At 40.0% G+C, this 124,624-nt stretch overlaps 2 protein-coding genes across 5 annotated transcripts; one reads left to right on the top strand and one right to left on the bottom strand.

Annotated features, from left to right (window-relative positions):
- Positions 1–2,978: 2,978 nt before the first annotated feature.
- On the top strand, positions 2,979–23,151 carry gldn (gliomedin). The gene is made up of 10 exons (XM_033050390.1): positions 2,979–3,412; positions 14,749–14,800; positions 17,064–17,090; positions 17,189–17,287; positions 18,312–18,467; positions 19,110–19,226; positions 19,581–19,667; positions 19,754–19,879; positions 21,244–21,397; positions 22,412–23,151. Exons 1-10 carry the CDS (start codon positions 3,092–3,094, stop codon positions 22,881–22,883), a joined length of 1,611 nt encoding a protein of 536 aa, XP_032906281.1. The 5' UTR covers positions 2,979–3,091; the 3' UTR covers positions 22,884–23,151.
- A 778-nt stretch (positions 23,152–23,929) lies between these two features.
- Positions 23,930–119,306, bottom strand: dmxl2 (Dmx like 2). Of its 4 annotated transcripts, none has more exons than XM_033050386.1 (45): positions 118,996–119,306; positions 99,673–99,798; positions 97,443–97,514; positions 93,449–93,527; positions 90,593–90,731; positions 88,617–88,683; positions 88,256–88,434; positions 84,571–84,754; positions 83,002–83,173; positions 81,026–81,232; positions 78,147–78,409; positions 76,440–77,094; positions 74,644–74,765; positions 73,689–73,778; positions 71,791–71,908; positions 71,151–71,267; positions 69,604–69,801; positions 67,115–68,800; positions 65,401–65,508; positions 62,289–62,458; positions 60,505–60,602; positions 58,345–58,510; positions 56,912–57,176; positions 55,054–56,114; positions 53,189–53,380; positions 52,286–52,362; positions 51,911–52,038; positions 51,506–51,754; positions 49,706–49,828; positions 48,569–48,741; positions 46,924–47,051; positions 44,841–44,926; positions 42,453–42,654; positions 41,484–41,601; positions 39,606–39,671; positions 39,146–39,232; positions 38,369–38,490; positions 36,659–36,794; positions 34,903–34,963; positions 32,723–32,850; positions 31,916–31,993; positions 31,333–31,424; positions 30,521–30,573; positions 29,415–29,632; positions 23,930–25,471 (listed from the first exon to the last, which is right to left on the bottom strand). In XM_033050386.1, the coding sequence occupies exons 1-45, from the start codon at positions 119,080–119,082 to the stop codon at positions 25,262–25,264; spliced, it is 9,156 nt and encodes a 3,051-aa protein (XP_032906277.1). In that variant the 5' UTR covers positions 119,083–119,306; the 3' UTR covers positions 23,930–25,261. The 4 variants fall into 4 exon arrangements, with proteins under 4 accessions (XP_032906277.1, XP_032906278.1, XP_032906279.1 ...); XM_033050387.1 differs by having other exon boundaries at positions 42,453–42,658; positions 44,842–44,926; positions 69,604–69,798; XM_033050388.1 differs by lacking the exon at positions 49,706–49,828 and having other exon boundaries at positions 118,996–119,305.
- Between the last annotated feature and the right edge of the window lie 5,318 nt (positions 119,307–124,624).

The following is a 124,624-nucleotide window of genomic DNA, read 5'->3' as shown; positions in this document are numbered from 1 at the left end:
TTAGCTTGAGGAAGGACCGTTCAATGGTCTGATGACAGAAGAAGCTGTTCCTATGTCTGGTAGTACATGCTTTCATGCTTTGGTACCTTCTTCTTGGCGGGAGAGGGGAGAAGAGGGAATGATGGGAGTGCAAAAGATGCTGTATTTTGGCCAGCATGGACATGTTGGGCTGAAGGGCCAGTTTCCGTGCTGTATGGCTCTTAATACTCCAGGGTTCTCCTCAACACTACTTCAGGATTTCAGTTCATTTTCTTTTCAAGAGATGTTTTCATTTCAGCATTGCCTTTACATGCCTTGTTGAATGGAACAATATCTGAGTGACCCTCAGACACACACCAAATGTTTCCTCCTTGGTTTAGGACAGACTGTTGCTTTACCTTGGACTGCCAACCTTCTCCGTCATCAAACGCTTTGATTTTTTTTTAGCGTGTTCCTTTATCTTTATGAACAAAGTTCAGGATAGATCCATTAACATCTCTACGCAATTATATTTCTGCTTCTTGTACAGTTTAGTCTGGTGAATTTTTCACCAAGAAATCTCTGTCTGCACATAATATTGTGTCTACTTACGACAAGTACCAACTAACCTTTAGCCTGCTCAGTATAGATTCACACCGCCACATTCAAATAGGGTTTAAGCAACTAAGGGAGCCTCCTTTCATGTGGTTTCACGAGAAATACCTTTCAAAAATGAACTGAATATACAACCTTTATCGGTGTATCATTACACCTACTGACGACTCAAGGTTCATATTTGAGTAAAATGAATGTTTAGGCTTTAGATTTTAGAGATATAACGCGGAAACAGACCCTTCGCTGCACCGAGTCCGCATCGGCCAGGATTACCCTGGACACTAACCTACAGACTCTAGGGACAATTTTCCAACTTACCGAAGCCATGTGTGGGAGGAAAGTGGAGCACCCGGAGAAAATGATTCTCGGTCACTGAGAGAACAAAATGCATACAGACAGCACCCGGTGATCAGGATCGAACCCGGGTCTCTGGCACTGTAGATAGATAGATATAATTTATTGCCACACAACCAGGGTTTTTGTAAGGCAGCAACTCTACCGCTGCACCACCGTGCCGCTCTAAAATAGATATATTATTACTTTATTTTAATTATTTTAATAAATTATTTAAAGAATTGAAAGGCGCTGGTCCATAGCAACGCTTCTTTAAGTAACAAGCAATTCTTTGAGCTAGTGGCAGCATAGGTGGATAGGCTGGTGGCCAAAGGCTTTTCGCACGTTGGCCTTTATCAGTCATGGAATCGGGTATAGAGGTTAGCATGTTATGTTACAGTTGTTTATGTTACAGTTGTTACAAGATATTGGTGAGGCCACACTTGGAGCACCATGTTCCGTTTTGGTCACCATGCCGAGTGCAGAGAAGGTTTATGAGGATATTGCCAGAACTCGAGGTGGTGGTCTCTAGGGAGAGGTTGGGCAGGCTAGGACTATTCCTTGGTGTGCAGAAGGCTGAGGGGTGATCTTATATATGTGCTTAAGATCATGGGAGGAATTGAGAGGATGAATACACAGTCTGGGTATGGGGTATCAAGAACTCGAGGACATAGGTTTAAGGTGAGAGGGGAAAGATTTAATAGGAATCTGAGAAGCACCTTTTTCCGGTGGTGGGTATATGGAACGAGCTGCCAAAGGAAGTAATTGAGGCAGGTACTATAACAACATGGTGGCACGGTGGCGCAGCGGTAGAGTTGCTGCATTACAGCGCTTGCAGCGTCGGAGACCCGGGTTCGATCCCGACTATAGGTGCTGCTGCCTGTACGGAGTTTGTACGTTCTCCCCGTGACCTGCGTGGGTTTTCTCCGAGATCTGCGGTTTCCTTTCAAACTCCAAAGACGTGCAGGTTTGTAAGTTAATTGGCTTGGTGTAAATGTAAATTGTCCCGAGTGTGTGTAGGATGGTGTCACTGTGCGGGGATCGCTGGTCGGCGCGGACCCGGTGGGCCGAAGGGCCTGTTTCCGCGCTGTATCTCTCAACTAAACTAATGTAAAATACATTTGAATGGATAGAAAAGGTTTAGAGGGATGTGGGTCAAACATGGGCAAATGGGGCTATCGTAAATCGGACATCTTGTTGGGGCCTGCTTCCATGCTGTACGAGTATGACGATGAGATGAAAGTTATTAATGATTTCCAATATCTGCTGTATGTTGTGTAGAAGGGAACAGTAGATGCTCATCATCATCATCATCATCACCATCATCATCATCATCATCACCATCATCATCATCACCATCGTTGAAAACATCAATACTATGCAACTTACAATACTATGCAACTTCTACTGCAGCATGGATGGCCATTGGCTCGCTAGGAGCTCATCCACACTTTGACAGGCCTTGTTTTTGGCCCAGGTGGGGGAGACGGTTTAGTCGCCGACTGTCCAACCATGGAGCAGGTAGCACGGGATTACATGGTACAGATGGCGGGGAGGAGGGGGGGAGGGGGGGTACTCCCCCTGACCTGACCTGACCTGCAGATGCCGGTACATACCAAAGATTGACACAAAGTGCTGGGGTAACTCAAGCATCTCTATCTACAGTATCTGCTGTATTTTGATTTACTTGAAATGATCTCAACAGGGGAATAAATGCCTGTGGTCAGTTTCACAGAACATCGAGGGGATTATTGTAGTATCTTCTCAAGAGTACAATATGAGGGACGCAGGCAGGCAGGCAGTGCAAGGCACTTGGGAATATTATGCTTGGAGGAGCTGTTTACTGCAAGCAGAATCTTTAACGCTCCCAGTTGTGAAGCAGAGTACATCAGTGGCAAGAGAGGGCGGGTTGCCTGCCCTGCAGACTATGGGGAGTGGGCCAGGGACTGGGCACTGAATGGCATGCCTGTGACTCAGGGATGAATGAAGTGCTTGCAACTCAGCTCAGACACAGCCTCCACCCGCACGACACTGGCCAGAAAGCGCGCAGCTGCATATAAAGTAGGTGCCAGTCTAACGTGGTCCGAAGCACTGGTTGAGCTCATCAGCTCTCGGCTCAGAGGGTTTCAGCAGCCTGGGGTTCAGGTCACCCTCTCCCTCTCCTTGCCCAGAGGCTGCAGGAGGGATGACTCTGCAGGGCGACAGGGGCGGTTCAGTAGGTGGCAAGGTGCTGGTCTCGGGCACACTCTTGGTCACCCTGTTGAACTGTGGCGGACTGGTCTACCTCTTCCTACAGTCCGGCAACCTCAGGTCGCAGATGGACGCGTTGGAGAATCGCTTGGAGGAACTGTCCGGGACCTGGTCCCTGGAGCTTATCTCGAGTCTAACCCAGGACGCCCGTGAACTGGCTGAGCAGAAGAACCGGAATAGGCGAAGCCAACACAACTCTGGGACCCAGGGAGCAGCCGAGGACAGCATCATGATGATGACTTATTCAATGATCCCAGTAAGTACAGCAAGTTGCAGCACCCTTTCAAACAAAGGAATTAATGAATGCCTCCTTGTCACCTTCCCCTCGGCTAACAATGTACCGTTCTACATTTCTTTGATCATAGAAACATAGAAACCTAGAAAATAGGTGCAGGAGGAGGCCATTTGGCCCTTCGAGCCTGCACCGCCATTCGATATGATCATGGCTGATAATCCAACTCAGTATCCCATACCTGCCTTCTCTCCATACCCCCTGATCCCTTTAGCCACAAGGGCCACATCTAACTCCCTCTTAAATATAGCCAATGAACTGGCCTCAACTACCTTCTGTGGCAGAGAATTCCACAGATTCACCACTCTCTGTGTAAAAAATGATTTTCTCATCTCGGTCCTAAAATACTTCCCCCTTATCCTTAAACTGTGACCCCCTAGTTCTGGATCACCGTCCCCTTTGATCTGTGTTTTCACACCTTACCCTTCCATACCTCTCCCCTGACTCTCAGCCTGAAGAAGGGTCTGGACCCGAAACGCCATCCATCCCTTCCTTCTCTCCAGAGTTGCTGCCTGCCCTGCTGAGTTACTGCGCTAATTTGTGTCTATCTTCAGTGTAAACCAGCATCTGCAGTTCCTTCATACACTTTAAAGCAAAAGTCTCCTGGTTTCAAACACACAGTGAAATTATTTTCTTGCATAGAGTCCAGTAGAGTATTACCACACGCAAGCACAATCCCCGATTAGCAAAGTGTACAGAAATAGTCCACTGAGCCCGAATGCAAGAGGCGCCAGGTAGTGGTGCCATTTTCAGAGCTAGTGGGCTTGGCCTTACGAGCGAACGCTGCCCGATCCAGGCGATCCCCCAGGCTGTTGCAGGGCCTCCAGCCATCGCCTTGCTTGGTCGACCAGTGAGCCGAAGTCCCACTCCTCGCCCCTCCACCTTTGTGCCCCTGGGGCACCTCCACCATTTTAACTGAGGGATTGGAGTTTAAATTCTGACTCCCAGTTCGAATTAGATTGAAGAGAACAGGGTATAAAATACTTTAAGAAAATTTCCGACTGGAATCCTAGTCACATCCTAGGATATGAAGAATAAAGGTTGGATGGTCAAGTTAGTAAATATTATCGTAGAGTCATACAGCACAAAAACAGGCCCTTCGGCCCAACTGGTCCATGCCATGCGAAGTGCCTCATCTATACTAGTCCCAATTGCCTGCATATGGCCCATATCCCTCTAAACCTTTCCTATCCATGTACCTGTCCAAATGTCTTTTAACTGTGGTTGTTGTACCTGCCTCAATTACCTCCTCTGGCAGTTCGTTCAACACATGTAAAAAAGTTTCCCCTCTCACCTTAAACAAATGGCCTCTCATTCTTGATTCCCAAACCCTGGGGAAAATAGACACTGCATTCACCCTATCTATTGGCCTCATTATTTTATACATCTCTCAGCCTTCTGCACTCCAAGGAATAAAGTCTTAGCCTGCCCAACCTCTCCCTATAGCTCAGGGCTGAGAGACCTGGCAACATCCTCGCAAATCGCTCAGCTTAAATGGCATCTATAGCATGGACCAAAACTAACACAGTAACCCGAGTGCGGCCTCACCAAGATAAGAATGTTTCACTCTGTTCATGAAATGTGGGCGTTTACTGGCCACCCCAGCATTTGATGTCCATCCCTATTCGCCCTTGAACGGAATGGTATGTGTGGTCATCTCAGAGGGCAACTGGTGTGGGATTGAAGTCACATATTAGGTGGTCAGAGCCAGGAATGACAGATGCTTCCTTCTGTAAGGTTCATCGGTGAAATGAACAGAGTTTACAAGAGTCTGGGGGCTTCTTGGCAACCAGGCTCAGACTTTATTCTAGAATGTGGTTAATTCATTGAACTCAATAATTGACTATTGATGAAGAAGTTGGGATGAAAGCCTCTGCGCTGTTTAAATACCAATTGAATGCAGTGACGGAGAGCACAATGAACTCTCTGCGATAAAGTAATCACAAGAAATTGCAGATGCTGGGTTAATTGGTTTTTCTACATAGAGTGTAGTATAAATCTAATGTACGGGTAATTGTTGGTCGGCATGGACACGATGGGCTGAAGGGCCTGCTTCAGCCTATCTCAACTACACTAATTGCTCAGTGAGGAAAGAATAGGGAATGGCGGGTGAATGAACTGATGGGAATGCTCTGTAATTTGGCACGGACTTGTGGAGTGAAAGATCTCCGTCTAGTTGATGATGAAAATCTAAAGATTATGAACTGTTCTTGTCATCTGCTGATCCAGTTTGCTTTCTGGTCAACAATGAATCCCTTGAGCATATTATTCATCCTAAGGGTTAGTGTTAGTGTTGCATGTCAAAGGTTATAAAGGTGATGGGGTGAAGGCAGGACGGGGTGGAAGATTGCAACCTTCACGTGGTCCGTCCTGTTTCGACTAATGCAATCAACTTGACGTGCACAAACGGAAGATCAAATAGCACAAGTTGTCCAACAACTTTAGGCTGTGCACGCCACACGAAAGAAGAAGAAGGCAGGAGAATGGGGTTGAGAGGGAAAAATAGATCAGCCACGATAGAATGACAGAGCAAACTCGATGGGCCGAGTGGCCTTGCTCGGCTCCTATAGCTAATGGTCAAGGGGAGGGAGCAAGCTCACTCTATTGGATGTGTTCTTTGCTTGTGTTACTTGTGTGAAGCAAATATCACTTCCTCTTACCTGAATGTTGACCAGGTATTGATGCACAGAGGTGGAATGATTCATTTTCTGAGGCACTGTGAATAGAAGAATAGTCCCAAACCAAAATGGGATCCTCCACAGATGCTGCCTGACCCCCTGAGCCCCTCCAGTACTTTGTGTCTTGTTCACATTTCCAGCATCTGCAGTTTGTTTTTTGTTGCATCTCCACTGTGTGAAACAATTCATGGACATGCCCGCTCCTAACTTTATTGTAGAAGGAATGTAATGGATAAAGCAGGTGAATATCATTGGCTTAATCGATGTTAACTAATTCATTAATATGGGTGATTTAGTGACCCAAGATTGTATTGGTTCCACACCCCCGTGTGCCAACATTGGTGGGAGCCACACTATCCAAGACAATGGTTCAACTCCATTAGACCCAGGAGCAGAATTAGGCCATTCGGCCCATCAAGTCCCCCCCCCCCCATTCAAACATGGCTCATCTATCTTTCCTTCTCAACCCCATTCTCCTGCCTTCTCCCCGTAACCTTTGGCCCCCTTACTAATCAGCACTAATTATTCATCGTGTTATTGCTCATCAGTGTGTAAACAAAGTTATAAGTTGACATTGAGCGGGTGCAGCAGCATCTATGGAGCGAAGGAAATAGGCAACGTTTCGGGCCGAAACGTTGCCTATTTCCTTCGCTCCATAGATGCTGCTGCACCCGCTGAGTTTCTCCAGCTTTTTTGTGTACCTTCGATTTTCCAGCATCTGCAGTTCCTTCTTAAAAACATTATAAGTTGACATAGTTGTTTGGCTGTACACCCGATCTCTGATATTCCCCTGAGAATTCTTGGTGACTTTCCGGAATATTGCGGCAACAACTGACTGGATAATTTAGTTTAGTTTAGTTTATTCAATTCAATTCAACTTTAATGCACAAATACTAAGTATGGGTACAACAAAATGCAGTTTTGTGTCAGTCCGTAGTAGTGGTGCATATAGAAATTTAAAAAAAAGAAGATACAGAATAATCAAAAATACAGAATAATTAAACAATGGGGACGGAGGGACCGAAGAAATCTATCGGCGGGACTCCGAGTTCAGCAATGTGATGGTATAATTGTAGAAGCTGTTCCTCATCCTACTGGTACGAGACCTGAGGCTCCTGTACCGCCTCCCTGATGGGAGGAGGGCAAACAGTCCATGGTTGGGGTGGGAGGGGTCTTTAATGATCTTCCCAGCCCGTCTCAGACACCGTTTTCGGTGGAGGGCATCCATGGCAGGGAGCGGGGCACCGATGATGTGCTGCGCGGTTTTCACCACCCGTTGTAGTGCCTTCCTGTCCGCAACAGTGCAGCTGCTGTACCATACCGTGAAGCAGGTGGTCAGGATGCTCTCGATGGTACAGCGGTAGAAGTTGGTCAGGATCTGGGGGGACAGGTGGGCTTTCTTGAGCCTCCTCAGGAAGTAAAGGCGCTGCTGTGCCTTTTTGATCAGCTTGGAGGTGTTGAGGGACCAAGACAAATCCTCCGAGATATGTACCCCGAGGAATTTGTAGCTGGAGACGCGCTCCACCTCAGTCCCGTTTATATGGATGGGGGTATGACTGCCTCCTCTGACCTTCCTGAAGTCGACAATAATTTCCTTCGTCTTCTTGGAGTTGAGGACGAGGTTATTGTTGGCACACCAGGTTGTCAGGTGCTGGACCTCCTCTCTGTAGGCTGACTCATCTTTGTCACTGATCAGTCCTACCACCGTGGTGTCGTCAGCAAACTTAATGATGGCGTTGGATCCGTACTTAGGGATGCAGTCGTGGTGAAGAGGGAGTAGAGGAGAGGGCTGAGCACACAGCCCTGTGGCACGCCGGTGTTCCGTGTTATAGTGGAGGAGGTGAGGTTGTTGACCCTAACAGACTGTGGTCTGTTGGCGAGGAAATCCAGTGTCCAGTTGCAGAGGGAAGTGGAGATGCCAAGTCCGCTGAGTTTGGTGATCAAGCTGGCGGGGATGACAGTGTTAAAGGCAGAGCTGAAATCAATGAACAGCAACCTGATGTAGGAGTTGTTGTTGTCCAGGTGGGTCAGGGCAGAGTGTAGAGCCGCCGATATGGCGTCCTCTGTAGACCTGTTGGCCCGGTAGGCAAACTGATGGGGGTCCAGTGTGGGGGGAGGCTGGCTTTGAGGTGAGCCAAGATCAGCCGCTCAAAGCGCTTAGCAATGACAGGGGTGAGTGCCACTGGGCGGAAATCGTTGAGACTCCCTGTGGCTGACTGTTTGGGCACTGGCACGATGGTTGATGTCTTGAGGCAAGTGGGGACAACACCCTGGGCCAGTGAGAGATTGAAAATGTCGGTGAAGACTGGGGATAGTTGTCCAGCACATGCCCTAAGCACCCGGCCAGGGATGCCATTGGGGCCGGCAGCTTTGTGCTCATTCACCTTTCTCAGTGCATCTTGTACAGCAGAGGTGGAGAGAATGAGGGGTTGTTCATTCGGGTACAACATGGCAGCAGGCCCTTCGGCCCATCGACTCCACACTGACCATCGATCACCCATTCACACTAGCTCTATGTTGTATGATTTTCTCACTCCCTACTACACGCTAGGGGGCTATTTACAGAGGTCATTTAACCTACAAATCACACTGCTTTGGGATGTGGGAGGAAATCGGAGGACCCGAAGGAAATCCACAGGGATAACCCGAGGTCAGGATCGAACCTGGGTCTCTGGCGTTGTGAAGCAGCAACTCTACAACGGCGCCACTAGTCCTGTTTCCGCCCATATCCCAAAGACGTGCGGATTTGTAGGTTCATTAACCTGTGTATAGAAACATAGAAAATAGGTGCAGGAGTAGGCCATTCGGCCCTTCGAGCCTGCACCGCCATTCGATATGATCATGGCTGATCATCCAACTAAGTATCCTGTACCTGCCTTCTCTCCATACCCCCTTATCCCTTTAGCCACAAGGGCCACATCTAACTCCCTCTTAAATATAGCCAATGAACTGGCCTCAACTACCTTCTGTGGCAGAGAATTCCAGAGATTCACCACTCTCTGTGTAAAAAATGATTTTCTCATCTCAGTCCTAAAAGACTTCCCTCTTATCCTTAAACTATGACCCCTAGTTCTGGACTTCCCCAACATCGGGAATAATCTTCCTGCATCTAGCCTGTCCAACCCCTTAAGAATTTTATAAGTTTCTATAAGATCCCCCCTCAATCTTCTGAATTCTAGCGAGTACAAGCCGAGTATATTGCCCCTAGTGTGCAGGGAGTGGATGTGAAAGTAGGATCATATAGAACTACTGCGAACTGGTGATCAATGGTCAGCATGGACTTGGTTCGCCGAAGAGCCTGTTTCCAAGTACCTCTAACCTAGACTCAACTTAGGAAGTTAGATTCCAACTGAGAATACTTTGAAGTGCAGTATGGTTTACAACAAATAAATTATTCTCAAAAGTTCCTCAAGTGCACGTAAATCACTATAAAGGGAATGGAAAAGATTGTTCCCTGTCAAGGCAATTCATCAGGTTTTAGTTCAATATATACTCTCAATGTACCTAGTGAAGACTATGCCCACTTAAACTGTTCAAACCATTGCAACTGGCAAGTATTAAATCTTGCATTTCTAAACAAAGAACAAGTCAAAATAATACATCAAATAGTTGGCAGGAAAACTGCATGAGCAAAACAAAAGGTTTATTGAAGAACAAGTATGATAGTTCACATGAATAATACAACTTGGGTTGGAGAAGGAATTTAACTAGATAATTCACGAGAGTCATCGAGTGCTACAGCACAGAAACATGTCCTTTGGCCCAGTGGTGCAGTGATAGAGTTGCTGCCTCACAGCACCAGACACCTGGTTTCAATCCTGACTTCAGGTGCTGCCTGTGTGGAGTTTGCACATTCTCCCTGTGACCGTGTGGGTTTTCTCCGGGTGCTCCGGTTTTCTTCCACATTCCAAAGACGGGCAGGTTTGTAGATTAATTGGCTTCTGTTACGTCCTAGTGTGTAGGATGCAAAATGTTGATAACTTGTGTACAGGTGATCGATGGTCCACGGCTTGTTTCCACGCTGTACCGCTAAACTAAACTAAACTCTTCCATGCCGACCTACCTGCCCCTTCTATGCTGGACCCCTTTGAGTTGTGAAGTGTGGTACCTTCAGCTTTATTCAAGGATGTATTATCGTCTAAGGCAAAGCATGACAATGTAGGAAGGAGGTCAAGACCTTGAAGATCAGAGTTAGCTTCATCTGTCGGAGGCCAATGGTGTTCATCATTGAACAGGGAGAGGAAGGAGATTGAGGAACTCCTACAGAGTTTGTGTAGGAAAGAACTACAGATGGTGGTTTACATCGAAGATAGGCACAAAATGCTGGAGTGACTCGGCGGGACAGGCAGCATCTCTGGAGAGAAGGAATGGGTGACGTTTGGGGTCGAGACCCTTCTTCAGACAGATATCAGGGGAGAGGGCGGTACAGAGATAAAATGTCACAAAGGGGGAGCGATGAGAGAAGATGCTGCTGAACTCTCGTCCTGGAGAGGAGGAGAACTTTTTCAAAGTAGACATATCTTGAGGAGAATTCGCAGTGGAGCGGACAAAATGTGTAGGAAGGAACTGCAGATGCTGGTTTAAATCGAAGCTAGACACAAAATGCTGGAGTAACTCAGCGGGACAGAAGTTTCCCAGATTGGAAGAGGAGCATCTATCTACAGGGGGAGATGATTCGGATTGGCAGAATATGCACAGTTTCTGCGACTGCCAAAGGAACCACATGAAGAAGCAAGGTACTGTGATTAGGAACATATTACATGAACGTTTGGTGGGAACTAATTCAATGATAATGTTCAAACAGGATTGGACACAATACTGGATCTGTATCATGAACATTAAATAATTGACTGAAAGATTCAGATTCTTTGACAAAAGATGAGAGGCGAAGAGAACATAACCCCAACAAATTAGTTGGGGAATTCAAATTAATTAATTCAATTGATAAATCTGGAATTAGAAACAGCTATTTGGAGCAACAGTGACCCTGAATCAATTAAAGAGTCTTTAGACATCAGAGATACAGTGCGGAAACAGGCCTAGAGTTATTTCGGAAGATTTACGTCAAAACTGAAACATGGCTTAACATATCCCCTGTTTAGCTGGCTCAACAAAACTGACAAAAGACTGAATGCTTCTGACATTCAGAAACACTCCAAATCTTTTAAAAAGCTTACGAAAATAATATAAGTAAACTGAAAGTATAAAATCTCACAATTGTTAAGTTTATTTAAAGAATGTACAAGAGAGGTGGGCGGGGTGGGGGGTGGGAGGGGGGGGGGACAGAATGGGACAAAGTCAGACAAGTGATAGGTGGATACAGATGAGGGGGCTAATCCTCAGATCAACCTCAGACTTAGGGACCATAGTTTTTTCCCGGGAGCTTCTTCAGGAGGTGGGTCACGAATGGTCCTACAAGTGCACTCTTCTCCCCTTCAGATCGGGGTCAACTTCACCCTCTTACTCAGTCACCTGTTGCTGGTCCTAGCGTGATCCCTGCCGACTAACGCATTGCTGGACAGTCAGAGGCCAGAGATGAAAAGACAAGAAGTGTGAGATAAGGAGGAGTGATTGTGAAGCTGGATGAAGAGATGTCGGTAGAAGAAAATGGGGGTAGGGAGGGGAAGGGAAAGGGTGGGTGGGATTGGACAAAAAATGGGTGCACATCAGGTGGAGCAGAGGGAAGAGAGGGATTTTTAAAAAAGTTTTTTTTTTTTTAGTTAGTTACCAAAAATTGAAACTTTGTTCCACTTCCATAAATGTGAGGTTATCCATTTTGGTGGCAAAAACAGGAAAGCAGACTATTATCTAAATGGTGGCCGACTAGGAAAAGGGGAGATGCAGCGAGACCTGGGTGTCATGGTACACCAGTCATTGAAAGTAGGCATGCAGTAAGTAAGTAAGTAAGTAAACTTTATTTATATAGCGCATTTTAAGTCAATTTGCATTGACCCCAAAGCGCTTCACATAATTTAAATAATAATAAGTTCCATTGCAAACCATAGAAAAAGGTTTATAAAAAAAATGAATAAAAATGGACACAACATATTACAGAGTTCAACACAAACATCCCCCCACAGCAGAATCAAAACATTTCCACTGCGGGGGAAAGGCACCAGAAAGTTAAGTCCTCTTCCTCTGTGAAACATCCCGAGGTCAGGGCCCATCTGTGGCCGTGCAGCCAGTCCGATGATTTTCAGGGCCCTCTTGCCGTAAAGATGAAACATCGGCGTCGGGTGAAACATTCCTCAGCGGCTTGGAAAAGTCTGGAGCGGCTGTCCCCTCCCCGGAGACCGGAGACCGCGGCACTCGTAGTCCTCTGGCCGCGCCGGCTGGAGCTCCGACCCCGGCGAACTCGATCTCTGGCTCTGCGGCGCTCCAAATCCAAATCCAGCGCCGCCCGCGGCCGGACGCCCGCAGCCACAGCTCCGTGATGTTGGAAGTCGGCGACCAAAGCGCTCCGGAGCTTACCGAGCATGCAGGTGCAGCAGGCAGTGAAGAAAGCGAATGGTATGTTAGCTTTCATAGCAAATGGATTTGAGTATAGGAGCAGGGAGGTTCTACTGCAGTTGTACAGGGTCTTGGTGAGACCACACCTGGAATATTGCGTACAGTTTTGGTCTCCAAATCTGAGGAAGGACATTATTGCCATAGAGGGTGTGCAGAGAAGGTTCACCAGACTGATTCCTGGGATGTCAGGACTGTCTTATGAAGAAAGACTGGATAGACTTGGTTTATACTTTCTAGAATTTAGGAGATTGAGAGGGGATCTTATAGAAACTTATAAAATTCTTAAGGGGTTGGACAGGCTAGATGCAGGAAGATTGCTCCCGATGTTGGGGAAGTCCAGGACAAGGGGTCACAGCTTAAGGATAAGGGGGAAATCCTTTAAAACCGAGATGAGAAGAACTTTTTTCACACAGAGAGTGGTGAATCTCTGGAACTCTCTGCCACAGAGGGTAGTCGAGGCCAGTTCATTGGCTATATTTAAGAGGGAGTTAGATGTGGCCCTTGTGGCTAAGGGGATCAGATGGTATGGAGAGAAGGCAGGTACGGGATACTGAGTTGGATGATCAGCCATGATCATATTGAATGGCGGTGCAGGCTCGAAGGGCCGAATGGCCTACTCCTGCACCTAATTTCTATGTTTCTATGTTTCCATTAAAAATTAGACAGATCTTACTGCACAAAGATCTCCTGGCAGGTACGGGCTATCGCAGAGTATTGGTGGTCACTGAACTAAAGGAAGTGATGCACATTGCATCCAGGAGACATCACCTACAAGACCTAACTCCATGAGTTACTAGCTGTGACTCCAGCACCCACGACACACCAACAACTGGAAAATGGAGAATATAATCGCAATGCAGATGTCAGGGTAATCATGCCGAGAAAACTGGAGAGGTTGCAAGGAAACTCTTGTCCTGTTTGCCTTTGATATATTCAAAAGCAGAATGATAAAATGAAATGCCTTTCGGAACCTTAGAATGTGGCTAATAGCTTCAAAGCCAAATACATTTACATCTGCACAAAGATCCCTTAAATATTCAGGAGCTAAAAAGACCACAGAATAAAAGGACTTACCTTTACAATGGAAATTAGGAGGAATATCTTTAGTCAGAGGGTGGTGAATCTGTGGAATTCATTGCGACAGACAGCTGTGGAGGCCAAGTCGTTGGGTACTTTTTAAGTGGAGATTGACAGGTTTTTGATTAGCGAGGGTGCCGAAAAGTATGGGAGAAAGCACGTGAATGGTAGAGTAGACTTGATGGACCGAATGGCCTAATTCTGCTTCTATGACATGAGCTTCAGATAATCTACTCAAGAGTGTTTAATTGTCATATGTTCCGGCAATGGAGCAAAGAAACTCTTACAGGCCCATTAACTCAAGAACACACAGATAAATGTTTAATAATCAATAATATGTTAAATTAATTGTCACTCACCATAATAGCACAAATCCAAACTCCATTGTAAAACCAGACCAAAGTCCATGGTAGATCACAGTTGTTGAGGTTAGTGTTGTGTGCAGTGTTCAAGAACCTGATGGTTGCTGAGAAGAAACTACTCTTGAACCTGGAGGTCTTGGTTGTCCGGCTCCTGTATCGTCCTTCTTATGGTAATGGCGAGATGAGAGCGTGGCCAGGGCGATGTGGGTTTGTGGTGATATCGGCTGCCTTTATTTGAGGCAGCGCCTACCGTAGATCCCTCAATGGTGGGTAGATCCTGTAGATCCCCCAATGGTGGGTAGATCCTGTAGATCCCCTCAATGGTGGGTAGATCCTGTAGATCCCTTCAATGGTGGGTAGATCCTGTAGATCCCTTCAATGGTGGATAGATCCTGTACATCCCTTCAATGGTGGGTAGATCCTGTAGATCCCTTCAATGGTGGGTAGATCCTGTAGATCCCCTCAATGGTGGGTAGATCCTGTAGATCCATTCAATGGTGGGTAGATCCTGTAGGTCCCTTCAATGGTGGGTAGATCCTGTAGATCCCTTCAATGGTCAGTGCCATTGAACGAGATGGACCGGGCAGTGTCTGCCACCCTCATGCCATGACAAATAAATAATGTACATTTTTTGGGACATTTTTAATATAACCATGGTTACATTTTTCCACAGGTTCGAATCTTAGTGGACTTGTGCAACAGCACAAAGGGGATATGCTTGACAGGTATGTTTCTGAAACGTTCCCCACTTTGCATGAGATATCAGACTGAAAAATTGAATATTAAACGTTTCTTATCTGTAAGCAGCTCCTCATGGCTACGAACGTGATGTGTCGTTCCCAGGATTTGTGACGTAATCGATTTAATTTTAGAATGTGTTAATACTAATTAAGTTTAGCGTGTTGTTTCCGAGGCTGCTTGTGGACTACACATAAATTGGCCGGGTAGTGTGTGAGCATGAATGGGACTGTGTGAGGGTTACCGTAGCAACCTGCAAGATTGCAAGTCAATGTTATTGAGACTTGGCTGATGTGCTATTCCATAGCTTGCTGTAAACAGCACTGATGCACGGAAGCTCTGATAAACTGTACGGCTAGCAATGGCTATTCCAATCATATATTTTTTAATATAGTATTCATCATGGAAATGCATAGGAAAGAACTGCAGATGCTGGTTTAAATCGAAGGTAGACACAAAATGCTGGAGTAACTCAGTGGGACAGGCAGTATGGAAATGCTTCTGGGGAAATGGAGATGTTTGGAGATAATTGATCGATTGATGAAAGATGCAGCAGGGAAACAGGTCCTTCGGCCCACTGAGTCCATGCTGCCCATCCATCATTTGTTCACACTAGTTTTCTGTTATCCCATATTCACAGTCACTCCCTCCACACTAGGGGCAATTTACAGAGACCCTATAATTTAATATGTTTCATTTATTCTGCTTGTGAAAAAGGATTGGATATTTGTGCAGTGTGATTTAGTGGCAGCATTGGGAATTGGGGCAGCAATCTGGGGGGAAAAAAATGTGCGCAAAGGATATTTCGAAAGGTTGTTGCCCGGATGGGAAAGTGGATGCGTGAGGATGAACTGAAGTTGCAACAATACTGTATCAATGTTCTATTTGTTATTTGACATTCTGCTGAATTTGGGAGGTCAAATATCAGTGACCTAGAATCTATATTTGAATGTTGTTCTCTTAAATCGTGAGGGGTCATGTTAAGAGTCATGCAGCACGGAAACAGGCCCTTCAACCCAAGTGATTCATGCCGATCAAAATGCCACACCCAAGCTAGTTCCACTTCACTGGGTTTGGCCCATACCCCTCTATACCTTTCCTGTCCATGTACCTGTCCAAGTTGTTATTGTACCTGCCTTATCTACCTCCTCTGGCAGTTCATTCCATATACCCACCTACTTCTGAGTGAAAAAGTTGTCACTTAGGCTCCTTTTTCCCTTTCTCACCTTAAACTTATGCCCTTTGGTTCTTGATGCCTGTACGCTAAATTACTCCAGTGCTGTGCACTTTTGTTTTGTAAACTGCCACCTGCAGTTTCTCGTGTCTCCAGAGTTTCCTGAGTCTTGCCGCTTTAATTCCCCATCCCACTTCTCCTCGCACCTCCATGCAGACTCCCGTGCCGTTATAACGAGAGCTGTCATAAAGCATGAGAAACAATGCCTGGGCATGTTGCAGCTTGAGGGATCATTGTTGAATTCTGCAGCGTTTTCCATTCGCATTAGAATGAGGCAAAACACTCCCTGCGATAAAGTCTCGGTTTCTATCCTTTCCTATCAGCGCTGCCTGACCTGCTGGGCAAGTTCAAGGTCCACCCCCCACCCCGCCACTCTTGCATTCTCTCATCTGTTCTCAGCCTCCAAGTGCCTCTATTTCAAAGCTTTTGTGCAGAAACCAACCATTTTCATCTCCATGGCTGCACCTCCCTCATTGATCAGATGAGTTTATAAAGTCATTAGGCCAAACAGGGCCCTTCAGCTCACCTTGCCCATGCCAAGCAAGTTGGCATATATGTTGTCATTTGGCCCATATCCCTCCAAGCCTGTCCATTTGTGTGTCCAAAGGCTTTTAAAAAAGCTGCAATTGTATCTGTTTTGCCCCAGGACAATCCTGTTCTCACCCCACCAGAGATAATCCCCAGAGATAAACATAAAATGCTGGAGTAACTCAGCGGGTCAGGCAGCAGCTCTGGGGAAGAGGAATAGGTGACGTTTCGGGTCGGCACTCATCTTCATTATGAAGAAGGGTCTTGACCCAAATCGTCAGCTAGTCCTTTTCTCCAGAGATGCTGCCTGAGCCAAGTTACTCCAGTATTTTGTGTCCATCTTCAGTGTAAACCAGCATCTATAGTTCCTTCCTAAACAGAGATATACCCCATCCTTCTCCACCTTCCCTACAATTAAACGGTAACCATGATATTCTCACATTTTAACACACGCTGTAATCTCTTTCTTTCCCCCCCAAATTATACAGGGCCACCGGGACCAGTTGGATCTCCAGGTAAGTTCATCAATACTCTCCTTTCAAACCTCAAAGAATTCTGACAAGTATTTGCCCCTCCATTGATTTTGGACTGATGCATTGATCTGTGTCTGTAGGTCCCCCTGGTTTGGATGGTCCACCTGGATTGAATGGTTCAGATGGACTCATTGGACTTCCTGGACCACCTGGGAAGGAAGGCAAGCGAGCTCGGAAAGGTAGACGGTGTTTTACGTTTCGGAATTCCTCCACAGAATCATCACCCTCTTCAGTTGTAATGAACATGGAACATAGAACAGTGCAGGAGCAGGCCCTTCGGCCCACAATGTCTGTGCTGAACATAATGCCAAGTTGAATTAATCTCCTCTGCCTACACATGATCCATATCCCCCATAACTTACATATCCATCTGCCTATCTATGTCTCTTAAACATTACTGTTGTATCTGCCGCCACCACCAACCCTGGCAGCATGTTCCAGACACTCACCACCCTTGGCATGGAAAAATAAACTTGCCTTTAAAATCTAAAAAAAAAAAAAAAAAAAATCACCTTTATATTTGGCCTTAATGCCAATCCTTCTGGCTTTGACATTTCCACAACTGTTTACTCCATCTATACCCCTCACAATTTTATGGATTGCATTTCATTGCAATGTTTTGGGACATATTACAATAAAATGCTCTTGACTCTTGAAATTGATTATTACTGACGATAAAAATGAGACCAAGGAATAAGGTGGCACATTTTCTCCAGCCGGTGCCAACCTATAGTACGAAAAGTTATCTCCAGGTGGCAAGTATGGATTCTGCAGGCAGATGGTCTTATTTTATGTAAACGTAAGGAAATGCAGATGCTGAAATCTTGAGCAAAAGCAGGAGTAACTCAAGTAGGGTAGCTCTTTCTTCCCAAAAACCCTTTCTGGCTTAAGTCCTCCCTCCACCACCTCCAGTTTAAATTCCATATGGAATATTTTGGAGGACCACGAAACCAAGAAACCAAGCAGTCCAGGCAGCATCTCTGGAGGACATGGATAGACAACATTAAAGAATGAAGGATCCCGACCCGAATCTTCACCTATCCATTATCTCCAGAGGTACTGCCTGGCCCGTTGAATTACTCCAGCACTTTCTGCTCTTAGTCGTATTTTATATTTTATATATCCATAACTGCTTGTTTCTATTATGAAGTAATCAACTGATTAGAATTCACATTAAAGCAAGATCTCTTCTTCAATTCGCAGCCTCCCCTGGACCGAGAGGGGAGCAGGGAGAGGCAGGACCCAAGGGTGACACAGGAGAGCCCGGCCCACCTGGGTCAGATGGGTTACCCGGTCCTATGGGTGTTCCTGGACCAAAAGGCGAGAAAGGAGAACCTCATAATGAGATCATCTTAGAAGGTAACCATGATGTTTCTATACGGTCCTATAGCACAGAAACAGGCCCTTCGGCCCAGCTCGTCCATACTGACCAAGATGCCACACAGGGCATACACTTAAGATGAGGGGTGAGAGATTTAAGAGGGATCTCAGGCAACCAGAGGGTAGTCTGCATCTGGAACGAGCTACCAGAGGATGCTCTAGAAGCTTTACCAATTCAGATTCAGATTCAGAAAACTTTATTGTCTGTCGTAACAGAAAATCTTCTTTGACGTGGCTCAACATACAACCAGGACAATGTACTGATAAGCAGTCATACAACAGATTTCTGCGAGCACACACAGTGTGTATAGATCTTAAAAGCAAGTATAAAGATTAGAAACTATAAAAATAGACAAGATAAACGACTTTTAAAAGGCATTTGTACAGATACAATGTTGAGCAATTCTTAGGTTTGTTATATATTTGCTTTTCACTGTGGATAGGAAGGGTTTAGAGAGATTTGGGCCAAATGCACACTAATGGGACCAGCCTAGTACGCCAACATGGTCGGCATGGACAAGGTGGGCTGAAGGGCCACTTTCTGTGCTGTACAGCACCATGACTGTCAGTGAACTGTTTCTGATAGATTTACATTTCTCTGTGTGTCTCTTTCTCCGTCAGGTCAGAGAGGTCCCACCGGCCCGCCTGGACAACCAGGGTCTCCGGGCCCAGCTGGACCCCCTGGTCCTCCAGGTTCCAGAGGGAAGTCCCGAAAACAGCAGAACCTGGTCAGCCACGGTAATGGACCTTTGAATTTGGACCTCCCATGGGAATGTGGCGCCCTGTGGCGTCAGCTGATACACAGACCACTTATGGTCGAACCCTCGTCAGTAGTTACGAAGGCTGTCACGTCACGTCAGGGGCTAAGGGGAGTGGCCTGCTACATTAGCATATCTCACCTTGAGATCACCCAGTCAACAGGTAGCTGAGCTCGAGACAACACCCTCGCTCAGCTACAGCAGCAATGACAATAACGTTAGTGGACCAAACTTACATGTAACACCTGAATAAACCAACTGTTTATTCACCATGTTTGGTGCCGCTACAACGCAATGTTTGATACGACCTTGACACGATTGTGTTCAAATTTAGGTAAAGCCCATGCTGAACCGAACGATGATACTTTAATCAGAAGAACATCTGCGCAGAAAATACAGAGCTCGTTTACAAAGAAAGCTGGTACGAGTTCCCCTCCATTTTGGCCTTATTTATGGTATTGGATTGTGATACTTTTGCATTAACATTTGGGCAACATCTCTTAATAGGACGTGTCATCAAATCAGTGGATGACCCTAACAATGTGACAAAGATAGAAAACACATTTGGAGCATGGATGAAAGACCACGCGATGAAACACAGTGAACAGATTTGGATTGTTGAGCACTTCTCAGGTTGGTTTTGCTTTTCACTGTGCTCGGTTGCATTCAGAAGGAGTAGGCCATTCGCCCCACTGAGCCTGCACTGCCATTCAATATAATCATGGTTGATCATCCAAAATCAGGCATTCGGAGGACAACTTTCAGTTAAGAATAAAGTTAATTTATAGTTCTCAATACTTTGCTGAATAAACACTTCCCCAGTCAGCAACCGACAGTTCATAGGTACCAAGGATGTCCCAAGCACTAATTACGGGCCTCTGTTGACCAAAGGCCTTCGGCTTGTACCAATCCTCTCTATACAGTCACACGAGCCCTCAACTCAACCCCTCTCCAAGAATGAACCTATTTTTCTTTGTAAAGTTGGAATGGATAACATTCCTTTGGTGAGGTGCAACTGATTCAGTGATTGGCTTCAGTCTGACATTGTCCTGTTAGTAGGCACAACATACTGGAGTGGTGCAGCAGGACAGGTGGCATCTCTGGAGAAGGAATGGGTGATGTTTCGGGTCACGACCCTGCTTCAGACACATTCTTGACCCGAAATGTCTCGACTCAACACCAACTGGCTCTCCCTTATCGATTCTACTTGTTACATCCTCAAAAAATTCCAGATTAGTCAAGCATGATTTCCCCTTCATAAATCCATGCTGACTTTGATTGATCCTGTCACTGCTTTCCAAATGCGCTGTTATTACATTTTTAATAATCGACTCAAGCATTTTCCCCACTACCAATGTCAGGCCAATTGGCCTATAATTCTCCCTCCTTTTTAAAAAGTGGGGTTACATTAGCTACCTTCCAGTCCACAGGAACTGATCCAGAGTCTATAGAACATTGGAAAAAGATCACCAATGCATGCACAGTTTCTAGGGCCACCTCCTTGACTACTCTGGGATGCAGACTAACATGCCCTGGGGATTTATCTGCCTTCAGTCCAAACAGTTTACCTAACACCATTTCCTGACTAATGTGGATTTCCTTCGGTTCCTCCCTCCTCTTCCTTAGTGAAGACAGAACCAGTTACCTTATTTTTTGTCTCCACAACTTTGGAACTCTTCTCCATCCTGCCTGTACACCTTGGTTTTTGTAAGATAGAGGACGCAAAAGAAACTGCAGATGCTGGAATTTTGAGCAAAATATAAACTACTGCAGGAAGTTATTCTGAAGAAGGGTCCCAACCCAAAATGTTGTCTGACCGTTCTCTCCACAGATTCTGCCAGACCGCTGAGTTCCTCCAGCACTTTGTATTTTGGTTTATAAGTTGTACACAGTAGATATCTTAGTCTTTGATGCTCTTGCTTCTTGCAGATATTTTGGTTTTACATGCACTTTACTTTGAACACCATCATCAAGGCATTTTGACATTTTATTTCTAGGACTGACAATAAAGGAGTATGAAAATTTAGAAGCACTCAAGAATGGAAGTAACTTCAAAACAATAACATTGCCATACTTCTTCCATGGCTGTGGACATGCGGTGTACAACGGCTCCATTTATTATCACAAAGGAGGATCAGATAATATTATAAAGTGAGTGCACTTCATTGTAATTTTCTAAAACAGAGCACAAAATGAGCAGTAAAAAGACAAAATGCTGGAATAACAGTGATTAGCAGCATCTTCAGAGAACATGAATAGGTGACATTTCAAGTTAAGATCCTTCTTCAGACTGAACTAAGCTTCTACATTGAGGGTCCTGATCCAAAAAGCCACCTCAGTCTGAAGGGCCCCAATCCGAAATGTCACATATCCATGCTCTCCAGAGATGCTGCCTGACCAGTTGAGTTACTCCAGCACTTTTGTCTTTTTTTTTGTAAACCATCATCTGCCATTCCTTGTTTCTAAATGATCAGTAAATGTGTTCATTGGTGTCTGGATCCCTACGGCCTGCTGCCTTTAAAGAGATGCATTATTGTGGTTAATAATTTATGGAATTATTGATTATTATATTTATCTGTTATTCGATTAAGGAGCCAGTTAAGCAGCAAGTAAGAACTTCATTGTTCTATTGTCGGTACAAATTACAGTTTAGAGAAACAGTCTGGAAACGGGCCCTTCATCCCATCGGATCCACTGATCACCCATACACTATTTCTGTTATATCGCTGTTGCATATTACACACTAAGGGCAAGTGTTACAGAAGCCAATTAATCTACAAACCTGCACGTGATTGAAATGTGGGTGGAAACTTGAGCACCTGGAGAAAACCCACATGTCACAGAGAGAACATACAAACTCCACAGAGAGCATGGTTGGTCAGGAATGAACTCGGGTCTCTGGCACCGTATGATTCTTTAATACATGTGGTTAGTCTTTATTCACCAGAAGAGCTGATGGAAGTTTGGGGGAAAGAAAGAAAAAAAACCCCAACATTTAAAAGACATTTGGACAGGTAGTTGGATAGGAAAGCTTTAGAGGGATAAGGGCCAAGTGCGGGCAGGTGGGGCCTGTTTCCGTGCTGTATGACTCCAACTTGCACAAAGATTTCAGAAAATAATGGTGAAGCATGCAATTGTACTTACGTTTCCTGATGTTTGGTTTAGATTTCCTCTGGATGGGAAACAGGTCCAGCGTATGAAAATGGACAATGCTTTGCACAACAATCGCAACTATCTCTTTCAAAACGCAAAGACTTATTTTGATTTATCTGCAGACAAAAGTGGGCTTTGGATAATCTATGCTTCTAGTCACGACGAAAACATTGTGGTTGGCCAGATTGAGAGCGATGAAAAATCATTTGCCATAATTCAGAATATTAACACCACTTACCCCAAATCAAAGGCAGGAAATGCATTCATTGCACGTAGCATTCTCTACCTCACAGACACCACCGACTCCAAAGTAGTTTTTGCATTTGATTTGTTGAAAGAAAAGCAACTTGATGTAAATTTTGATTTAAGATCATCAAATGATATGCTTACAATGATATCATACAATCCACATGATCATCAAGTGCATACATGGGAAAATGGCTACTTAAGAACGTATGGTCTACAGTTTTTACCAGCTGAATAAATGCAGGTGATTGCAATAATTTGTGCACGTGTTAACTGGCGTAGCTACTAAGGAGATTTTCACAAGGTAAATAATTTCCCCTAATGCCATAATAATACAATGTTTAAATATTTTTGACATTTGCACAAAATATCTAACATTTTTAATATTTCAGCACCATGTACAAATTGTTAATTGTCACTTTTACACCTTTTAATGTTCTATAATTCAACATTATGTGATTAATGCTGTTTATATCAGTGGTTAATAAAATGTTCAATGGATCAACTATCGGTTAGTGTAACAGCTGTATGATGCTGCTTGATAAGGGATTAGTAAAGTATTTTTCTTAACTACCATTTCAAACATGGTTCCTGGATGTATATGTTGATATCAGATAATTTATGATCATGGTATTTATTTGGAATAGGTTAGAATAGTGGCGATATGCTTTTTTTTTTTAAACATGGGACATTGCACAACTAGAATTATACACAGTAGATATGCAGGATTAGACTTGATGGGCCGATTGGCCTAATTCTGCTCCTATGTTTTATGGTCTTGTAGGATTACCATCTCACATGACCTCCACTGCACACAATGTTGTTGGGTCCTCTGCATGGAGAGTATCTCTCTCCACCACTTCCCAAATCCAAGACAGATCTCTGGACTGAGTTTTTAGTTTTAATGAGTCATAACAACTCCTACTGCAAGTGTTATTACGACAGATTGCTCATGAAATTGATCTTAGATTTGGTGAGAAGGCCCAGGGAAGCCCCGCTGTGTCACACCACGTGGTCTTGCTGTTATGTGGTGGCTCTTGCTAATTGTGATGAAACTGAAGAGTCACTCATGACAAATTGCTCTTCAACTTCACATCATTAAGCTGTGAACAAGGAGATTATCCTCGCGATTTAACAGCTTTGGAGACTCGGTGCTTCCAGTCCGAATGAACAAAGGGGCAACTGTCACAAAACCTAAGCTTCCATTCTAGTGCCAGGTTCTGGAGGTCATATATAGCTATAGACTCAGATTTTCCAATAATGAAAAGATGATATACCAGACAGTTAGCTACACACATTAAAAATTTATTTGACTTACAAAGACTGGGACGCACAACTATTTTGGGTATAGTTTCAAGCGGGAGATGTAAAGTCCATACTTTGCTCAGTCCACACAGAAATGCAATGAATTTGGTACAGAACACAGACACAAAATATGAGAAGACAACTTCACAGACAATGTGCCAAATACTGTCTTATGGTCCTCAGGATTTACTTACCATGTTTAGCAGGATGTACATACAGAAAACAAGTACAATAAATTAAAAGGTATATTACAGGCAAAATAGAAGACCATACAGAGCTGTTGGTCGCATGTTATCTTAATTCACAGAATAAAATAACTTAAATATCAGAATGTTACATAAAGTGTTGGGCCAGTTAGCCAGACATTCATCCAAGGAAATCCAATCTTTTACACATAATAGGACTTCCAATTTTAATTTAATTTTAAATACAAATATTGTCATATCATACTTTATATTATAGTGCAATGTTCAGATTCAACGGATATACTAACAATAATGCTAATTCAAAATGAACAAAAATACCATCTAATTTCCTTGCTTTTCAAGTATAGATATACAATGCTATAATTAGACTGTACTACACAATATCATGATGAATAGTTTGCAATAAGGACAACAGTCTCAAAAAGGTTTAAGAAGTGTGCAATAAAGGCATTAATGTTTCATTCAATAGATTTAACTTGAGTGATTAAATTAAAAAATATCTATAAACTGACAAATTAAACTATACATCTGAATGATATTGGATACCATTTTTGCATTGCAACCTTCAGTTAAGATTATTTATCTGCCTCAGTGTTAATGTTGAAAATTCTTTCAAAGATGACAAAATAATGAATTTAAATTCTAGAAATCAATTCACGCCATCATTACACATGGGATTTTACAATAAATTATGACATAGTTTTCCTCAGTGCAGATGGATTTTAGCTATGGGCACATAGTTTTAATGTCCATCACTTAGAGTACACTAAAAATTCTGCATTGTGTTCACAGTGCACAACCAACAACCTGCAACTGCATTGCTTTTAAGTGATAATACAGTTCATGCATGTCTGTCCTATGGGTTTTTATATGGATTCTTAAGCCTTTATACCACAAAGCCACACTATATTTCTTTAAATGACTCTCTTCACATGTATTTCAAGCCTTCCAAGATCCGATGCTAATAGAAGAGTTCTGCAAAATGCCGAACCGGGGATCTCATTCCCAAACATCAAGCAGTCTAAATGACAGCTTACGCATTCCCACACTATATGCGAGTTGCCCATGTTTTAGAATAACCAGAAACCAGAATAAGCCCAGTAAACTACAAGATGTCAAATACTCCAGTCGGAATATTAAAATTATCCGGCAAAACTCTCGTCTTCAAAGTTCCATCGGCTCCACAGGAAAAGATGCGATTAGTTGGCCGGATTTCCAGCTGCACAATCCCTGCGCCAATGTTACGAAAGATCGACTGCTTGGCATGTTCATTAGTGAATGAGTGGATTAAGCCATGACTTGTCAACCTCCACACCTGCAAAACAAACACTTTCATAATTCTCCCAAATTCATGTCAACTTTAGATTTTTTTTATTTTAATATATTTTTTTATTAAAGGTAATCAATTACAATGCTTCAAACAACTTTATATCAAATTAATTCAATTTGCATTAAGTAAAACACTAGTAATACTTATCTACTGTTTTTTTAGAAATAATGATAGAGAAAGAATAGAGAAAGAATAAATCATTAAGAGAGTGATTAAATAATAATTTGATTATATATAAGAAAGAAAAGAGAAACGAAAAAAAAACAAAAAAAAAAAACAAACATTTTTAGTAACCACAATATGTATTATTAATAACACTACTACAAGTGATAGTATCAATAAAGACATATATGTAATTCCAATATAAAAATGAATTATTCTCACCAAATCCCGCAGGGTGCACGTCGAGCTGTGTTGCCAAGAACAGCTACTTCTCTAAATACTGTATATATGGAGACCATATCTGTTCAAAAGAATTATACTTGTCCAATAGGACAAATCTAATTCTTTCCAGATGTAACGTCTCCATCATCTCTGTTGCCCACATTTTGGTTGTGGGGGATAATGTTCCCTTCCAAAATTTCAATATGATTTTTTTTCCAATTATTAAACAGTAATCAAAGAAATTTCTTTGATTTACTGTAAGTGATAGATGTAAATCCGGAATTCCAAATATTATTAGCTTTGGGTTAGGGTCCAATTTAACTTTGATGACTTCAGAAATAACTTTAAAGATTTCTGTCCAGTAATAATTCAATTTAGGACATGTAACGAAACTATGTATTAAATTTGCCTCTGCTTTCTTGCACTTATCACAAATAGCGCAGAGATTCGGAAAAATACTATTTAATTTAGTTTTCGAATAATGTAACCTATATAATACTTTAAATTGTATCAGTATATGTCTGGCGTTTAATGAACACCGGTGTATTCGTTGTAGACTTTCTTCCCAGTTTTCTTTTGTTATAGCCAATCCCATTTCATTTTCCCATGCTTGACGATATACTTCCGTTATTGGATTCTCCTTATCCAAAATGATGTTATATATATAGGCTATTAATTTTTCTGTATTTGGATATAAATTAAACAGTTCATCTAACAATCCTGCTTCTTTATTTTTATAATCTTGTGTATTGGATTTAATATAATCTCTAATTTGTAAATACCTAAACAAATGTTGTGGAGACAATCCATAAATATCTTGTAACTCCTGGAATAAAAGAAATTTTCCTTTTCTATACAGATGTTCTATCCTTGTAATTCCTAAATCATCCCATTGTTTAAACCCCCCATCTAATATAGCAGGTTTAAACGATGGATTATTCATAATTGGTAATCTAAATGAGAGATTATCCAAGTGTAGAGTCTTAACTATTTGTTTCCAAATACGTCTATTATTATATATTATTAGGTTGTCTTTATAATATTTTTTTTGTACTTCCGTTGGTGCAAAAATTATCGAACCTACATTGAAAGGTAGACAGTCCTCCTTTTCTATATTTAACCATGTCGGTTCATGATCCATATTTACCCACCAGAAATTCATATTCTTAATCTGAACAGCCCAAAAATAATATAAAAAGTTTGGAAGTGCTAATCCTCCATTTATCTTAGCTTTGCATAGATGTTTTTTATTTATTCTGTGATTTTTATAATCCCAAATAAAGCTATTGACAATATTATCAATTTTTTTAAAAAAAGTTTTCGGAAGAAAAAAAGGAATAGCCTGAAACAAATATAACAACTGCGGTAGAAATACCATCTTTATGGCACTTATTCTACCAATCATGGATATAGGCAGTGTTTTCCAATATAAAATATTTTTTCTAAGTTTATCTAATAGTTGAGGATAGTTGGATTTTATTAATGAGTTATGAGTTTTAGTTACGTTAATCCCTAAATATTTAAGTTTGTCTGTAACTACTTTTAATGGGTATTGTTGTAATGTATTAAGATTTATTCCTGTTATTGGCATAATCTCGCTTTTATCCCAATTAATCCTATACCCAGAAAATGCACCAAACTTAGTTATAATGTTTAGCAGGTTGGGAATACTAATTTCCGGTTTTGTAATATAAATCAAAACATCATCTGCATATAAAGAAATTTTATTAATTGTTGTATCAGTATTATAGCCATATATTTCAGGTTCAGATCTAATTTTTTCCGCCAATGGTTCTATCACCAATGCGAACAATAAGGGTGATAACGGACATCCCTGTCTGCATCCCCTAGAGAGTTTGAATTTGGCTGATAAAATTTGGTTAGTCAAAATTCTTGCCATAGGATTCGACTTTAGATTTTACTTCATTTACTTTCTCTTCTATTTAGACTTCAGAGATAGTGCCGAAACAGACCTTTCGGCCCACCAAGTCCATGCCGACCAGTGATCACCCTGTACACTAGCACTATACTCAACACTAGGGACAACTTTTACCAAAGCCAATTAACCTACATGTCTCTGGAATGTGGAAGAAAACCCACGTGGTCACAGGCAGAAAGTGCAATCTCCGTACAGACGGTACCCATAGTCAGGATCGAACCCGGGTCTCTGGCTCTGTAAGGCAGCAAATCTATCACTGCGCCATTGTGCAAATAACGTGTTACTTCATAATCAAATATGTCCATTTAGTCAGTTCCGCAATTAAATTTTAGCAAAAAATGACTAAATAATTTTTTTGTACCGTACAAGCCACACAGGATTTACTTACCATGTTTAGCAGGATGTACATACAGAAAACAAGTACAATAAATTAAAAGGTATATTACAGGCAAAATAGAAGACCATACAGAGCTCTTCTTGGGCGCATGTTATCTTAATTCATAGAAAGATTGCTGCCTACAATTAAAATCTTCAGGTTAGTAAAATTGCATTAGAAAACTGTAGTATTAATTGCATGTTTACAGAAAATGCCCTACACCGATAGAAATGACCATTCCTGGTTGTGAAGTATCAGGTGTGTCAACTGATGTACCACAGGTGGTAGATAGAGACTGAAGCAAAACAAACACATTGATGATGTGGAGTGTTAATTGGAGGTCCAGGCCAGTGCCCGCTATCAACTTCACAGCTGTGATAAAAGATAATTGAGAACATGTAGAACCGAGGCAAAGAAATGGAGGGGAGGCATCAGTGCGGAAGAACAAGTTTGACTATTGGGGCTGAGTGTGTTATTAATAGCAGACTCCATGATGTCGGCATTTTTCGTCATAATCATTCTGTGGCTACTCCCTTCGATATCAAGCTTTAAATGCCTGGTCCTACAACTGAACAGAGTGCCCAATTCAACATGCAACAGTCTTGCACCTTTGCAATTATACTATTAACTTTGTCCAAAAAATCCTAACCGTTAAAGCAGAACAGATCTACATCACTTTGCACAGCCAATGTTCTGTTTTGTAAAAAGGAAATTGGCAATATATGAAAAAAAATCAATAAGTTGAGGGTGGAAATCCAGAGTACAAGCAGGTTGTGCTAGTTTACAAACGTAGATTGTTAAAACATCAGATTAATTGGCACCGTACGAGCATAATTGGTGAGAGTATTAGTATATGAACACACCAAAAAATGACCAAGTATAAAATGCTTAATAATTAAGACACAATGGGACAATGTATGACTGATGCAGACTCCAATGTTGTTGCACTTCAAATGCAAAAGACAATGGCTGCAGAGGAAAAGCCAGAGGTTGCTATTCTAGCAGGAACATTCAAAACACATACCCTCCCTTGCTGATCCCATCCCTGTCATCTGAATAAGACGTATCAATGGTATCCAGTGGCCATATTCAGCTGATTGCTTTTCCATATTAGTTAGAAATCCACATCAGAATGTTGGAAACTTGTGGCAGCAGGTTTCAGTGGGTAAAACATATAGCCTATGGACTTTGAGACAAGTCTAATGGAGGTTTTTGCGCAGAAGCCTTACCTTCATATTCCCTTCTGCTGAGCCTGTAATGAAATAATCCTCAGTGGCGTCCAGAGCAAGAGCTTTAATAGCTGAATCATGTGCCTGAAATGTGTGTAGCAATTGTCTCTGCCTTATGTCAAAAATGCAGACAAAGCCCTTCCTGCCCCCAGAGATGAGAAGTTGCTGTTTTGGTGCATATTGCAGCACTGTGGCACCATTTTCATGGCAGGCAAAGCCTAGGGATTAAAGAAAAAGCATTAAAGCACATTAGTCTTAAAAATTATGGTTAGCATAACAAATGAATCATGCACAAATGTCATTACAGTACCCAAATGACAATTCTAATAATTTCAATGTTGATAATATTGTGTTGCCTTGATGCCTATACACATTATATAGTTTCAAACAAATTCATCATGCAGCAAGAGAAAAATCAGGACACTCCAATCTTCCAGCACCTCATCCGTGTATAATGGTAATTCAAACTGCGCCTGCAATTTCTCCTCTAGCTTCCCACAGAGTCCTCCGATATATCTGATCAGGCCCGGGATCAATGCTTTAGTCGTTGCACCACTGAATTCTTTAATTTTCTTTTAAGTGGGAACACACGAAAAGAACCATGCTATCTGGTTGTAGGTCACTGATTGTATAGCAGAAAGAATATTTCCAGTGAGATGCCAACTTAAAAGTAGCCTAGAACCATTAAGACTATTTTTCATGTGCATCTTACACATAATCTAAACTTTGCTGGAATAGATTGTGCTAGTATTTGGTACAATCTAAACCTCAGGGAAAACCTAGAAGTACATTGTGTTGCGATTGCCAATGTCCAACATGTGGTCTCTACACTTGTATTGATATGTTGCACCACTTTGCCTCCGGTTCCTAGCGTTTGAACATTATTACAGCTGGTTCCATTACCACAACCCTTTATATCATATACATCAGAACTACATGATGTGAGCACACTTAAAACAAAGAGTAAAACACAATTTCTAACAAAGACATAAAATAATTCCTCAGAGTGGTTGATTCGTAGAATTCCACTAAAATGTAAAAATGGAAAATAGTACAATATTTCTATCACTAACAGGTATTATAAAGGTTAGAAACAATGGTCGTACCATGCACAAGACTGTTATGTGGTGAAATTAGTGTATCCCAAAGGCAAACATTTCTGGAAAGAGAAGTAGAATTGTCAGTTAAAATCCAATCACACCTTTTCAACATTTAATATTCAGCAGTCCTACCATTGTAGAAAAACAAACAAACAGATCAATTTCCTGGTTCCTCTCCCACGACCCTTACCAAGCTGTAGAATTTGTTTGCGAAATCTGTTCTGGATTCACTCGAGTCTGGTTGCTGATGATCTCTTATTGCACAGACACGTTGTGTCCTGTTTTAGAGAATACGAGACTTCTCTGCTGTTATCAGGCTACTGAACGGTCCTCCATAAGTGAGGGTGTAGTTCCGATCTTCCAATCTACCTTATTATAGACAGGACCTTTTTCTCTGTTACTGAAACTGGCATTTTTCACTTTGCATTACCTATTGCCCTAGTGTATGGTTTGATTGAACTCACGTATACTATGATCTGCTTTAACTGGATAGCACACTAACGAAAGCTTTTCACTGTACCTCAGTTCACATAATAGTAATAAACCAATACCAAGAGAGGGCAGAACAACACTCTTCTTATAAACTACAGAGAAAGATCTTTCTTCACATGGGACCACAGAAAATTCAATAAAGAGTAAAAGATTTGCTCTTTAGGATTAATGTTACAATTAACAGAAGTAATTAGTTATGATATCAGTAAATAATGTTGAATCGATAAAGAAAATACACCAACACAAATTGAGAAAAAAGCATTTTAGAAAATGCTTCCTAGATATGGAAGCAAATCTTCTTTGATTATTACAGGAGTTTGTTGTACCTGCCGTCATTGGATTGCCCTGCTGTGGTTATGAGGCTTGAGGAGGTAACGAATGCGAAGTCACCAGCAGCTTTACTGTGGCACTGCCAACTCTGCAATTAATCAGACAATGCACTGTAACTGCACAGTATCCCAAACAATGCACTGCAATAGCACAGTATCCCAAACACACTGTAACAGACAGCATCTCAAACACAGTTATAGCACAGTATCTCAAACACACTGTAACAGACAGTAACTCAAACACATTGTAACAGACAGCATCTCAAACACACTGTAATAGCACATCAAAAAGCTGTAACAGCACAGCATTGCAAACAGAATCATTTGCTTTGTTTTTTGAAGTAATGGTTCATTGTGTTACAATTACTGCAAGAACTGAAATACTACATTTGAAGTATTCAATATTTAGAAGAAAGACAACTCTTTCTCTAAACTAAGCAAATCTACAACTTTACAAGGGATAAAGAAATACTGAACTAATTTTTAGTATTGTTATAAAGTCCAAGAGAAAATTATTTATTTGGCAAACCTAAAATATCAGTAGACGTTAACAAGTTACAAGATGATTTCTATAACTTACAAGATAAGGTTTGGGGTTAGATCCAGTCTGGTTGACTTGCCAAAGGCTGAGATAACCTTCTCCGTCTGCTACTCCCAACTACAAAATAAAAAAAAAGACATCTGTAAAGGTTATATTTTAGCCAAACCTTTCCGGAACTATTGTTAAAGAGTGATGAATACTGGGGGAGGTGTTCCTTTGTCCCAGCAATGCTTGCCCTTGAACCACGCTGTCTGGTCTTCTACTGGGAGCTGGCTTTCAGTGCAATGTGTAGGAAGGAACCACACCTGGAGTATTGTGTATGTAATTTGAGGAAGGACATCCTTGCTATTGAGGGAGTACAGCCTAGGTTCACCAGATTAATTTCCGGGATGGCGGGGTTGACATATGACGAAAGAATGGATCACCTGGGGTTGTATTCACTGGAATTTAGAAGGATGAGAGGAGATCTTATAGAAACATATAACATTTTTAAGGGAGTCACCTATAAATACATTTAAATGTGCTATCTGTTTCTTTGAACAGATGCATTCCTTCTGAAACAGTCATACACTTTTCACTGGGGGAGAAATTGAACTGTAGTCATCAATACTAAACGTTTGAGTGTCAGTTGCTTCTAATGTTCATTTTTATTTGGTTCTTTCATCACAATAACAATGGAACATACATTTTGTAATAAAACGGGTCACGCTTGGATAAATATTTTGCATTTTCATTCCAATAATTTTCAAAACTTTTCTCAAAAATTTAATGGGTGAGAAAATTCTATCATTTCCGGAAGACGACACCTGAGCGTGCAACAATAATAAACGTACAGTAAATACTAACCTTATTGCCTTGGGTATTAAAATAAAGTCGGGTAACCCTGGCATTTCCAGCTTGCCGGAAACATATAACCTGCTGTGGCCGATTCCATTCAAACATTCGGACACTTCCATCTTGTGCGCCTGTGAGATCTGATTGGTACGAAATGGAGGAAGTTGTCAGTTCAGAGGCCAAGTACAAACATATATGAATACATTATTTTTGCTTACAATAAATTAGTGAGCAACTAGTTTTTCTTTTCATTCATAATAAAAAATTGCATTCTTTAAGTTCAAAATAAATGACTGGCTCAACCTCTTGTTTCAAAGGATTTGATACTCATCAATAATTAATTGGATTAGTATGGAGTACAAATGTCATGCCCTGCCTTTTGTCGGCTTGAATGCAAAGGGATTCTGAAACTAGGATTCAGAATTAGAAATACATCAGGTAAATGTCATCAGTGTGTAATCTCATATCAGTTGCCTTTGATTCTGCATTTACAGAAGTAAGCAGATGAAGCAACTAATTCACAAAGATATTAGAAAGCAGTTGTTTAATGCTCAATCGAATACAAAAAATAGGGAGGGATGCTTCAATTAGACAGAGCCTTGGTAAGACTTCATTTGGAATACTATGTACTTCATTAGTTTCTTTAATAAAATAAAGATGTTAGTGTGTTGGTTGCAGTTCAGAGGTTTAACAACTTGAGACCTGGAATACGCAGGTTGACATACAAGGAAAGGCTATATATTTTTGTTTAGTTTAGTTTAGGAAAGTGAGAGCGGACTTGATTGAAACACGAGATCCCAAAGAGACTTGACAAGGTAGATGTGGAGAGGATGATGTTTAATTAGCTTGCAGAAAGTCACCAAGATACTTGAAACTTGCTCTACAGAACAATACACAGTTCCTCCAAGGCCTATGTGGGTATTGTTTCAGCATGTTAGCATTTTGTACAGCATGGTCTTCATTGTATAGTGTTGTATGCCTGACCATACTGTCAATGGATAGTCTTTGTTGGCCAATAATCAACTTTAGGTGTGTGTGATTGTCAATGTTGCTGTTACAGCATACTAATGCCAAAGGTGGACATTATCACTCAGGTTCTAGGTGCATAAAAGCTTGCCTTTTGTTAGATACCAGTTAAGCAAAGGAGGACAATAAGTCTATTTAGTTCCTTTATGGAATTGAGGTGCAGTGCATGTATGTACAGACAATGTACAGACACCAAGAGGTAGCCTGCAATTCTTGTACAGTTTTGTGCTCTTGGTGCCTGCTGGTTTTTGGCAAGAATAAAACACAGTTTCGGTCCCTTTGAATAAACAAAATGATAGCATATCTTAATCTGATGAAATATTGTAAAACATCTCCAGCTGCACACTGGAAGAAGCCAGACACAAATTTTCATTGCCAATGACGATGTGTGGAATTTGGCAGGGAGTGGGTTTAATTTGGATTTATTCTAATAAACAACCTGGAATTAAAATATACCATCACCAACGGCAACAAGGAACTACCTAATTATCACTAGGGGAGGAAATGAACTGCCCTTACCTAGTGTGGCTTATGAATAACTTCAGACCCATAGCCCCCCCCCCTCACCTCACCTGTATCCACCTATTATTTGCTTTGACCTGCCCTTCCTCGCCTCCAGCTTTCACTGCTCCCCATCCCTCCTGGCCCCAGACCACAATCAGTCTGACGAAGGATACAAGAGTACATACAGGCCCAGTGAAAATGATGAAAGGAACACATCACCACTCTCCATCATGCATGCTTTGCATTGTTGGACAGTTCTCACATAGGCTCAGAACTGGACTGGAAACAAATCATCCTTAATCTCAAGGGAGTTCCCAAGGCAGAGGAGGCAACAACTAAATGAACCACCAATATTGCTTCTGGAGCAGTTTGATTCATCAAAATGCACAGTGGATTCTGATGCTAGTTTCAAGGATCTAGGATCATAAACAGGGCCTAATGATCTCAATTTTATGCCAATATTGCCTTCTGGTTTCCGGGGCTGCAGATTACAAAGCTTTGCATGAAGGTACATATGCATTGTTAACTTGTGATAAAGAACAAATGACTGCTTTAAACATATTGTCATTTATTTTTAATTCTATTTGGTCTTTGAGCAGAAGGTATGCAAGGTCTGTTAGGTCCGAGAAACAGAATTAGCTTCATCTCATTTAAGCACTCACAGTATCGGTGAGCTGGATGGGAGGTCATTCTCTTCACATTATTCAAGTTTCTCTTTATGATCTGAAATGAGGAAAATATATAAATCAACAAATGTACTGGAAAAATTATGTTTTCATTTTGAGTAAATGGTGGTTCATTATAACTATTATTTGTATAAGCTATAAGCCATAGGAGCAGAATTAGACCATCCAGGCCATCGAGTCGGCTGTGTCATTTGATCATGGGTGATCTATTTTTCCCCTCTCAACCCCATTTTCCTGCCTTCTCCCGTAACCTTACTAATCAAGAACCTATCAATCTCTGCTTTAAAAATACTCAATGACGGTATCCACAGCCGTCTGTGGCAATGTATTCCACAGATTCATCACTTTCTGGCTAAAGATATTCCTCCTCAACTTCATTCTAAAATGTGCCACCTTTTATTCTCATGACGTGCCCTCTGGTCCAAGATTCTTCCATTATTAGAACGATTCTCTACATATTCACTCTATCCAGGGCCTTCATTTTTCGGTAGGTTTCAACGAGATCACTCCTCATCCTTCTAAACTCCAGCAAGTTCAGGCCCAAAGCCATCAAACGCTCCTCTTACATTAACCTCATTACCTCAAGGGCCATTCTCGTTTGATTAACACGTAGAAATTGTTTTGAAGTATCATCAAACAAAATATTCTTTAAAAACCTACAACTACTGTAATAACTTGCAAATCTTTACAATTACATTCACTTGCACTTCATTGAAAAAAAATGCTGGTTTTCTCTTTCACTTTTATCTCTATTTACTTTCCTGAAGATATAAACAATGAAAAAGCTTTGTAAGTTTAGTCTACTCTTCTACAGTGCTCTCCATAATGGCCTTTAATAAAATCTGACAATGTGCACTTTAACCACATGTGATTCTTTCTATTACAAATCTCAAATTGTGAAGTACAGAGGCAAATAAATAAATAATGGGTCTTTGTCTCAAACATTATGGAGGGCACTGTATAGTTAAGCTTGGCTTTCAGGCCAAGTTTAAGATCTTCTTTGTTTACCTGGCTGAAATCAATGACTTAACCTGTAAAATCTGGCCCAAATTCCATCCTGAGACTTTTGTTGCATGTACAACTGAGCTGTATATTTTCTATTTTGTCCTATATGACTATATCTTGTGCCATATTTAAACTCCCTGGAAATCCATGTTCCATGCAATTAAGAGTTTATGGAAATAAAAACAGGTTATGAGTAAATTAAAGTCTTCATTATAAGTAAAGTTTACAAATGAAAACTCAATAAACTAAGTCCTAGTTTTTGTGAGGTTTTAAAAAGATTGGAATTCACTTAAAATAACTATATAAATAAACACTATAAACATTGGGATGGTGCAGATAAATAAAAAGGGTCGATGGTTGAAGAGGAAAAGCCAACATACAAGATGAAATTACAAATACAAGGGAGACTAAAAGATGTTAAAGGAAGGAAACCAATGGTGGTATGCAGGGAAAATATTTTATAAAGCAATATTTTAGAAATATATTAGGCATAAAGAGCATAGTTAAGTACGTGGGTCACAAGAGGAGAGGTCAATGAGTAGGTGAGAGATAAATGAAAAATATTTAGCAATTCTTAGCATTTTGTTTTCAAGGTTTACCTCCTCAAATAACCTTTATGTTCGCAAATAATAAGGAAGAGGCAAGTCCTAAACTGATTAAATTCAAAAGGAGTTACCTTATAAACAAAAATAACAGTATTGTAGGAGTTAGGTAACTCCAGACTTACCACAGTGGCTCCTGTGTTGGTCTGCCCACTTCCTAGCCAAGGCATTGAAGAAGAATTAGAAAGCTGGCTGGATGAAAAATGAGTTGTACTTGTTTGGGTGGTGCTCCCCCCTGAGCGATGCTCAAGATCGTCAGAACTGTAAGATATATCAATAATTAGACACTAATAAATTAATTTCCAAATTCAAGGGCGATGCAAAATTTAGAGGGGAGAGCAGGTTGGACAGTCTATAAACGTTTACAATGACAGGAGTTGACCAAGGAAAGACACAAAGCGTATCAGGTCGGCCATAAATGAATTGGAAGGAACAGCAGATGCTGGTTTAAACCGAAGATAGACACAAAAAGCTGGAGTAACTCAGCGGGCCAGACAGCATCTCTGAAGAAAAGGAATAGGTGACGTTTCGGGACGAGAGGGTGACGGAATAGGTGACATTTCAGATCAGGCTAAAGAAGTGTCTTGACCCAAAACGTTATCTATTCCTTTTCTCCAGAGTGCTATCCGACCCGCTGAGTTACTTCAGCTTTTTGTGTCTATCTTAGGCCATAAATAACAGCTATTTGGGCCAAATAGCCCATTTCTGTAGAAACAAAGAACTGCAGATACTGTTTTATATCAAACTTGGACACAAAGCACTGGAGTAACTCAGTGGGTCAGACAGCATTTCTGGAGAAACACTTCCACGCTCCCATTTCTGTGCCGCATATTCTAAATTATTATAACTTCAGATGATGCGAGCATTTTAGTTAAAGTCCAAATAGGGATACATTATACAGTGAATGACAGGGCCCAGAAGAGTGTTGTAGAACAGAGATCAAAGGGTACAAGTGCATTGTTCTTTGAAAGTGACGCCACAGGTAGATAGGATGGTTAAAGTGGCATCTGGTATGCTTGCCTTGATCAGTCGGAGCACTTTGTGGAAAGATAATGAGACTATTGGTGAGTATTTTTAGAGTATTGCAGGAGGTTCTGATCATCATATTATTGGAAAGATGTGATTAATATTTAGATAATGCAAAAAAGATTCACAAGGATGTTACAGGGACTCGACTCGGCGAGTTACAAGGAGAGTTTGGATAGACTAGGACTGGTTTCCCCGGAGCAAACAAAGCTGAGGGGTGACCTTAAAGAGGTTTACAACATCATGAGGGGTGTAGATAACTTCATTATTATTTTACCCAGGGTAGGGAAGTCTAAAACTAGAGGGCACAGGTTTAAGAGGTAAAAGATTTAAAGTTGCTCTGACGGAGACATTTTTCACACAGATTTTGATGGATATATGGAATGAGCTGCCAAAAGAAGTGCTAGAGGCAGGAATAATCACAACATTAAAAAAATCATGACACAAAGCGCTAGAGTAACTCAGCTGGTCAGGCAGCATTGCTGGAAAACATTGATAGGTGACTCTGGTCTGAAGAACGGTCCAGATCCAAAACATCACCTATCCATGTTCTCCAACGATGCTGCCTCATCCGCCGAGTTACTCCAGTACTGTAAACAAGCATCAGCAGTTTTGTGTATCCACATTTAAAATATGTGGACAGGTACAGGGATAGGAAAGGTTTTGAGGGATATGGGCCAAATGCAAGTAAATGAGACAAGCTCAGGTGGACATCTCTGTTGGCACGGACAAATTGTGCGGAAGGGCTTGCTTCCTTGTTGTTTACAACTCTATAAAAGCATTCTAAAAGATTAAGTAAAGTTAATAACCTTCTGGAATCTCTGTCTGAATCTTCGCCAATCCAGGTAAAAGGCTGAGCAGCTAGAATTGCAGATACATCAAGTTCTTGTACATCATGCGTGGAAGCCAGAGCTATCTCATTGGAGTTTGCCTTTTATGAGGGGAGAAAAACATAAAACTAAATTCAAACCAAAGTGAGAGTAAAGAAAGTCTTCTCAATAAACTGGAAGGTGCAGTGATATTTACCTTGATAGGCACATCAATCGAAATAATTAAAGAACAAAAATTGCAAAACACTAGCAATCTGGAGGAGAAGTTGTTGAATATACAGCCATATTAATATGAAAGTGGAAGTACTGAGGAGCAGTTACTTTGGGAGGACCGTCTTTCCCAAACAACCTGCAATTATTTTTCTTTTGCAAAAGAAAATGCTGGAGGAACTCAGCGTGTCAGGCAGCATCTGTAGAAGGAATAGACAGGCGACAGACATTTCGGGATGGGACCCTTCAGACTGACGTTTTCTTCTGCAAGTAGCCCTCTAAAGCAGCACAGTAGACAGGCTGATAGTTGGTCCAGTAGAAGCTCCTGAAGCCAGCAGCATGAGGTCACTGCTAAGCCAAGCTCCGAGTAGGTAGGTTTACTGGCAAGAAGAGTGCACAGGGAGTGCTTTAGAGTGAATTACGAATCTTGCCCTTCCTGTCTCCTTCCATCTTGCTGGGTCTTGGAAGTTCTGGGAAGCCTGGTTAACTAGTGATGATACCATTTGTAAATTTTGTTTTTGGATTAAAAGGCACTTGATTTCTTACCTTATTAATTGCAAATGCCATGATGGCATCAGAATCTTTATGAATAATCTTTGATTTTCCACCTGGATAGCCCATATCTGCTTCAACCTAAAATACAATACTACATATAATAGTGTACGGATCAAGATTTCAATAGTTTTAATGCATTTAAGTTCTGTACCAATTATGTTGTTTGCCTTTTTATTTGGAAATAAAATATTCAGCAACATTTTAAAAGAATGACCAGCCTTATCAACTGTTTAATGGTTTTTTGCAATGCAGCAAAAAGCTGTGCATAATAATAATCCATGTAACCCTTTTGAATTCATACAGAATGAATTGGAATTACATTCTCCACAATCACAATGACAGAGCTTTGCATGTGCACGATTATTTACTTTCACACACCATTAAACAAGATGTTGAAGCGAGTGCAATTAGAACAGCTGATAAAGACAAGGGGGTGGGAAAGGGATACTACCTTGTTGCTGCCACGATGGTCCCTGCTGTAGTTTTGTTTGACGCGGTCCACATGGTCTTCTACCGACTACACAACACAGCACACAGTCACAGCACATTACACATGCACAGAAAAAAAATGAATGAAAATGAATAAAATGTTTTTACTGAATTAAAAAATGAAAATCTGGCAGTATTGCATTGGCAAAAGCAGCAATTTTATTATATAGACATTACTGATGGATATTTTCACATTTCACAAAAATGACTAATCAATCCTGTTAATTTGCCATTAGATGAAATGTGCAAAACTTGAAAAGAATAAAAATTACATTAAAATAAAAGGTCACAAACATTATACTGAAGGCACAGAAAGAAATTTCATGACAAACTTAATGACCAAAAAGTACTTTGGTTTGTAAATCTTTTTTATAACAAATTGTGTTGTTTGCAAAGAAAGGTAGAGTGATTTATCTTTGTAGATTGAGAATTATTCATGCTCTGTTACAAATTTTCCAATCGTAACAAGATTTGGGTACAATAGGATTTAAAAAAAAATTCTGAAGAGACTTCTTACGGTCAGACATATTTTTGAAATAATCACATTAAAAAAGATAATGGCCTAAATGAGCAATACTGCCAGGATTATAAAACAAGGTGGCAAGCAATATACTGATGATGTGCCTAACTTATATAAGGGTTAGAAAATCATTCCAATTTAGTGTGTATTTCCTTTTGCTAATGTTAACCAAATAGAAAATTAACTTCTAAGAACTGATGTAATTGATTTGTTTTCTTGCCAACACTTTTTTAATAAAAATGGAAATTATAATTGTAAATAATGGTGCTCCAAGGTTTTAAGACTGCACGTGATGTAACAAAGTTATCCGATAATAATTGTAATTAGATGCACTCAACTCTTTCTCCATTTTGCTATTTTTCTTTTCTAAGCAAGATTCTGCTAATACTAGCATATTCATCATTTTTCCTGGGAATTCTTAATACACAATTCTCCACAGTTTATGATATTGCCAGACTTGTGGCCATGGAGAGGCTGGTGAATCTAATAACAGACATGCACAGTTGCAATCCCACCAAGAGGCAACAGGCATATTCACCATTTCAGCTGTTCGACGGTATATTCATTATCAGGAGAAATCAAAACCCAATTTTCCTTTTCCTTCGTTAAAGGGATTCCTTCGTTTAAGTCCATTTCAAATGCCTCCAATTCAGAAATGAGCAAACAATGCAGATCGAGAATAACACCTGTATTTTGGCAAAATTCTATGATGAATCTCCATGCGGTTTATTTGTGATTGGTGTAAATTGCCCATGAACCATCAGGATTACACGAGGAAGAACGGCAAGCAATGTTATCCCTGGGAAAAGATGTGACAAGTAGGAGGGTTCCACAGTGGAACAGTCAGGAGGCCCATGATTTTGTTGTGAAGTTCAAGCTGCAATCCTGATTTTTATGGTTCACAAAGAAAGCACATTAGAAACACCAATTTTCTAGATTTCTCATGGACTGCTCGACTTGCATGGTGCCGAATAAAAACTATTTGTACCACAGGGATCGAACATTCATAGGAAATTAGATTTTGCCTGCCTGCAAGACAACCATTGCCCAAAACCCAGTAGTTACTATGGTAGGAAGAGAAATGCCTGACCATCATTTGAACTAACCATCCTGTTTATTCCCAAAGGGAAGATGTACCAGTACAGTAGAGCTATACCAAGTTGATTTTTTACAACTTAATTATTATAAGCTGACACATCATCATTAGCACCCTTTATATTATGTTGTGCCAAATATGTGGCTGATCTTTAAATCTAGAATAATAATTCAAACTACAAAATATTAAAAAAGGCAACAACTTATACTTTCACGCCCATTTACCTCACTTTGCCTTCTTTTCTTCGTGAATATAAATCGTATAAATGTGTCTTGTAGAATTTCTTGCTTGACTAAGTACCACCACAGCCTTTTAACAGGGAAAGTGGTATAATGCCTTGACCTGAAGTAAAGTAAATAGCAGATTTTGTCCACATAAGCATAATGATAAATTTATGGGTCCTAATTTTTTTTAACCTGCAACAATAATTATAAGCTTAACTGGAACTTCATATTAACAGATGAAATGCAAGCTTCTTGATTAAACAAATCATGTTAACAGATCACCTTTAGCATTAAAGCTTAAACAACAAAGGCCATGATCCCTGTAGATTCAAGCTTGCAAATAAATTGTGTTGTGCAGACCACCAGTTGGCAATGATTGTGCCATTTATACAAAAGGTAATCATTTTAAAATCAATACTGCACATCTTAAGAGTCATGCAGTTTGGAAACAGGCACTTCAGCCCAACTTGCCCACAGTGACCAACATGCCCCATCTACACTCGTCCCATCTACCTGTGTTAGGCCCATATCCTTTAAGCCCAACCTATCCATGTACCTGTCCAAATGCTTTTTCTTAAGCTATGATAGTACCTGCCTTAACTACCTCCTCTGGCAGCTTTTTCCAAATAACTTTTGTGTAAAAAAGGTTGCCCCTCAGGTTCCTATTAAATCTTTCCCTCCCTCACCTTATACCTATGTCCTCTGGTTCATGATTCTTATGTTTTATATAACTGGTATTCTTGAACTCACTTAGCAGTTATGTTATTTAATAAGAAAAATAATGGAAATATCAAACATGACCTTTTTGGCTGCCTACTCCATTTTCAAAGGTTTTCTGCTATTTATTTTTAGCGACGATTTCTGACTAGTAACCTTGAAAATATTTTTTCATCCGTCACTATTACCACTATTGATGTCTACTGATGAAAATTATTCCCCACAAAGTCTACTTTGCAGTAGTTCTCTTACTTGAATGGAGTGTTCTCTGGTTCAAGCATTGCTTTGTGTCGCAGAATAGCTGGTCCAACAACATTAGAGAAATCATTGGGATATGTGTTAATGAAGTTTGGAGGTGGCCCTTCAAACTGTTCCATTTTTGCATGAAGTATTTGCTGCCAGTTTTCCAAGGTTTTCATAACAGCATTACCCAAAGGTGAAGTTACTGGAAGATCTACGGGAAATATACATTTGATGAAAACAAAATGGATAATATTATTGCTGCCAGTTAATTCTTAAACTCATTTAGGATTCTATAAACAGAATAATGCTTGGTTTTCAAAACCAAAGTGAATAATGTTAGAATGGAACAAATGTTAATCCTAATGTTTGTAAGCGATTTAACTGAATGTGATGCATACACTCTAAAATTAAATGTTTATTATTAAATATATTAATAATGCACTTCCCAGGAATTTCAGATTTCCCAATTTTCATGGCCAACTGCTTAAAACTTTCAACATTGACATTTTTGTTAAATAAACTATTTCGATCCAATTCAACTCATGTGATCATTTATAACTATTGTTTATTTCAAAAACATGCGTACACGCCAATAAGCTGGAAGATCAAAACAGACCAGAAGGTTGACAGTTGCAAGATTTGAACTAGGAATATAATGCTTGATAGGATAGCAGCTACTGATTCAACATGCAATTTGAAAAATATTTACACAAATGGATATATATGTTGTGATAGTACCGAAGTGGGTGTCAGGGCATTGCTCTTTGGTAGGATGGGATGAAACAATGGATCTCACCCCAAATGAAGACAGGAGATTAAAATAATTGAAAGTCAGCTAGGTCACATTTTAGCTAGAACCAAAGACTAAATATTTCTGAATGTTTCAGAGACAAAAAGAAATACAAGTGATTCAAATATTAGATCGAATAAACCCCCGCTTCATATCGTATAAACTTCATAGTGCAGTGTAGGCAGCAGAAGTGTTTCAGTGAAGCTTACCACCTCTGCATGGGTATACACCATAATCGTCAGGCATGCTGTCGGTGAATAGAACAGGCTTGTTGTCGAGTGCTACTTTTTAACTTGAACCTCAGAATGAAGGCATCATGACCATGGCCAGAATACTGAGCAGTGATATGCATGATTCACTGCCTATCTTCACGCATGATCTGCTCTTTAAGAGAGCATAAAACCATTCTGGATCCAGTTCAGGACAGAGTTGATACTTAGTTTCCATAAATTAGTGTGCATTTAGACAGTAACATCCTGCACCATGTATACATTGTAATCCTATCAAAACCATATGTTCACTTTAGTCTGTTGATCTCCAGAATGAGACATGAAATGTACCAGGCTCTTTGAATAGGCATGAATGACATTTTTTTAAAATAGTACTCGTCAATTGAAAGTAAACGACCAATCTATCGAGCTCCATTCTGAAAGGTGAAGATATCTAAAGATCACTTTCACAGTCTTAAACTATAATCCTTAATCTGCTCTAAAGGTGCAGTTGGTTGGATGCAGCAAGCGGTAGAATTCAGTGAAGATTCTTTCACAAGCATAAATTGTCAGACGTATGGGAGAGTAACTGCTTAAACATGGCGGCTGATTACTGCTTCCTTCCAAAAGCTCCTTTCCTTTCTCACTTCAGCAGCTTACTCTCATTCCTGCACTCCCTAGATTCAACTCAGTCATAGAAACTTGCAAAGAGAGTTGCAAACGCCTACCATTTCACTCAATGCTAGGAACAACTGGCTTAGCCATTAGGTAGAAGTCAGCAGAATGCCTTCAGCATTAGGCCTATTTTTCCTTATGAACTGCAATTTGGACCAACTCTAGACAGTACTAGGCATTTGGGAAACAAACCAACAGCAAGAATAAATCAACCAGCAACTAACCAGTATGCAGCTGATGGATCATTCAAATAGCGCTCATGGGTATCCATCCTATTACCAAACAAGGCTTTAACTGGTGTGATGAACTCCAAAATGCCAGTGCTAGTATAAAATCATAATTGTTCATTGACTGACATGATTATGCCTCAGTTGCTTGCATCTAGCAGACAGTTTGTGTCTGTGCCAACGTTCCCATAAAAACAATGTTTGAATACTCGTGCCAGAAACAAAAAGGTGCTTATTAGGACATGTTGCCTATGAAAAAAGGCCTCTCCTAAACCAAAATATTTTAAATCTTTGACAGTTCAGTGATAATGGGTGTCAAGAAAAGCAATTTATTTTTGAAGGGAAGCGAGTAAAATAGTTAAATATTAGTCACTCAGCAATTGCAAAGAATAAACTATGAAAAGCTTTTTAAATTCCAGATGATTTCATTTCAAGTGTGTTATTTTTCTAATTGTGGCACAATTTAAATAGCAACTTCAACAGAAAAAAACCATACCTGTGGAATCCAATCCTACAACAGGAAAGAAGTTTTTTATATTGTGCAATGCAAGCTTAACCATCCCAAAACGGATCAGAGCCCAGCTGAAAAATAAATACACATGGAATTACCTGACACATCAAAATATTTTTTAAACACAAGGAACTGTGGATGCTGGTTTATTAAAAAACATCACAAAGTACTGGAGTAACTAGGCAGGTTAGGCTCTCCATGTACTCCTGAAATGGTGCCCGATCTGCCGAGTTACTCAAGCACTTTTTCTTTCAAATATTCTTTAAGCACCAACAAGAAACCAAATCGCTGATTCTTGAGCCGCCCTCTCCGTCAAATAATGCAAATGAAATACAGAACAGATAACAACAGGAGGAAAACACAAAGTGCTGGAGCAGGGGTGGGGAACCTTTTCATGTTGGAATGCCGCTTTAAGTTAGCTGTACTATTAAGGCCGCATCCAAGAAACTTCAATTAGATATACTTCAAAATGTACATTATTTTGTTAAAATAGCCTTCATGACTTACTAATGTTTTAATTGTGGCCGTCAGTCGGGGAGGATTATTTTGTTGAATCTTCTTTTACTCTTTGGTATTTTAAATACGTTAATTTTAAGATTAAAATAACACATTAATAAAAATAAAAGGATTTGTTCTACAAAATTTGGATTAATTCAAAAGGCCGTACTTAATGGCCTAGAAGGCCACAGGCTCCCCACCCCTGTGCTGGAGGAATTCAGCGAATCAGGCAGCATCTGTGGAAGGAATGGACAGGCGATATTTCGGGCTGCGACCCTTCTTCAGACTGATTGGAGTTAGGGGGAGAAAGCAGGAATAGTGAGGCGGGGATGGGACAAAGCCTGGCAAGTGATAGGTGGATACTGGAGAGGGCGGTAGGGGCGTGATTGGCAGATTGGTGGAGTAAGTGACAAGGCTAGAGGTGTGCCTGACCTGCTGAGTTCTTCCAGCACCATGTTTTGCTCAAAATGTCACCATCTGCAATGCCTTGTGTTTCTTTTTAACACTAAGCGATACACCTGTCTTTAAACTAGTCGAAGAGTTTAACTACAGGATCAGGACGTCAGACTAAAGTAGCTAAGTGTTTCGTTTATTGGACTTGTATCCAAGGGGTTCATCTAATGGTTCGGAGACAAAATATTGAATTCCAGTCTGGTAGCTGGAGAATTTAAATTGTTAAATAAACTTGGAATTAAAAACCTAGCATTTCGAGCTTGTACAAACACAGAGTTGGACATTGGAACTTTGCTTTTGTTCTCATTGCTTTGTAAATATTGATTGTAATGTCCAATTGTTTGATAATTTCGATTTTGTTACTATTAATGTCTTTAATGTCTTTACTTGTTCGGAATAAATAAATAAAAATAAAAACAGTGATACCAGAAAGTACTATTTGCCAGAAAATTCATCTGGTTCACTGAAAAGTGCTTTAAAAGGAAATAAATTTGCCATCCTTGTCTGGTTGATTCAAATTTGCTCTCTTAATGACTTTGCATGAACACTTGGTTCAGGCATAATTTGGGATGGGAAATAAATGTGACATCAATACCCCAGAACAAAAATATTTAAAAAAAATCAGATGAAGCCATCAGACTTTGAGTCTCTTTTGTAGCTTCTCACATTCTTCTTTGTCAATGGTCAGTTTACAACTTATTTGCTGCAGGTTTGTCCATCCTTCTGTCTGCCCGGTGAAGTGATGGTCACTTTACTCACACACTGCAGGACCGTCTACCCCAAACCCTACTTTGCTATCTCTGTGCCACCAAACCCTATTTGCCATCTGCAAAATAATGTGACTGCCAAGAATGGCCAGATTAATAAATAGCCTTGTACAAAAAGTAGAACTTTAGTTTTAATAGAAAACAAAGTCCCCACATATGCCCTTCAAACCAATTCATATGATGCCAATTTTATGAAATATAATCTTTTAAAGCAATGTATAAACAAGTGGCAATTTGTAAATAAGCATCTGAGCTTTCTTGTTTCTGCAAGTGTATTTTTTGGCTTTTGCATTTACATTTAAAAATACATGAAACAATTTTCTTGGCAACAAAGCTCCTTTGTAACTAACCTGTACGAGTTAGGATCAGAATGTTCTTGGAGCTGAACGTCAGAAACAAAAGCATCATCGTCATCATCACTAGGGATACTTTCATCTGAGTCGTACATAAATCCACTCTCAGACGGTGGCAGGAATGGCTTTAAAACACAAATACTTCAATTAAAATAAGATTAGGCAAAGAATTTTGAAAATAAATCTTTCCATAATAATACAATGGTCTGGAAGTTCTGAAAAACCCTTATGAGTAAATAGAACATTGCAGTGATGGAGCATGTGCTAGCTAGGGAAGTTAAAATCTGTTGTGCATTTGGGTAATAGTAGAACAAGCAGACAAAATCGGACAGCCTAGAGAGGGATGGGGGAGCAGGTTGGAGGCTTGAGAGAGAACTGGCATGGGAGGAGGAGCAGGCCTGGAGAGGTACTGTAGATTAGGTAAAGGCACACTTCAATAAATGGGCTCACATCAGGAGATTGGAATGTCGAGAGGGTTGCTTTGGTAACAAGATCAATTGGAAATGCAACTAGCGGCCTGAAAAATAATGGCAGCACTTCATACAATTGTACAGCACAGAAAGAGGTCCTTTCAACCTACCTCATCCATGGCAACCATGATACATATTCAGAATTCAGAATTAAAGGAAGGCTCAACATTCTAGTTGATCCATGGCCTGCTGTGTTCTGTGGCAACCTTCTTTGTTATCTATAACTTCACCATTTTTGTGTTGTCTGCAAAGTTGCTAGTCAAACTACCTACATTCTGAAGAAGGGTTTCGGCCTGAAACATTGCCTATTTCCTTCGCTCGCACCCGCTGAGTTTCTCCAGCACTTTTGTCTACCTTCGATTTTCCAGCATCTGCAGTTCCTTCTTGAACATACATTCTCATCCAAGTAATTTATATATACATTTGAAACAAAGGTCTCAGCACTGATCCCTGCAGTCCGATGCTTCTTATAGACTTCCGGTCAGTAAAACACTGATCCACCACTTCCCTCTGCTTCCTAGCACCAAGCTAATTTCACATCTAATTTGCCAATATGCCTTGCATAGCTCATGCCTTGACGTTCTGGACTAGACTACCATGCAGGACTTTGTCAAAATAGGGCCTTAGAGTGAGAAATAATAAGATATTTCCATCTGCAGTAATCTAGTATGGATCATATTATTACTATTATCTAATTCCAAAGCAGGCCTCATTCACCACTTGCTTCAATATGAGTGATGCATCCTTTGCATGAGCCTCAAATGGAATGTGGCCCCAAGATCTGTTTGACATCACTGTACCCTCTGTGCCAAGATGTTGCATATGCAATGTGAGAACCCTAGTGGAATTTCCAGGTGCATCTGACTACACAATGACAATCGCGTTTTAGATTAAATGCATAAGCAAAGATAATGTGCTACACAAAAAGAATACTTGCTCTAGGTATTCAATGAGCACTTTGCTCCACATTATGACAAACATGGGCATAATATCCACCATTTTACAGCAAATTGAATGCAAATGCTTATTGTCCACAATGTACCTAATATACATAAAGTCCAAGAGAAATTTAAAGCTTTCAATGTTGTCATACAAGCCACTACAAGGAGACTATTCCATTCGACTAAAGTAATTATTAAAGTAATTGCGCAATATTTAATTACTGTCCTCACCTTGGCTACAAAATAATCCCACATACTGAGCTCAGGGGGAATAAATGTTTCCTTGTATGAAGGTCTCTCTGCAGGTACAGGTGGTGGTGTTGAAGCCTCTTTTACTGGTCTACCGGGAACCAACATCTTCATGTTAAATCTTCGGCGATATCGGTCAATGTCTTCTGGAGGAACTGTCCAAAGTGAAATGATAAACATGTTGTGAGTCATCTTTCGTGGGGCAGGTCGTCATGTAGTTCATATGGTTGATCTGAAGCTAAATAGTTAATTGTAGCTTCATTTCCCATGATCTCTGGATTAACAATCTAAAGAGAGTGGCTCAGTGCCAGACATTCAAAAGGTATTGGCTAAACATGACTAGCAACATCTCAAGCATAACACAAATGTCATGTAGCCCTAATATCATCAGTACTTTTTGTATCGGTCACAGGAAACACGGAATATATGTTCAAAATGAATACAATGCTTTAAACATGCATAGAAATCAAAAACTTGAAAGTTAACAAAGGAAATGTTATCAACCGATGCAAAAGTTGATCTTTCTAATTGAACTCCAATGGATTATTATTTGTATATTTTAATTTTATACAAATGCATGTAGTTGCTCAGGACCGAGTACATACTTCACATTTATTTCAGTTTCATGAACAAATGTTGCAAAAGTGTTATCACTGCTCCATCATTTTTAAATCATAAGTAATAATTAATGCAATTTAAATTCAGATGGGTTCAAAAACTCAAACCAAAAACGACACCTACCATCTTCTCCAGAGATGCTGCCTGACCATCTGAATTACTCTAGAACTAATGTTTTTTTACAGTTACATTAGACTCAGAAACCATTACATCTGCCTTACACTATATTTTAGTTTGCTGTTCTTAACCTCAGTTTTAATTAAACAAACTTATGCAATCTTTCAAATTTTATAAGTATTAAGAGGCAAACAATAACAGGTATCCTTAATAATAAAATGAACCTTAAGATTGGACATCAACTTTAGGGAAGATTAAATATATACTTAAAGATAGTTTTATTACTGACAGAAATTTCGGGAAGTGGAAAGTTTCATGCAGTAGAAAAAGAACAAAACTGAGCAAAGCACCCCAAACTCCACTGCAACCATAGCTGTCACTCACCATCCAGTCCTGGTGTGTGTTGTGCTCCAGTCTCACAGCTAGGAGACACACACACATCTACAGTTTGTGTCTTCAAGGCAGTATTTTGCTCCAAATTCAATGCAGCTGAAACAATTGGCATACCTGCACCATAAATTAGTGTTTTTGTTTGTTTAAAAATAGCCTTCTGTTCAAATTTAAATGGCAGCTAAATCTATAATGGCCAATGCTAAAAAAAGTATTTGGGTAAGGATGTTTCGAAATGACAATTATAAATAATATTATCGCACTGAATTAAAGCTACAGGGCTGAGAACTATAGTCTGCATTTGGTATCCTTCCCTTTGTTCCATCTATTGTATTTGAGTTGAACGGATTGTATCTGGGTATCTTCTTCTTCTTCTTCTTCTTGCGTTTGAGGCACCAGAAGTTTGCAGTAATGCTTTTCACTGTACCTTGGTACATGTGGTAATAATAAACCTAAACCTACAGTGCTCTTTTAAAAATGAATTCAAATTCTATCAATGGGGATAAATTAGTTCCTAAATTTGATCATGAAAGATACAAAATATAAAACATGCAGCATTATCAATAGAAATGCAATAAATAAAACGTTTAAAGTCATTATATAGCACAAAATAAGTAATATTCATTAACCTATATTGAGATTACCAGATGGGCAGATGTAAATGGACAGGAACGGGCCGATCTTGCAGTGATGCCTACCAAATTAGCTCAGAAAACCAACACACCCGCCCCTTTCAATTATCGTTCAACTTTCTTTTCTGAATGAGGACGATTAGCAACTTAATTCCAATTCTCAAGGCAGGGCAATTGGACAATGGTGTCCAAGATCTGGTTCAGATCAGTCTAGGTAAAAGCTCACCAAACCCACTGTTGCATTGCACTAAAATTATGCAAAATACAAGTAGTCTTGGCCTAAATACTGTTACAAATACGAAATCACCAAATTTGCAAAATATCCTACGAAAATATGTGAAATGTGATGACATCATTTATTTTGATTGACCCCATCACAGGTAATGTGCCATGTGCAAATATTGCAGTTATATAAAAAAATCCTTTAAAACTTTCAAAATCATCACAATTCACGCTGTCCGTCTACAATTCACGCTGCCTCGGCACGGCCACCAAGATAATAAAGGACGAGTATCATCCTGGCCCCTCTTCTCCCCTCACCCATTAGGCAAGAGGTACAAGAGTGTAAAAATGCACACCTCCAGATTCATGGACTATTTCTTCCCAGATGTTCCCAGACAACTGAACCATCCTATCACCAACTAGAGAACAGTCCTGACTTACCATCTACCTAATTTAAGACCCTCGGACTATGTTTAAATCGGAGTTTACTGGACATTATCTTGCACTAAACATTATTCCCATCATCCTGTATCTGTACACTGTGGACAGCTTGATTGCAATCATGTATAGTTTTTCCACTGATTGGATAGCACGCAACAAAAAAAGCTTTTCAATGTACCTCTATACACCTGAATAACTTAACTAAACAACAGTCAAAGATGACCATTGTAAAGCAGCTGAGGTAAGCAAAGGTTTGATAAATTGTCGAGCAGTTTTTTGAAGATCATGCCTTCAACTCTCTAGATTCCCAATTTTCTCCATAAACCTCTCACTTCTATTAAGACCTACTTCGTCCATTAAGCTTTTGATAACCTGTTTTAACGGTTTCTTCAAGTTTTGAACTGATTGCCATTTTATGAAACTTCTTGGGATGCTTTTAATGTTAAACATTTTATTCAGATGCAAATTCTGTCTGCTATTTTGAAGGAAATTGGCTTACCTGGTGTAAGTTCTGGCCTCCTTTTAGGTTTTATTATAGTTTTTGCACCTCCTCCAAACACTGCAGCCCAGGTTTGATTATTTAGAGGATGAGCAACTAAACGAAAGAGCTCATTACTATCCTGTGTAGCCAGACCATGAATCAAAAGACTTAGATAAACACCAACCACTGCCTCACAAAGCAACACATTCAGTTTGGGTTGATCATCTTCCTGAATAGATCCAAGAAGATTAATCAGTGATGAAACACCTGCAACAAACAAATATGATAACTTATTAACTAGTCAAGCAGAAAGCAAACATTCTTGGTTAATTGAAATCTTATCCATAACTAACTAATTTCTAAGAAAACATATTCAAAGTTTCTATTAGTTTTTATGAAATCTCACAAGTTTTTCCATCTTACCGGGCCAATGTGAAGGTGAAGAGTTGGGAGTTAAATGCTCTTCAATGCTTTCAGTCCGCAATCTTTTTCTTTCACCCAATAAAAGCCCCTGATAAACCATTCCCGTAAACAGGTTTGTAGCTGTTTGACTGTTGAGAGATTATGACATTAAGGTATTAACTGTCTTAACAGGGACATGCTAGATCTGTTATTGGCACGACAGCTTAAATCCAAATCATGCTAGAACTAATGCATTTAACGTCAGATCACATTTTTATAGTTATTAAAGAACAGTCTTCATCAATTGTATTTTGATTCATGATATCTTACAGAAAGATGCATCTAATTAACTTCACTACATAATACGAAGAAAGTTACCACGATAAATACACTTACCTGTAGCTGTGGCTGTCACATAGAGACTGGTAAATGCAGGCTGAGAGTGATGCTGCTGAAGTGTGCAGAATGAAAATCTAGTAAGAGATGCACCACAGTCCAAATTACAAATCGGGAAATTTTTCATGTTGGTACAAATATATTTTGTATGACAATCTTCTCTTCAACATATAGTGCTTTAATTAGCAATACTTAAAACAAAGCTTTCTATGTTCAGAATATTTAAGAATGAATGACTCGGACGTACACACAGGTCAGATGTTACTGCAGAAATGTAACTAGCTAAAATTATGGAGTCTACCTGCCTAGAGCTTGTTTGGTCAGAATAAACGGCAACCAAGTAACTAATGACCATTTAATTTGGAGGAGTCCAGAACCAGGGGCCACAGTTTAAGAATAAGGGGTAAGCCATTTAAAACGGAGATGAGGAAACACTTTTTCACAGAGACAGTTGTGAGTCTGTGAAATTCTCTGCCCCAGGTGGAGGCTGGTTCCCTGGATGCTTTCAAGAGAGAGTTAGATAGAGCTCTTAAAGATAGCGGAGTCAAGGGAAATGGGGAGAAGGCAGGAACGGGGTACTGATTGTGGATGAGCAGCCATGATCACTGGCGGGCGCTGGCTTGAAGGGCCAAATGGCCTACTCCTGCACCTATTGTCTAATGACCAATTCCATTAATAAGCCAAATTGGGTCTTCAACTGTACCCTGAAGTGTGGCAGATTTCCACTGGCCTGGGATGACCAATCTTTTATTGGCATGGCAGCTTGAACCCAAATAAAACTATTCTCCTTCAATCAAAGGAAATCTCACTGGCATATGGCTTTCATTTCTAAAAACAGAAGTAATGACAGCATCCAATAATGTTAGCATTATAAAAGATTATAAAGTGTAATAAAACTGCTACCTTCTCATCCTTAAGACCAGGAAGAGGTGGACAATTCATCTGCACCACAGTGTACAATATATCATGGATGTGATTACTCAAATGCATGATGGGGTTGGCTATCACAGTTTTTGTTGAAGCAATGGTTGCAGAAAGGAGCGGTAAAGTTGTAGGCAAAGGAAGAGGGGATTGAAGTTGTTTCACAGTGGTTTCCTGTCATCGAATAAAATCCGTATTAGGCTTTATAACAGATCAACATTGCACAGAATAATATCACATTGCTAGATCAGCCAATCCATTCACAGTGAAGTAAAACACTGGTGAAATAGTGATTCCTTATAAATAAGTACATTGGTCAAAAGGCCCACTGTCTCACATTCTCTTTAGGTTGGTCACCTTCCTGAACTGCCTCAAGATTAATGAACGATGAAACACCTGGAATAAACCATTGGGGTAATTTATTGAATAATTAAGTGGGTAAACTAAGAATGCAACAATTATTTTATCCACACCTCTTTAATCACTAAGAATATAAAATCAAGGTTTTTGTTTGATTAACATTTTTGATCTTACAAATATTTCCCATCCTACCAGTCCAATGAAAGATGAGGTGTGTAAGAAGGAACTGCACGAGTGTTGGGAGTTCTTTGTTATACAAATGTGCTAAAATTTAGTTTGATATAATAAACATGCAAAAGGAACCTAACAGCTTCAAAAATGTACAATTTATAAACAGCCTGGATTAAAGCCCAAATAAACTGAATGTGATTTATTACCAAGTGTTTCATGATTTTTAATTAGTCATCATTCTTATCACTGTAAAATTTGTTTTTTATGTTAAAGCTATTTATTATTGTTATGTTTGTATTCCTTTTTTAATGTGCTGCATTGGCAAAAAGAATTTCACTACATCTAGGTGTATGTGACAATAAATCAACCTTTGAACCTTTGATATTAACCACAGTAAACCTGATAACCAGATATGCTCATGGCTTGAATACTACTGGACGGGTAGATTTTTGTGATATTGAATGTTACTGTAATTAATACTCCAACACAAGTTAAAATTATTTGTAGTTGTTATACAATACGAATGGCATCACACGTTTCCCAGCAGACCTGCTAAGTTTCATGAGACATGGGTATCAGGACCCTGTTGTACCCAAAGGGACCACGATGCCCAACTATTGGAGGTTCTGAATTATCTGAACTATGAACTAGTGGTGGCACGGTGGCGCAGCGGTAGAGTTGCTGCCTTACAGCACCAGAGACCTGGGTTCGATCCCGACTAGGGGTGTTGTCTGTATGGAGTTTGTACATTCTTCGTGACTGCGTGGGTTTTCTCAGGGTGCTCCGGTTTCTACCTACACTCCAAAGACGTACAGGTTTGTAGGTTAATTGACTTAGGTAAAATTGTAAATTGTCCCTAGTGGGGGGTGATCATTGGTTGATGCGGACTCTCTGGGCCAAAGGACCCGTTTCAGCGCTGTATCTCTCAAGTTTAAAGTGAGGTCTTAACTTGTCAGAACCTAAATAGCAGTCAATATCCATCATTACTTCAACTGATATGACCTATGTAGGAAGAGAAAGGAAGTGGGTAGCAAAGATGTACAGTACTATACTACTCCTGCTCATCATGATTCTAGGGTATTCTGAAAGATGCACTTTTAAAGCATGGCCAGTGTTGCATCATCAGAAGCATGGCAAATATTTCAACTCCACTTGGGTATTGTGCATATGCATTTCTCAGCCATTTGGCTTCACCTACTAATTAGATAAGTTGCAACTGGCAAAAATGTCCCTCATCACATACATTTTAAACACATCTTCTAGATCCTATGTTTCAGTGGCGTGTTTTTCACTCTATTATTCGCAGAGTACTTTACCTGCTGTGATTCCTGCAATAGGAAGATAAGTTCCATTCTGACGGATGCCAAGCCACCACCCTGCGCACCATGCAAACTGCAGTAGCTTAGAAACACTCTAAGCAGAGCTTGATTTCTCCGCAGCCACCATTTCCTTCTTTCTGCATGCTCTTGCTTTGCTTGGAGCCTTCTCCGATCAATCTGATGCCTCTCATATGAAGCTCCTTCTGTACTCTCTTTTAATTCTTCTTCGTCAAATGAACCTCGGATCTTTTTATCGATTTCAACAATCAAATCTTTCACTTCGGTTTTATAATTGCAGATCTGATGCATTGCATGGATTTCTTTCTCCAGCCAGTTGTACAGTTGAAATCGGAGCTTTCCGCCATCCACTTCATATCCGGTAGCTAATGTCCTAAGTTCAGTCATTAGAATTTTCAAACAGGCTCTGAATTTCAACTGTTCTGCTATTACATCAACTTGAGAAATGGAATCCTCCCTTTGAACAGCTGGAGATTCTCCAGGAACTCCTTTCTCATTCTCAGCCACATTCACCTTTTCTGCATCTTTCATAACCAACCCACCTTCCTCTTCATTTTCATCTTCTAAATCATTATCCCAATCAAGTTTTAGTGCATCGTCAGAAATAGCCACTACTGGTGCTCCCCAATCAAAGCCAGCAGAATTACTTGATTCCCAGCCCTGGTTTGATGTACCTGTTGCAGTCTGTGGCCGGTTTGCATCATTAGTGCGGTCCCCATTTTCTGCTACACCATTTTGGCCTTGGACAATTATCCTGGACTTTTCCGTTGTTATGGATGGCTTTGATTTTTTCATGACTTTTGGGATTTTGGACAGTACCTCAAGAGCCAAGACTGGGCAACCAACTTTAAAATGAGCATTTGCTGTGGTGAAAAATAATTTTCTCTCAATGAGGTTAATTTCATCTTCGTTGATTTTCTCTGCGGCAATTCCTAATGAGCCTTCGGGAGGAGCAAAATGTCTTCTCATCAGCAGTGGATGAGCACGAAGATAATTGTAGAAACTGAAGACTATTGGGTTGCAAGACTTTATAAGAATTCCTGGAAGATAATAGAAACCAAACACAAACTTCAGAAGTAATACCTATGCTTGGCAATTACACTGCACACGAACAGTGAAGACTACTGAGCCCTGATGTTGAGACTCAAGACCTTACTTCGCTTTGGATAATTTTATAGGAACTGCAAAAAGCAGAAATAAACATTTGCAACCTAATTGTAAATGATAGCATCTATGTTAGGATGCAAGCTCCAGTGGTGGTGGGGTGGGGGGAGAAAACAGGAAAAATGCAAGTTTTAGTGGGGATGGGTTTATTGCCACAGGTTTTGGTGGACAATCAAAATTAAATTGGGGGTGGGGAGTGTGGGAAGAGCTGAATGTGCGAAAATAAGTGGCAGCACACAGGTGCAATAGCTGCCAGTACCCGAGGTCAGGGTTCATTTGGCTGGGGAAGCAGGAGTGTCATTAAGTGAGATGATGCTTATATATGTTTGTAATGTTAATGTTGATTTCTCTGACTGTATTCAATGATGACACAAAGAACTGAGCAATGCAGTGTAGTATCCAGATCCCAATCAACTATTATCTGTAGATGACTATTGTTTAAGGATTCCACGTTATCTTTTCTAAATAAGATTGATTTTCTTTATTTCAATCAAAATGATCATTTTGGGGGACACAAAAGATTGCTAAACTAAAACAAATGGGTGCCACTGGTGGCATAATACTTAGGCCAGTCTGGTTAAAAAGAAAATACTCTATGCATGCATTTATTATTCTTATGAATTTAATTGTATGTTTGTTTACAACAAAAAAATGTAAAGTTGGACATTCATACCTGGATGTTCTTCAGTGCTTTTTGTTGGTTGTTCTAGCAGAGTATCTAATGCAATGGAATAATCCTTCAGAGTCCAATATGCAATACTCCGCAGAAATGGATCTGGATGCAGTTTGCTTGGTGCAAACTCAGACCCATCTGACTTACAGCCAAGAACCTTCTCATAAAGGATAGATTTACATGTGGAGGATGTTTCATGATCAGATTCATACAGTCGAGCAATAATCATGGCCAACTGGATATCATCCATCTTTTCCAGGATCACCTGTCGGGTCATCAAACCAAACATTGCATTTGAATTTGGTCAATAAAAGTAAAAAGATGTGTAAGTCTGATTGCACAATTGTGAATTACTGTTAAAAATTATAACTCTACACTGGAATATATGTTTTTTTGTTTGTTAAAAATCCCCCCAAAACACTTAAACATTTCTGGACAGATATTTTTGAAATAACTTCAAAAGTTATTAATACAAAACTGGACCCAGACACAAAATTAATAATACTTGGAATATCAGAACAAAGCTTAACACTCACAACAAACCAAAGAAACTTCCTCAATTACAGTATAATAACCGGAAAAAAATTAATATTAAAATTTTGGAAAGGCCCTACAACCCCCACAATCAAAATGTGGATTACGGAAATGTCGGAGACCCTATACTTAGAAAGAATTAGACTTGTCTTAATGGACAAACAAGATCTTTTCCATAAAATTTGGGCTCCATTCATTAACTATGAAGGGATAGACTGGCACAGCACGAGCACCCAGCTGAAACTTGAACTCAGGAACAGATGAAAAACTATACTCTATACTTTATAACCTACGAACCTATCTCCATTGATGTATCACAGGTAACCCATTCCACCTCCCTTGTTTTTCTGTTGTGTTTTTTTTTTGCTTTCTTTTTTATTTGTAACTTTCTACCCTCTCTTTTTCTCGCTTTCTATAAAAAATAAAAATACTAGAAGCAGAAGTAATTGATAATGGAACATTTTAATAATGTATGACTGATGTATATGAAAAAAAAAAATTTCTACTATAATATGTAATTACATTGTATAATATGTCTACTTCTAATAAATAAATTAAAAAAAAAAAAAAAAAAAAAAATCCCCCCAAAACTTGCTTTCCCCCAAGTCTGTTAAGGAGTACATAGAATATAGTTTCCTTTACTTTTAAAGTCATAGGATTCATTTGAAATTCTCTGGATTTCTGGATAGCTAACCCTGAAATATAATTTCAACACTAAATGGTACTAAAACTTAAATGAATTGATAAAGACGTTACTTTTAAATAAACTAAGTGCAATAAAGATAAAATGTTGTAATGATATCAGCTACAGCAGTACCAGATAAATAATAAAACACTGTTTTGACTAGGTTGTTTTGAAAAAAAAAAATTACGCTTTGAACTAGGAAAACCAACATTACCTCAATAGCATCTTTTAAAGAACCAGCCAAAAGGAAAAATGCTGCAGCCTGCTCAAAGCGCTGTTTACCGAGCAAAGAAAATGCATTTTTTAAAGCTGCTTTACGCCATCTATCTTCAATGAAATTGTGTTTGAAAAACTCAGTCATCTTTTTATCCAGCTGGGATCTGAGGAAAAGAAATACGACTAAAATTATATTCCTGCTGCAAGTGTCACATTTGTAATTTTGCTGTTGCATCAATTCCAACAATCAGGTACCAGGTTAAGTGCAAAGGTAGAATCAACAATGAGATAGAATTTCAGAGGAAACAAAATTCATGTAATGTAGACACAAGAAAACGCAGTGGCTGGAAACTCGAGCAAAAAATAAAATGCTGGTGGAATTCAGCAGGTCAGGCTACATCTGTGGAGGGAATGGACAGACCACGTTTTCAGGTTGGGACGTTTAGTCAGAATGATTGGAGCAGGGGGACGAAATGCAGTTGGGCACTTTGTACACACAACGTGTGCCTTGTGACAGGCCTGGCTTGGGCAGTGCCATCGATTGACATACATAACACAATTAATGTCACTGAAATTATTTTCTGTTATATTTGGTTCTTAAATAATTATAATATGTGCTCAAGGTTTTTTTAATTATAAGTTCCTAAGTTCTAGGAGCAGAATTAGGCCATTTGGCCCATCAAGTCTACTCAGCTATTTAATCATGGCTGATCTATCTTTCCATCTCAACCCCATTCTCCTGCCTTCACCCCATAACCCTCGACACCCTTACTAATCAAGAATCTGCCAATCTCCGCCTTAAAAATGTCCATAGACGCCCTCTACAGTCGTTTGTGGCAATGAATTCCTTAAACATCCTCTCCACATTCACTCTATCCAGGCCTTTCACTTTCGGTAAGTTCCAATGAGGACCTAGGCAGCTGCCAGTCAGTCAAGGAGTGAAGATTCTTCTTGAATGGGTCTTTCTGATTCAGTTCCTTTGTGTTTGCTGACATCTTCAGAAAGTTTTCCTTCTTCCTACTCTTGTACAGCATCCTCTCCCCCTTTTCAATCTTCTTCTATCCCACCTCCAATTGATCACAAACCTTCCCCCCCCCAATTATTTCCTTCATTGTACTATCTCACTCCTCTGCTAATCCCCATCCACATCAGCTGATCATCCTCTTCTCCTCAATCATCTTTCTTTGTAATTTTCTCCTCACCACTCCTGCTACCTTTCACCAGTGGGAAAATTACAGAGACAAAATTTATTGTACGGTTTGTACAACTTCAAAATTTCAAGCCAAAGTTACTAGCCGTTTTTAGTAACCAAAAGTTTCGGCCCGAAACGTCGCCTATTTCCTTCGCTCCATAGATGCTGCTGCACCCGCTGAGTTTCTCCAGCATTTTTGTGTACCTTTAAAAATACATAATTTGACGAATAAAAAGAACCGTTTATGCCTCTTTTTATTCATCAAATTATGCATTTTTAAAGATGTTTTGTGTAAATTGATACAATTTATCACAAAACTACATTTGAAATATTTTTGTATTTTGTATGCAAGTGATATATCATGGGATCTTCTGCATCATATACCATGCATCATTCTACCAATTTATTTTTGGTCACTAACACCACATAGCTAATTAGATATTTTAACAAGGCCTCTACTTTTGAACTTGTTATCAACTATGACCAACAAGAAACTATTTTTGTCACAGTATCACAGCAGATTTAGCTTTGCCTGTGTCAAAGCCATGCTGATGACAACAAAATTCATCACATGTTCACAATGAAAGACTTGTCAACATCATCAATATAAAGATCCGTTCCGTTTCAAAGAAGTTTAAAAGGACAGGATACTAATAGTTGATCAGAGGTCAGAAAACTAAAATACTCTGTGTAAAAGACAATTGCATTGAGACCTCATGATGTCATTAAACATCAACGTAGCCAAATCAATGTGAGAAGAAATACAGATAAAGTCCTTATCACTGGGGTTTACACAAGGAACAGTTTTATTTCACAAGAGGTATCTTGATTCAGAGTCTCGATCTTCAGGGTTAGTAGTGATCATTTGTGTGAAAGACACAACTCGGAAGAACAGATATCAAATGCAAGAGTTTCATCGTGTTCCCTTTGCAATAACTGACCTTAGCACTTTTCTACTGAACATACCTGAATAGACCCCAGAGTACAGCCTTTTTCTTTATAGCAAGATAAAATAATGCAGCATCCAATGCTTCGTTGTTCCTTTGAAAAGCAGCTTTTGCAACCTGTGAAAAAGAGGAAAGCGGTATTCCCATTTCTGTACCAGTAGCACTGAAGGGACTGATTGAAGTAGAAGACTGTTTGCTCTGGAATTTTGCAGGTAGGAATATAGTGACAGTGCTCATGACAAGCATCGGTGAATCCTGACCACAATAATCCAACCACTTCTGCAGTGCAGACTTCTCTTACACAAACATAAGTTGTTGTTTGACATCAGCTCTAGGGCAATACCAGCTTTCACTGAAACACAGGCTGGGTTGTCGGTTATATTCATGAACTCTCACCCACCAAACAAGGAATTGAATATACTTAAAAAGCTTGTGTAAAATTAAGATCATAACATTTGCATAAGATCAATGTAAAAGCAAAACTCAACAATAAAATAAAACCTGAAGGAGGAAACTGCAGATGCTGGTTTACACTGAAGATAGACACAAAATGTTGGAGCAACACAGGCAGCATCTCAGGGTATAAGGAATGGGTGACCTGTCGGGTCGAGACCCTTCTTCAGACTTTTTCATAATTTTTAAATTGATATGGAAATGTGAAATATTTATCCAAGTAATTCATAATTCACATTTTAAATGACTTTTATAGGTTAAGGGATATAAGTATGGTTTAATATGCCATTAAAACTAATTTAACACACAAAAGGACACAAAGTGCTCTAGTGAACATGAATATGAGACGTTCTTCAGAATGAAAGTTGCTATCAAGATCCTTACCCACAAGCATTTAACTGGGTTGTGTAGATCTCTTTGAGTGTCTTGATCTGGGAGTGGTGCATAGGTCACAGACAGCAAGACATTAAAACTATGTCCTCGGCTGGTTTGGACAAAAATGCTTAAGCGTGTTTAGCCTCAGATAGGAAAATGGACGTATAATTCCGGTGCAGACTTCCCTCAGAAATAATATTATTTTTCAATATTCTCTTCATAAAACAGCAAATCAGATTGGGCTATCATCAGCAAAGTGATCATTTTGGTCTAGAAGTCTAGACAGCAGGGTTCCAGAAGATTTTTCCCACGCAATCAAACTCAGCTTAGTCTTTACGTAAAAGATAATACATTCTGAATGTTTGCCCACCTACATTTATTGTGTTTCTACTGACACCAACCAAAGTCAAGCAAATGAATATTCAGACTATATTAAATATGGTGTCATTCTTGTCTGTGCGATTCTATACTTGATTCTGCTGCATACACAATTAGGATTTGAGGACTATCACACCAGTTATCTTAAATTGCTGTTAGTTAATAACACAATGCAACTTTTTGTTTTTGTTTAATTGCCATTTGATACCTGACATTTTCCAAGGAAAAATGAATGTAGCTTAGCAATAATTCAATTAAAACAAAGATGTTGGCTAGTTATTAACTTCAAAAGAACCAGACTGAGCAATAATGGAAAGCGTTATAGCTCATGTTGTGAAGAGATAATATTCACGTAATATTTAACTTTAAACTGAGAAATACCAGCTTGCATTGCGAATGCATAAAGCACTTCTTAACTAAGCAAAACATTTGAGGCAGGTTAAGAACAAAATCTGATGTGTGATTTTACATGGTTTCCCTCCAAAACATCACCCTCTCCACCCACGATTTATGGAAGCTCCATTTTACCCATGTGCTTTTATCTACTACTTTCATTATACTTGCTTGTGAATTCTTAAAACGTTTGGACTACCGTACCTTCTCAATGCACTTGCGGAGCGTATTAATATTTCGAATCCACCAGCCGACTCCCATGGCTTTCAGATCAGACCATTGAGGATCCCCTTTCTGCATGGCAGGAATCATACTGAGCAACTCTTCCTCAGCTTCAGAATGAAAGGCCCAGGCAAAGTGACATGTAGACAAGCCTACAAAATGCAGTAACAATTTTATGTATATAAGAGTTAGTGATCCAAGTTGCTGTGTTAAATATATGCAAAAATATCAGTCCAGATGCACTGTGTAAAGTGAGCTGTTAAAAAACTATTAGATAACATGTCTAATGATGCAGGAAGAAAAATCGTGACATAACATGAACACTAATTACACTTTCAACAGATAGTAAAGCTATCGATGAATATTCATAGTTATAATCAAAGTCGATACTCTGCTCAATTACTTATTACAATTCAAATAAGGCCTTAGTCTTTGCACAATGTTTTATCCACATCATATCAATTTGCTTTTAGTCCTACCTACGGGATCAAGATACAGGATTACGCTAATCAATACTGCAGTTTTGGTGCAGGGCACCACTCGAGCTCTAGGTTTGCCTATGTTGCTCAGCATGGTCAACCATTCCATTCACCCATATTGCCCACTCCATGCCACCTTACTCCACATTAGTTTCCATGTTTCCAAAGAGGGCTTCTCCTCCAGCCCGCACCAGCTCCATTATCCCAGGTGTGCCCCCAAATTTTATCGTCAGCTTTTCCCTTCACCATTTATACACTAACATCTATGTTATCCAGATACAGTGACAGTTTCTACATTTTACACATTCTACAATTCAACTCTGCAACTATTATCATCTAGCTTATCTTGGTTTGATCAGAACCTCCTCAAACACACAATTAAGAGCAAGTTTATTCTCCTTTTGCCCCAACTGTTCCTGCCCATCGTTAATTATTCTTCAATCATTATTTTGTGGTTGTTGAAGCACCCATGAACACATTGAATTCGAACTACTGTCATTTAGAATTAAGATTCCACTTACTAATTGCTCAAATAGCTTTTGGAGAAGAAATGTTAAAGCTGTTAATTCTTTTGTTGTGAATGGCATATTATAAAGTCACAATACTTCATTTGGGATATATGATGCTCAGCATACAGATATTAAAAAAAAGAGCATTGAATAGAGGTTAATAGATTAATTCTAAACTGAATTCTGCTAACTCAAAATAAACGATGGAACAAGCCTCTAGGCAAGGAAAGTGAACGAACCTGATTGCAGTGCACATTTGGACAGAGGACAAGAATACATTTAACCTTTGCCAATGATGTCCTTGTTCTTTTGTAACACAAATAATGGATTTTTATTTTTGCATGGTAACAAAGCAATCAGCAACATTTAACCTTCAGGAAATGAAGAAGGTTGTACAAATGAATACGAATATACCTTTGTTATTAACAGGCACGGAAATCGCTATCAAAACATGGGAGGGGGGGACCGGGTGGACACAATTTCTTGGCGCGCACATGTGCGCACTCACACACACGCGCGCGCGAGGCTTCGGGGGCTTCAGCCGTGGGCCCTGTGGACGGTAATTACAGGAACGACGGCCCAGGCTTACGGCCAGCGCAGAGAAGCAGCGCTAAATTCAGCTCAACTCTGCCTGTCCCACCAGGTTAACCTACAGCCCTGCCTGGACTTCCGGGAACGACGGCCTAGGTTTACAGCCAGCGCGGAGAAGCAACGCTAGCTCCACGGCTCCGGACTGGTGTCCCGTCAGTCCAGGCAGGGCTGTAGGGGATTTCCGCCCCTGGTTATTAAACTAGTGATGATGTTCTCCATTATTACCATTTTAGAACAAATTAATGGTTTATAGTTTAAACATAACACAAGCCTAAACAGATTTACCAAAACATTTTTCACCGCAGATTGGGCATACAATAGTTAATTTAAAAAAACAGGTCTTGCTGCTATCAATTGTTTTTCTAAGTTAATTGTATTCCAAAGAACAGCCAGAACCTAAAAGTATTTTATTTCAGACAAAACACTTTCCAGCATTATCATTATTTTTCATATTGTAGCTCCCAAATTATAGCAGCAATTTCTACCCAGGACTAGAGGCACAAGTATCAGGAATGGCATAACATCCCACAAAAGTAGAGGTTCACTGTTTTAGTCCTCTTCTTTGTTTGGCCAGCTTCAGAACATGCTGAAGTGTTTGTTGTGTTTAGGATATGGATGGTAAACAAGATGAGGGAATACAAGGGCGAGGGCAACAGATGAAGGCCAGTTTTAGGGGGTTTAAGGCTAGGAGAAGGATGCAGGTAGAGTAAGTATGGGATCTCAGGAATATGGAGTAAGATAACAGAAGGAATAGATATTCATGTGGAAGCACATACAAGTATCAAGTTGGTTGGGGAGACCGGAAAGACAGCGGACACAGATGACAAAGAAAATCTTGCAGTGTGGCATGGGTAGTAATGACCTCAGTGACAATGGAGGCAATGGGAACATCAGCACACAGACAATCAGTTGCCTCAGTGAAATTGAAACTTCACTTTCATGTGCTCCAGGTTAGAATGTATTGGTTTATGGTTGCCTCCACCCGCCCTCTCATCACTAGAGGAAATTAAAAAAATATATATGCATTTAAATATGTAGGAAAGAACTGCAGATGCTGGTTTAAATCGAAGGTACACACAGAATGCTGGAGTAACTCAGCGGGACAGGCAGCGTCTCTGGAGAGAAGGAATGGGTGCCGTTTCGGGTCTAGACCCTTCTTCAGAGGTTTACTGGCCTCTGGAAATTGCCCTTAGTGTGTCAGGAGCAGATGTGAAAATGGGATAACACAGAACTAGCGTGAACGAGTTGTGTGAATGGTCGTTGTGGCCCATTTCCATGCTGTATCTCTAAACTAATCAAATTGTTCTCGGTCCCCTTACGTGCCCCATGGAGTGTCTATACCTGGAATGAATGGGACCTGCTCAAAGGAAGATAAAGACGATTTCCGTGGTCTGGATGCCAGAGAAGGGAGTTTCAAATCGTAGCTAATTCCGAGATGTACAAATAAAAGCAACAAAAAAACTATTATCCTCTGAGCATTAAATGCAACCCAGATGCTTTACTCAAATCTCCTACCTTGATGTAAAAGCTGGAGTCTGTAGACTGGAGGCAGCGATGTCAGCAGGCAAATATGCAAACGCATGGCAAGCAAATAACGTAAACCACATTCATCCAAAGTTTCACCTCCAATAAGAACAGACAGATTAACTCAGCTGGCGATAACCAGGGATACTAATGGAAATGCTCACATATACTGTATGCATTGCTTATTACAACGTTAGCTTTCCCAAATGAATTGCATCAGAAAATTAATGGATTTTAAAATCGTACTATATTGCCTTAAGTGTTTTATTACAGATTACATACTGATTTTTTGAGACAAGAAGGGTCACTAAATTCCATTCACTTTAAGATTTGTACTGTTTAGAAACAACTGCATTACTTGCATGCAGTTACAATAATGAAAAACACTGTAGTCAATGTTGACGAATAAAACAATTTACGTCATCATTTGGAAGAGCATGAAGATGGAGAGAAAAATAATTCAAATATTGAGAATTTACACCAGTGGTTTCTTTCTGACAGCACGGCATACTGCGCACTGGCACCTCTTACAAGTTGAAAACTAGATTTTCACATTTTTAGAATTTTTAATAATTACTGGTTTAACAAATAAGATCAATAAAATTAGGTGGTCACGGCAGTAAAAAGCAGGCAGCTTATAGGACGACGATCTGCGCTAGACAACAACAGCACTGAACGATATGAGTTTCGGCAACTTTCTATCTACAAAAAAGTACTAGACACTGCACAATTACAAATTAAAACAAGGCTTATTAACATCCTTGAGGTTCATATAAATGTGGTTTAGTTTATATAAAGAATTGCAGAAAAGCAATTAGATGGACGAATCATATGAAATATACTAAAAAATATTAGCTTCTCGGCCCATCAGGGTTTCTCATTTAAAATATATATTTTCTCCCCGACATGGCTATTTTCAATCATTCAATGAAGTTCACAGACAATGATCAATTAATTTTAGGAGGGGATTCTTACATTGAAAAACTTATCCAGATATCAATGAGCTGAGCAATAAAGCCGAGATCCAGAGTCAAAACTCCCTGCTATTTATATACTCCCAGGAATAACTCCCCACTCTAAATACTCCCAACATCAATTCTATTTCTCAGCGCATAGATGTTGTCCAACCTGCTTGTGTTTTAGACTTTTAACATCTCCAGTTTTATCTTTAAATGTTCAGAAGGGGCGAGTCTAATGTCTCATCCAAAAGATGGCCTCTCCAATATTGGAACACTCACGACACCAGAGTGTTAAGCCTAGAATTCAGCTGTTAGCTCTGGCTGGGATTTGAACCCAGAATCTTCTGCTGTAGTTGATAACCAGATGGTTATCAATCTGACCATTTGGCTCAATATTAAGTTTGTAGAATTTCTATAGAAAATATAATCAGCTGGGGTACAAAACAGGCAACAAACCTGATCCAATTAGCTCAACAGTGAATAAAGTAGGTAAAATATATCCTTGCTTTATTTCTAAATCAAAAATAGTAATATTAATTGCAATGTTTGACTGGAAATATTTTGTGAACTAATTATCTGACACTGCCACAGTTTTTGCATGATGCGCTGTTTCAGCAAATAAGTATGCCGTTTACAAATTCTTATTGGTAAAACCCACTACTATTGTACAAATATATAAGATTAAGCTATCATTACAATAGAATTGATATAGACTTAGAAAATAACCCAAAAGGTTATATACGTACCAGAATAATTCTTGTCCCTATTTTCATTGACTTCTGTGCTTGTAGTCGCCACCGTGTCAGCTAAAGCTACAAGGAACATTTGTTCTAATCGTGTAAGTCCTGGCAAACTCGAGTGCATCAAATGACTGGAAAGGACACGAGCGTGTTCAGGCCCAAAGTATGTTGGTCCATACTGGGATAAATTAATGACTTTGGATTTAGATTCCTTCTTTTCAATTACAAAGTCAACAAAGTCATCCGTGGTTAAACTCGGAGACTGAAACAAATCAGCATACTGATCCTCCATTTTTTTACCCTGCGGCTGTGAACGTTTGCCTACTTTAGCAGTTTCTTCTGCAGTTTTATAAGAGGTGTCCTGATCAGCTGACAGCAATGCATACAGAGGTAGTGGTGGAATTGAATCTATTTCAGTATAATCACGAGTACCTTCTCTTCCCGCTATAATTGTATCCTTGCCCGTACTTCCACTGACGCTGATGGTTCGAGAAAGGTGGCGTCGTGGTCCTCCTCCTTCTCCTGGGTCTTTGTCCCTGAAGATGGCAACTTCTCCAGCAATACATTTAACTAAATGTGAAAGGATTGCCTTAGCTCTGCGCACTTTGCCCAAATCCATAAGTTCGAGTAGCTGAGTGGGATGATATTGAGGGAGAGTGGGGGAAAGAATATGAGCAGCTTCAAACAAACCACCATCTTGAAGCATTCCTGGGACCCCAAACACATCATCTACAATAGTTGTTCCATCAACAACACTGTGCCGTTTTGGAAACATTTTCGTTTCAAATGTGTCACCATCAGTTAACTCATCATAAGATGAGAAACTTCCATTTTCGGTATGATTTAGTGGTTTTGTAGAGTGCTTCCATTGTGCATATACATGCATCTCACAGTCCATCCCGATAACTAGAATGCCATCTCTCACCCACGATAAAGAAACTGGAAGTGAAGGAGTTCCATCTACAGAAGATATCAAATCCACACATCTCAGCAATACCCATTTTGACTTGGTGCCTTGTTTAATACTTCCCCCTAGTGGCAAAGTAATTACAGCCAACCCATCCTTACTCGTGGCTTGCTCTGTTAGAATCCCTGACAATCTTCCGTACATTAGAATCTTGGAACCCACTCCTACGGTAAGTATATGAGAACCATCTTCTTTCGACACCCAGTCCAAATGCACTAAATGTTTTATGTTCGACATCATGTTTTTGCCTCGAAGATAAAGCTCTGATTTATTATACACAAATAAATTGCTGTCTACGCTGACCCTCGAATCCAGGACACTGCCAACTTCTCCCAAATCATCCAAATGAATTGTTTGTTCCAACACCCACTCGGATCCTCCAGTAGATTCACACTCAAAAATGGAGAGGTGCATTGAAAACTCTTTTGATGTAATGCCATTAGGCTGCAAAGACTCTTTGTAAGCTACAGCTAAACGGCCCGTGTATGAACAGCTCACAGCCACTGGACGCCCAGTGACACTCACTGCACTGTCATTGTGTTCTCCTTCTTCATTCATCAGCGGCCAAGTTTCCCACCAATAGGCACGTATGTCTTCAGAATTTTCAGAGTTTGCGTTTTTATCCACAGTACATCGCCAGAATCTCACATTACTGTCAGAGCATGACGTCACTATTAGATAAGGTGCAAGGCAGACTGGATAAATTGAGGAGGAACTCAAGTGACCTAAAAGAAGGAAAAACTATTATAACAGTGAGACATTCTCAGTCAAAGCTGTAGCACAGAACACATGAAAATGGCACTGGGAAATTGGCGATAATCTGCAACAATGGAACGTTAAAGGTGGCACCCGCTTGGGGGAAGATGGACAAGTCAGTCCTCTCAAGCACTTTAATCACCAAAGCAGGTTTTAGCAATGAAGATTTATTAAGTGTTCTCGTCATATTATGCGTACAACAAATATTTGTATGGCAACATCAGTATGTGGGGCTGATTATTCAAACAGTATACTAATTATTTTGATTTCCCCATCATTCTTCACTTTCATCACCACCCCTATCACCCTCTAGTCCTGCCCTGCAATGGTATACCTTACAAAAATGCTCTAGTGCATTTGTGCGTAATGCCTTGTGACTCGTGTACGATTGAATTATACAATGGCACGTCGTCAAACCATGTGTATGTGCCCTACCATGCACCACCCTATTAATATTACCAAACAAGCACTATTTGTCATGTTCATTGCTTACATCTACAACACTGCTAATGTCAACCTTTCACTGTAGCCCACAAACAAAAGCTTGGTACACGTGACGATAATAAACCAATACCGATGCCAGTAACTCAGACCATTCCCAAAACACATCAATTTACCCAAACCAGCAACAAGCTTCAAAGCTGCCTCTGCAGGTTGCTAATGGTTGTTACAAGGATTGTAGCCTGTGCACCATTTTACCATCAGAACATGTAGATGTGCGCAAAGTTAAATAGAGGGAAAAAAGACTACATTAAATAGAGGAAAAAGTTACCTGCAGAAGGCGTTGCTCGGATTACTTCCACTCCATCAGGCAGATTTAACTGTTGACTATAAACTAATTTGGAGTTAAGTATCAGTTTGCTAGCGGTCTGAAGATTTGCGACTGATGCAGAGCGTGGTAGCGAATTTGGAGATAAGCCAAAACTCTTGTCTTCTGATAAAGTCAGCAGTTTATCTGATGTGCTCACTTCAGTCATCAGTATTATGGAGAGGGAAAGAGAAATGCAAGAATTAATAAATACAACTTCTGAAATATTTTTACTAATCATCAGATATGCTTCCTCAACCATCTAGCATCACTTTTGTAAACTGCCCCTGCTCCTGGTGCCGACACAAACAATTTGCCAATGCCAGTGTACCTATCCAAATGCTACTCCAGAGAACTCCCCTCAAGTCAAAGAGATTCGCCACTGACTAGACTCCTTGCTGCTCAGCTGAGTTTGATTAAACAACACCCCCATCCCAATGAATGGGCAAAATCGGTTTCTGGGGAAAATCCACCCCAGGGAATGGGGGGAAAAAGCAGTTTGAACTAAACAAGTAATGTTTTTCATTGATTTTTAGTGTATGAATGTGTTCTCAGAATTCTTTAACTGTATCTTTGTATTTTTTATTAAGTTCTGGAACAAACTGCATGGTTCACTGTTGCAATGTAGTCTTATATTGTTAAATCTCTAATTTCAGCAAATTACTGCACTGCAGTGGCATTCCAAGGTTACTGGGGACATGCTTTCTGTCAACCGATTACTTGTTTATGCAGCAAACCCGATGAACTGAACCAACCAAATCCCATCCCTGGGACTGCACCCACGAACACCAGTGCAACAAGGTGCTTGCATTGGAAACAGAAGTGAGCTAGATTAAAAAAAATAATAATAATGGATGCTAGAAACTAGGATCCACTGATGCTGGTTTACAAATAAAAAACTGATCAGTCTGAAGAAAGATCCTAACCAGAAATCGAAATGTCACCTATCCGTGCTCTCCAGTGATACTGTCTGCCCAACTGAGTTACGCTAGTACTTTGTGTTTTTATTTGTGGATGTGATTTAGCTGAGTGAGACAAGGCATTTAAAGTATAAAATAATTGCCTATCTAGTTTAACTATTTCACCCAGCGCACAGAAGTTAGTAAAGCCATTGACCTGCAAACAATCACAATTAATAAAAGCAAATATTACTTTTCCACAGATATACACAAAATGCTCAATTGTGGAAAAGTAATCTCTGGAGAGAAGGAATGGGTGACGTTTCGGGTCGAGACTTTTCTTCAGACGTCTCGACCTGAAACATCACCCATTCCTTCTCACCAGAGATGCTGAGTTACTCCAGCATTTTGTGTCTATCTTCGATTTAAACAAGCATCTGCAGTTCTGTCCTGCACATTACTTTTCCACAATTCTTTGCCCAAGTTGGTTGCTATGTTCTGAAGTTCATGAAGTTAGTTTGGTAGGTTCTTACTTATGCAACTTCAATGAGACAGTGCTAATTTCATATAGAATTTTAAATCAACCCATGTGCGATACTTTCATACACCTACCCATACGAGGCTGTTCAGACTTCAAATGAAGGTGCCACATGTGAAGAACAGATTGACTCTTGTCTCGTTCTATTACCACAAGGTAGAACTTTTCAGAGAATGATGGTGCATGGTATCCTTTAATGACAGAAATACAAACAATTCAAAAAGCAACCAATCTTCCCATTGAAATAAGAGAAAGCATGATAAAACTTTGTGCCTATGTATTATATATGAAAATTCAGCATAAGAAGACGGAGAACAAAATAATATTTATATCGAATTACATCACTAGAAATGATCTCCAAGTGTTAGGAAGTGTTTTATCCAAATAAAGGAAAAAATATAGGAGATGAAACAGCAAATAAGACAAATGACAAGTTAACGAAACACTTCTAGGAACTCTGACATTTCGAGAAACACGACAAGATACTTTTTGTCCAGTTAACAGGAGTGCTTTTCACTCAAATATCAGCACAACAGTACAAAGTTCCTTGGGACTGCACCGTTGTGTCAGTTTACTTTTTCTAATTAAATACTGGACAGTGATCAGAGGCAAAAGAACTCCCAAATGAAATAACAAATAGATTGGAGTAGATTTAAGCGAAGTACTTCGTCAAAACATACCAAGTTAAAATACCTTACAATTGACCCAGCATACCTTGTGCAGTTTGAGTAGAGAAAAATTCCTGCTCCTTATTAATTTTTTCTTCTAGTGGCTTATATCCCAGAATAAAATCTTCTTGGAATACATGAAGTAGTTGTGTGTTTGAGCCACACTGAAACAGTAATATTACAGGGGTTTAGTCAAACACATCACATTAAATATCTGCAGTTGATTTGTAAATTGGAGATTTCACATTAGGATAGTTATTCTCCATCCACTGTGAAGCCCAAGTGATGAGACCTTTGGATGGAAGTGGTCTCAGAGCTTCAGTAGGTTCCATACATGACTAGAAACCTCAAACTAGAGCTTTAATTGACATTAACTCATTTATTACAGGTTATTTTAGTGAAAGGAGGAAATGGGAGGGGGGGGGGGGGGGGGAGAAAGAGGGTAAAGGAGAGAGGTCACTTGTCAGTTTTGTACAATATTGTGAAGCCCCAGCAGCGAAATAATAAATAGAATGATCTGTATGATGAAAACAGACTTTGCACAATTTTTGAACACAAAGTGAGCCAAAATGTACGGCGAACTCTATATCCTACAATTTCACCGTTGCCAATTAACTCAAGAATAAATAACTAATCCTCCTTCAACTTGTATTTCATGTTCAATTATGGGGAGAGCTTCTAATGTGTATATTAGCACTAATGACGTAAGTAGGAAAAGGGATGAGATCCTGCAAAGTGAATATAGGATGTTAGGCGGAAGATTAAAAAGCAGGACACTGAGTGTAGTAATGGGATTACACCCAATGTCAAGTGCTAGTGAGGGTAGGGATAAGAAGATAGGGCAGAAGTATTATGAAGATAGGGCAGAAGAACTTGTAGCCTGGATTGGTGCTTGGGACTAGGATGTTGCGTCCATTGTTGAAACGTGGTTGCGAGTGGGACACAACTAGCAGCTCGGGGTTTTGATGTTTCAGATGTGATCCAGAGGGAGGCAAAAGAGGTGGAGGAGTTGCACTGCTAATCAGGGAGACTGCCAAGGCAGCACTCAAAGAGGACCTATTGCAGGGTTTGTCCATTGAGGCGATAAAGAAAGGTGCAAGGACTCTAATGGGATTGTACTATATGCCCTCTAATAGCAAATGATAGAGGAACAGATATGTACACAGATTGCCAAAATATGCCAAAGCAACAGGATTGGCTTAGTGGGCGACTTTAACTTCCCCAATATTGACTGGGACTTGCTCATTGCCAAAGGCTTAGATGGGGCAGAACTTATGAGGTGTATTTAAGAGGATCTCTTGAAATAAAATATGGATAGTCCAACCCTAGAAGGGAACATACTGGACTTTGTGTCGGGAAATGAGCCTGATCAGGTGACTGGTGTTACAGTGGAAGAGCATTTTAGGGATAGTGTTCACAACTCCATAAGCTTTAAGATTTTGTGAATGGAGAAAAGGCTGGAACTTGCAGGAAGATGCTACATTGGAATAAGGTAAATGACAAAGTTATTAGGCAGGAGCTCGGAAGGGAGCTGTTTGGGCAAGTCTACATCTGACCTGTGGGAGTCATTCAAAGGGCATTTGTGCGAAGTTCGGAATCTGCATGTTCCAATAGAGAGGAGGGATAAGGATGCCAAAGTAAGGGAACATTGGTTGACCAAAGAGATTGTAAATTTGGTCAAAAAGGAAAAAAGTAAGTACATGCAAAGTATAAGTGGACAATTCTTTTCCACACAGAGCATTGTTTGAATTTGGAATACACTGAAGAATGATACTGAAGTCAGAGACTCTCATAGCTTTTAAGTATTTAGATGAGCTATTACATTATATTTACAATTAGATTATTTCTCTAGCATTGATGCCAAAGAGGGTAAATTTGAAGTTCTAACACAAACAAAAAAAGGTAAAAAACACATCATATTTCACACCAGTCCAAATTTCTAACCTGAGCAGTTATTACATCCAGTTCAATAATGCAACCGGGACGAGCTGTTGATTGCTGGCTTACTATGTTGAACACTTCTCCAACAAGTTTCTGCAAAAATGATGTAATAAAATATCAAATGCAGCAGTTACAAACACAACGTATGCAATGCAAAAATAATGACAAGGGCTTCGTTAAAAAAAAAATATATATATTGCTGAATTTTATAGAATTCATATTCTCAGACCCAATTCTGTGAATAAACTACCGAGATCCTTATCCATGGTTTAGTCACATTTCTACTTTATAATGTCAGGGTTCTCCTTCCTGGCGTACAAAAACTATCTGTGTACTTTAACGTTCAGTAAGTCCCATTTACCTGTAACTATTGGCCTTGGACCTTCATGGATATCAAAGCCAACAATATCATCTAAAATACGTTATGAATGTTTACATTTCTACATTAACACCGCTATTCTCGCCTGCCCAGTCCAGCACTTTATTGCTGTAACCCTAGTTTACCTCAACCTTGCCAAACCATTAGTAACCACGACTTCAGCATCTGTACACTCCACTCTGCAATCATGTCTTTCAAAAGACTTTTGGACAGAAATTTGGATAGGAAGGTTTTAGAGGGCTATGAGCTCAATGCAGGGAAATGGAACTAGCCCAGAATGCCCATATGGTCAACAGGGACAAAGTGGGCCTAAGGGCCTATTTCCATGCCATACAGCTCTAGGTCTCCATGATACCGCATTTCCCCTCGTAAATAATTGTCATCCCAGTTCCTCACCTTATTTGTCTTAAAATCCACATCTTCCAAAATTTCTCAGTCCTCCCAATACCCATTTCTTTTACATTTTAACAAAAAATCACAAAACTAGTCATATTATTAAAATTATTTAAGAAACATCTTATAATGTCGGTTATGATGACATTAATTCAACTTCTTTCAATTTCACGGTCATTAACTCACCGATATTTCTGGATCAGACAGTTCATCCAGAAGTTTCCTAGCATCAACAACAGCCTGGTAGAGTCTGAGATTCTGACCATCAGAAGCAACAAAGCAAGCACTGGCAGAGTTGCAGTATGTGCCTAAAGGTTAAAATGGAATAATAACAATAATTTCATTATTATTTATGCTATTGATTGTTAAAGATTTCACAGCTAATAACGCAACGTAATATTTAGCCTGGCACTAATGGTGCCTTTTACATTAAGAGGGTGAAACAATGGGTGTTGTTAGCCAACATTGAGTAAATGTTTGCTTGAACATTTGAATAAGGTGTTCCGAATAACTAGGGAAAGATGGAAAGTAATTCACAATTGTCTTCACATAGAACCTATTTGCAAAGATGTTGAACCATTTAATAATGGTTCATAAGTTATAATAATAACAATAATAAATTTTATTTATGGGCGCCTTTCAAGAGTTTCAAGGACACCTAGTTATGAAAAGGACATAACTTGTACGTTCTCCCCGTGACCGCGTGGGTTTTCTCCGAGATCTTTGGTTCTCTCCCACACTCCAAAGACGTGCTGGTATGTAGGCTAATTTGCTTGGTGTATGTGTAAATTGTTCCTAGTGTGTGTAGAATAGTGTTAATGTGCGGGGATTGCTGGTTTGGAATGGACCCGGCGGGCCGAAGGGTCAGTTTCCCCGCTGTATCCCTAAACTAAACAATACTTTCTTGACCACAATTACTTTTTAATTCCCATAAAATGTAACTCCCCAGCTGATGGGATGGGATTTCAATTGATGCTCACATCAGGTTTCTGCATTACCAGTTCAGTAACATAACAAATGCTGTTCCATCCTTATTTATTAGACAGAAACAACATTCCTGGTTGTACAGTCAATGAACAAGCAACATCAGTTATGGCATAACATCAACGGGTTTGCTACAAATGCACAATTTCAATAATATTAATGACAACTGTTATATTTACAAGATAAGAAAACGGTCAACAGCCAAGAAAAGTTCCTGAAACATAATCCCTTGGACCATGTTTTTGAGACATTGCTTTAACAAATGAAATTAATATTAATAATTCTTGCTTGCACCAATCTTTGTTTATACTGTTTGTCCATTTATACTACATGGACACATTGGGACTAGATGACACCATGGAGATGCCTTCGCTATCTTTTAGTCTTTAGGATCCAGAATAGAATCCAGTCTCAAGTCACGGAACCTAGCTTTACACAAAATATTCTTGGATATCACGACCCAATTTCCTATGGATACAAGTCCACAACATAACACCTGTCACATGAATCTTACAAGCATACCTGGCGTGGAAATGTTTATAGTGTGGGAACCTTCTGTACATTATGTTGCTTTGATTTTGGCGGCTACAACCTTTGTTTGTGTTTTCTCGAAAAGATAGAGGTCTCTCGAGGTCTATTGGATCTTGATGAAAGATATTCTCATAATATCCAGATGTTTATTAACTAAAAAGTGTAGACATACCCAACTTCAAGAAAATGCAAAGTTACATACGGATATTATCCTGATGCATACAGTCAGTGAGGGAAAGTAATGCCCAAAGGGTCAACAAGTAAAACGTTCTCAAAGGGCTTTGGGATCTAATTTTACAACAGATTTTCTGTTTTACCAAGAATTAAATAACTTATTACAAGATTCAATTAGTTTTTGACTAATGTGGCACAAACAACCACTGATTATAAAGACACAATGAACTACTGGTGCTGGTTTACAAATGATATGCTTGACCTACATCAAAACTAGCGTAAATCAAACTCACCAAGGCAGTAGCTCGGGATCAATGTTGGAAGCCAGGCCACATTTGAAAAGGCTGAAGTGTGCAGGGAATTGATACGTGCCAACTCTGAAACACCCCCAGAATACGATAATGGTCCTATTGGGTCCATACGCCATAGAATCAGTTCGCTGTAGATGGCATTAGGATCGTGAAATGTCCGTGTGGCAGCATTTTTAACCTGTTGCGCTCTTGGGCCTTTTAAGGATTTCACAGGTTCTACCTTAATCTTTTCTTTAACAACGTCAATTTCGGGAGTCATGAGAGCATTGTGATGTGAAGAAGTCAACAGCAAGGGCAGCACTGAATGGCATGCCAAATCATTTAGGTGAAAACGATGGCCACAATATCTGAACTTGTGAGACACAATCAGAACAGTGCTAAAGGCGGATTCTTCAGCAAAAGTTACTGCCCATTGATTCAGCGATCCGTCAATGTGTTTTGAAATCATCATAACTGATGGAATGGCAATATTTAATTTTGAACTATTCAAACAATGGGTCAATCCATTAATTTTTGAATCATTATCAGGTTGGTGTTTAGCATTTGTGGCAGTGCATGCATACATCATTATATTTCTGCTGAGCGAGTTGGCATCACCAGTAGGAAAAGCAACAGGAATCCGTGATGAAAATGCAACCTAAAATACAAAAAGAATTAGATATTTTTTCTACTTCAACAGAATTTGAAAATGTTCCTGCCTAGAAAAAAACCAATGATTTACAATAAACCTCCTGACATAATAAAAGCATTAAGAGGTGACCAAAGACCCCACAAGGGAACCAAACTGACCAGAAGAGTTAGTGGCTCTGAGCAAAACATACGTAAAATGGTCAGAAGATGATTTCTAAAGCAGCAAATTTTATTTGTTGTTTTGACATCCAAATGAGCAAATTACTTTGCTCAACAGACATTTATATCTGCAGCTTACATTATCTCAGTTGGGAAAACGTTATGAATGACTACGCAGAAATAGGTGTTCATTGTTCACAAGATTGCTAAAGTAAGATTTATATGATTCAATTTATATAAGAATTAAATACATTCTCACACCATGAAAAAAAAATAAGAAATGATAACTTCTCCTGGCCAAAGGATTCAACTTTTATAAGGATTCAACTTTTGAAAGCTGCAACTGAAAGTCGTAAGATTATTAGTCGAACTCTGCCAGAGGACAAAATAAAGAAAGCAATGACTTGGCACCCAATACTATCATATCATCATTATGCACAACAAATCTACGCTTTATGGGCATGTAGAGTTATAGTCAGAGTCAAACAGCATGGAAATAGGCCATTCGGCCCAACTCATCCATGCCGACCAAGGTGCCTCGTCTTAGTTCGTCCCATTTGCCCGTGATTGTCCCATATCCCTCTAAAAACTTTCCTATCCATGTATATATCCAAATGCCTTTCAAATGTTATTGTACCTTCAACTACTTCCTCTGGCAGCTCATTCCATATATGCAGCACCCTCTGCATGAATACGTTGCCCCTCAGGTTCCTATTAAACCTATCCCATCTCGTGTTAAACTTATGCTCTCTAGTTTTAGATTCCCCTACGTTGGGGAAAATATTATGTGCATTTACCCCATCTATTCCTTTCATGATTTTATATACCTCTAACATTGGATAAAACTTCACACATGCAAGCACAATATATAAAATATAATTTAAGGTATTTTGTCTATACCTGGACTTGTCTAAATATTCCAGGATGGTATTCATCCAAATACTTCACATGCCACACCAAAAATGAACCATCTATAGGATGGATTGTAAACAGCATATCAGCATTCTTGTTCCACTCGGTTTGCAGCGTTTCAATATTTCGATCGAGCAAAATGGTGGGCAGTGGAACTCCAGCATAGGACAGTGAAGATACTTTGGTTCTCCCATCTTGTTCAGCCTCTTCAGATTCATACTCTGATCCCTTCTCTGAAGTCTCTTCTGGTTCTGTGACAAAATTGAGATAAACCAGTTTTACTCAACCCAGGATTTCAGCCAAGCTCGGTGCACTTTCCACTAAACAATTATTTGCTGTTTTGATCTTTAATGCGTTCCACAATCTGAGACATTGTACCTTTTGAAAGGAGATGAGGAGAAATGTCTTTAGTCTGAGGGAGGTGAATCTGTGGAATTCATTGCCACAGACAACTGTGGAGGCCAATTCATTTGGTACTTTTGAATTTAATTTGAATTTCTTTATTTTTTTTGTATTTTTGAATGTCATTGTCATTCAAAAACAAGTTTGAACGAAATTTCGTCACCATGCAGTCATAACAGTAAAAAAGCAACACAAAACACAATTAACACAATCATCCATCATAGTGACTCTCCTCCAGGCACCTCCTCACTGTGATGGACAGCAAAAAAGTATTTTAAGGCAGAGATTGACAGATTCTTGATTAGCAAGGCCATCAAGGTTATGGGGAGAAGACAGGTGAATGATGCTGTGAGAGAAAGATAGGTCAACCACGATTGAATGGCAGTGTAGACTCAATGGGCTGAATGGCCTAATACTGCTCCTAGACTTACGAATTAGGGGAACTTTAATACTGCTCTAAAATCTGGAATTACTGCTGTAAAAAAAATAAACTTTGACATAATAAAAATGTAAATATTTTCATTGATTCTATTTATTTTTAACCACATCTAACATGATGTACAAAGCAAGTGATTGTTATTTGGGAGTCAAAATAGTTTGATGCACACTTCTGCTGTGAATTGCCAAATTGCTATAATGATACAGTCATCCATCAGAAGTATGCAGAGCAGGCAGATTACCCTGTCAACTGTGTGGAAGAAGTGATTTTACATCAACACAAGCATATGAGTTCCATTTCAAGTTCATGCACCTCTCTTCACTTTGCACTGCTGAATACATATTAAGCTGCAAGCAACCGCTGCTGTTTAATGGAATGATCAACTATTTACTGGTTGATTGCTAGTTGACATCTAATGGTTGATGCTTCAATTCTATAAGTGTTTTGGGCTTTTTGTCATTATGTAAAGATGAATTATTGTACAAGGAAAATAATGTGAAAATAATGAAGGACATTCAAGGCACGCATAATCCATTCACTAGTTTGGATATATTTTGGAATACTGCATTATATGTGTAAATAGAGGATGTGCAAAGAAAACAATCTGCTCGATGAGGGAGGCTGCGAGGAAGAGGAAGGCACTCCAAGCCATAACTGCCTAATGTAATCAGTGAACAAATGCCCTATTCTGTCTCAATGAAGAATTAAAGACATTTATCAAGGAGCTTCACTGAAATCTGAACCACTGGTGCACCCACAGTAGCCGTAGAATATGACCCTTCAGGATTGGAGACCCAGGAGGTCATATGCATACTACTGACCAAACGCATACATTTCATGCCAGCTCTGCCACAATATAGAAGTCAAACATTTGGTGGCTACTATTTGTATGGCATGGGAATTTATAACTTCAGCAATCAGACTTCAGCAATGTTCTACAAATTAGTTCACTGGTACACAAACTGAGTTCACCACCACTTTCACACTGCATGGGATAGATTCCATGCTCTGAAATGAACTTCACACTCCTTGATATGGAGGATACACCTCCTGGCTGGCCTCTCAACACCAAGCATCTGCCAGATCTAGGATATCTTTTCTACATTTCTATTACTCCACCAAGATTTAATATTGCATTCAAAACAATACATTTTCTAATTTCAAGCAATAAAGTTTGAAAATAATGTGTTCAAAATTATTTATAAGATTGTTTGCTTCCTCTCCAGCATTTTAGCTCTTACTGAAAACTCCATGCATTCAGTTTGATCATTGATTCATGCAGGGCAAGAATATTGAACATCCAGCTCTAGACCTGGAGCATGAAAGCAAAAGAGGCGTGTGATTGTTGCAATACAAGCTTAGCCAAACTACTGCCATGGAATACGAGATGAAAACATTAAGAATAACTCAGAACTCACAGGATCACTAAGTTACCTGGCCCAGAAAATGAGTGATAGATTAATAACTAGGGGATGCTCAGCTCAAGTTTAAGTTATGCATTACGTGGGAATATAGAGACACTTTATTGATGATTACCTCTGACCAAATAACATTGCAAACACAAGCAATAATAGTTGTGAAAGGACTGGAAACAACTTTAACCAATCAATAGAAATTATGTGGTTCACAAAAAAAATTAAATGTTTTCCATTCTTATACACATTATTTAAAAAGTGCGCCATTTCGTTCCCTCTTGAAGATGTATTTTAATTAACCACGAGATTCTTTTCTTAAACTTATTTAATTTCTCATAGAGCATGCACAATATATTGCACGATTCTTTTGCAATTTTCTGGTAAGAACCAAGTTTGGAAATTTTGCAAGAGCAACATTAAGACAACCAAATCCAAATCAGCATGGCCATAAAGGTCTCCCTTGGTGGGCAAGTGCATGGACAGAAACAAAACAAAATTAAGGCCAATGTCTTATCCAACATCATCAAAATACATTTCTTAGAAAGAATAAATCCTACTATAGATCAAATTATGCACAATGTACAACACTACTTACTACTTGCTATGCTCACCAGTATCTAGTTTCAATCTCAATCCATTCTGACTGGCAATGTCGAACTCATCCTCCATCTGTTGATCTGTGAGTTTCCTTAGATGCTCCATGAATATTTCAATAGAGAATGTAAAATGGAGTTCTTTGTTGTTCAGCCAATGAACGACAAAATTTCCACCACCTTCTTCGATGTTGAAAGCTGTTCCAGCTAGTGCTGGTGGAATATCTGTGCATAACAATTGAACTATTAGCTTCCTCAAGTGCAACATCAAACCGAGAAATATATTTATCTCCATCTAAATTGCATTTTGCATTCAATCAAACTGAAGTATTAAATCAACGGAACAATTGAAAATATTTTGAACGCAGCTGCATTTTGCTTCAGTTTGGTTTAAGCAAATGCTTTCAAAGCATTTTCAAATTAAATATATTTTCTAAAAAAAAAGGCCAGAGAAATAAAAGTGCATTTCTATCTGGTGTATTTTAATTAACCTCAAGATACCTTTCTTGAAGATAATTATTTCATAGCTAGATGAAACATGCACAGTTCCTTTGCAATTTTCTGTCAAGAACTGGGTTTCAAAACTTTGTAACAGCAATATTAAGAACACCAGATCCAAATCAGCATGGCCATTGAGCCAGACATTGGTTTTGCGGATCATACCCACAAAGATTTCCGGCTCCATTTCCATGGATTCTTCTTCAACTCCAGCCTCAACTTATAGGTGAGCACAAGTTTAATTACACTCAACCAAGTGTGTCAAATACCTTAAAGACCAGTGTCACTTTTATGGCCCTTCGCTGAAGGTAGACAATCTTGTCTTGAGGAGTTTCTCCACCCCTCTCTACCCACCCACACACCCACGAGTATTACATGAGGAATTTTTTTATAGACACTTAAATGCCTAATTGCTACAATCTCATACCTAAAATATGCCACAAGTCCAAAGCCTAACTGAATTTACAGTCATTTATTAGGTTTTCACCAAACCTTGAGAGAATCTACGAAAACAGTCAGAGATTTCAGAAGTGAATTTATAGAATTCACTTCTGAAATAATTAGAGTAGAAATAATCTTTCCTCAATTGTCACTTCAGTAACTTCCAAAAGTAAAATCTGAAATTTCAGCTCAGTAAAAAGAGTTTATTACTTGAAATATCAAGAGTTTATTAGAATATCACAACACTTTTAACAAGAGCATGGAATATCCAAATGATCTACCAAGTCGTTTATTAATTTCTGAAGTTGTGCTCCAGTCAAAGCTGGCAAGAATGTCAATGCTGGCAGACAGGAACTAGAAACGGGATAAAGGTAGAATTGGAATGAGAGGTGATTGCAGTTGGAGTAAGAGAAGCACTGTATTAATCTCTACTGAAAAAGGACATATGTGAAAGACATTGATTATCAGGAGGAAGGGGAAAGGTCGGGGTAGGAAATCAGCAAAAGCAGCCCTGGGTAGGAAAGAACTGCAGATGCTGGTTTAAATCGAAGGTAGACACAAAATGCTGGAGTAACTCAGCGGGACAGGCAGCACCTCTGGAGAGAAGGAAAGCAGTCCTGTATTCTACCTGGTACCTAAAGAGCCTTACTGAAGAATAGAAATATTCCTTAAGTGGCCTATTCTGACATAACTGTGACAACACATCAGATTTAGTTGGAGAATATCACACCAGGCTGACATCTTCCCAAATAATTTTGCTGCACAAGTCAACAGATTGTGGCTTTACGGTTTAAATTAAGGCCCTGCCTGAATGGAAACTTGAACCTCGGACTTTTCAAAGTAATTGAAGATAAAACACCAGGAGGGAATTTTATGCCGTTGGGCCAGAAAGCTGACATTGCATGGTTTTCAATCTACCCCACAGGAGCTGCTCTTAAAATAGCCAGATGAATTTCTAAACTGAAAGTTATTTTTACCTTTGATTTGTCAGTTTGTATTTAAATAACTTAGATTACCTTAACTTGGAAAAATGAGTAAGTTCTATTGATTCCAACCTGTATTCGGATTAATGCTTGCCGCTATATGGAAGTGACATAGTGCATTAGCATAATGCGATATTTGTCTGTGGACTTCATGCGATCCAAGCTGGTTTGGCAAAACTTCCATATGGGCAGTCAGGACCGAGGACCTGCGACGGCCACTGAGATGCTTCAAATGATGAATTGTCTGCAAAATATATTATTAATCCAGTTAATCAATGAACAAGTATTCAAGTGAGAGTGTAAGGTCATTAATGCTTTAGCAAACACCTAGTTTGGATCAATACAGTTTAAATGCAACTAAGCTTGTCTAATTGATGACAATCTTATATTTTAGCAATTTATACCGGCGACAATTGCCAAAATTTCAATAAGCTATTTATATATGCAGCCCTTTATCAGCGAAGTATTTTTCAACATGCTCTTCTCCAAGGATAATATAATGGCAAAGGTTGCCTGAAAATCCTGACAAAAAGGAAACTTATTATTCTCGATCCAGCCCAGATCTCATGTTTGCTGCAGTCAAGCCAAAATGAAGGGTGGGTGTTCTGAGGTCTGACCATGGGGGGATAACTGTACTGACAAGAGAACATAAATAAGTACAATGAAAGCAGCAATGCATGAAACATCAGGGCCTGCGACTCTCCGGACTTACTCTCCTGCAGTCTGTGGGAGCCCACGCAAAAATATTTAGTGCACCCATTTCACCCACTATCCTGACCCTCCATCCCCTTTCACCTCCATAATGTTTGGGACAAAGACCCATCATTTATTTATTTGCCTCTGTACTCCACAATTTGAGATTTGTAATAGAAAAAAAATCACATGTGGTTAAAGTGCACATTGTGAGATTTTATTTAAGGGTATTTAAATAGTGAAAGCAAATGTATAAAAATACCCTTTGATAAAATCTGACAATGTGCACTTTAACCACATGTGATTTTTTCTATTACAAATCTCAAATTGTGGAGTACAGAGGCAAATAAAGAAATGATGGGTCTTTGTCCCAAACATTATGGAGGGCACTGTATATTCAAAGACACTGACAGACCACCAAGAGAATGAGTAGACTGTGCACATACTGATGGCAAGGGATCTCAAGTTTGTGTGACTTCTTTATAAGTACACCACATTGAAATTACACAGACTTATTTCAATGTTAGAACAATAGGCACATTTGTTTCCTATACACTACAATTTCAGATGGACTAGAGTAGACAAACATGCTGGAGAAACTCAGCGGGTGAGGCAGCATCTATGGAGCGAAGGAAATAGGCAATGTTTCGGGTCGAAAACCCTTCTTCAGACCCGAAACATTGCCTATTTCCTTCACTCCATAGATGCTGCCTCACCCGCTAAGTTTCTCCAGCATTTTTGTCTACCTTCGATTTTCCAGCATCTGCAGTTCCTTCTTAAACATTCAGATAGAGTAGGATTTGTTTGAAAGGTTCTTCGAGCATTAAGCTGTCAAAGCATGGAATATACAAACTAAATATATATTTGATACACATTAAATGAACTACATCTACATTACATCTATTTTACTCTGTACTTTCTATTTTATTTGGATTCGGAAATAATTACCTCTAGAGCATGGTGGATTTTGTCTTTCTGACTCCCACCGTGAGAAAGGCTGGTGGTTGAGGTATTGATAGTGGTCTCTGCCATTTGTCCTCCAAAAAGACTATCTTCTGGCAATAATGTTTCAGCCCACAGCCGGCAGACACCATCTCGACATGAAGTCAGAAGCGCATTGCACACAGAGCTCCTGGGAAGAAAACCGTGAAATCATCGGCACTCCAAATCCAATGTCGAAAGTGCCCTTCTATTTTATGAGGAATTTTTCGGTCACAGATTACTAAAGGCCGGATCTTGCTGCCACTAGCAAGCTACAATCACTCATGAAACAAATGAAATAAAACAAAATATTAAAATGCACTAAAATCATTTCCCTAGAAAGAAAATCATAACCTGCATAATAATCACTTCATGCTTACAACATATTGCATCAGTGAAATTAATGGATACTCTTCTTATGCCTTGTCTCATCTTGTGCAGGATTAGCAAGCAGATGGTTGGTGAACAGCAAACCACAGTTCCATGTTTCACTGAAACACTTGAACAGCACTCATATTCCACATGGGTAGATTGCAACACAACAGTACGAACATTGAATTCTCCAGTTTTAGATAACCAACCTACAGCAATCCTTCCTCCCTTCCCCCTTCCTCCCTTCCCCCTTCCCCCACCCCCCTCCCTTTCCTGTGACGTACCCGATTTGTGTTCATTTCTACCCTTCTCCTTACATTCCTTCCTCTGGCTTCACAATTCTCACCTCCATCTCACACCTTTTCTCTTCTCATCTCTGGCCTTTTTCCAACCATCTGCCTATCAAAAAGCCTCCTCACCTGTATCCACCTATTGCTCGCCAGGCTTTGTCCTGCCCCTCCTCTCTTTCAGCTCCTCCCCCCTCCCCCTCCCACTATATTAGGTTTGAAAAAGGGCCCCAACCCAAAACATCACCTATCCACGTTCTCCAGAGATGCTGCTTGGGCACTGGGTTACTTCTGCATTTTTAGTCTTTTTAAGAACAGAGTGCTTGTATGTTGAAATCTGTAACTCAATAACTCTTACTGTTGGTAGCATTTTACAGCAAATTTAATCCTGAAAATACAACTTTGCAAAACAATGCAAATTATATTGGCTGCAAAATGTTATTTTGCATCTATTTTTAACTGAAACTCTATCCAAAGACCTGTTATATCAGATATGGATGGATGCTTCATGGACAAGAACATTAAAGCTTCCCCTGTTGTTTCCCCTCCACCCTCGAGATTAAATTTCAGCACTTTAATATCTAATGTCCTTTCCAAGTGCACGAGACCATCCAGAGAAGTGCAAAAACATTATATAATAGATAGAAAAGTGTACTTTGCAAATGGTTCCCAAGAAAGTCTCAAATGGTAAGAGGTACAATTTCTCATGTAATCCTTGTACCTAGTGCTATTCACTTGTTCTTTCATGCTTCGTAATATAGCATACGACAGCAGGGAAATCTTGGTCCTGCCGAATTACTGCATCAACTGGCAAACTTGGTGGTCATCGGCTGCTTATTTAGATGTCTCACGTGTCACTGAATGAATGTTACACATTTTCATGTTTGAAAATCGATCACCTGGACAGACTTGAGGGAGATGGTGGGATGGAGTGGTGGGGGAGGGGTGTGGAAAAAACAGACAAGTAGTCTCAGGGTCCCACTCTGGGCCCGTTTTGTTAGTGGGCAAACCTTGGAATAGTTAAGGCTTATTGTCAAAATCGCAGGGTGACGCCTGTTTGGTGGTGAGAAGTCGCCCAACGAGTCGCACCTTTATCCGGTCGCCGCTGGATTTTCAACATGTCGAAGATTTTCGGCAATCTGCTGCGATTATGACGGGTGCCGGCAAGTCACCGAAAAAAATCACGTAAGTGGGACAGGCCCTTTAGGCAACACTGCAGATTTAATGATATTATCCAATCCGTAACTGATACAGATACTTGTTAGGTATGATAAAGTGACACGTGCCGGGAAGCAACTGGTCACATTTCTAGAGTGGTAAGTAAATGACCATCTGCTTTTATTATTTCATAAAATTGAAAAAAAAGCACTTCTTGTATTTGAATTTTTAAAAACCTTTGTTAAAGAGTTTTTGTTTCTTTTCTACCATTCCATATGGTGCAATTCCACATATAACAGACAACCACTAATAATGCAGGCAAATTATTGTTCAAGTTCACAACAATACAAATTATTCAACTAGATTGGCAATTATAATGGAGCACAATTCTCATCACTTCTGATATTATACTTCTTGGATGGTCTCTTGGGATAAAGGATGATGCATCCACTCTAGGTTTGAGAGTTCTGAGCAGGCTGATGTGGGAATCACTGTTCTTCCACTAATGGGATAGGCGGTGCCTGACAGGGAAGGCAAGTGGATAGTTTCTGATATGGTGCACTTCTTCTGCCACTCATGTAGGGTTTCAATATGCACCAAAAGCATGCCAAGGTTATCAATAACATCTTCAATGCTCGTTTTCAACTTGACAATTCTTGGACCAAAGATTCTAAGAAGTCAGTGGGGATGTTGCCACGATTTGAACACATCGTTGAATCTCTTCCTCTATCTGGAACTCCCTGCCACAGAGGGTAGTCGAGGCCAGTTCATTGGCTATATTTAAGAGGGAGTTAGATGTGGCCCTTGTGGCTAAGGGGATCAGAGGGTATGGAGAGAAGGCAGGTACGGGATACTGAGTTGGATGATCAGCCATGATCATATTGAATGGCGGTGCAGGCTCGAAGGGCCGAATGGCCTACTCCTGCACCTAATTTCTATGTTTCTATGTTTCTATCTACCTGCTCATCTCTTGCCAGGACACAGTTCAGAATTAAGGACAATTTTCAGAGATTACCGCTGGTCTTGCGTTTGTGCAAACTTGGTGGTTGCCCTCTAAACCACCGTCAACATGTTCATTGAAGCACGACAGCATGGAGCATATACATGAAAACGGTACTCTACTAACACTTTCTCCACAATTTACCCCTGCCCTCAAACCCTTTGTACCACATTGCCCTCCAATAATAAAGCAAGGCCCTGGGAAAATGTGAACCACTTCCCACATCTTTCATTGACAGCCAACATTGCTACGAAAAAGCAATTCAAAGACCAAGACCTCAAGGGTTGGCACTGAGGTTATAATATTCGAGGCAGCTGAATTCTTTGCCTTCCGAAATGCTTCTGAAGCCAGAACCGTCGTCAACATGTATTTCCAGGCACGAGAAAAATGTCATCTACTTTAGCTCTACAAATCATGCAAACTTGATGCATGGATAAGCAAACAATTCCTCTTCAGTCAGCTACATTAGGCAGGGCATGTTATTTACATGCCTCACACCAGACCAAATATCCATACAAAGCTACTATTAATTAAGTGTCAAACTCGTCTCTGACCTTCCCCAGAATAAACCTAGCGAGTTGAGAACAAGTCCACTGCCCTCAATCACTGTGCTAAGTAATTTTGCCAACTCAAAACCAGCTTAATATACATGTCTTAATCCGAACTCGGGAAAACAACCTCTACCAGCACTGTGGCATGTCAATTTCCACCAGCGCCCTGCTCTCTTTCGAAGTTACACTCAATAGCAGCCTTCCTATAATTTTGGACTGATCGGCATGTTAAAAGACAAATATGAAATTGCCTTTACAATAATGAATCCAAGCACAGCTCTAACCTTGGCATATATTTACTCGTCTTCCGCCATGAAAATCCTGTCACTGCACGAGGATGTGCCAGATATACAAAGGAGAAGCCTACAGCTGTAGAAACACTTCTTTCCCCTAGAATTTCTCCAACTATAACTGCAGATTTCCAGCCCATGGTCAGATACCATACTTTCAGAAGGGAGTCATCCTGCATGGAAAACAAAATGTATTCACACATGTTATAAACAAATGCAAAATACAAATCCTTCCTTACCTAATCTTACTTCTGCAGCTTAATTAATTTTGCTTCAACATTTTATTTACAGTTAATGCCAAAACAAAAATCAATGCTTCTGCTCAAATTTTAAAAAGTGTTTGTCAAAATCTTACCTTTCCTGCTGTTGCAAAATATTCACCATCAGGGGACCACTTCATGAGATATATTGGAACAGCAGTCCTAAGAAGCAGAATAAAATACATTAATGTTGTACATTTAAACAATTGATTCCAACATTAAGCACAAATATTTATGTAATTTTGTACCTGTTCCAATAGTCAATTATGTCAAATAGAGCAGTAAAGAGTATTTTTGAAAACTTATTAATTCATTTTAGACATAGATTTTAAAAAGTGTCAGCCATGACATAGTGGTGGCATGCTCAGCTCTCGAGTCAGTATGTTAAGGATTCATGTAAGCTAAAGCATTAAGCACATGATTTAGATTGACACTTTAACACTGAGGCAGTATTGTGCTGTTATACTTGCCACCTTTCAGATGAGAATTCTTACTGACATCCTATTTGTCATCCAAGGTAGATGTGAAGAGAAAAGCAATCACACTATTCCAAAGTAAAATGCCCAGGCTAATATTTATCACTATATTATTTCATTATTATCGCATATCTATTACTGAGCCTACACTTGGCAATTTACATTATAACACTGAAAACACTAAAACTATTTTATTAGATGCATAGCATCCTGGAATCTACAATATAAATGCAAATCCCTCAATTTATTCATTACTATACCCACAAAAGAATTTTCTTCCACCATATTATGCAAAGATAAGGATTTAGCAATAAAGCTTCTCAATATTACTAAAAAGTTCAATAAAACTTAAAGTGTCTTGTTACTGGTTATTTGCTACTGGTCCAACTTCATAGGTAAGTTTATATATTATTCTCAAGAAAATATGAGTTTGTATTAAATAAAATCACACCATAGGAAAGGTAGATTTTAAATTACACTACTCTCTCATAATATGACAATCCAAATATGCACTACCCACATTTTCTAGTAATTGTGCCTTTTTCCTTTGTTTCATAGAAAGGGATGTCAATTGGTTTCCTCTGATTTCTTCCCATGCTCTGAAGATGTGCAGGTTTGAAGATTAATTGGCTTCTGCAAATTATCCATAGTCTGTAGGACTATAACTAGTGAACTAGATCGATCATCGGTATGTATCGGTGAGCCATAGGGCCCATTTCCATGCTGTATCCCTAAACTAAACCAAACTAAACATTTAAAAGGCAATTGGACAGGTACATGGATAGGGAAGTTTTAGAGAGATACGAGCCCAATGCAAGCAGATAGTACGGGAATAAATGTGGCATCTCGGATGGCAGGGACAAGTTGTTCCGAAGGGCCTGATACCGTGCTGTACAACTAAATGACTCTAAAATAGATGATGCAATATTCTGGTGTTGCTCCTTTTGGGTCCTTGACAAGTCCACATGGCCTATTGCAGATTCTGTATTACAAAAGTGATTGCAATTCAAAAATAATTCAACCAGACATGTTAACATTTTTTTTCTTCACAAATGCTGCCTGACTGGCTGAGTGTTTCCAGCATTGCCTGTTTTTGTTCCACTCTCGCAGTTAGATTTACTTCCTCTTAAAATACCACCAAGATTAATCCCTACAAAATGAGTCAGCAGCTTGTAGGGGCTGATTACTTGTATAAATGTTACTAAAAACCAAGGTTCTATTTTAAGCCAGTTTACACTCTCTTAATTACCTTGCACACACAAGTCTCACTTAGAGGGGTGCCAAAATCTTGGATGGAGATATAGCTTTTCAGCCATAAACTTTGTAAGATGTAAACCTTTCATGAAATTCTGAGAAGACTGTCTTCACACAAAACCAGCATCAGAAGTATAGTGAGAAAAAAAGAAAACTAGACGTGGCTTCCAGAAGTGGCACCTTTCATGAGAATCTTTATTAACATCTTATTTGTCATCTCCAGTAGAAAATATATTACACTATTCCAAAGCAAAATGCCCAGGCTAATAGATTAAATAACTGCTGCAGGACAATAAATTAAGAGTCAAACAAAAACTTGAACATGTTAGTTTGGCACTTACTTGCACTGCCAGATGCATTTCCAGTCATTTAAATCTGGTTGTAATTTGCATTCTTCAGAACTACTCTCTTCCTCGAGAACATCACATGATGGAGGCGACCATAACTGTAGATGATCTGTAGCTGTCAATAACTGATTACCTATGCAGAAAAGGGAAGAAAACTGCAATCAAAACAAACTTACTTTTAAAACGAATTACTGAGTGTTTCCAACAATGTCTGTTTTTGTTTCATTTTCGCAATTTACTTCCTCTTAAGATACCACCAAGATTAATCTCTATAAAATGAGTCAGTGAGAAGCTGGTTATGAATATAAATGTTATATAAACTTACGTATTATCGTAATCAATTCAGTTGTGTAGAAATAAGCTAGATTTCTTTGGAGTTAAGATTTGGCATGGATTGTTAGATTCACAAGAACCCTGTGGGCAAACTCAACCGGATACCTGGTTTACTGCACAACTGCCTAGTTGAGCCAGGTTAATCAAATGCTTCGTGGGCTAGAACTCTTTATACTTGGCTTCAAAGAATGTGGAAGCTTGTGTTAAAATAAGAGGAAGTTTCTAACTGGTGCTGTGTTGATAATTGGCCAGTTTTATCACTTTAAAGGTCAACATTGACTTTTAAGAATCTCTGACATTTTACAACTAAATTGTGCAAATGTATGCAAGCCTCCTGGATGCAAATGTGTTTCCTCTCCTTTGGAAATCAAAAAATCTGCAGTTATAGAATTATAGGTACAGCAAAACTCCAATATTCTAACATTCATATGTTTTAAATAGGCAAACCTTTAGTTTGGAGATACAGCGTGGAAACTGGCTCTATGGCCCACCGTGTTCACACCGGTGAGCGATCACCCACACACTAGTTCTAGTCCTACACCCTTGGACAATTTGCAGGTCCCGTTAGCTTTGTCACATACATGTCCACTGCAGAAGTCAGTTCTGCTTTCACAAGGGTGATTTCTTGGGAAGCAGCTAGCCTGGATGGAGTCCTTAGATGTGTGCACCAATCAACCAGCCACAAGCTTCATCGACATCTTTCAGCAACAGTCTCCTGCCCTCATTTGCTTTAAGTTCCTAGACATCCATTGCACCAGCAACCCAACCAGGCACCTTCACACTGATCAAGAAAGTACATCAGCGAATTTACTTTCTTCAGAGCTCGAGAAGATTTGACATATCCATGAGAATTGTCCCAGAATTCTACATGTGTTTAGGTGGTGTTCTGACAGGTTGCATTTCAGCCTGGTATGGCAGCTGCTCTGCTCTTGACTGCCTGAACCTGGTGAACACAGCCCAGTCCATCACAAGCTCATCACTTCCCTCCATCTCCACGTGCGCTGGAAGTATCGTTCAGGATGCCTGCCACTCTGGCCATTCCCTATACTTTAGTGTGGTTTAATTAACCTACATACCTGTATGTCTTTGGAGTGTGGGAGGACTCCGCTAGTTCAGCATTTGTTCACTCAATTGTCTATTGTGCGAGCCGAGGATAGAGAGTGCAAAGTAGGGTGTGCAGCCGAAGACAGAATTCCATAGCATGGACTGGGATTACACTATTCCAAAGCAATGTCTGGAGCTGGGATCAGGAATATGGGTAGGTTTGAGGCCAGAGCAGATGTCCAAACAGCCTATATTTTTCAACATGTTTTGATAAGTTGAAAGGCAGAAACCAAAATTCACCAATTTTTATTTCCCACTGCCCTACAAGGCTTCAAGGTCAGTGTATTGTCATGCGTACCAATTAAGCTACAGTGAAATTACCATACAGCCATACTAAAAAAATGCAACAAGACACACAACTACATAAAAATTAACATAAACATCCATCACAGCAGATTTGTGACGTTCCTCACTGTGATGGAAGGCAATGGAAGTCCAAACTTCTTCCTCTTTTATTCTCCCACAGTCGGGGTAGTCAAACCATCCGCAGTCGGGGCGTTTGAAGCTCCCGCAGCCGGCGTGGTCGAACCTCCTGCGGCGATGAGTTCCCGAAGTCGGTCTCTAACCAGACACCGCGAGCTCCGCAATGTTAAAGTCCCGCGAACTCCCACAGTGGAGCTCTCGAAGTCGGTCTCCAGCAAAGGCTGCCAACTCCTCGATGTTAGGCCGCAGTGCGGACGAAGATACAATACGGGGAAAAAATAATGCATCTCCGTCGAGGTAAGAAATTAGAGCAAGTTTCCCCCAGTCCCCCAACCCCCACATAAAACAAGCTAAAGAACACTAAGAACATACATTTAACACATACAAACAACAAAGGAAGGGGCAGACAGACTGTTGGCGAGGCAGCCATTGCTGGCACCACCCAGTGTACACTCCCCAGGACTCATATTCCGTGCTCTTTAATTCACCAAATCCATTGAAATATTTATTAACCATTGTGTAGCTTGTGAAAAGAGTAAAGGAGATTAATAAGGAATAACATCCAACAGTCAATAAAGTCTACTAGTGTGGCGCCAACATTCTGAAGGTGCTGGCTTATCATCAGAGTTTCACTATACCTTGAATTTACAAACCAAACATATTCAATCATCAAAACAGAAAACAATTTAATTACAGCTCTATTGTGTCTGGGCTCCATTATGTGTGAAGCTGCATTTGTGCACAATGTACTGTATCTTTGCACATAAAGACTTCTATTATGAGAAATAACGATTTAAATCTACAGAAGTATTTAAACCACAGTTTAAGAAAAATATTTTTACAAATCATTAAAAAATAAACTCAATTTGACTTGATAATATTTTAAAAATAATTTTATGTTAAAAATAGATAAAATTATTTAAAAAACCAGAGTAATAATCACAGTATATCGTCATAAGTACTTAAATTTTACCAAACAGATCCAGTTACCTTGTGGATCCCAGGCCAAGTTGTATGCCATGGATTGGAGGAAAAACTGCCCCCTCTTTTGCCATTGATAACTTAGGACCTGTAGTTTTAGATAATGTTTTAAAACAAAATTGAATAGTTCAGGTTTTATTTCTGTAAATAAATTAGTGCATCATGTTAAATGATTAACAGAACCCAGAATGAAAATTACAATGGATGCTTTAATAATGAATCAATTCACATGGGGAAAGATTGTAAGAATTAGATTTTCACAGATTATCAAAATAATTGGACTCAATCCAAGATTCCAAATGAATTAACATCAAATGATAATCCACAGGTGAAAGCTGTCTTTATTGTAATGCCTCAGAATCTCATGGCTGCTCCCATCCATGAACCCCTGACCCATGTTACAAGCACATGAAGTTGAGTGCATTTGCTTACATTGATGGGGTTCTACACATGCTCATGCCACTTTAACTCCAAAGGCCTGTTGAAGTATTGAAAGTTCAATGATTCTACAAAGGTAGTACACAGTAGTGAATGTATTTTAAAATGATTACACTGGAAAGAGTGCAAAAATGATTTACAAGGATGCTGCCAGGATTTTAGGGGCTGAACTATAGGGAGTGCTTGGGCATGTTTGGACTTTATGGACTTTAGGCTTTGGAGTGCAGGAGGAGTGATCTTTGGAGGTGAACATAATCATGAAGGGAATAGATAAGGCGAATGCAGTCTTTAGCTAGAGTAAGGGAATCAAGAATGTAATAGGAACTTTTTTCACAGAGGGTGAAAGGTATATGGAACAAGCAAGCAGAGGATGCAGTCGAGGCAGAAACTATAGCAACATTTAAAAGACATTTGGACAGGTACATGGATAGGAAAGGTTAAAAGGGATATGGGCCAATTGCAGGCAGGTGGGACTAGATGGGACATCTTGGTCAGCATGGGCAAGTTGGGCTGAAGGGCCCATTTTCATGCTGTAACCCTTTCATTTCAACAGAGATGGCAGAACAGGAAAACAGTAATGAAGATGTACTATCATTAGAATTCACACTCTCGGCTACCAAATCGGATGTTGGCACCCCGTACAATTTACAGTTACCACTGTGCCAGAATCTGCTACTGGCTGCAAACAGGGCATGAGGCAAGCATGGGGCAGGTGTGAATGTATTAGACATTGAAGTTATACACAAGTTCCACAGCAGAGTCTATTCACAATGTGGTGTCACAAATTTATTGGGTCAGACTCAATCATTAACATATTATAATAGGGCAAAGTACAGCAGCAACATGTCCTGACTCTGCCATATTGAAGCAATGACCACGAAAGCACACCAAAGCCTCTTCTTCCTTAAAAGGCTTGTGAAGTTCAGCATGCCCCAACATCTCTCGCCGTCTTCTACAGATGAGTTGTAGAAAGCATTTTATCGGGATGCATCACAGCATGGTTTGAGAACATTTCCAGCCAAGACTGCAAGAATGGTGGACGCAGTCCAGACTCCAACCAACCTCCTTTCCATTGACTCCATCTACACTTCACGCTGCCTCGGTAAGGCCACCAGCATAATCAAGGATGAGTCTCACACTGGACACCTCCCTCAACCTCCAGGCAAGAGGTAGAGAAGTACCTCCAGATTCAGAGACAGTTTCTTCCCAACTGTTATCAGGCAACTGACCCATCCTATCATCAAATAGAGAGCTGTCCTGATCTACCATCTACTTCATTGGAGACCCTCTGACTTTACTGGACTTTATCTTGCCTTAAACATTATTCCCTTTAATCTGTACTTGTACACTGTGAATGGCTTGATTATAATCATGTATAGTCTTTCCGCTGACTGGACAGCATGCAACAAAAAACTTTTCGCTGTACCTCTGTACACGTGACAATAAACTAGGCTAAACATCTGATATTTACTGAGAAACAGATATTGAGCATAGTCTTACGATTTAGACATCTTTTTGTATTCTCCACAGTATTAATTCAGCATATTTTGAAAAATACAGTGTAGCAAGGCAAACCAACGAACAGTATCTTTCTCCACAAGTTTCAACAATATAAAGCAGAGTCATGTCAAAAGGTGACTGGGGGATAATGTATGGTAAAGGATGCATCACCACCTGCTGGCCAGAACCTCAAAGCACGGATGACAGTGAACCCTGCAGAGAGCAGCGCACTAAAAAACATGTCAAATTAGAGAATATTTAAGGCCTTGAAACATCAGGTCAACTATCTTTTAAGGTAATCTACTGATGCTTTTCCATCATTGCTGAAGGAAAAATCCAGCTCAACATACACTATACAGCTTTGATTAGAATTACTTTTAGGTTCTCAAATACTTTTTTTTCGTTTTGTACTTTGGTAAAGTTGGAGGGAGTTATTTAGAAAGTGGTTATATAATCATATGGCATGAGAACAGGTGTTTCGGCCCAACTGTCCCTACTGACCAGATTTCATAATTGAGCTAGTCTGGTTCGCCTGCACTTGGCCCACACAGCTCAAGAACTTTCCTATCTATGTACCTGCATAAATGTATTTTAAACTTTGCCATTGTATCTGCCGCCAGCACTCCCTCTGGCTGCTCATTGCATATACATACTACCCTCTGTGTGCAGAAAATGCTCCTCAGGTCTCTTAAACCCTTGCTTTCTAGTTTTGAACTCCGCTACCCTGGGAAAAAGATTGTTGTGCTGGTATTTTTCAAAACAATGTATTAACTTCAGGAGTAGTGCTCAGTTAGATGGGACATCTTTGTCAACATGGATGAGTTGGGCCTAAAGGCCTATTTGAATGTTGTATGACTCTCAGACTTTGTGGTCAGTCCACCCTTTTGGTTCAGGCTACATTTTGAATACATTTCAACCAGGTTAATTTTCAGAAAATTTAACCCAGAATGATTTCAAGATATCCAAATAGTCAACAATTATAGTGCGGCCAATAAATGCTGGTCTTGCAATGGATATCCATATATCATTAAATCACAAACAGAAGCAGGCTTCCATTTTTTAAATTCAATAAACTGTCAAGTATTTCACTATATTTCCACACATGTACTGACAATGACAAAGGAATTATTATTATAGGAATATATAGTACAAAAACAGAACAACCGACACATCATAATTATCAACATGGTACCTTATCTTTACTTAGAAGCAACAAAGTTAAGGAAATTGTCAAAAATTCTAAACCGAGAGGATGTGACGTGGGGCAGCACAACACACGGAATCTATTGCTGTACTTCACGGAGATTAAAATTGAAAGATAGTTTTGGTGCATTTTGGAGGTCATTTGCATCGTTTATGCTTTGGAAACTAATTTATCCACTGTAAATCTATAAAGATCGAAAACTCATCAGGTTGGATATTATAGATGTACTATAAAAATGGTGATATCTATTGTCCTTCTTGACCTAATATTATACCAATTTGTTAGCAATTAGAACAGAATTAGAAAAGGAAGCCATTCAGCCCCTTGCTTGGTCTGTCATTCAATAAGTTTGTGGCTGATCGCTTACCTCAGCACCACATATTCTAGGATATCCACTCCCATATTGCAGTTGACCAAATAACACAGGGTTTGAAGCAACAGTTAAACATTTTACTGAAAAAATGTTTTATCGAGTTTAATATGGCTCAGCCACAAAAACTGAAGGAATACAGAGCTACAGAAAGAGTTCAGACCCAACTGAACACAATCAGGCATGTTCACACCATTTCTTGGAAAGATCGTTTGCTGGGAGCTTTGACAAAGAAGAGTTGTCCTTGGCATGCTTCATATTTGTCAAATTATGAAAATGTGATTTTTCCAACTCTATACCAGACAGCACTTGAAACAGACAAGTCTCTTCTATTTGAGTTTTTCTTCTCTAGATAATTCTAGATGATGCAAAAAAAACAAAAACAACAAGCTCTAAAAACTATATACAAAGTATAAAATTTACCCTGAGGAAAATAAAAGATTATATTGTAACATTTTCAAAGAATAACTGGAATACGTGATAATACTCACAAGTTTTCTTTTGTAATGCCTTAATGGTACGGGCTCAAAAATGCAAACGGTGTTTCCATAAGAAGCAGCAATCTAGAAATAACACAATTAAAACTTATTTATCCACTGTATGAACCTTTGATCATCTAAATGGAACAGAAACATCATAAAGTTCTGGAAATAATGTAAATTCAATACAGTGTATAGCAGGTTATGTATTATCAGTGTACCCAATTTGTCATACTCATAACAATTTGAATTTTCTCCGAGCCTATTCACTCTACAGTTCACAAACATCTGACATGCGTACAAGCTGTACATATGAGTATTTGGGAGATCAGTGGGATGGATTTGTCGGCTGCAGGCATCTGGAATTCTCTTTGCAGCCACATTTCCATCTTGTGAACTATTTGAGTCACAAAAAGTTCACAGAAACAGAATTCAGAAACTTGTAATCTAGGGAGAACTTGTATTGGATAATTATATCTTTAGGATAAAAAAAGATGAAAAACAGAATCCTTTGTGTTGGTTCTTCAGTCACATTGAAGCCTTATATAACTTGCAATGAGCCAACAGCTGGTGGAAAGCATTATCTGAAAGAGTATTAAACAACAAGCTCACATCCATGCTGGAGTAATTCAGCGGAACAGGCAGCATCTCTGGAAAGAAGGAATGGGTGACGTTTCGGGTCGAGACCCTTCTTCAGAGACCCGTCTGAAGAAGGGTCTCGACCCGAAACGTCACCCATTCCTTCTCTCCAGAGATGCTGCCTGTCCCGCCGAGTTACTCCAGCATTTTGTGTCTACCTTTGATTTAAACCTGCATTTGCAGTTCTTTCCTACACATTTTTTTGCAAGCTCACATCCATGTAGGTTTGGTATACATTCACTGGATAATAAGCACCAATTGAAGCTCCTCGGCACGTCCAAGCCACAAATCTAGCATTCAAGATAGAGTGCCATTCCATGTTGAGCAGCAGAAACTTGGCAAGTGTCTTGCATTTTATGACAAATCGTGCTACTCACCACATTGCTTATAAGAAGTACGTCACATCTGCGGTAGGTTTAAGCACATACATCAACTCAACAACTGGCAAGTATCCCCAGCAGGCTAAGGGCAAAGAAGTGTTTGCAGGTGTGTCCTGCAGGTGTTCCGATGGCCCATGACATGCAAGTAGGTTAATTGGCTATTGTAAATTATACCTTAATGTACATTAATGGCACAAAGAATCTAGGGAGAATTAATTGACATGGGTGAGAGAAAATAAGTTGCAGAGGGTGCAAGAAAATAATGGGGGAGTGAAATGGCAATATTAGGATACTCCATAATTGTGGTATTATAAGGCCAGTAATGGGCGGCACAGCGGTAGATTTGCTGCCTTACAGCGCCAGAGTTCCAGGTTCGATCCTAACCTCAGGTGCTGTCTGTACGGAGTTTGTATGTTCTCCCTGTGACCAAGTGGGGTTTGTACAGGTGTTCAGGTTTCCTCCCACATTCCACAGACATACAGGTTTGTGGGTTAATTGGCTTCTGGAAATTGTCCCTAATGTGTAGGATAGAACTAGTGTATGGATGATTGCTGGTCGGCGTGGACTTGGTGGGCTGAAGGGCCTGTTTCCACACTGCATCTCTAAACTAAACTATCCTCCCCTGGGTGTTAACATGGTTCCAAAGGGCCAAATGACTACCTGTGTTATCATCATAGGGATCAGTTCAGGCCTCTTTAGCCTTGAGTAAAGGTAGCTCTAAGATGGCAGAATTCAGATGGACGCTCTGACCCAAGTCAAATCACGAGGGAAGAATTGATAATTTAATGTTGAAATCACATAGAATGTGCAGAGTTCCATGGAACTGTGCAGTATCAATTCGCCGACTAGATTTGCTCAAGGCTGGGAGTCCTCACTCATTCTAGACAACCCAGATGATCACAATCTTGCTTTGGTAGGGTTAATCCTAACCGGTAAGCTATCTTCTGCTTGAGCTGTTTCCACCTCACAAAAACTGCAACTTTACCTCGGTGGATAACTCTCCCTAAATTCTAATGTTACCCATTTCATATTTCTTAAATAACATACGAATTAGAACATTTGAACTAAAATAACTGTAAATAAAGTGTTAACGTGTACTAAATCCAGAACGTGCACTAAATTGCAGAATGCAAACAGAAGGTAAAGTAAAATAATAAAACTTTAAAATATGGCATAAACGTCACCCATGCATTACAGGGATTAGTCATAAAACAATAATTTACCCGGCCTTGCTGAAGGGAACATTCCACACAACCAACTTGGATGTTTCCATGTTTAGCACCAGGGATGATCTGAACACATTCAAAGTCACTTCCAAGAATGACAATGTCGCAACCTGAAGCGTAGGCCTGTCAAAGCAAGGCAGAAATCACAAGAACCAATTAATGAATTTCAAACATTTTCTGCCACATGGTTTCATAAAATCAAGGGAGGAATGAAGTATGTTTAAAAAAAAAGAATAATGATGACGTGAAGCTAATGTTAAATCTCAATCATCAAGACAGCAACTCTGACAAAACGTGAAAAATAGTTAATACTTATTTTTAAATATTCCTCGTGTATTCAATGAATACTTATGTGCACATCCATAGCCACTAATAATACCCAATAATATTGCACGTAAAAACAGTATCTATCATACATTTCTACACACATACATTTCGCACATGGCATAGATAGGGTGAACCCTCCTCCCCCCCCCCCCCCCCCCCCCCCACAACCCCAGAGTGGAAATGCCCAACACTAGAAGGCGAGAGGGGGAAAGTTTAATGGAGTAGTGAGAGGCCAGTTTTTATTTTATTTTATTAAAAACACGAGAGTGGAGGTGACTTAGAACACATTGCCAGAGGTGGTGGTGGAGATAGATACAACAGCAGTGTTTAAGAGGCTTTTGGATAGGCACATGGAATTGCTCTGATTAGAGGAATATGGATCATGTGCAGACAGACAAGATCAGTTTAACTTGACATCCTGTTAAGCGCAAACATTGTGCGCCGTAGATCCCGTTCCTATGCTGTACTGTTCTATGTTATATGTTTTATGAAGTAGGGGACACAGAAGGTGGTGAGTGCCTGGAACACACTGGAACAAAAATGCAAATACAGGGGAACGGTGAGATATGGGTTGTGCTTGGGTTGGTAGAGAAGTGATAGTCTTGGCATCATGTTCGGCACAGACTGTGCTGTACTGTTCTATGTTCTATCAAACCTCTTTAAACTTAAACTTCGGCGTTTTTTTTCTAATTTTTATTATATTTATTCTATTCTACCTCAGCTATGCCTGGGTTCAAATAACTATTGTTATTATTGTACTTCTGGATTATCACTCATTTTCAATTTTGTTCCTACTGCGTTAATCTATCCTGCCACACATTGAATAATCAAGTCTACATTTAAAAGCAGCAGAAGGAATATCCAAAAAAACTGGCTTAATGTCTAAAGTTGGACGATAGCATCCATCTGGTTCAAGTGCTTATTTCCAGTATGCAGCAATCTTCTATGTTGGAGAGGGTGACAGGGGATGAAGGCTGCAACCCAAGACATTGCAGCAGGTCCAGTAGTGCCAGAAATTGGACGATTAGGAGCTGCTTAGAACTTATTGCCTGAAAATAACTGGAAGTTGCTTGAAAATGCTAGCAGGGGCACAGGCAACTGGCAGCATCCCTCAGTTCCTCACCATGGTCATGATCTCTGCACAAACCAGGTCCCAAATATGCTGGCGGAGCTTCACAGATAGTTCCCTGACTCTGCTCCATACTACATCAGTGGCAATAAAACAGACGCTGCAGATTTCTAATACAAAAGCTAGTTGGATGAGTATAGGAACAGCATGTCCATACATTTCAATGGAGAGGAATGGCTGCAAGGGATTAGGACAAGGAAATTGGTAAAATTTTTTTTTTAAAACTTGTTGCAATTGGTTACGTTTTCAATTGATTTTTGTTTTTGTATGTTCTGAATGGCCTGACAAGTTCTTGACACGTTTGAGTTAATAATGACAGGGGAGATGCATCTTGACCACCTGCTTTTTGCTGACCGTTTCATAGCTACGGTTTTTTCTCATAATGATAGGAGTAGAATTAGGCTATTCGGCCCATCACGTCTACTCCGCCATTCAATCATGGCTGATCTATCTCTCCCTCTTAACCCCATTCTCCTGCCTCTCCCCATAGCCCCTGACACCCGTACTAATCAAGAATCTATCTATCGCCGCCTTAAAAATATCCACTGATGGCCTCCACAGCCTTCTGTGGCTAAGAATTCCACAGATTCACCACCCTCTGATTAAAGAAATTCCTCCTCATCTTTTGCCTAAAGGAAAGTCCTTTAATTCTGAGGCTGTGCCCTCTGGTCCTAGACTCTCCCACTAGTGGAAACATCCTCTCCACAGCCACTCTATCCAGGCCTTTAACCATTTTGTAAGCTTCAATGAGGTCCCCCCTCATTCTTCCAAACTTCAGCAAGCACAGGCCCAGTGCCAATAAACGCTTATCATTCTTACGCATTCCTGGGATCATTCTGGCACACCCAAGGCCCTGACATTTCACAAGGAACTTGCCTTTTCAGATCACAATGATGTTGGGTAACAAGTTATTGCAGGGAACTTCCTATTAAGGGAATTTCCTAACATGGTGTCAGGGCAACAACCTCTTCCTCGATGTCAACAAGATGAACTTGCTATCAACTCCAGGAAGCGTTGTGAAATACATGCCCCAATTGGCATTAATGGGGCTGAAGTGGGAGGATTCACGGGATACAACCTGGAATGGATTGGTGCAGTTATGAGAAGGGATTGAATAGTCTAGGTATATTCTCACTGGAACTCAAGAGGTTGAGAGGTCACTTACTGAAGTTTACAAAATTATAAGCATAGATAGGCTAGATAGACAGAGTTCCCACCCGCCCCACAGGATAGAGGAAATCTAGAACGAGGAGCATATGTTTAAAGTGAGAGGGGGGTGGGGGGGGGGGGGGGGGGGGGGGGGGGGGGTTTATAGGAGATCTGAGGAGTTAGTTTTTCCACACAGAGTGGTGAATATCTAGAACAAGCGGCGCTAGCAGGTGATAGAGGAGGATACAATTACAACATTTAAAAGGCATTTGAATACATACTTTGATAGGAAAGGCATAGGGAGATAAAGCCTAACACAAGTAAATGGAATTAGCATGGAAGTGGGCCGATAGGGCCTGTATCAGTGCTGCACGGTTCTATGATTTAATGGATTGTTTGCCTTGGCCACTGGATTGCTAATTCAGCAACAAATTCAGGTAGTTTTGCATTATTTTGAATTACCAAGTGATTATGTTAATGTTGACATATATATCCTCAAATGCTAAACGCACACATGCAGATAACATCAGTAATCACGAGTCTCTGCGCATCCCTCTACAAATGGATCCTTGACTTCTTCATCCACAGACCACACGAATTGGGAGAAATAACTCTTCCTCATTAATTGTGGACTTTGGAAGAGGAAGGATGATATATTCTGTTGTGCTGCAGCAAGTAAGAATTTCATCTGGGACATATGACAATAAAACACTCTTGACTCTCTTGAACACACCTAGCTGCCAGGGTATCCCTCGATATTGAGCATTGCCAGATTTAGTGCTGAATAAGGAATGATATCCTCCTGTTTCTCTTCCCACAGACGCTGCTCGAGCTGCTGAATATTTCAGCATTTTCTGTTTTGGCTTGTAGTTCTAGACCTGGACCAATAATCTTAATTATGCTTGGATAAATTTGAAAAAGGTCAGCTGCTGAAGAAAGCAGACCCATGTACTTGTCCAGGACATCATTTTATTATCATCTTCAGATAAATTGGTTACATTTAATCTAAAGCTTAGAATCAAAACAATACCTATCTTTATATTCTACGCAAGTCTTTTCCATCCTACTTTATACGAGCCAATTAGCATATACCTCTACTATATTCTTCTTTTCAAAAGTACTGTATAGTTTCAATATACTTTTTTCAGTACATTAAAGATATGGCATGGAAACAGGCCCTTCGACCCACCGAGTCTGCCCTGATCACTCCGTACACTAGCACTATCCTACAAGCTAGGGACAATTTCTAATTTTTTACCAAAGCCAATTAGCCTACAAACCTGTACGTCTTTGGAGTGTGGGAGGAAACCGGAGCACCCGGAGAAAACCCAGACAGTCACAGGGGGAATGTACAAACTCCATACAAACAGAAGCAGTAGTCAGGATCGGACCCGAGTCTCTGGCGCAGTAAAGCAGCAACTCTACTGCTGCACCACTGTGCCCTGCCAATGTCATCAGGGAGCTTCCCAATATGATGACATACAGCTGGGGAATAAAGAAAGACATTAGCAGAGATCTTTAACAATACCTAGATAGATTAGCATGGAATCTAATGCAAGGGAGAAACAAAAACATAAAAAAGTACAGCATGGGAACATAACCTTTAGCCCACAATGTCTTTATCGAAAATTATGCCAAGATGACCTAACCACATCTGCCTACATATGATCCATATCCCTTCATATCCATGTGCCTATCTAAAAGCTTCTGAAACGCTTATCTTGCATCTGCCTCCACCATCACAACTGGCAACACATTCCAGGCACCCGCAACTCTGTGTAAAAACACATGCCCTACACATTTCCTTTAAACTTTGCCCATCTCATCTTAAAGCTATGCACTCAAGTCTGACATTTCCACCCTGGAGGAGAGATTCTATTTACCCCATCTCTGTCTCTCATAATTTTATGTAATTTAAAAAAAAGCTAAAGCAGAGGTTATGAGCTGGTCATTTGCCATTAAAGGTGGGGGTAGGACAGGAAAAGGATTTTAAATGGCTTTCATTGCAGAAACAAAAGGTTATTTCTGCACTCTATATTGAACCTGAAATAGTGGCAATGAATCCAACAGAAAGAAAGAAGGCAATTGAAAATAATGGTCATAATTTTATCTAAAATGTACCTTTAAATATAGCAACGTGCACAGAATTATTGTACATTCTAAAGAATGTTGTGTACATTACAAGCAAAGATTAACAATCAGCTTATATTCTGCAATTGCATTCAAAATAAATGTTGCCACTGAAACTCAAAATGCTGCATCCAACATTCCTTGCTAAAGGAAGTTACAGAATTATAAAATAATCTGAACAATGCGTTAAGCCACAAGAAAGTACGTTTAACCACAAACTGATAGTGACAACAGTTGAAGATAATATCCTTTAAGTCACTGCAGCTAAAGTGGAGAGGTAAGCTGCAGCAATAATAGAAAGAACAAGGAATCGATAACCAGTTCAGAAATATATGAATGTAGTCATATTTGCAACAAAACTCAATTGAAGAAATAAGAAAATGAGTTTCTCTCTCTAAAAAGTATATTTGAATTTTATATCCAATTGCTTCCCACAATGTTAATTCGCTGCTGCATTCAAAATAACCTTTGGTTCCTGTCATCAATAAACATGTCAAACAGAATGTGTCCTATGTTACAGAGAGAAAAAAAATCACTTGTCTAAACAAGAGTAAAAATAAAAATCATAATATGCCTGTAAATCACTCTGCTTCTTTAATCAGCACCGTTTCTACTGAATCCACCCTGCTGCTGAGAGCCATCTGTCAACCAACCCTATGCGATTCTGTACTGGAGCATGTTATCATATAGATGTTAGGAGTGAAAAAAAATAAAGTTAATTAGCTATCAATAGCACATTATCACTAAGTGGAAAACATTGATGGATGATCCAATTCCATAAAAAAAGGTCTCAACAATTTTAGTTTTTATTTTGTTGCTTTTAGACTGGGGTATGTGTGAATTTTTTGCTGTCCAGCATTCATAATGGAGACATTTATTTAAAAAAAAATGAAAACATTACCTAGAAAGTGCTTTGTAAATTGCTATCCGGCAATATTAATTGTTTTAATATAGTTTATTTATTTCTTATGTGTAGGAAAGAACTGCAGATGCTGATTAAATCGAAGGTAGACACAAAATGCTGGAGTAACTCAAAGGGACAGGCAGCATCTCTGGAGAGAAGGAATGGGTGATGTTTCGGGTCGAGACCCTTCTTCATAAATAAAAATTATTTATTTCTTAGCTTAATTCATTTAGATTATCCTCTAAACATTAAAGAATTTAAAGATTTAAATTTTAACACAGACTTTCAAAACTTAACAATGTTGACAAAGAGCAAAGCTCCGGCCCCTCCTTTATAAGCTGCCAAGGCCCTTGGGGGTTAAAATCTCAACAGTATGCTTCTACGGCCCTACTTATGGTAGATACCTCACTGATTTCTTCCAGATGGTTATAAGCCATTCGATTAACTACATCTTCGCTGGTAAGAGTTACAGTAGAAACTTAGGAATCTCTAACATAACTCTGGAATTTTGTTCCGAGACCTTTTTAATTATGATCAGAGAGCCTTGGATATGTTACATGCGTCCAATAACTTGCACTGCAGATCTGAATATCATTTGTACATTTTTCCACACCCGCCCAGTCCATGGTCCACTCAGGATGCCTGACAATTTAAATGAACTTTTGTTATTTAAGTAATTTTCTTAACTGGTTTTACCTCCCTCAGGGCTCCTATCCCACCCAAATTCTTATCTTCCCAGGTCACATTCCCCATCCAACACATCCTCGGCCAATCTACTGCTACCTGAATCAACTAAAAAATCTCTCACAACAATCTCTAACCCTATTCCTTATTTGTTTCACAGCTTATCCACTCCCAACTGCCCTGAATTCTGAAAACAATCCTCTGTTCAACCTTAAGGATCCTCAAGTGTGAACACCAATTCTTAATGCCTGCCCATGACTAACTTAATACCTCTATTTCAAATAAAATGCCTGACATTCACTCATGTGCCTAGGAGCCACTCTTCTTCCCCTCAACACAGCCCCCAGATCTGTTCACATTAATTTGCCTACTCCACGCTGTCAAAGAAAAGGCTTTTCCTTGTACAAATCCAATTTGAGAGTGCATTAGCCCTTTGGTATTCCCTAGATGTGGTTTGGAACCAAAACATCTGCTGATCCACCAGTGCCATGGCAGGTAGCAAATTATAGGCCTTTAAGCACTATAGTTGCTACAGAATAAAATCATCTTCAGATTTCTCCTGACTTCTCAAATATAAAAGTGAATGTAAAATTTCTGGTGATCACTAGGACATTCGTAGCTAGGACTGCAAAATACATTTTAAAGTTGTTTCATTCTCCCAAATAACAATGAGCTCAAAATAATTTCCCAAAAAAAGTGCAACTGGTTAATTACAGTCATATTAAACTATTTAGATTAAGACTTTCCAGTTTATTAGTGCAATAGTTTGAGTGTGAATTACCCAACAATGATTTCTACATTCGGACGCCTAGCCTGGGGACTGGTTCACACGTACAGTTGTCACACATTTAGTGTAACTTTCAAATCCTGTTTCTTTAACAGGTACAGATGGATAATATGCCAAGATTTCAAAAGCTTTCTAATCCACAAGGAAAATTACAGCAATCTTCTGTGACAATTAATAAAATGTTATTAATTCTACCTTCTGATCAGGGACTATTGAACCACAAAATAACAGGGAACATAATTACAGCCTTGGATGTCTACGATTTTCCTACATTTTGATTTGGATCTAGTGTTACCATTGATCTGTCACATTATAGAGAACAGTTGGATGAATCCACAAAGGAGAGTAGTTACCTAAATCATAGTGACTAAAGCAAAAAAAGTTTAAATACACAAAAAAATCTAATTTCTGGGGACAAGATCCCTTTCACGTCCATCACAAAGCACTTCACAGCCAAAGAACTACCTTGGAAGTATATTATAGTGTAATGCCTACCCCAGGAGAACACACCCCTTCTTTAAATTAACACAATCTTTTGCATTCATCCAAAGTAAAGAGGATCTCAGTTTAACATTCCATTTCAATGCCAACACGTCTATCCAGAAAATGTTGTTTTGCAAGAAGTGTCATCCTGGGTTACATAATTAAACGTCTCATGCGATGTTTGAACAACATTTTGCTGAGTCAAAGGCAAGAGTGACATCCAAGCTAAGATTGGCATCTCTAATCAAGCTACCGTAATACGAATCATTATTTTAACATTTTTGCAGTTCTCCAAAAGTCTGCATAGATCAAGCAACAAATTCAGTTACCACCCATTTGATGCAAGTAGCAGCATCTACACTTATGTAGAATTCTCATTAGAAGTACAGGACATGTTCATAAAGCGCAAATATATACTTCCGTGCATTTGTAGAATGCAGACGCTAAAGGGATTACTAATGATGTGACACGGATGAAGCCGCAGTTAATGTTTTTTCAAAAATGCCTTTCGCTTTTTTTTTTCCAGTTTGGGACATTTCATGCCAATGTCTTAGTATAATAGGTCACCTCTTTTACAGCCTGAATGAAGAAAATCCTGAGGGAACACGTGTTTGCAGCATGAAAGTGATCATGAGTCTATGTCTCATTGCACCAGGAAGCGGGATGATTGTGTATTGGCAGAGAAAATAACAGTTTTGCACCCTCATTTGTCTGCTACACTACTCTGGTATTGGAAAAAAGTGTTTTAAAAACGCAGATGTTATTAATGACATTGCAGATTTGGATGTAGCATGCTCTCTAGAAAATGTGCTCTTTTAAAGGCTGTTATGTCATTAAAACATGTATAGTACTGAATAAATTCCTAGTTTTTCCATCCACAGCTTTAAGTACGTTTCATTACAATTAGCCTCAAAATCAGGAAAGAAAGAATATTTACCTCTGGCAGCACCGAGTCATACTGTTCCAAATTTATAAAATGCCCAGGTTTACTTTTGTTTTTGAAAAATGTGGAGGAGATTTTTTATAAAGTTTTCAACTTCAACTTCAACTTCAACTCAGTTCATCCATGTAAATATTACATGTATACTATAATTAATAGATAATACATTTACAAAATATAAATGACATGTAAAATAACCATATTTTCAGTTTTATGCTAAAATTAAGAACACGTTATTTTGGGGCAATTGAGTGTTCTAGACTTTAAACTTAGTCTGCATGACCCCAAGCAGCAATATAACCTGAATTAGCTAGACACCTCAATCACAACAACTGTGTGACTTCATATATTTTAGCACAAGATTAATATGAACAAAAACAAATAGAAAAAGTATACTATAGGGATATTACAAAGCTGGGTACCCAGGATTATTTACAGAACAGAAAGCTTGATTACCCACAGCCCACAACCTACAAGTTTTATTTTCTAAAGTAAGCTGTGTTAGTACCATCACAACATACCACCAAACACTTGCACAAGAACTGTTCCCATGTTAAACAAATAAAATATTTTGTTCCATTTTAAACAGTTCCCCCCCCAAAAGTTATAGTTCATGCTAGATCAGTTCCACACATACCAGTCCACATTAAAAATGGCCGTTTGGAAACTTACACGATCATAATTATACATACAAATGTGTGACATCCCAAAGGGGACAACCATTCTTTAAACAGATTCCTACCTCCATCTTAGGCAGTGGACATGAAGACCAATTCGTGCCTACATGATCCATCCTCATTCAAATCAGATACTTTCATTCAGCCTCATATGCAAATATCGTGTTTTCTTTTGCTCAGTAACAACTTATATTCACATAGCATCTCACAGAAATAACATTGGAGAGATTCAGGATCAGTTAGGTTGTAACTTATAAAAGAGATTTCATCTGGAATCAAACAGTAGCCAAGGAGAAGAATGAATTCCATGGAGTTAGTGATCAGAATTTTAAACAAGTTGGAGGAAATAGAACTCCATAACAGTAAAACATTCTTTAAGAGTTTACAATAGCCAAATGTCAATGTTCATGAAACAAGACTACAACGAAATGTCTTCCCAGAAACGAAATAAGTAAAGGAAGAAAATCATAAGACCAAAAATAAAATCAATCCAAGTTGAAGGTCAGAACATCAATTATCTCTGTTGCCTCCAACAATGAACAGTGATTTGAGTTCCATTTTCACCTTCTCCTGCTGGCAAACACTGGCAAACAATCATTATTTGAAAATCTAAAGCATCCCAAGCTCCAATTATTAATCCAATTTTTTTTTGTTGATTGCTATTTGTTGATGCAGATTTGGAAATCATAGGTATTTCTCACATGTTCTCCAATCCTTCCTTGCATCTTTAAACAACTCCTCCAACCACCAACCCCCATCCCCCATAAGTGTCAGATTTGAAACTTCAACATTTCCTTATCTGCAAAGTTATGTATGAATTTCATCATTTAAGGTCACCTCACCACCAGCTTATTTCTCCATCCTGCATGCATAAACAGGTATCTACTCCACAAATGCCAAGTAGCAGATATCATTTTTGCAGCTATTCTTAGTCTATGAATTCAGAGTTAATATTATTTTTATTCGGGTAAATTTGTCTATTCTTTGTTAGTGGATTTTAACCTGGATATAGATTTAGGTTTTTATTAAAGGGCTACACACAAACTCATTTGAGAATCACATGGACTTTGAGGCTTGAAACTAACGGATGTACATGTGTAATAATTTAACCATACCTGCTTGAATACATTTTCAAATATCTGGTACACTTAAATTAAAGTTTGAAGAAGGGTCTCGACCCGAAATGTCACCCATTCCTTCTCTCCAGAAATGCTGCCCATCCCGCTGAGTTACTCCAGCATTTTATGTCTACATTTAAATTCACAACTGGTTTCACTTTTCAAGAAATCAAAAGAACATGTAAACAAAGCCAGTGAACAACATGTAATGAAACTCAAAGAAAACTCTGGTGCAAAAGGCCTCTCAGTGTAATTAGATTTAAACCTTACAAGAGACACAAAACAATTTCAATACATTGTAGTCTTTGTCTTTTCAATGAATCTGGATATTTGATTTCAACCATCATTGTTGGTTACACCTCAAATTAAGCAATGAAGACAAACACTAATTTCAGAATTGTTTATTCCACTCTAAATATACTTGGGAAGCTATATTAAATATCTAGTTCATATTTGAGTCAGCAATAATCACTGAATATATCATAGGCTTACAAAGAGTAACACAATCCTAATTAAAATTATATTTAATAAACCAGACCATATGATACCATCCTCGATTGCTCAGCCTACGAGGATGAAGTGCGACTATAATTAGGGTTAGGTTCCCTTTAAAAATTGCTTTCTCTATACTAATGGACAGCATCCAGCAAAAGAAAAAAAGGCATATCTGCATTCTCAAATAGATGCAAACGATCCCATTGAACTTTTATAATAAATGCAGCTTGGGAGAGATGCAGCACCTTCTTCCCTGCATCCTGGCCAATATTTATCTTTTGGCTGTTATCACAGAAATAGATTACCTCATCTTCACAACAATTAATTTCTCTTGGTGGGAGCTGGCTGTATACAAATTGATGTTTAATATAAATAAATACCCCAGCCAAGTATACCTTGCAGTTTAACAGGAACAATCTTGCCCAGAGCAAAACGCTCTGGTTTAAAGGCTACTTCACAACCTCAAGTGCAAAAATTTAAACTGAACGTATTGTAGGGAACTATTGTAGAGAAAGTATTGTGGAGAAGGGAATGCTATACTGTTGGAGTCGCCATCTTCTCAATGAAACATTAAAAAAAAAGTAGTTATTCTTGGTGGCCTCACCAATACTTAACCTTCAAGTATTTTCATTGAAATAAAAATGTAATCATCATTTTTACATTGCTATTTGAAAGAGCTTGTGATACCCAAGTTGGTTGCTAGGGTTTGCACAACCGGGGACTAAGCTTCAAAATATACTACAAGGGCTATGATGTGTTCTGAAATGTCTTCAAAGGCACTATATCAATGCGCATTTTTATTTTTAAACAAATAGGTACATGTATTTTGGAAGACACTAAAAACTCTTGAATAAGTAAAAATATGCAATTTTATTTTTTTCATTTGTGCATTCACCCGCAATAAAATGGTGTTCCCAGGAATACTTTATTTTCTTTAAAGGGAAGATTAAGATCATTTGAATGCAAAAAGTGTATATCCTATACTAGCCCTCTCCAGCTTAAGAGCCTCCAACACATGAATGACCCATGTGAATAAATGCGTAGTGATACGAATTTGCTGACTGTTGCGAGGCTGCAAGAGATCTTCTGTCATGTGGAAACTCAGTTTGGAGATACATTTCCAAATTGTTGAACTGTTCAGGTTACGGGTTACAGCAGTTGAACTAAAAATCTCGGAAATGTTGAGTATGGTCTAATACCTTGTGTATCTAATGCCTTTACTGCTATTCTATTTCACAATATGAATATATAATATAGCTATATTTTGCATTAAAACATTCAAAGAAAATACAAAAGGTAATTGTATAATACCTTGGAGCAAACTTCAAATTACAAGGATTGTGCCATTATGCACATCTATATTCAGGTATGTAATGCTGTGTAAAACTTATATTGGCAACAAAATAATTTGCATAATGAGAAAATGTAGTTTCAAATTATGTCCGAGGCATAGTCCATATTTATTACATAAAACATTGAGCAGTACAGCACAAGAACAGGCACATCAGCGCACAATGCCAGTGTCAAACATGATGCTAAGACCATCTCTTATCTACCTGAACATAATCCATAACCCGAAGATAGACACAACAAGCTGGAGTAACTCCGCGGGACAGGCAACATCTCTGGAGAGAAGGAATGCGTGATGTTTCGGGTCGAGACCCTTCTTCAGACTGGATAGGGATAAGGGGAACGAGAGATATAGACAGTGATGTGGAGAGATAAAGAACAATGAATGAAAGATATGTAAAAAAGTAACGATGTTTGGAGATACATTTCCAAATTGTTGAACTGTTCAGGTTATGGGTTACTTTTTGCATATCCTTTATCATCTTTACTTTTTTGCATATCTTTCAATCATTGTTCTTTATCTCTCCACATCACCGTCTATATCTCGTTTCCCTATCCCTAACCAGTCTGAAGAAACATAGAAACATAGAAATTAGGTGCAGGAGTAGGCCATTCGGCCCTTCGAGCCTGCACCGCTATTCAATATGATCATGGCTGATCATCCAACTCAGTATCCCGTACCTGCCTTCTCTCCATACCCTCTGATCCCCTTAGCCACAAGGGCCACATCTAACTCCCTCTTAAATATAGCCAATGAACTGGCCTCGACTACCCTCTGTGGCAGGGAGTTCCAGAGATTCACCACTCTCTGTGTGAAAAAAGTTCTTCTCATCTCGGTTTTAAAGGATTTCCCCCTTATCCTTAAGCTGTGACCCCTTGTCCTGGACTTCCCCAACATCGGGAGCAATCTTCCTGCATCTAGCCTGTCCAACCCCTTAAGAATTTTGTAAGTTTCTATAAGATCCCCTCTCAATCTCCAAAATTCTAGAGAGTATAAACCAAGTCTATCCAGTCTTTCTTCATAAGACAGTCCTGACATCCCAGGAATCAGTCTGGTGAACCTTCTGTGCACTCCCTCTATGGCAATAATGTCCTTCCTCAGATTTTGAGACCAAAACTGTACGCAATACTCCAGGTGTGGTCTCACCAAGACCCTGTACAACTGCAGTAGAACCTCCCTGCTCCTATACTCAAATCCTTTTGCTATGAAAGCTAACATACCATTCGCTTTCTTCACTGCCTGCTGCACCTGCATGCCCACTTTCAATGACTGGTGTACCATGACACCCAGGTCTCGCTGCATCTCCCCATTTCCTAGTCGGCCACCATTTAGAAGAAGGGTCTCGACCCGAAACGTCACCCATTCTTTCTCTCCAGAGATGCTGCCTGTCTTGGTTACTCCAGCTTTTTGTGTCTATCTTTGGTTTAAACCTGCATCTGCAGTTCCTTCTTACACATAATCCATATCCCTCCATTTTCTGCATATCCATTAACCTATCCAAAAGCATTTTATATTGTATCTGCCTCAACCACCACTCTTTCCAGCACGTTCCAGGCACTCACCACCCTGTGTAAAACAAAACCTTGCCCACACACTCCTTTAATCTTTGCCCCTCTCACCTTAAAGCTATGCCCTCTAGCATTTGATTTTTCCATCTTGTGAAAAAGGCTTTGACTGCCTAGCCTATCTGTGCCTCTCATAATTGTATATTCTCCTGTCCAACTACTGTTGGGAAGGTAGCAATGGGTTGACTTCTTGAATTGGTGCTGTTCAAATCATAAAGGTGCTGAGTTGGACAGTGCCAAATTTTTGATCAAATAAAAAAACACCCTAGTCAAAAAGGGTGCGACTCTTACAAAAAGGTAAAAGTGATGGGTTTTGCACATGACGGTTTCCCTCCTGTGGTAACAAAGGCAACACATTTAGTACATGTTGCTAAAAACAGTTTGGCAAGTTATTCCAGTGGACTGTGTAAATATTGCATGATGTAACCATAATGAGTCAGTGGTAAATGAAATGGATATCCAAGCTGGTAGATGGAATGGAATGCTTTGTCTTGAATTACATCAAGCTTCCTGAATGTTACATCGACATGCTTGCAGATAGGTATCATATCGCTGATTTGTGCCTTAGAGGTATTAAAGACTATACTGTGAAGTTAGGAGGATAGACACTCATCACAGAATATTTAGTCTCTGATGTGTTCTACTTGCCATGAGATTCAAATATTAGCATGAGATTCAGTGCGAGATTGCAGCATTTCGTAACTTACTTGGTAATTAAAAATATAATATCGTTTAACGTCAACAGTAGGATGCAGACACCTTCTTCTTGGAGATCGTCTTTGCTTGGCACATCAATTATTTCATCCCCAGGTTATCAGGGAGGAGTTCTTCAATGGGGCTAATCCATGCATATATTGTTTTCTGTTTACCAGCCAAGCCCTCTTGTCATAAAGAGTTTACAATAATGGGCAGAAAGGGTTTCAATATATGAAGAATTATAAAGAACACTAAAAACAGGAATAGGCTACCCACACTCACAGGTCTGCTACACATTCAATGCAAGCATGGCTGATTAGTACCAGATCACAACTCCTCTTTTTTTATCAGCTCTCCACAGCCCTCAATTCCCTGATCTTTGAAATATTTATTTATTTACATTTTATCTCTAGCCACCACAATGTTCTGGGGTAGAGAATTTTGGAGACTCACCACCAAAAATAAATTAGTGCACATTTTGGCTTTAAATTATTGCTTCTCTTGTCTCATATCTAGATTAGATTAGATTAGATATAATTTATTGCCACACAGCCAGGCTGGTGGAAATTTGGGTTGTCTGCAGCGATACAATAATAAAGAACACACAACCACAATAAAACTGTAACACAAACATCCACCACAGTGTTAGGCCACGGGGGAGGCGACCTGGAAAAACTCGCCTCTCCGTGGAGGAGGCGACCGAAGCGGTTTCCTCCTCACCCCCCCACACCACCCCCCCCCACACACAAAACACACAAAGAAACATTAAATACAGACTTTAAAACATACTAAAAAAATAAAAAAAGTTGAAAAACTGACGAGCTGCATGACATGGCTGCTGCCAGAGCAGCGCCCCCTACATCACCTCATTAGACCCTTCCACAGACGGAAACATCTGAACATTTAACCTATCATGTTCCCTTTGCATCTTAGACGTTTCTAACATTTCCAGCACTCGTTATTCATCTATACTTCAGTGAATATATACGGTAACTTCTTTAGCATCTCATTTTAGGTCAATCCTCTCTTTCCAGGAATCTCTGGTGAATCTCTTTTGCCAATATATCGTTTGCTAATTAAGGTGACCAAAATTGTACAGTATTCCAGGTGTGCCCTCACCAACACGCTGTACAAATATAACAATACTTCCCCAATTCTAAATCCCAACTTCCTTGTAATAAAAAGTCAATATGCTGTTTGTTTTTTTAAACTAGTGGTAGTCTTCTCACACTTACACAATCTGTGCATTTCTAGTCACCACAGTATAACAAGAATGTGACTGGGCTGGAGAGAGTGCAAAGAAGATTCACTAGGTGTTATGTAGATTGGAGGACTTTAGTTATGGGAAGATTTGGATAGGGTTGGCATGTTTTCCCTGAAAGATACAAAAAGCAGATCGAGTAGATTTTACCATCATAAGGGTATCAAAACAGGAGGGCATAGATTTAAGTAGAAACAAAGAACTGCAGATGCTGATTTATAACAAAGATAGACACAAAGTGCTGGAGTAACTCAGCAGGTCAGAGGAAGGGTTCCGACCCGAAACACCACCTATCTTTTATCTCCAGAGATCCTGCCTGATCCACTGAGTTACTGCAGCACTTTGTGTTTATCTTTGGACATAGATTGAAAGTGAGAGGTAGGAGTTTTAAAGGGAATATGAGCATTCGGTTTTTGTTATTGCCCAGAGTGTGGATGGTATCTGTAACATGCTGTCAGAGGTGGTAGTGGAATCAGAGACAATTACTACATTTAAGAGACATGTACACAGATACTTAAACCGGCAAGGCAAAGGAGGATGTCATCCTAATATGGGCAAGTGAGATTGGTGTAGATAGACGAAGAAAGATTTGATGTGCACGATTGAAGGGTCCATTTCTATGCTGTAAATAAAGTCTGATCATCTATATCCTGCTTAATGGGATTGAATAATGTGTAGTTATCTGCAAAAGCCAGCTTTGTGATCTCAAGATGGGCGAAAGGTCATTAATGAAAGAGGAGAAGCGGATTTGACCTGACTGGCCAACTACCCTGATTATCTGGGTAACTATCTGACATTTCTTTGTGTCAAAATTGACTGGAGAAATGGCAGCATGATGGCAAAGCTGGTAGAGCCACTCCTCACAATACCAGAGGCCTGGGTTCAATCGCTAGCACTGAAGATTGCTTGCTTTCCCTGTGACCATATAGGCTTCCTCCAACATCCCAGAGAGGTGTCATTGGTACATTAATTGGCCATTGTAAATTGCCCCTGGTGTGTAAGTGAATGCATCAGAAGAAAATGTCAGCCTACCATGAAGAACCTTGTCAAAAGCCTTATTAAAATCCATGTATACACCATCCACCATCCCCATCTTCATCAATCTCCTTTGTCACCTCCTAAAAAAAACTCAATCAAGTTAGTGAAACACTACCTGCCACGTGCAAACCTGTGTTGGCTATCCCTAATTTGCCCATTCTCTTCCAAATGAGTGCAAATCCTATTGCAAAGAATGATCTCCAATTGCTTCCTACTACTGATGTGAGGCTCACCAGCCTGTAGTTCCCTGGATTCTCCCTACTTTGTTAGGTGCTGCAAAACTACAATTTTGGCTTAGAATACATACTTAAAGCTGAACACAAGAACATAAATAGGAGCAACCCATCCTGCTCCTCATGCCTGGTTCATCCTTCAAATAAAGTCGTAACTAATATTATAATCTAAGCTACTTCCTGCACATCCCTTGGTTCATTTGTTTTGTATATCCACAGAACATCCACTGTCCTGAACTCAAAGCAGGAGTTGTGTCAACTGTATTCAGCCTACAGTTGTATTATACAAATCTGATTTATAATCAAAAAGTTACAACTAAATCTAGTTTTGTAAAAACTCTAATGAGTAAAAGCCAGCATTTGCTGCAGGGAATGTTTGACACGGCGTAACCATGTGACACATTTCTCTGCTACTGCAACTCTCACCAAAATTCGGTTACTTTTGCATTAATTCAAATAGCACGAGTTCATTAAAAGGACGAATGCATTAGATTTCTTAGGAATTATCAACCACCGTTGATGATAAAAGCCTATAAAGGCACAACATTTACTGAAGTGGTTACAGACATTTATTTAGCCTGTGAAGGAAATTTGTTTCAGTTTTGTACATAAACTGCAAGACCTGGTTTCAATGAATTGTACTGTATGATCTAATCCCTCAGTCTCATCATTCTCATCCAGAATAAACACTGCAGTTACCGACTATGTGTTATGCAGTATCCCAGATTGCATCTGCGCGTAGTTTTGTTCTGGCACAATTGCAGTACTATAACAAACAAGTTATGGAAACCTGTTGGAAATTCTGAAAGGGGTCACAGTCAGACTGTTTCAGCACCATGATTTATTAATGCGATCAAGTCAGCAAGCAGCACACAACATATTACAGCATCAGCCAATCCCTACCGTCACAGCAATAATAATGGCAATAGTTTCTTCCCTCGAAACAGAACAGGGAGATATCTGATTGTGCTGATACTCACGATTCATCAAAAATCATGTGAGAGCTGCAGAGCTGTGGTGTACGAGGGGTGGTGGGGAGAAGATGAACAACTACACAGGTATTTGCTTAGGGTGAGAAGCCGGTAAAGATTTAATGCAGCAGTAGCAGGCACCAACCCGTGCAACTATGGCAAGGCTTAGACACAAGTTAATTCGGGTTTAGCACACATCCACGGAATGACAGGAGCCACTGCATCACTGCCGCCTGCATTACCCGTGCACTGGAGGGCGAGGGGGGTGAGGAGAGGGGCAATGGGGGTGAGGAGGGAGTATAGCAGGGGGGAGAAGGGAGAGGAGTAGGGTTGGGAATTGAAAGAGGAGGGAGTTAACAATAAGTATGAGGATGTGTGGGGTGGAGGACAGTGGTAGGGTCAGTGACAGGGTGACAGCAGGGAAGGAGGATGGGGTGGGGAAGGGGATAGTGGGTGGGGAACAAGGTTGGGAAAGGGGGATGGAGAACACATATGGTTTTGGGGAGGGGGATAGGGGTGCAGAAGGGGTATGGGGAAGGATGGGGTGGGGAAGAATGGGGGGTGGGAAGGATGGGGGGGTGGGGAAGGATGAAAGATGGGGAAGGATGGGGGGTGGGGAAGGATGTGGGGTGGGGAAGGATGGGGGGTGGGGAAGGATGGGGGGTAGGGAAGGATGGGGGGTGGGGAAGGATGGGGGGTAGGGAAGGATGGGGGGTAGGGAAGGATTGGGAGTGGGGAAGGGTGGGAGTGGGGAAGGATGGGGGGGGTGGGGAAGGATGGGGGGGTGGGGAAGGATGAAAGATGGGGGTGGGGAAGAATGGGGGGTGGGGAAGAATGGGGGGTGGGGAAGAATGGGGGGTGGGGAAGAATGGGGGGTGGGGAGTATGGGGGGGTGGGGAGTATGGGGGGGTGGGGAGTATGGGGGGGGGTGGGGAGTATGGGGAAGGATGGGGGGGGTGTGGTGAAGGAGGATGAAGGCGGCAGATGGTGTTGGGGAGGAGGATCGGGAAGGTGGATGGGTGTTGAGAACGGGAGCGTGTGGGTGGAGGGGTGTGGGTGGGAAAGGGGGTGTAGGTGGGGAAGGAGGATGGGTGGGGTTGGTATTGGGGAGGGCGATGAGGTGGGGTCGGGGTGGTGGGGATGAGGGAGGGGAGAGAGCGATGGGAGTGGAGGTGAGATAATGGTGAGGGCCACAGCTATGGAGTCGTGTCGAAGGGGAGGGAGGAGAGGGATAGCGATGGGTGTGTGGGCGAGGAGAGGGGTTAATGATGGAGGTGAGTGAAGGGGGGGGGGGGGGGTACATATATGCGGACAACACCCCACATACACCCCCAACATCCAGGCCGAGGGGGTAACACATGAGCGGACAGCCCCGGGCTTACCGTGAAGGGGATGTCATCGACGCCGCCGACCGAGTAGCAGTTGTCTCCGGGGTTGACAGCTCCGGTCAGGACCTGATGGAGATGCATGGCGCCGGCTCCCTCACAACATCTCCGGCCCCGCTGTGTCGTGTTGTTTTGATTCCTATATGGTTTATATTTGTAGATCAGTCCAAACTTTCCCTCACGGACACCGAGCCGAGGGCGGTGAGAGGACGAGGTGGACGACAACGACGCGACCTCCTTCCCTCAGCCGCTCCCGGGCGCCGGCAGCACTCGCTTCATTTTAAAACACCCGGATCAGCGCCGATCCCGCGCCGGCTGCGGGTGAGACGTGAACGCGCCTGGACGTGCGCGTGCGCGCGCGCTCATCGGGAACGCCCGTGCGTGTGCGTGCGCGTGCACGCTCCTCCCCCTCCCCCCCGGGGACGCGCGCCCTCCTTCCACCCAGGCGACCACGTGATGCTGGGTGGGGGTGGGGGGGGAGGAGGGGGGTGGTGACGTCAGCGGGCTGCCCTGCCGCAGCCACCGACACCAAAGGTCTTATAGCAGATAAGATCTCCGCTCTAAGATCTTTGACCGACACCGCTGCTCAGTGCGGAGTGGGAGGAGCGCCCGGCCTGGGAGGAGCGCACCCAACAATGCATCCAATGCACAGCTGCAAGGACACCTTTGCAAGAGGGAAATCCCAATTTGACTCATGGAAGATGCACCAAATAATGAGATACAGAACATTATTTGACCCCACCCCCCATCCTTCCCCGCCCCCCATCCTTCACCACCCCCCATCCTTCACCACCCCCCATCCTTCCCCATACCCCTTCTGCACCTCTCTATCCCCATGCACAAAACCATATGTGTTCTCCATCCCGCTTTCCTAACCTTGTTCCCCACCCCCCATCCCCTTCCCCACCCCATCGTCCTTCCCTGCTGTCACCCTGTCACTGACCCTACCCCTGCATTTGACCTTCAGTAAAATTTATCTCAAGAACCCTTCTTCGTCTAACAGTGCTAGTCCGCTGAGTTACTCCAGCACTGTTTGTGTCTTATTGTTTCATCAAGAAGCAGGGGTGTTCTGGCCTGTGCCAACTCTCAGAACCAACCTATCCTCCCCCCCCCCCCCCACTTATTTCTCATGCCCTTGGATCCCTCTTGATTATCCCACTGGTCACCTACACTAGGGGTAATTTAGAGCAATATTACTATCTTTGTGATTTGGGGGGAACCAGAGCATCAGGGGGAACCCACACTTCGACAAGGAAAACACACTACAGGGAGTGTGGGAGGTTTGGATTGAGCCAGGGTTGCTGGATCAGTGAGATAGCTGGCACAACCTGGCTATTATAACCTTTCTTCTTTCGTGTGGCGTGCACAGCCTAAATTTGTTGGACAACTTGTTCTATTTGATCTTCCGTTTGTGCACATCGAATGCATTAGTCGAAACAGGGCGGACCACGTGAAGGTTGCAATCTTCCACCCTCATTATAACCCTCAGTGCATCACTGTGCCACCCACCACTTTTAAGAAAGGCCGCCATGCCATTGACATCCTAATAACTTGTAGAACCTGCATCCTGGCCTTCTCTTGGCATTGACATTTAAAAGTTGACCTTAATTTTTAAAACTTATTTTTTACTTCCTATTGAAGTGATTGACCACACATCTGCCCACATTGTTCTCCTTTGCATATGGATGAATTGAACACACATTCAGGTTTTACAATTATGAACATGCCTGACAGGATTTGTACCCAGGCCCGGCCAGGAGATGGGATTGAACCTAAAAGGACTACTTTGCAGCATGAAACTCTATAACTCCAAGGATATAATGGTTCTTTAGACTTTAGAGACACAGCGTGGAAACAGGCCATTCGGCCCACGTAGTCCATGCTGACCAGCGATCCAAGCACAACCCTACACCCGAGAGACAATTTACAATTTTTACTGAAGCCAATTAACCTACAAACCTGCGCATCTTTGGAGTGTGGGAGGAAACCGGAGCACCCAGAGAAAAACACACAGTCACAGGGAGAACATGCAAACTCATACAGACAGTACCCATGATCAGGATCGAACCCGGGTATCTGGTGCTGGAAGGCAACAAATCTACCGTTGTGCCACTGTTCCACCCCTTGAAGTAAAGTGCCACACCTTGAAGTGAAACAAGTCATGTATCCTAAAACTTCCTAATGTTGGGTGAACTTCAGCAAAGATTACCAACAACTTTTTAACACATTCTTTGGCATAGACAGGGTAGACAGCCAGAACCTTTTTCCCCAGGGTAGAATTGTCAAAGACCAGAGAGCATAGCTTTACATGACAGGGGCAATGTTTCAAGGAGATGTGCAGGGCATGTTTTTTACACAGAGAGTGGTTGGTGCCTGGAATGGGCTCCCAGAGGTGGTGGAGGCAGATTCAATTGTGGTGTTTTAGAGGGTTTTAGATAGGCACATGGATATGCAGGGGTTGGAGGGATATGGATTATGTGAAGGCAGTTGAGATCAGTTCAACTGGGCATCATTCCTGGCATGGAATTTGTGGACCGAAGGGCCTGTTCCTGTGCTGTGTCATTCTAAGTTCTATGTTTGGTCAAAGGGATGTGTAACCAATACACAGAGGTAAACAGGTGCAGTTCTGCCATCCATGACCAGTAACAGCTGGTCAAATTATAGACAGATCATTCCATCTGTGCCCACACCTGTCCCTGAGCCCTGAAAGCCCAAACTTCTGAAGGAAATATAAATGAACAAGATCTCATGCATTCAGAATGTCTTGCCATAAATGGAACCTATTAAATGATGACCGTCTTTTCATTTAAGCAAAATTGTGGCAGGAGATAGATTCCGGAATGTACATTTTGAGTGCGTGTAAAACATTAAAATGGCACAAATAAATCTGCTGGCTCACAGCGCCAGACACCCTGGTTCGATCCTGACTACGGGTGCTGTCTGTACGGAGTTTGCAAGTTCTCCCGGTGACTGTGTGGGTTTCCTTCAGGTTCTCTAGTTTCCTGTCACATCCCAAAGGCGGCAGATTTGTAGGTTAATTGGCCTCTGGAAAATTGTCTCTAGTGTGTAGGATAGAACTAGTATACTCGCTGGTCGGCGTGGACTCGGTGGGCCGAAGGGCCTGTTTCCACGCTGTATCTCTAAACTAAACTACTGTAAGATAAACTAAACTAAACTAAATCTCCAAAACTAAAACTAGATCTAAAAACTTAAAATATCGAAGGTAATTCCTCCAGGAGACCATACACACTGGATACACTGCCATATTAATCAGGAATAATGACAAATTGTTTAAAAGCCAAGATCATTTCATTCATTAAAGATTTCTTTGCAACAACCAGTGTGGCACTTTATCCATTATTTGTGAGGAAGATGCAGGTTTCTCCAGATGGCTTTACTGTAACTCGATTATGAAAGGAGTTATCATCATTATTTAATGTCGATGCGTCTCGGAGGCAGACAATGGCAGCTTTTTAACCTCGTCTTTGGCTATGTTCTGTAAAAGGAGTAATCTAGGTCAGGTTGATCAGCCAACGTCTAAAAGGAAAGTGAGTTACGAAGTCAGCACCGGGGACAACCTACGTCGCCTAGCGACAACGTACGAAAATCCTGTCGACAACCTACGTTAACCTGGCGACTACCTACGACAGCACCTACGCCAAGCTACGCTCATTGGCGTCAAACCCACGGTCGCCACTGTCGGCAAAAAATCTTCAACATGTTGAAAATCCAGCGGCGACCAGAAAGACGCTATGACTCTTTGGGCGACTGAGGAGATACTCACGATCATACAGGTGACACCCCTGTAGTTGCCTGTAGTCGCCTAAAAAATTGCCTAAATGGGACAGCCTATTACCTTTTTCAGTTGTATTTTGTGGATTTACTTTTTATGATTTTGTAAAAACGTTGATTGATATTGCCCAGTCTCAGGGTAATCAGGCTGACTTTCAAGAAGAAAAGAATCACAAGGACCACACAAATGGCACATTACAGTTGCTGGTGCAAAGTCTATTATAATTGCTGATTCTCATTAGATATTAGGTTATTTGTGGCATAGTAGAACAGCTTCTTCCCAACAACCATCAAGCTATTGAACACTATAAAACACCAACTAAACCTCGAACTATGAACTGTCTTTGTTACACTAGGAGACTTCTGGCTTTTATTTATTTTGCACTATATAAGGGATTTTTATTTATTGAACATATTTATTTTCTTGTTTATTACGTTTAAAATTTAAACAGGTCAGGAACGGTTTAAATTCTGGATTTTATGTTGGCTAAGCTCACATTTTAAAATTGATGGATTTAATAGGAACCAGAGGGGCAGGTTTTTCACACAGGGGATGGTGGGTTCATGGAGCGAGCTGCCAGAGGGGTCAGTTGAGGTAGGTACTAGAACAACAACCATATCTCTAGGGACGCTACAAGTAAGAATTTCATTGTTCTTTTTGGAACATATGATAATAAGACACTCTTGACATTTAAAAGATATTTTGACATACATCGATAGGTAAGATTGAGAGGTATATGGGCCAAACATAGGCAGGTGGGACTAGTGTAGATGGGAGATCTTAGTCAGCATGGGCAAATTGGGCCGAAGGGCCTGTTTCCAGCATAATGACTCTCTATGTTATCTATTGAGCATTGTATTTACAAATCTGTCGTGCTGCAACAAGTAAGAATTTCATTGTTCCATTTAGGTACATATGATAATTAAACACTCTTGACCCTTGACTCCTTCATTTAGGAGATGAAAAGATGACATGGATGTGCCCTGGCGATGCTGAACAGTAAAAAATGTTTTGATCAAAAAATGTTAATGTATCTACTAATGAATGTGCTGGTTTATGACTGAATATAGACACAAAATGCTGAAGAAGGTTCTTGACCTGAAACGTCACCCATTCCTTCTCTCCAGAGATGATGCCTATCCCGCTGAGTATTTCCAGCATTTTGTGTCTATCTTAAATGTGTCTGCTATATTTTCAGAAGTCTGTGTTTATAAATGATGCCTAATGGGTTGCTTTTCTGATACTTCTGTATTTTTTATCTTTTCTCAATCCCAGTGTATTATCTATAATGCATTATCTAACCCATTAAAAAAATCTGCAATTAGAGGCATTTACTTTAACTTTATCTGGTTGATTCCAATACAATTTAGTCTCATCGACTGAATAGTATGGTGAGCAATGACCGAAACGTCACCTATTCCTTTTCTCCAGAGATGTTGTCTGACCCGCTGAGTTACTCCAGCTTTTTGTGTCTATCTTTGGTTTAAACCAGCATCTGCAGTTCCTTCCTACACAATATAATATTATTCATTGATCCTTTAGTAGGACAAATGAGAATATTTACAAGCAGCAACATTCCCAAATTAGAATTATTTGCTTCATGACATAATCACATTTATTTGGTTTAAGCTCTTTGGGTTAATTTGCATCTATTGTTCATTCGTGGGCTTTTGTTTGGTTAAGGTTATCTTTTGATAATCATCGCAGAGATAAAATTCATCAATCAAGGCTTGAAAGTTTGAATTAATCTCGCTTCCGCAGCCTTGTGACGGTGTTCCAGATGCTTATCACTTTGCGTGGGATAAATCCTTCTGGATTTTATGTTGGCTGAGC

The sequence above is a fragment of the Amblyraja radiata genome, chromosome 34 (genome assembly GCF_010909765.2).
Source record: "Amblyraja radiata isolate CabotCenter1 chromosome 34, sAmbRad1.1.pri, whole genome shotgun sequence".
Lineage (NCBI taxonomy): Eukaryota > Metazoa > Chordata > Chondrichthyes > Rajiformes > Rajidae > Amblyraja > Amblyraja radiata.
This window is presented reverse-complemented; position numbering and strand designations above follow the sequence as displayed.

Bases quoted from the DNA above. Each gene is read 5' to 3' on its own strand.
- gldn (XM_033050390.1), top strand. From the start codon at position 3,092: ATGACTCTGCAGGGCGACAGGGGCGGTTCAGTAGGTGGCAAGGTGCTG. The intron at 18,468-19,109 runs GTAACCATGATG...TTTCTCCGTCAG, and splicing joins TAATGAGATCATCTTAGAAG to GTCAGAGAGGTCCCACCGGC. The intron at 19,880-21,243 runs GTTGGTTTTGCT...TTTTATTTCTAG, and splicing joins GATTGTTGAGCACTTCTCAG to GACTGACAATAAAGGAGTAT.
- dmxl2 (XM_033050386.1), bottom strand. From the start codon at position 119,082: ATGCATCTCCATCAGGTCCTGACCGGAGCTGTCAACCCCGGAGACAAC. The intron at 71,268-71,790 runs GTATGCTGGGTC...CTGTCATTAAAG, and splicing joins CTCTACTCAAACTGCACAAG to GATACCATGCACCATCATTC. The intron at 58,511-60,504 runs GTATGTTCAGTA...TCTTTTCCTCAG, and splicing joins GTACTCTGGGGTCTATTCAG to ATCCCAGCTGGATAAAAAGA.